General features: G+C 42.0%; 2 protein-coding genes across 2 annotated transcripts in view; both read left to right on the top strand.

Annotated features, from left to right (window-relative positions):
• The window catches only part of NCLN (nicalin), a 13,863-nt gene extending 6,680 nt beyond the window's left edge, over window positions 1–7,183 (top strand). Inside the window, exons 5-15 of the mRNA XM_075280863.1 lie at window positions 795–875; window positions 1,021–1,124; window positions 2,359–2,447; window positions 2,673–2,812; window positions 2,935–3,113; window positions 4,119–4,206; window positions 4,947–4,985; window positions 5,175–5,338; window positions 5,746–5,799; window positions 6,391–6,469; window positions 6,693–7,183. Coding sequence (XP_075136964.1) covers window positions 795–875; window positions 1,021–1,124; window positions 2,359–2,447; window positions 2,673–2,812; window positions 2,935–3,113; window positions 4,119–4,206; window positions 4,947–4,985; window positions 5,175–5,338; window positions 5,746–5,799; window positions 6,391–6,469; window positions 6,693–6,752 — 1,077 coding nt within the window. The 3' untranslated portion in view covers window positions 6,753–7,183. The remainder of the gene's footprint in view (window positions 1–794; window positions 876–1,020; window positions 1,125–2,358; window positions 2,448–2,672; window positions 2,813–2,934; window positions 3,114–4,118; window positions 4,207–4,946; window positions 4,986–5,174; window positions 5,339–5,745; window positions 5,800–6,390; window positions 6,470–6,692) is intronic.
• Window positions 7,184–27,144: 19,961 nt separating this feature from the next.
• On the top strand, window positions 27,145–127,692 carry CELF5 (CUGBP Elav-like family member 5). Its single transcript, XM_075281419.1, has 13 exons — window positions 27,145–27,493; window positions 54,010–54,092; window positions 106,749–106,797; window positions 111,754–111,882; window positions 112,093–112,172; window positions 114,808–114,954; window positions 116,584–116,728; window positions 117,157–117,303; window positions 117,409–117,474; window positions 121,128–121,205; window positions 125,980–126,123; window positions 126,244–126,409; window positions 126,491–127,692. Exons 1-12 carry the CDS (start codon window positions 27,229–27,231, stop codon window positions 126,369–126,371), a joined length of 1,461 nt encoding a protein of 486 aa, XP_075137520.1. The 5' UTR covers window positions 27,145–27,228; the 3' UTR covers window positions 126,372–126,409; window positions 126,491–127,692.
• The last annotated feature ends 16,487 nt before the right edge of the window (window positions 127,693–144,179 follow it).

The following is a 144,179-nucleotide window of genomic DNA, read 5'->3' as shown; positions in this document are numbered from 1 at the left end:
GCCGTTTTTGAATTTTTCTTCATTGTTCTCAGAAAGCACAGAGCACAGTGTTGTCATCCATTCCAACACCACCTTTCTTCTGCTCATGTAAGAGACCACCACAAAATGGCAGTCGACTGTTCCATCGTCCATTTTGCAGTGGTCTCCTGGAAGAAGAAGAAGAGGAGAATGGCCAATGGAGCAGAAGAAAGGCGGCACTGGAATGGATGAAATTTCTGTGTTCAGAGCACAGGGGGAATGCCCCCTGTGCAAGAATGAAGTAAAATTCAAAAACAGCGACGTGGACCTTCATGATAAAGGTAAGAGATGAATAGCCTTTCTAAAGGGTATTCCTATGTACTTTTTAGTTTAAAATTTGTTTTGTAGTGATAGAATCCCTTTAAATAAAAATACACTGCTTCTCTAATTTATTTTTCATGCTCTATGATTATAAGAGAAAAGAAGAACCGGAAAAATCAGGAGATGATGTGAGCAGTCATTTAGGGAAACTATTCTTTTTATATATTTTTCCTTGGGTTCTAGGGCCTGGATGTTGGACCCCCACCAATGTCCCTTGTGGGCAGGGTTCTCTATCTCGCTCTACCAGTTGGTCACTCAGTATTGTACTTGTTTTGTGTATTGTGTGTAAATATACAGCACCATTGAATTAATGGTGATAAAAAAATAAGTAATAAATAGTCTCAAATTATTGACAGCTTTTTTGCGGGAGTGGTGGAACAAACAGTTTAGGGTTTACTTTTTTTTACCTACTTTACTATTCCTAATAAATACTAATTTGTTTTAATTTTTTTCAGGGACGTTTAACTGGCCTGGGTTCAGAAGACCTTCCTACAATTGCCATTGTTGCTCATTATGACACTTTTGGAGTTGCTCCAGTAAGTTTTGCATCAACTAAACACATTCTTTTTCCCAAAGCGCACTTTGTAACACTTTTTTCTCAGTTCTTTCATTTTAATAAGAATATAACAGGGAGACATTTGGTCACATCAGTTCGTAAAGTCAAATTTTTTGTTTTTCTAGTGGTTGTCTTATGGTGCAGATTCTAATGGCAGTGGTGTGGCTGTCCTTTTGGAGCTGGCACGCCTTTTCTCTAGACTGTATACATACAAACGAACACATGCCAGGTAAGTCCTATACCCATATATTTTGTCCTTGTTACCATCTATCAGCTTGGTCATGTATGTGTCACCTAGGAAATGGCTTAAAGCGTAACTAAAATTTCGGACAACTTCTGATTTTCTGGCAATAATTGTGTCACTAATACATTTTGTAATACACCTTATTAAAGAGGACCTTTCATCAGATCGGGCACAGGCAGTTTTATATACTGCTTTCCCGATCCGTGCCCGGCGTAAAGCGCTATCGGTCCCGGGACCGTAGCGCTTTAGTGTCAGAAGGGCGTTTCTGACAGCCAGGGACACCCTTCTGCCCAGCAGCGCCTATCGCGCTGTGCTGTGGAGCGGGGAGGAACGCACCCTCCCTCTCCTGATAACACTCGTCTATGGACGAGCAGATGGAGGGGGCGTTCCTCTCCGCTCACACTGTACAGCGCGATAGGCGCCACGAGGCAGAGGGACGTTCCTGGCTAACTGTCAGAAACGCCCTTCTGACACTAAAGCGCTACGGTCCCGGGACCGATAGCGCTTTACCCGGGGCACAGATCGGGAAAGCCGATAGTGCGCTGAATTCAGCGCACTGTCAGCTTTCCAGCAGTATATAAAACTGCATGTGCCCGATCTGATGAAAGGTCCTCTTTAACAAATTTTGGATCATTTCTGTGAAATCCTGGATTTCTTCACTCTTCCCCTGCTTCTGTATTGAGAGATGTTCTGTGCCTGTCACTGAAGTTTACTACTTTAGCTACTGCTTTGCAAATGAATTGATGTTTTAGAACTCTAATAGAATGGTATAAATGGGTAAATTAATACTACGCTTTAATACATTTAGCTTTGTTTTTTCATGCTTTAGCTATTTGTGGAGATGACCTGTTAGGCCATGTGTTAGACAGTCTTTAAACCTTTCAGTGGACATTTTTTCTTCACTCTGGTGACCTCTGTGTCATTGAGTTTCATAGACCAGTACTGCAAATAAACCTCTAAACACTGTAGAACTAGAAAGCATAGGTGTAGTATTGACATCTAATCCCAGGACAAATGGATAAAACTGGGAAATCGCATGTGCATGCTGTGGTAGTATTGCTTCACAGTTTGTTTGTTTTTTTCTGTTTCATTACATGTTTAAAGTGCTCTCTGTATATTTCTGTCTATATGCCTTCTTTAATGTTAATGGTATTTTCTGTCTATTGACCTGGCTTGCTAGTTTTGCCTGCCTTTAAATTCCAATTTTTCCCATTCACAGTTACAATCTGCTGTTTTTCGCATCAGGAGGAGGAAAGTTTAATTATCAGGGAACAAAGAGATGGTTAGAAGATCATCTGGACCACACAGGTATTCTAGCACTTGAAGTTGGAACAGGGAGACATGGCTGTATTGGTGGTGTTGGTCTCCCATGGCTGCAAAAAAGTGAAATAGTATTTTTGTAAATCAGTTTTTAGCAACAACAACAAAAAAAAACCCAGTTGCTTCTGCTTCTATTTAATTTTATTTTTTTTTGGGCTGGGGTGATGCTTGGGGACATCAGGAGTTTTAATCTAGCTCCTTCTCTTTTTTTAGATTCAAGCCTCCTTCAAGATAATGTGGCTTTTGTTTTGTGCCTGGATACTATTGGAAGTGGCAACAGTTTGCATCTTCATGTTTCTAAGCCTCCTAAAGAAGGAACTTTACAGCATGCTTTCCTCAAAGAGCTGGAAATGGTAATTCAGGAAAGCATTTGCTTTGTTTCGTTAATATATTGTGTTCAAAGTGAATAGGTGAAGATATTTCTTAGTATTTATTTATTTATTTTAAATAAGGTTTGACTTTTTTCTTTACTCAGATTATTTCAACCCAGTTCCCTGAGGTAAAGTTTTCCATGGTTCATAAGAAAATAAACCTGGCTGAAGACACACTAGCATGGGAGCATGAACGCTTTGCTATCCGCAGGCTTCCATCTTTTACTATCTCTCACCTAGATGGGCACCGTAGCAGTCACCGCAACAGTGTTCTGGATCTAAGGTTAGTTCAAAGAATCTTTCCAAGTCACAACTGAATCTTAGTTCTTAGTTTCTCTGAATATTCTCCAGTGCTCTAATGTAAATGTAATGGCTGTGCCTGGTTTAAATAAAAGGGACTGAGGTGCCATATCGTTCACAGCCACTATAGGCTGGAGCTCTGCCTGCTTGTGGAATGCCCCTGCTGCAGATTTCAGTACAGTGTTTTGTAAACATGACTTTTAAAACCCCATCCACATGTGAGTACAAATTTGTGAGGAATTCTGTGGGATTTCAAATCTGCCTCCCTATTCTCTATCTCACCATGAATTTCATTTGCTGAAAAAGTTTTTCTGCTTCTGAATGTATCCACATTCTCAGGGCTCGTTCACATCTGCGCCCGGGATCTTCATTATGCAGGTTTACGTTTCCTGTCCCAAACTGGGCAGGAAACAGAAACCTGCAGGCATTTTTCAAACCCATTCATTTGAATGGGTTTGAAAAGTGTCCTGCTGTGAGCGTTTTATGCTCTCTGCCGCGAAACAGTTTTTTTTTTGTTTTTTTTTAACACAAAGTCGGACATGCAGGACTCTGTGTCCGGTTTAAAAAAAAAAAAAAAAAAAACTATTTCGCCGCGTAGAGCATAAAAAGCTCACCGGCGCTTACGGCCGGACACGGTCTGACAGGCAGAAGACTGAAACCTGAGTACGGAGACCGAACACTGGTGTGAACCCAGCATTACTTGCATTTTCATTCTATACCTCCAATAAAACTCTGGTTGAACCATCAAGTGTTCTATTTGTATTACATCTATAGCGCTTTCTTGAGTCACATCATTTGATTTAGACATCCATATTTTCTTTGTGGAATTTTGGATTGTAGGAAATATACTATGGAATTGTTAGGTGTGAGATTCCTTAATATTAATTAGCTCAATACTGTGCATTGACTACAATGCAAATGATTTTGGACGTGGATAACTGTGGAATTGTTTTCATGAATTTTAATTGATTTTCTTCTTGTACCTTAGTTGGAAAGTAGACACAGAGGTGCTGGCCCGTAACACTCGTATCCTTGCTGAAGCACTTACCCGTGTCATATATAATCTTACAGAGAAGGTGGGTTGATACCTTTTACTTTAAAAGGGAGCCATTCAGGTGGATTTGGATGTGAAACCTTCAGCACCTGGTTGTAATGCTACATGATTTGCTTACAAACATGGTTGTGTATAAAAATCTTGCTAAGGAGTAGTGGTTTTTTTTTAAAAAAAGTTATTCTATATGCAAATTACCTGACTACGTAATTTGCATATGCAATAATTACCTGGCTACTGCTGGCTACTTTGACTAGTGACACATTTACTTTTGCAATCTCACCCATAGTGGCATGATTAAACTTCTTGAGGAGGTCGGATATCTTCCTGTTGTCACTGTATTTCCACTCCTGAGGGCATCATTGATAATCCAAATGTGTCTGATATAGTGGTTCATCTCTGGAACTCTTGCAGACCAGCTCTACCAGTTATTTCCAGTGAAGCTGAGTATAGTAGTTCAAATTATTTGTATACATGAGAAGGGAGTAAGGGAATGGTTTTTGTACATGTGCAAGAGTTCAGAAGTGTCCTGGGACACTGTTTTATCATAAACTCCCATAAAAAGTACATGTAGAATAATAGTAATCTTTTAGCATTATCCCTTAGCAGAATTTTCATACATAACTACATTTGTAAAGTACTCATTCAGGACTGGAGCCTGTTGGTGAGGGTTTCACACTAAAACTCCTGACAGGTTCCCTTTGATCTCCATTATTTCTGTATTTGTCAAACAGTTTGTATTCACATTGCTGTATCTAATTACAGGGAGCTCCATCTGACCTACAGATCTTCACACAGCAGATGGTAAGCAAAGGCTCAAAACAATGACTGGGAGGCCTGGCTGGAAAAAAAATGCTGCCTTACTTGTGTCTAATAGATTTAAAAATTAGTGCTCATCCTTGTGGTCTGGAAATGATGTAGTACTGTGAAGGACCCTCATTTATAGTATTGCTTGGATGTCTTTATCTTGTTTGTTCTGTGTTTTGTCTGCAGCAAGTCCAGAAGGAGCAGTTAGAAGCAGTGATGCAATGGCTGACCAGCCAGCCCCGTGCAGCACAACTGGTAGATAAAGACAGTAGTGTACTCAACACTCTGGAATATACCATGAGCCGCTACCTGAAAGACGTCAAGCTTTATCATGTCAAGGCTGACAAAAGGTAAATGAGAAAGCGCAGTATTATGAACATAAAGAAGATATAATGTTTGTAAAATTTTACTTGAAACATTTCCAGCTTTACGTTTTCATTTAGTATAAACATTCATACTGTGAGGCTAGTGCCACATAGCAACATTTTAGCACACTGTTATATTGCAGCATCATATCTAAAAATGATCAATGTCCAGTGAGACTGAGGGTGGCTCCAAAGGTTTAGACCCCACTCATCAAAGAAAGCTAGGGTGTGTTTTATTCCGGTGGACATACCCCATTTATTATATTTTGAATAGGCATGAATTGCTGTCATTTTAACACTATTGTATAACATTGTGTTCATTTCTGAGAGCCCAATCCGTTTCTTTAAGTATTTTACTTATTTCTTTATTTTGTTTGCTTGTTTTTGTCTAGAGATCCTGAATTTGTGTTTTATGATCAGCTAAAACAAACAATGAATGCATATCGGTGAGTATGGATTTAGCCTAGACTTGCCTATCATGCAGCACTGCAAATAATTTAAGAATAAAAATATATAGAGTAAGCATTTTATAATTCATTAAAGAGGCTGTCAGGATAATTTTTTTTGTTTTGTAAATTAGGCTGGGTCTAGTGGGGGGGGAAGTGCGCATATAGAGATATATATATATATATATATATATATATATATATATATATATATATATATATATATATATATATATATATATATATATAATGTAATAATATATTTATATTTTCTTGCGGCAAAAGTACTTGTTGGCTGTGACGTTCCCGGGTCCCTTTCATTAGGCCACTAATTGGCCAATCTGTGACTATAGGAAAGGACCCGCGGACGTCTGAGGTAGTGCCTCAGCGGTCATATGCGGCAGGGATTTCCGCTGGAAAAAAACATCAGAAGGCATCAGGACAGGTGAATTTTTTTAACCTTCACTGACCTGATTTAAAAAAAAAAAAAAAAAAAATATCCTGGGCATTAGGGTGTTAGATTCATGAACTGATTTGGGTATTTCTTTGCTATGACCATTATTAAGTTATCTTATGGTTTTCTTTTATCAGAGTAAAACCAGCAATATTTGATCTCCTGTTGGCAATGTGCATTGCAGCTTACCTCGGTCTGGCCTACCTTGCTGTTCAGGTACGTGGGCAACTTTATTTTCTGACTTGAAGATCAAAAGAATAACTGGACAGCAGCCAGCCAGAACCAATATTTTCATTTGTAACCTGGCTTCTGTATGTGACATATTTTTACTTTTTTAATAACAACTCTTTTCCAGTTCATAACACAAAATCATTGCTTGGCCTAGCTTTTTCATGATATATTTGCGAAATAATAACAAATGCATTTGGTCTTTCAACAGAACTTTGGCGTGCTTTATAAATTAGTCCAGAGAGTGGCCTTGAAACCAAAACAGTTGTGAAGAGGCATTCCTTTGCCAAGTCTCATCCATCGGGATCCTTATACCCCTGAGGTGGGGGTTCTGCTACCACAACAGCATTCTTTTATTTTAAGCACTGGAGGCTGAATTTCATCACGGCCCTTTTTCTCCTTTGCATGGATCTCAACATGAAGCCTTCCTTACTAAAGTGTTTTGAGCAGAATTGATTGATAGTTAAATATGGTGATCACGGGATGCAGATGTTCCCTTCTGCCTCTGAGAAACAGACTTTTTTGTTGGTACTCAGGATTTCAGTATGAGGGTTGAATATTTTTAAATATTTATGATACCAGGGATTATCCCATCATTTTGCCTTTTTTTTTCTTTCTTTTGTTTTTGGTTTATTTTTGTTCATGCACTGAATCACCCCTTCGTGACTATTTAAATAAAGATGGATCAAAATCTAAAATGAACACTGATTTGAAGAAATTATGTATTTTTCAGTTAATAAGATGCGTCTGACTAAGACCTACTCCAGCGAGGGGCAAAAAAAGTTAGGAAAAAATATTTAATATTAATTTGACCTTTCCTTGTGGGTCCAATGGAGCAGAGCCGTCAATGGCACTAATTGGTATTCCAGGGTAGGTAAAGGGGTTTTGTAGCAAACATTAAGAAGCGCATGCAGAAAGCTCCATAAGGCTTACTTCACACGCAAATTACGTGTGCCTTATTTTGGCACCGGAAAAAAAACGCTTCCTAATTAGGAATTTTTTTTTTTGTACCTTGCTGCGCTTTTTGTATTTTTTTTGGAGTTTTTTTGTAAAAACCGCTTCAAAAAACACCAGGTTGTTTTCCCCTTTCGTAAAGTGAATGGGCCGAAATAAACGCATCACGTTTTTTTCCCGCACGTTTTTTTGCAACACTTTCACTTTTCCCCATTATATGTATAGGACCTAACTTCGGGGTCCCAAATTTCATGACGGGGGGACGCTAGCAAGGTGTAACGTGCGCAGTATTCTGCTCCTGTGGGTGGAGAGAGGATGTGCCAAATTTCACCCAAATCGGGCGAGAATTGTGAATTTGTATAGAGCAGACTACTACAGAATTAATATATATATATAGCACTGGGGAGCACCGGGAGAAGGCTGTGTTATGTGATCATAGAGTAAGGTTAGGTTCTTCTACAGTGAATCCTAAATTCTCCTCAGCCCCCTATAGTAATGTAGAAATATATGGATACACCTGCGCTTATAGTTCTGTGGATTTAACCAATGTGGAGCATTTCAGAGCAGCAAGAACCTCCACTTATTCTTAAAGAGGATAAGTATAACGAGAGTACAAGGACCAAAATGAGATATTCCTCCTCAGATATCCCAATGGTGAGATTTATCAAAACTTAGCTTAGTGCTGCAGAGAACTGTTCAAATAGCGCCAGACACTGACTACGCTTTGTGACTCCTTACAGGGATCCTGTTACTTACTGTAAATCCACTTGAAAAAAGGGTAGAGAACCCTGAAACGCAGTTTGGCGTCATGTGATTTGTTGCTGTGTGTTAATAAAGACACACATGCTGTGAAATTGGAGTGAGCACTAGAGATGAGCGAACACTGTTCGGATCAGCCGATCCGAACAGCACGCACCCATAGAAATGAATGGAAGCACCTGTGATGCCGGCCGGACACCGGCAAAGTCAGGGTCACAGGTGCTTCCATTCATTTCTATGGGTGCGTGCTGTTCGGATCGGCTGATCCGAACAGTGTTCGCTCATCTCTAGTGAGCACGTTTCCTTATCCCAACTGGATGACTCATCTCAGGAGGGATATCCCATTTTGGTCCTTACTCCCTATAGTAATGTGGTAAATTTTCCATACTGTACATACTTAACACTGCACCCCTACTTTTACTGAAACCTACAACACTTGTTGGTGTCAGGCAAAAAAAATAAATTCCGCAGTAGCTTCCGGAGAACCCTGGGTGGGGGGGCACAATAGACAGTGAGTCCTAAGCTCAGACCCCCACTGTTCCTTCCTGCTTGCCAGTACTATCCTAAGCAATAGATGACAGCTGGTCAACAAACCCATTCTATATATCTGACAAAACAAACAACAACAAGGGGAAGTCAACTAGCGAAGGGTCCGATAACAGTCGAACAACGTAGTACAGAATCAAAATCCAAGAGAATAGTCAAAGGGAAAGCCAGAGGTCCAGAATAAAAATACAAGTAATAAACTACTAGAGAAACGCCAGCATATGCACGAAGCAATAGCAAGCACCAATGTGAATGTGAGCAAACAAAAAAATAGGAAGAACCTGCCCCAGTCCTGATAAGAAGATAGGCTGTCAATCACACAGGCAAGGTTAATATTAACTATTAGAGGGCAGAGGGAAACCAAGATGAAGGAGATGGGGGTGGGGGTGGAAAATCAATTACAGAGGTGAAGGAATAGGACAGAGTTCAAACAGAGAAACCAAAACCCTAAGCAAGAATTCAAAACTAAACATGCCTCCTGTGCCGCAGTGTGCAATTGGAAGGTGCAGAAGTTCGAATGGGTGCACACATAACACCTGTACTGGAATATATATACTTAAATATATATTTCTAATTAATGCTAAAATCAACCCCAGACAGTCCCACAACAACGCTAACTACATATGTGTAGATTGAGACCAATCACCTCAAGGAGTCTTGCCCTATTGCCATATTGGAGGTTGTAACTAGAGAGGAGCGAACCAGTTGGTAAAATGCCAGGCTCATTATGAATTTTTTTCAAAGATTTCAGTCTTGGCTGAGCCTGAAATATTTGGGGTTCACCACCTAAGAATTATTAATATTCTCTGGGGTCTCTTCAGACACGAGAGCAGTGCTTGACAACAGGAGTACTGGGGCGCCCAAAAATCCGATAGGGAAATGGCTGCACATCCCCTTCTAACTACAGTATTAGCTGCCTAGGGGCCACTGGTGGACAATATTACTTGCCTGGGGGCCATTGTAGGACAATATTAGATGCCTGGGGGGGCATTGTTAGTTGTTAGGGGGCCAGTGGGGGACATTGTCAGCTGCCTGGGGGCCACTGGGGGACATTATTACTTGCCTGGGGGCCACTGAGGGACAATATTTGTTGTCTGGGGGCCACTAGAGGGCATCACTACTTGCCTGGGGGCCACTGGAGGGCTTAATTAGGTGCTTGGGGGCCACTAGGGGAGATTATTAGTTGCCTAGGGACTACTAGGGGACATTATTAGTTGCTTTGGGGCCACTGGAGGACATTATTAGCTACCTGGGGGCCACTGGAAGATATTTTTAGCAGCCTGGGGGCCACTGGAAGATATTTTTAGCAGCCTGGGGGCCACTGGAGGACATTATTTGCCTGGGCCAGGCAACTGGTGGACTTTATTAGGTGCTTGGCGGCCTAAGGAGACTGGGGGACATTATTAGATGCCTGGGGGTCACTGGAAGACATTAGATGCCTAGGGGACACTGGAGATTACCTGCCTGGGGGCCACTAAGGGACATTATTGCTTGCCTGAGGGGCCACTGAAGAAGATTATTAGTTGCCTAGGGGCCACAGGGGGACAAAATTTGTTGCCTGGGGACCTCTGGAGGGCATTATTACTTGACTGGGGAACATTATTACTTGCTTGGTAGTTATTAGGAACATTATTACATGCGCTGGGGGCTACCAGACAACATTGATACTTATCCGGGGGCCACTGGAGATAATTGCTACTGACCTGTGGCCCACTGGGAACATTATTAGGTGTCTGGGGACCACTAAGGGAGCTTGATCATGGTAAAAGGTAAATTTTTGCATGTGTAGGATGGATAGTATAGGATAGTGTAGCTTTGAGGGTGCATTCATGCGATGCAGTTACAATTGCATCAAAACTGCAGTGGGAAAATGCATGCAGTGTTGATGATGGTTTTGGTGAGGTTTTCTAAATTTACAAATTTATGTTCCAGGTGTAAATTCAAAAAGAGCACAAAAATCACATCAAAACATTTGTTTTTTAAGTCTTGTGGTAAAAATTATTTGGTAGGCGTGCCCGAGTCTGACAGGGTTGGGAAACACTGCCCCAGGCTATAAGTGAAGGCCCATGGAAATTGTGGACAAACCAAAAAACATCTTTTCTCACATTTCTTTATTGTCCAGTCTTTACTACAGGCTCTTCCAACCTCTTCTCTGATGTCATATGCCCTGGGATCACCAGTGAGGCCCAATTGCATTGAGCCCTCTGACATCATGATGCTTGAACCTTGTTCATACGGAAATTTGCTGGTGAACTTAACATTTTTGGTTTTTTTTCTAAATCCTGCAAGGTTCATCCCATCACTAATTTTGACTATGCCCTTTCCTCGTACAAAGCCCCAAAGACAGGTAGGTGCATATATCAGTTTTTGCTAAACGAAAGATAAGTCTAGTTGTAATGTTGAGCATGACACATAGAATCATAGGAGAGAGAGAAAAAATAGAAAGCACAAAGGCTTATTTCTCATGGGCCAATTGGTACAGTTCATGAACGTGAAAGGCAGTACAGCCCTATTGATTTTAATATCCTGGACAGACAGTACAGCCCCATTGGTTTTAATACCACTGAGAGACAGTACAGTCCCTTTGATTACCATAAAACTACCGTATTTTTCGGACTATAAGACGCACTTTTTTTCCCCAAAATTTTTGGGGAAAAGAAGGGTGCGTTGTATAGTCTGAAGGTGGCGCCTGGCATCCGCTTTAATAGAGAGGCGGAAGCCGGCAAGTGATAGACGCCATTACAGGTGCCGGGGCCTGAGACATCGCTGCGCTCCTCTGCCCTGCATGAAGCCAGCAGCGGCAGGGGCTCCTTCGTCCCCCCGCTGCTGGCTTCATGAAGGGCAGAGGATCGTAGCGATTCAGGCCCCGGCGTCTATCCCTCCCCGGCATCCGCCTCTCTAGTACAGCGGATGCCGGGTCAGTATCGGTGGCCCCTTCTCCCCCGGGGCCGGTCCCCACCGGCCCCGTACCTGTAAAGTTGCAGGCCGGCTCCTGCGCAGCGATATCGCAGGAGCCGACCTGTCCGGGTGACAGCCGGGAGCCTAATGAGGCTCCCCGGCCTGTCACTGCTGTATTAGTATTGCGGCTGGTCTCTATGACCAGCCGCCGTAATACTAATATACAGAATGTCCCATAGACGGCAATACAGTTGTATTGCCGTCTATGGGACTTGCGATCAAGTGACCGCAGGTTCAAGCCCCGGGGGGAGAATAAAATAGTAAAAAAAAAAAAAAGCTTTAAAAATATGAAATAAATAAAAGTTCTAAATCACCTCCTGTTTTTTTTTCAATACAAGGTGATCTAAGCAATAGATATCCCCCAAAATGGTATAACTAAAAAGTACAGCTGGCCCCGCAAAAAAAACGCTCTATGCATCCCCGTACAGCTGCAGGGTCACCTGTCAATGTGGCCTTGCAGCTGTTGCAAAACTACAACTCCCATATATTAAATATTTTACCAGTTTTTGCTTCAAAATTTTTTTTCCCTATTTTCCTCCTCTAAAACCTAGGTGTGTCTTATAGTCCGAAAAATACGGTAAGTCTTTTTTCTCATTGACAAGAGCCAGTGAGAACTAATATACCACTAAGTGATGTCTAAAGAATCTTGTCCAATAGTACCGCATAGTGCCATAGAAGCCCCAATGCAATATATTGCCCCATAGTGGCCCTTCCATACAGTATAATGTTCCATATTGGCTATAGTGTTGGACACTTTCATCAAGCTAAAACTGAATACGTTTCACTGTGACTGGTAAGCTAGATGAAATTATTAATGGTTGTCTGAGGAATGTTATGCCACACTGAATGCGCTTGAGCATGCAAATCAAGATTGGATGCTGGAAGTTCCCTTTGGAATTACCAACCAATGACATCCCAGGTATGCTCAATAGCAGACACTCCAGAGACACTGCTGGTCACGATAGCACATTTAGGCCAGGCAGGCAGCTCTTGGGACACTCTGTAGAAATGCCCATACCACTAGTTCCAAAACCAAATCAATGTAATGCAAAGCTACTAGTCATGTTGCCACTCATCGAAAAAAGAAGCGAGCTGCCCTTTCTTCAGGTGGATTCCGCGGTTGATTTGGCCCCGGCATTCGCCTTGCGGCAGCACCCTCCGTGCTAGGCCCATTCATTTGGGCCTACTCCGGAGCGGGAAGCCACGACAGTCGTAGCAGGCGCATTTTGGCCCTATTCTGTTGCGGTTTCCCACGTCACAATCAGGACCAAAATCTGCCATTCCGCTGCCCGTGTGAACAGGGCCTTAGAAATCATATATTGGTTTTGGATAAACAATGCCACATATAGCAAAATCAATCTGATGGGCTGGACACTATTTTCTTATTTTTGAACCATCTTTATCTTACCCCAGATTCAGACACAGCTGACCTATGTTTGTCTTCATCTGTTCTTTTTCCTTTTTTTAAATTTATATAATAAAGTTGAAGTTTTATATAATTTTCTTTCCTTTTTTGGAAATATCCTGTACACTCTATCCTGCTTTGCAAAATAATGCAAAGCTACTAGTGTACCTTAAACAGTGTCAGACTAGGGCACCTAGGGCCCACCTGTAAAATTCATTCTGGGGGCCCACTGTTCAGCTATACACAAATATTTACAAAAACAGAAAAACATGGCCCGCACATTCCAATCTTATACATTGATCTAGTGCTTCTCAGCAAATTCTACAATACCGAACATGAGGTTCTTAATATACATATTGATCAATGTGCCCACTAGCCACTTCACGGCGACCTCTTTATAGTGGGTCCCTACTCTACAACGACAGCCACAACCACAACACAGCGCCCGCAGGGCGAGCGACCCAGTGGTCCAGCTACACCCCTGCCACCAGACCAAGCCCCCAGGCTCTGGGCGCCCTATGCATCCATGGAGATGCATAGGGTGTTTTTTTTGTGGGACCAGGTGTACTTTTTAGTTATACCATTTTGAGGAATTGCTATTGTTTTTATCACTTTTTATTCAAATTTTTATCAGAGGCAAAACTGTGAAAAAAACGTCGATTTGGCACTTTTTTTTCCCACTATGGTGTTAATGGTGGTATATTTTTATAGATTTGTAACTTTTGTTTTTACTTATTTTTTTGCATTTATTAGACCTCCTAGGGGGTCTTGAACCCCAGGGGGTCTGATTATGCAATGCAATACAGTGCTAATGCATTGCAAAAAAAACCAAAAAACAACAGCACTTCTATTGCAGGCTACATAGAGTTTTTAACTATAATATGCTCCACAGTGGACCCCACACTGTATAATATGCTCCACAATGGCATCCATCCAGTAAAATATGCACCATAGTGGACTCCACACAGTATAATGCTCCACAGTGGCCTCTGCACAGTATAATATATGTTTCACAGTGGACCCCACACAGTATAATATGTTCCACAATGACCCCTGCACAGTATAATTTGCTCCATAGTGGCCCCTACACAGTATAATATGCTCCACAAAGGCCCCTGCACAATATAATTTGCTCCACAGTGGTCGCTGCACAGTGTAATTTGCTCCACAATGGCCCCTGCACAGTATAAACTCCATAGTGACCCCTGCACAGTATAATATGCCCTATAAAGGTCCTGCACAGTGTAATATGCTCCACAGTGGTCCCTGCACAGTATAATATTCTCCACAGTGGCCTCCTACACTACAATATGCTCCACTGTGGCCTCTGCAGAATATAATATGATCCACTGTGACCCCTGCACAGTATTGTACTCCACACTGGTCCCCGCACATTATAATGCTCCTCCATAGTGTCCTGCACACAATATAATATGCTCCAAAATGGCCCCCGCAAAGTATCATGCTTCACAGTGGACCCCACACAGTATAATATGCTCCATACCCACCCCTGCACAATATAATATGCTTCACTGTGGCCTCAGCACAGTATAATGCTTCACAGTGGTCCCAGCACAGTATAATATGCTTCACAGCAATGTTTACCAGCTCTATGACCCAGCCCGCCAGCCCCATTATACTTACTCTTGGTTCCTTTCAGTTCTGAAATCGGGACATCATCGCCGGCTGGCACTTCCTCTTTGTGAGGAGGCCGCCCAATGCATTGTGCATGCATGTGTGATCATCACGCGCAATGAAAAACAGTCTTCCAGCAATGATGTCCCAGAGTACAGATATCCAAAGGAGAAATAATAAGTATAATGGGGCAGACGTCAGGTACTTTCCACTGACATTTCAGGGTGTGGATATCGATTAGACTCAGACCCCACAACTTAAGCGGAAATGTAAAAAAATGTAATATATGTAGGTGACATGACATATATATTACAGTAAAACAAAGCATTATAGCTAAAACATTGTAGATTAGAAAGCTGGGGGGCGTGGGTGCCTTGTTTTTACAATATGGATTTATCCTGCACAACCCCTTTAAGAAAGATATCGGTTGGCTTGATTCAGTCGTCCCGTGTGTCTACAGGGTATAAAAATAAACTGAGTAGTTTCTTAATTATTCTACGCAGTACTGACATACTGTATAGTCTTGTTAAGATGCTGTATGTTAAGTATCTATTTGAAGTACAATGAGTGTATTGTGCCATACCAGGGTGAACTGGGGAACCACTTGGCTCAGGGGTTCACTTGGGGATTCCCTTCCTCACCTGTTGGCCAATCCAAACCTAACCTTACCGTACACTATGACACCCCCACACCATAATCCCAGTAGTAGGAGAATTGTGACGTTCCCTTGTGAAACAATAGGCATTCCAGCAATAATTAGATGACTAGAAGAACTTAGAGAACTAAGCAATTACACATTCTAGTTATGTAAAGATTGATAGTCCTCAGTAGTTGATACCTTTTTTAATGGCTAACAAAGCTATCAACTACTGAGGATTCTCAATCTTTACATATCATATCCACTGGCTAATACGGTACAAAGACTAAATTTTTCTTATACATTCTAGTTAGTGAAAAATGTTTTGTTAAGGACTTCATTTGGCATGAATTAATATTTTTATGTTAAACACATACTGCTGTTTTAACAGCAAAGCACTGGTTTAAATATATTTAAAATCTTTTAAAAAAACCCTATTTTATACAAGTATTTTTTTGTTGTTCACCCTATATACAGTCTAGACTGCGCTAATCTTAAAAAGAAAAACATTTTGTAATTTCCTGGGGTTTTTTTTCTATTCTGGTGACCATAGACAGTGTGATAGAGTGTTGTTGTTAATCTGACAAAAATATGAATTTCTTAAGCATTTCGCTATATGCCCAAGTATACGCATACCAAGTATACCTACATAGTAGTGCAGCCTCCACTAATATAGAAAAATAATCTGTTATTTTATCGATTTTTTTTGTGTGTGTTTTCACCCAAAATATAATCTAGCCTACACTAATCTTTAAAAATTATTTTGGAATTTCCGGGAGGGAGGGGGAGGTTTCCATTCTGGTTACAATACACAGTGTCACAAAGCATTGTTGCTAATCTCTGTAGTCTCTCTGTATGCGCAAGTGGACGTATATACATGCACCGTAGTGCAGCCTCTGCTAATCTACAAATAGAATTTCTGTTATTTCAGTATTTTTTGGTGTGTCCACCCAATATGTAGTCTAGCCTGTGCTAATCTGAAAAAAAAAAAGCCTCTACAAATCTGAAAAGATATGGCTTACACAGTTTAGTGTAATACTCACTGACTAGTTGACCCTTTTATTGTGTCGCAATTTTTATTGAAATATTTTTGGTTAAAAAAATAAACAAACAATGTCAGAATTGTTGGCCAATCACTAAGTAGTGTGCAGAGGACAGGAAAAAGAGGAGGAGTAGGAAACACTTGTGCAGGTGCTACAACTAACAATAAGAATGTGGATGGCACTAGCATCACTAATTCTGGTCTTGACAGCCCTGTGACTGACAGTTGCTGCAGTGTTGTCATACTTACTGAGAATAAGGACATTTTTGAAAGCAGTGAACTACAAATATTGAGTTAGGGTTCTGTGTGCTCCTCCTCAATTTGTAATTTACCATGCTGTATTTGTGTACTGTCAACCATGTCTTTATCTTCACTAATACAAATCCCATTCTCTAGTAGTCATGTGGCATCTCAGAGAAATATTCCTCATAGCCCAAGACTTCCTCTTCTTCTTCCTCTTTTTGATGTGTTGGATGAGAACAGCGTGAGGAGTACTGGAGGAAGTAGTAGTGTCATGGGTGTGCTACTCGTGATAGTGCTGGTATGGGAACTGGGGCAAGCTGCCTCATCTATTCCACACTCTAGCACATGGTAGTCATTGACGCATTAGCATGTATTATTATCACCCCTATCTGCTTCTCCTCCACGCAATCTGCACCCAATCATCTGGCTGATCAAGTTACTGGCGTGCATTTGCTGCCATGCCACTTATTGGAATCTATTGTGGTTTAGCAACTGATGGCCATGCACAGTTTCCAAGGTGAATACTTAACCTCCTTTATTTTTTGAGGATAGATGACCCACTTTGATGGCTATGTGGGGCTTTCCTTGTAAATATCCATCAGTTAAGGTAGGAAACAATACACTAGCAATGATGGCCACCGGGTCATTGTTTTGAGTGTTGGAGGCCACAGTGTAGAAACTCAGCAAGGCCCATTGTTTTCTAGTATTGACATCACTTCATAAGTGCAGGGCTGGCACAGTTTCAACACCAGGTGGGACCTGCTCCAATTCCTACACACTGGACCATTTCACACCCCCAACTTCACCAGGACAAGCCATTGACTCCACTCCCCCTCCCTTATTTCATGGTCGTAAGGTGAAATGCACATTGAATGGCACTTTTATGCTGGAGCATCAGTTTGAACAGTGGTAGATTACTGCATGGAGCACAATTTCACTTTTAGAAGATAGTCCACAAGCTTTTTCAGCTGGCAAGCTAAGTAGCTGGTACAGTGACAGTATGCCCCAAATTCTGTCAATTATCACTCACTAATCTACTCACCGGCCACTTTATTAGGTACACCTGTCCAACTGCTCGTTAACACTTAATTTCTAATCAGCCAATCACATGGCGGCAACTCAGTGCATTTAGGCATGTAGACATGGTCAAGACAATCTCCTGCAGTTCAAACCGAGCATCAGTATGGGGAAGAAAGGTGATTTGAGTGCCTTTGAATGTGGCATGGTTGTTGGTGCCAGAAGGGCTGGTCTGAGTATTTCAGAAACTGCTGATCTACTGGGATTTTCACACACAACCATATCTAGGGTTTACAGAGAATGGTCCGAAAAAGAAAAAACATCCAGTGAGCGGCAGTTCTGTGGGCGGAAATGCGTTGTTGATGCCAGAGGTCAGAGGAGAATGGCCAGACTGGTTCGAGCTGATAGAAAGGCAACAGTGACTCAAATAGCCACCCGTTACAACCAAGGTAGCCAGAAGAGAATCTCTGAACGCACAGCACGTCGAACTTTGAGGCAGATGGGCTACAGCAGCAGAAGACCACACCGGGTGCCACTCCTTTCAGCTAAGAACAGGAAACTGAGGCTACAATTTGCACAAGCTCATCGAAATTGGACAATTGAAGATTGGAAAAACGTTGCCTGGTCTGATGAGTCTCGATTTCTGCTGCGACATTCGGATGGTAGGGTCAGAATTTGGCGTCAACAACATGAAAGCATGGATCCATCCTGCCTTGTATCAACGGTTCAGGCTGGTGGTGGTGGTGTCATGGTGTGGGGAATATTTTCTTGGCACTCTTTGGGCCCCTTGGTACCAATTGAACATCGTTGCAACGCCAAAGCCTACCTGAGTATTGTTGCTGACCATGTCCATCCCTTTATGACCACAATGTACCCAACATCTGATGGCTACTTTCAGCAGGATAATGCGCCATGTCATAAAGCTGGAATCATCTCAGAGTGGTTTCTTGAACATGACAATGAGTTCACTGTACTCCAATGGCCTCCACAGTCACCAGATCTCAATCCAATAGAGCATCTTTGGGATGTGGTGGAACGGGAGATTCGCATCATGGATGTGCAGCCGACAAATCTGCGGCAACTGTGTGATGCCATCATGTCAATATGGACCAAAATCTCTGAGGAATGCTTCCAGCACCTTGTTGAATCTATGCCACGAAGAATTGAGGCAGTTCTGAAGGCAAAAGGGGGTCCAACCCGTTACTAGCATGGTGTACCTAATAAAGTGGCCGGTGAGTGTAGTTGATGCAGCACGGGCATAGCAGCAACAAAACACAGGAGACAAACAGAGCATCAGCTGTTTTTGAACAACATATGGGGAATTTTTAAACATCACGTGTTTTTTTGTGAATTTTATGATGTCATTTTGACAAAATAAAAGCTAAGTTTTATGGAATCACCGCTTTGCTGGATATTGTCTATGGTCTACATTTTGATTTAAGCCGAGGGAGCTATTTTTCCGTACATCGGTTGATTCCATCACATGCAACGTTTTGGATTCTGGAGGTCACAAGTGCCGTGAGTGGGCTATTGTTTCCCCCTTTTCCCTGTTTATCTAAGCAAACATTTTCAATAACTGGCAATGAGTCTTTCACGTCTCTGTGAAGGAGTTTTGACCCACTCTACTTCGCAGAATTCTTTTGTTAGTTTTACACCAGATGTAACGGGGTGCAAAACAACTTTTTTCTTGTCAGTCCGCAGAATATTTTCCTTTGGGGACTATCAGGGTTTTTGGCAAATATGAGATGTGCCTCAGTGGTTTTAGTCTTGGAATTCTTTCATGGATACCATTTTTACCCAGTTTCTTTCTTATTGTTGAATTATGAGCACTGACCTTAACTGAGACAAGTGAGGCCTGCAGTGCTTTACATGTCCTGGGTAGAGATAAGCGAGTACTATTCGAAACGGCAGTTTTGAATAGTACGCACCCATAGCAATGAATGGAGCCGGCCAGCACGCAGACGGGGCCGGCGTCCTGCCGCTTAACCCCCTGCGTGTCAGCCAGCTCCATTCATTGCTATGGGTTTGTGCTATTCGAAACTGCCGTTTCGAGTAATACTCGCTCATCTCTAGTTCTGGGTTCTTTTGTAGCCTCTTAGATGAGTCATTGCAGTCTTGGAGTAATTTTGTCAGGCCAGTCACTTCTGGAAAGGTTCACCACTGTTACATGTTTTCTCCATTTGTGGTTAATAGCTCTAAGGGTCAATGTACACAGGTTTTTTTTTTACGAGGATTTTGACCTGGAATCCGCTTCAAAATCTGCTTCCAAAAAAGCCTCCCAATACCTATGATGTCAATAACAGGCCGACCTCATCTTTTTAAATGGGAGAACTTGCACAATTGGTGGCTGACTAAATACTTTTTTTCACCACTGTAACAGTTCCACTTTGGAGGAAGGTTGGTGTCGGTTTCCTGACCTGAGAAGTCACTGCTGGTGTCTGATTCTGGGAGGATGATACTACGTCTAGTATGGGGTTTGAACCTATATTCATGCCTGCTGACTATCGTCAAGTTGTATCGTGCATGGAGTGGCATAAATACCCGGGTAGCAGCGGTAGCGGCTGCCACAGGGCCCAAGACATAGGAGACCCAGCAGGCCACTGATGTTTGTTTTTTTCTTTAATAGGCCTCTAACTGCTGGAGTAACCCCAGTAGGTAACAAGGCCTATTTACTTACCAATCCATGCTCCTGCATATGGCCACATATGGTGGAAGCGGAGGCAGCTGTGATCAGGAGTGGGGATCGGTAAGTAAAATGTCAAATGTTTGCCTTGGGGCCCAGCCATTCCTTAGTTACGCCACTGCGTGCATGTTAGGACACTAGAACGACAAATGGGTATTGGTACTAACAGATTTTATTAACATCTTTGATGTAATTAAACAATGGACAATGTAACACAGAATAAACAACTACTCAATGCTTCAGTGATGACTCTAATGTTCATCTGCCCGACCTTTGCAGAGGGAATCACTTTTTCTTTCAAAAACAGTCTACAACTGTATAATTTCACTGCAATGGCAGCTGCCCTTCTATCTCCTGTTACCACTCTGTTAGTTATTGCACCTTGCTTGGGCAGTTTCCTGATTCTCCTTTCCTGTCCTCTGAAACTTCCATCATGCCCCACTCTGTATTCACTCCATAGTCAGGCAGCAAATCCTTCTTCTCTTGTCAGCATGTCAACAGTGTGCCTCACTAGTAGTCATGTTGGATCCTCCTAAGGCCTGTCCTCCACAGGTCCCAGTTCCAACTAGCTTCTCTAAGCCTGCAATACCACCACCTTATAGAGGACCAGCATGGGTAGTGGATAGCATAAACCTGGAAAATACAGTTAACATCCTAAACAGTATATCTATAATACAACATGATGGACATTTAAATTGTATCATGGTGACACGCAGTAAACAGTCACTTACACATTACATTATCATTATCAGCGTGGTGGCGGATTCCACAAATCACAGTGTATCAGCGTGGCTACTACAGAGTGTACTTTATGTACTTCAATGTGCTCCTGCCACCAGGGCCGCCGATAGGCCAGTACTACTGCTACTGGCATCAGGGGCCCGGCCAAATTTAAAAATTAGGGGGGGGCCCGGGCCCCCTGGCGCCGGCAGCAGTCATTGTATGTCCTGTTTGTTTCAACTCAGATCTGCATCCAGAGGACGCAGATCTGAGTTAAACACTTATGCGGCTGAAGCAAGGAGCTGACACAGAGATGCATAGATGGAGGGGACATGAATCTGGGGGCAGAGATGGAGGGGACATGAATCTGGGGGCAGAGATGGAGGGGACATGAATCTGGGGGCAGAGATGGAGGGACATGAATCTGGGGGCAGAGATGGAAAGGACATGAATCTGGGGGCAGAGATGTGGAGACATGAATCTGGGGGCAGAGATGGAAAGGACATGAATCTGGGGGCAGAGATGGAGGGACATGAATCTGGGGGCAGAGATGGAGGGGACATGAATCTGGGGGCAGAGATGGAGGGACATGAATCTGGGGACAGAGATGTGGGGACATGAATCTGTGGGCAAAAATGGAGGGGACATGAATCTGGGGGCAGAGATGGAGGGACATGAATCTGGGGGCAGAGATGGAGGGGACATGAATCTGGGGGCAGAGATGGAGGGACATGAATCTGGGGGCAGAGATGGAAAGGACATGAATCTGGGGGCAGAGATGTGGAGACATGAATCTGGGGGCAGAGATGGAAAGGACATGAATCTGGGGGCAGAGATGGAGGGACATGAATCTGGGGGCAGAGATGGAGGGACATGAATCTGGGGGCAGAGATGGAGGGACATGAATCTGGGGACAGAGATGTGGGGACATGAATCTGTGGGCAGAAATGGAGGGGACATGAATCTGGGGGCAGAGATGGAGGGACATGAATCTGGGGGCAGAGATGGAGGGGACATGAATCTGGGGGCAGAGATGGAGGGGACATGAATCTGGGGGCAGATGAAGGGTGTATATGAAGCTGGGGGAGAGACGGAGGGGGGACATATAATTTACGGGTGACTGTAGGAGGATTATACAGTTTGCGGGCACATTTTGTCCCTCTTTTGGTTCTTCAAAAGTTGGGAGGTATGGGTACAGGGGGCAATGGAAAGATGTTAGAGGGTAGACGGGGGGGGGGTATTGTTGGGACATCGGGTGTGCGGCACTGCGGAGAGGGAACTGGGGCAATAATATATAATATATAAGTTTTTAGCTGGAGAATAATAATGATATAGGCTATGCTACTAGCATAGCAGCCTGTTTGGGGGTGGGACTTTCACTTTAAAGGAGTATTCACATTGCGTTTTTGGCCTCCCTTGCCGGGATACGTTGGTAACCAGTCACAATCAGCTACCCACTTATCCCGGCACGGAGAACTGCAGGCCCCCCTTTTTTTTAATGGCCAGTTCTTCGTGCAGGGATAAGTTGACAGCTGATTCTGACTGGTTACCAACGTATCCCGGCAAGGGAGGCCAAAAACGCAACGTGAAAAAGCCCTGAGGATTTATTAGGAGGGCTCTTATAAATGGTGTTGGCTCTCTATAGGCGCTTTCACACGTAGCAGATTTTACCTGCAAATAGAATCTGATTAAGCCTTGTAATGCTGCTAAATAAAGGGAAATGTAATACAGAATTGGTATGACACAAAATAAGGTAGTTTTAAAATGGCGGGGGGGGGGGGGGGTCCCAGACACTTAGGCTGTATGGGGCCCCAAAATTCCTGATGGCGGCCCTGCCTGCCACTACACTGTGTAGCAGCGGGCCACACATTCAAATAATTGTGTGCACTTTTTTTTTTTTTTAACAAAAAGTATGCAAACTGATACACTCAGATTAACAGATTTTTATTTTTTTTCTTGTATGCAGCAAAAAATCTGATTTGATGTCTGAAACAAAAAACTTGGTGCAAAAGCAACCTAAGTCAAAGTGCTGTGCTGTTAGAATCAGGGCTACATAGATTGTAATAAACAGTACTATTGCTCGGTTTCTGTATTTTATTGGATGAGACCAGATTAACCAAAGTATACATCTTCAGTGTCATTAAAGTGGTAATCTTTTGGTAGTAAGTGATGATATATTAGCTACAAACAGTCCCTGACAAAAGTTCTGTCGCTTATCTATGTTGTGGAATCAAAAGGTTATAACCTGACTTTAAATTCATCTATTGGTTTAAGAAATGACTCATATGAAAGCTGAAACCCTCCCAAATGTGTTTTTTATTAAGAAAATAAATTGGCTTCACTGGCGAAATATTGATCATTTAATGAACACAGAAAGGTCAGATTTTGGCAAGACAAAACTTTTGTCGCCTTGTCATGTGATGCACCCAATCCTAGTGTGCAGCCTCGCTGGTGCTCACTAATTGATCGTTTATTTAGTGGGTGTGTATAAGAAGAACTCCAGCACCCCAGACCTTCACTTGAACTGCAACTTCACCTCTGACAACATACCAAAAATCAACCCTGCGACCAAAGGCTTGATTATCAAGAAGCTGAAGACCAGATCTACTGCAGAGGTGGCTGCACCTTTAATGTGTCTCAGCGTCAAGTACAAAGAATTAAAAAAAAGATTTAAACAGACTGGAGATGTTTTTGGCAAGTCCAGGTCCGGCAAACACCGCAAGACAACTGGTCAGGAGGAACGTTTGTTGGTTAGAAAATCAAATCCTGCCTCTCTTCCACTGCAGCAGAGCTCCAACAGGCCTGGCCACCTCAAGTCCCTGTGTCAACTAGAACAGTTTGTAGGATTCTACCTGGAGATGTCCTCCATGGTGGAATCAGTGCCCAGAAGACAGCACTGAACAAAAGGCAATTAAAGGCCCACAGCCTACTAAACGGATGGACACTGGAAAAGTGGCAGAAGGTGGATTTCTCAGATGAATCTTCAGTTGAATTACACCACAGCCATCGCAAATACTGCAGGAGACCTACTGGAGCCCATATGGATCCAAGATTCCACCACCAAACTTAACTGTTTTCTGGGTGTAAGATCATAGTCTTGAGTTACATTCAGTATGGGGGTATGCAAAACATTTGCAAGGTGGAAGGCAATATCAATAGCCTAAAATAGTATTAGCTTCCTCTTACATTCCCAATCATAAAAGGGGTCAAATTTTGCCGCAGGATGGTGCTCCATCTCATACGTCCATCTCTACATTAAAGTTCCTCAAGGCAAAGAAGATGAAGGTGCTCCAGCACTGGCCAGCCCAGTCACCAGACATGAACATCATTGAGCATGTTTGGGGTAGGATGAAAGAGGAGGCTTGGCAGACAACTCTGGGAGGTATGTTAGACTGCATTCTCTGCTATTACTGATGACTTCATCAATAAATTGTATGAATCATTGTTGAAATGCATGGATTCAGTCTTTCAAGCTCATGGAAGTCACACAAAATATTAAATATGGCTCTAATAGCACCACAACTTCATTCACCAATGTTAGGAAACATATTTTGTATTTGAACTGAATTATTGGTTTGATTTTCACATTACTTTATGTGGGCGACAAAACTTTTGTCTTGCCAAGATCTGACCTACCTGTGTTCATTAATGATCAATATTTCAGCAGTGAAGCCAATTTATTTTCTTAACAAAAAAAAAAAAAAAACATTTAGGAGGGGTTTGGCTTTCATATGAGTCATTTCTAAAACCAATGGATGACTTTAAAGTCAGTTTATAAAGCTTTTGATTCCACAACATGGATAAGGGACAGAACTTTTTTCAGGGACTGTATGCCATCAATGGTTGATCAGTGGGAGTTGGACTTCCTAGACTTGTTACACAATGAGACTCTAACTTTATTGAACTCCTTTGCACGGCAATACTCCTAGCTACAGGCTGTGGAGGGAACTATAAGGGTAAGTTCACACGAGGTTCTTTGGTCCAGAACTTGAGGCGGAGGCCGCCTCAGGTTCTAGACCAAAAACCGGCTAGCCGCGACTGAAAGCCGGTGCATTGCACCGGCATCCAGCCGCACACTCCGCTCCAGATTAGGCCCAATGAATGGGCCTAGTCCGGAGGAGTGTCTTCAGGCTGAATCGTGACGCGAAACGGCCTGAGGAATGAGCTGGTTCCCGGAAAAATGACCTAAGTGGCGACTCCCATTGATTTCAATGGGAGCCATCTTTTTGGTCAGGATTTTGAGGTGGATATGGCCTCAAAATCTGGACCAAAATACCGTGTTAACTTAATCTAACACAACCTCATTCATTTGAGGTCAGACCCCACCCAACATATTGTGGTAGTATATCCTAACATTATTACATGGGACTAGCCCTTTAAATACATCTATAGATTTAGCCACTAGGCGGCAGCATGACATCATCTTAAATTTGCAGCATTCACACAGATTTGTGTTAATTATAGACCATCACTGACTGTTTTTCGCTTTTCCTAAAAACAATGTGTAAAATTGTTTTAGCTTGGATAAAGTAAGACGTTTTACCACTAAACTGTGTCTGATGTTACTTAATGTTCAGCTAATAATTTTACATGTCCTGATCTTAAAGTAATCATTGTACATTGGCGAGATCTCACTAGAAAGTCTATCCTACAATTGTTGCATTGTGAGCCTTTGTTTAATTGCTTAATTAATAGCGCCATCATATTCCACAGCACTTTACAGACATTGCCAGTCACTGTCCCATATAGGGATCATAATCTAAATTCCCTATCAGTATGTATTTGGAGTGTGGGAGGAAACCCACATAAACATGGGGTGAACATACAAAATCCTTGCAGGATTCGAACCCAGCACTCTAATGTTACAAGGCGCTGTGCCGCCCATTTTAGTAGATAAAAAGAGGTCAGACTGGAATTATGATTCCCTGGTATTCATATACTAGAGGCTTTCTTTGGTTTTTCTTACTTCTGGACAATCAAATAAAACACTTAAAGCACAAACCAACCAAATACAATTCTGCTTACATTTCAAAGGCATGTCAGAGAATTACACCAGTGGTGGCATTTGCCAGGACAACCAATTTCAAAATGATCTTCAGACACCAATCTATCATGCTACATTTGCTTGACTGAATGGGATTGCACAGATTGCACATCTGCACAGAATGGGATTGGTGTAGATGGGAGTAGGCTCCAGATTGATTTCCTCACTAGTCACAGAGGCTTTTGGCGTCAAATCCTCTTATATGACCTTTGATGAGGGGGTCACAGAGAGGTGATGGTGTTGGGTCTATCAGGTCAGTGACTGCTTTTCGTCTCTCCCTTATAATGGCCTTTTAGGGTGTCCTTGGTGAATAAAGGCCCAGCTTGCGGCTCAGTTACTTGGCGCATCCAGAGGCACAATTCACTAATAGGATTAGGTACCATTTACATACATGGATAAGAGTGGTTATTGCTCCCCTTCCTCGATCATCTACCCTTTTCTACTGTGGTGATATAGGGAAACCCGTGGGACCTAATCTTCCTTTCCAAGCACTATTTAGGAAATGCAGGACACATCATGGATACTACCATAGCTAGTAATGTGTAAACTCTGATTTTTTTGGGGGGAGGGTGCACTTTTCTATAGTTTGCCTCAAGCAGCGACGAGCATAGGTTCAACCCTGGACATGAGGTCGATTTATGCTGAGGCACCCATTTACTCGGCCAGTTAGAGCCTTTATTATGACGTACAATTCGCCATTATTAATAAATCTGCCCTATTATGCATACATGAAAAGTCCTTAGCAGCCGCCCTTCTGGGGGTCATTGAGCAGCATTCAGGCCCCAGTCTTATTGCTTATCATAAAACTTCTTTAGCCATAAAGATGCAGGATGGCATTGTCCACAACTTTGTCTTCCCTCTCATTCATTGCAATGTCACATATGAGGGCTATGGAGTGTGGGAATGAATGTTGTGCTACACTGTCTATAAGGAGCTGTGAGGAGAGCAGCACATAGCTGTAATTATGTTCGCCGAAGCAGCCAGCAGGAGGCGCTCTTACGTTCCGGCTGCTGGAATCGGTGCTGTTCAGCTTTTCACTCACACCCCAGTTTCCAGCTGAGAGCTCTGCCTGTGTGACTGATCCAGCCTACCGAGGGGCTGGAGATGGCCAGACTGACGGAGAGAGAGGCGAGGAGGCAGCAGCAGCAGCATCCCCAGCAGCAGCAGCAGCCCCGAGCCTGCCCCATGAGCGGCCCCGAGCCCCCTGCTCAGCAGTCAGACAGCATGAAGGACCTGGACGCCATCAAATTGTTTGTGGGGCAAATCCCTCGCAACCTGGAGGAGAAGGACCTGAAGCCTCTCTTCGAGCAGTTCGGCAAGATCTATGAGCTGACAGTGCTGAAGGACCGATACACGGGCATGCACAAAGGTGAGTCCTGCCCTGTACCCCATTCACACACCTGCTGCCTCTCATTCATCCCTGCCCTCAGGGGTATTTATACCTTAGAATACATTCAGGAGGGATAGATGGAGGAACATTCATACCCAGGGATATATTCAGTGGCATTCATACCCAGTGATACATCCAGGGGCATTCATACCCAGTGATACATCCAGGGGCATTCATACCCAGGGATATATTCAGTGGCATTCATACCCAGGGATACATCCAGGAGCATTCATACCCAGTGATACATCCAGGGGCATTCATACCCAGTGATACATCCAGGAGCATTCATACCCAGGGATATATTCAGTGGCATTCATACCCAGGGATACATCCAGGAGCATTCATACCCAGGGATATATTCAGTGGTATTCATACCCAGTGATACATCCAGTGGCATTCATACTCAGGGATACATCTAAGGGTAGTCATATCCAGGGATACATCCAGGGGCATTCATACCTAGGGATACATCCAGGGGCATTCATACCTAGGGATAAATCAAGTGGTATTCATACCCAGTTATACATCTAGTGGCATTCATACCCAGTGATACATCCAGGGGCATTCATACCCAGGGATACATCAAGTGGCATTCATACCCAGTGATACATCCAGGGGCATTCATACCCAGTGATACATCCAGGGGCATTCATACCCAGTGATACATCCAGGGGCATTCATACCCAGGGATATATTCAGTGGCATTCATACCCAGTGATACATCCAGGGGCATTCATACCCAGTGATACATCCAGGGGCATTCATACCCAGGGATACATCAAGTGGCATTCATACCCAGGGATATATTCAGTGGCATTCATACCCAGTGATACATCCAGGGGCATTCATACCCAGGGATACATCAAGTGGCATTCATATCCAGGGATACATCAAGTGGCATTCATACCCAGGGATATATTCAGTGGCATTCATACCCAGTGATACATCCAGGGGCATTCATACCCAGGGATACATCAAGTGGCATTCATACCCAGGGATACATCAAGTGGCATTCATACCCAGGGATATATTCAGTGGCATTCATACCCAGTGATACATCCAGGGGCATTCATACCCAGGGATACATCAAGTGGCATTCATACCCAGGGATACATCTAAGGGTAGTCATATCCAGGGATACATCAAGTGGTATTCATACCCAGTTATACATCTAGTGGCATTCATACCCAGTTATACATCTAGTGGCATTCATACCCAGTGATACATCCAGCGGCATTCATACCCAGTGATACATCCAGCGGCATTCATACCCAGGGATATATCCAGGAGTGATATATCGAGGTGCATTCATACCCAGCTATACATCTAGTGGCATTCATATCTAGGGGTGCATCCAGGGGCATTTAGACCCAGTGATATATCTGATGGTACTCATACCTATGGATACATCCAGTGACATTCATACCTAGGGATACATCCAGTGGCATTCATACCTAGTGATACATCAAGTGGCTTTTATGCCCAGGGATACATCCAGGGGCGTTCATACCTAGGGATAAATCAAGTGGTATTCATACCCAGTTATACATCTAGTGGCATTCATACCCAGTGATACATCTAGTGGCATTCATACCCAGTGATACATTCAGCGGCATTCATACCCAGGGATACATCTAGGGAAATTCATGCCCAGTTATACATTCAGGGGCATTTATACCCAGTTATACATCCAGGGAAATTCATACCCAGTGATACATCCAGCGGCATTCATACCCAGGGATATATCCAGGAGTGATATATCGAGGTGCATTCATACCCAGCTATACATCTAGTGGCATTCATATCTAGGGGTGCATCCAGGGGCATTCAGACCCAGTGATATATCTGATGGTACTCATACCTATGGATACATCAAGTGGCTTTCAAACCCAGAGATATATCCGGGGGGCATTCATATCCAGGTATACATCCAGTGACATTCATACCTAGTGATACATCCAGTGGCTTTTATGCTCAGGGATACATCCATGGGTATTCATACCCAAGGATACATCCAGTGGCATTCATACCTAGTGAGACATCTAGTGGCTTTCATACCCAGGGATACATCCAGTGGCATTCATACCAAAGGATACATCCAGTGGCATCCATACCCAGCAATACATCCAATGGTATTCATACCCAGTGATACATCCAGGGGCATTCATTCACAGTGATACATCCAGGATTGATATATCGAGGGGCATTCATACTCAGGGATACATCCAGTGGCATCCATACTCAGTGATACATCCAGTGGCATTCATACCCAGGGATAAATCGAGGGACATTCATAACCAGTGATACATCCAGTGGCCTTTATACCCAGTGATACACCCAGTGACATTAATACCTAGGGATATATCGAGAGGCATTCATACCCAGTGATTTTTCCGGGGACATTCATACTATGGTATACATTAAATGGCATTAAGTACCAGTAATACATCCAGGGACATTCATACCAATAAATATATCCAGGGAATACATATCTAGTGATTCATCCACTGTCAGTGTTACATGCAGTGGCATGCCTACCTGCCTACACTGTTTCTATCAAGTGGCATTCATGTTAAGTAATCTATCCCTATCTGGGATTCGTATCTGGTAATAGATCCTGTGGTATTCATATCCTGTCCCCTATCATTTCTGTAGGAGCATGCACACATTACATGTTAGTACCAGCTTCTCCCGTTAAAGGGGTTGTACAGAAAATACAGTCCGGTCCAGTGGCGACCCGGTGTATCTTCTGGTGGAAGTCCTCACTACATGTAACTGCTGAGGCCAACCTGCGACGTCCCGTGTCCTTTCCTTAGGCCACTGATTGGCCTCAACAGTCACTTGGGGCAAGGACTTCGACCAGAACAAGACCCTGGGAGCAGCAGGACTGGACCACGGTGGTAGACACCGCGAGGAGAGTATGTTTTTTTTTTCACCTTCCTTGGCCTCCTTGCCAAAAAACTGTATATCCAATCCCTTTATTCAGAATACTACATACTGTATTATAGTTCCTTGTGTGTTTGTGTGAATCTATAGTAGTTAGTTACCTACGATACTTGTTTTATTCTTTCACTTGCTCCTGCACAAAGTTGGCCAAAAGCTTCCTCTTCTAAATTTGCAATTTCACCTTATTCATTCATTCATTCATTTCAGAATGGTGGAAAGGTGGGTACTATTCTGAATCCTTCATCACACTACCCCATTATCCATTTTTTTCCTATTTCCTCCCTCAAGGAGGCGTATGGTAAAGAGAATATTACCTATGTATGATGTGATTTTGATGTGTACATATTTCTCTATCACCCTCCCACTCATGTCTTTTCCGATATGAATCAAGGCCTACGTTTAATTTTACATAACACCACAGTTCTTCTATTAAACTAAATTTATTAATATGTATTTACCTTTCCGTACTCATTTGAAGTGACTGTGTAATTTCTTAGTTTTTTTTTATATTGCGTATAGGTGCATTCTTCACCCACATATCTACATAATCATACATGTACTCTGCCTATGGTTAAATGTGTTGAATCTAGTGTAGGCCCACCTCTCCAGCTTCCTTCTACACAACAAACCATTGAAGCTGCAATATCACCTAACCTATATGGACATGAGCAGCAGCTTACTTGCTTTCATTATGGGAGAAAATCCTTCTTCTATTCTTGGGCCCCTTCACACGGAGTTTACGCTCCGTGTATTCTGTCTACGCACTGTGTATTCTGTACATTTTACACGTGTAAAAATACACGTGTACAATGTAGTTAGCCATTGAGTTTAATGGCATGTTCGTATAACGCGCGTCTTTTTGCGCGTCTTCTTGCGCGCGCGCAAGAAGACGCACGTCATACGAACATGCTATTGAACTCAATGGCTAACTACATTTTACACGTGTAAAATGTACAGAATACACAGAGCGTAAACTCCGTGTGAATGGGCCCTTAAAGACTACTATTGTAAATGGGCTGATTTTGAAGCGAAATCCGCTGTCAAAATCAGCCTCTTTGCCCCCGTGTGAACTAGCCCTAAGGTAGTTTGTCCTCTCCGTTATGGTAATTTTTATTTTATATGCTGTCATTAGGGGTGGGGCTAGAACCAGTAATAATGTCATGTTATTGACGTATTATTTTATTTATTTTTTTAACTATTTAATTTACTTTTTTTTTTTTTTTACATTTTACATTTACCATAACTGTGTATACAGCGCTCATTGAGCACTGTGTACACAGCGATTGGGAAGGCAGGGATGGTAATAAACCTTCCCTGTCTTCTCTCTGGGAGCTCTGGCTGTAGTTACAGCCGATTCTGTTTCTGAAGCTGCAGAATTCGGTGCAGCTGCTGAAAAGTGTTTGGATGTACCACTACATCTTTGCAGAACAAGGCATCCACTCTCTAGAAGTAAAAACCTAATGGGTGGTCCAGAAGTGGTTAATGAGGCCCTCTGTCCTGGGTGTCTCTCAGTGCAGTCCGGTCCTGCAGATCCGACGTCCCCAGGTTCCTTCCTGTGGCTGCTGTGGCCACTGATTGATCTCAGCAGTCATGTGACCACTGAGGCTAATCAGCAGAAGGTACAATGGGATGTCACCGTCGGCAATTCCACTGCAAGAAGACAGCTGAGCAGAAGGACTGGACCACACTGTGAGGTCACCAGTGCTTCGGGGACTGGTGAGTATGGTTTGTTTCTTTTTTTTTTTTTTTTCACCTACCCAGGCCTAATTAAAAAATATTATTGCCTGGACAAGCTCTTTAATTTTTACCCGTTTTTCATGACAACCGTATCTTTATGCAATATATGGCAGAGACTATTGCCAGTGATATTCATTTCTCTGGTTGTTATTATGGATTTATTTTACCACCAATTACTTTGGGTTTACTTGCATACCGTATACTATTATTACATATGAAGTACTAAGCACAGGGCAGAGACTTTGTATACTTTGTTATTTACTTTACAAGCATTTAATCCAATTACATATTTACTAACAGTCACATCTGAATGAAGAGTTATAAGTTGAACAGAACTCCTCTCGCGGTCCATATTAAATACACTGTATGTAAAATTCTGCAAAAGCCTAGGAACAGTGCCACTCTTTATGCTAGGCTTTAAGTGGTATTGCTGCTGAACTGATGGACTGAACTGCAATACCAGACACAGCTCTTGGAGAGGGGTGGCACTGTTCTTGAAAAAGGATAGACCCCTCTTTGAAATGGGAATAAATGAGGGAAGGAATTCCAAAAAATTAAGAATTCATTTTTTGCAGAATATATTACAGACATTCTGTCACAGAAACCAGTGCACCACCCCAGCTCTGCAAAAAGAAAAGCGAATCGGAGCCTCCGCTGCCGAGAGAATACCATTTTTGTCAATATGCAAATGAGCTATTTGTAGAATTGAGGGCATTTCTGTTGCTCCAAAGAGATAAATATCAATGCCCTGCTGATCCAAAGAGTTTATATGCATATTGACAAAAACCTCAATATTTTGGGAACACAGACACTGAATCACAAGGGGAAAACACCATTAGATTGATGCATGTCACCCTAACCTATCAACGGGGCTAGGTTGATATGCTCGATACTAATAACAGGTTCCCTTTAATTGTTCATTTTAATTGGATTTTAAATTTCATTGGGCCATATCTAAAATTCACAAGTAGCAGTGGTTTTACCTGATATCTCCAATGTGATATATAGCTAGTATAACTTAACCATTCATCCAATGTAAATCAATGAAGTCGCAATAGCACAGGATCTAATCATATATAAAACTTAACATTTACTAATATTCCTTAAAATAGTAGTTATGTATAAACACATAGAAAGTGCCTTTGTGCTCAGGACCAGTGCTCAAATATAAAAAGAACCATCAAACCAGGACGGGACAAAACAGAGCTGGGAACCATAATGCATCATCACTAACATCTTAGGTTCAAGGGGTAAGAGATACATCCCTATTAGAGATGAGCGAACACTAAAATGTTCGAGGTTCGAAATTCGATTCGAACAGCCGCTCACTGTTCGAGTGTTCGAATGGGTTTCGAACCCCATTATAGTCTATGGGGAACATATAGTCGTTAAGGGGGAAACCCAAATCTGTGTCTGGAGGGTCACCAAGTCCACTATGACACCACAGGAAATGATGCCAACACCTCTGGAATGACACTGGAACAGCAGGGGAAGCATGTCTGGGGGCATAAAAGTCACTTTATTTCAAGGAAATCCCTGTCAGCTTGCGATTTTCGCAAGCTAACTTTTCCCCATAGAAATGCATTGGCCAGTGCTGATTGGCCAGAGTACGGAATTCGACCAATCAGCGCTGGCTCTGCTGGAGGAGGCGGAGTCTAAGATCGCTCCACACCAGTCTCCATTCAGGTCCGACCTTAGACTCCGCCTCCAACCGGCAGAGCCAGCGCTGATTGGCCGAAGGCTGGCCAATGCATTCCTATGGGAATGCAGAGACTTAGCAGTGCTGAGCCAGTTCTGCTTAACTACACATCTGATGCACACTCGGCTCTGCTACATCTGATGCACACTCGGCTCTGCTACATCAGATGATGTACATCTGATGTAGCAGAGCCGAGGGTGCACTAGAACCCCTGTGCAAACTCAGCTCACGCTAATAGAATGCATTGGCCAGCGCTGATTGGCCAATGCATTCTATTAGCCCGATGAAGTAGAGCTGAATGTGTGTGCTAAGCACACACATTCAGCTCTACTTCATCGGGCTAATAGAATGCATTGGCCAGCGCTGATTGGCCAGAGTACGGAATTCGACCAATCAGCGCTGGCTCTGCAGGAGGAGGCGGAGTCTAAGGTCGGACCTGAATGGAGACTGGTGTGGAGCGATCTTAGACTCCGCCTCCTCCAGCAGAGCCAGCGCTGATTGGTCGAGTTCCATAATCTGGCCAATCAGCGCTGTCCAATGCATTCCTATTGGAAAAAGTTTATGTCACAAAAATCACAATTACACACCTGATAGAGCCCCAAAAAGTTATTTTTAATAACATTCCTACCTAAATAAAGGTTATCCCTAGCTATTCCTGCCTGTACAGCTATCCCTGTCTCTTAGTCACAAAGTTCACATTCTCATATGACCCGGATTTGAAATCCACTATTCGTCTAAAATGGAGGTCACCTGATTTAAGCAGCCAATTACTTTTTCCGATTTTTTTCGATGCCTCCGGTGTCGTAGTTCCTGTCCCACCTCCCCTGCGCTGTTATTGGTGCAAAAAAAGCACCAGGGAAGGTGGGAGGGGAATCGAATTTTTTTGGAGTTTGCCACGTGATGTTCGATTCGAATCGAACACATCGAACAGCCTGATATCCGATCGAACATGTGATCGATAGAACACTGTTCGCTCATCTCTAATCCCTATCAAACCCTATTATCCCATACATAGCCCCTGTCCTGACAAGGACAGTCCTAATCTGACCCTGTGACTATTTGAGTTTATGTTTTGTGACAATATAAGGATTATTGTGTTTGTACATAATTACTATTTTAAGGAATATTCTAAAATGTTAAGTTTTATACATTGTTGGCGTCAATTATCCTCCTGTATTCAGCAAATTGCTGCCGTCGATGGTTTGCCTGCTCTGGCATTTTGGCAGCTCTTAAGCTGTCTGCTGAACTTGTTCCTCACGCCGTGTCTGTGATTGCTCCGGCATCTCAGCAGCTCGCTGGGACGCCATATAATGAGCATGTTGTTGGCGTTGAAGATCCGCATGCTTCGGCGTTTCCGCAGCTGTCAAGATGGCTTGCCGCTGAACTTGTTCCTCACGCTTTGCCCATGATTGTTCCAATGTCTCAGCAGCTCGCTGTGAAGCCATATAATGAGCATGTTGTTGGCATCGATGATCCGCATGCTCCAGCATTTCGTCAGCTCTCAAGCTGGCATGCCACTGAACTTGTTCCTCGCATCATGCCTGTGATTGTTCCGGCATCTCAGCAGCTCACTGGGACGCCATATAATGAGCGTGCTGTTGGAGTCGATGATCCCCCTCAGCTCCGCTTGAGGAGAACTCTGTAACTTCTGGCTACCTTCATAGCTCTTGTTGTTTTAGAATTTCGCGACAAATTAGATTTTCTTTTTCCCAGCACCTTTAAAAGTGGTAAACTGCCAATTTTCATTAAACGTGTTTTCCCATGCAGTGAGTCAGCATTGCCTGGAGCAGATCAGATAATGTGCAAATGCATGTACACAATGGACTGAGGGTTAGCTGTGTGTTTACACAGAGAGATAACAGCCATGGGACCTGAGATAAGCTGCTATAATGTGTAATATAGTATGTGAACATAAATTCATAACAGTCATGAAGCCATGTCATTTACTGGGATATAAAGTAGCCTATATGTTAATTGAGATTACAATCTATCTATGTGCCAAATTTCATTCAAATCCGTTCAGCCGTTTTTGCGTGATTGAGGAACAAACATACAAAAAAACACAAACTTTCCCATTTATATTAGTAGGATTTGATCCTGTGCTATTGTGATATCTCCATGATTGTTAAATTGTTAATGGATTTGCAGGTAAAACATCTATTTACGTTCCAAACTGCACAGTCTTTAACAATGAATGTGAAAACTGTGCCATTTTAAAATAAAACCACATGTTGGCATGGCTTTTGATCACTCTGTGTGAGCTTACGGTACAGGTGCTGGTGTTTTGCATATAGGTATAATAGGGACCGAAAGTCCGCAGAGGAAAACTGCAAATTTTCTGTGAAAAGTGATGTGGAAAAAAATGTGATGCGTTTCTATCGCAATCTTTTCTGTAGTTCCTTTTCGCTATGGCATGCTATGGGGTGCCTTAGCCTAACTCAGGTAGCCAACACTGGCTTATCCATGAAAGCTGTACCAGTTCTTGACTACTGCAGATATCAATTATGGCATACAGGAATTCAGTGCCTTGTACCAGTCAGAGACTTTATCAAGATTGGTGCAGGAAACTGGTGCAGTTTTAATAAATTGCCCTCAGTTGTTTCTTGTATGAACAGGAAGTCATACTTGCCATGCAAGTCTATGGGAGGCAGATCAAAGCTCTAATACACATTCATAGTAAGCTTGATCTACTGTTCATACAGGAACACACTGTGTGGGAATTCATAAAATCCTTTAAGCCACTCAAATGGCATAAAATAGTCACAGATCGATGATATGCAACCATTTAATGCCACTTGCAACTAAAATAGTCACTTTTTTTTTTTATGCCAGTTTACCAACTTTTCCAAACAGTGGGAGGCTGAATCAGGGTGGAATCTGCTGCTGATTCTGGGTGGAATCTGTCACAAATTCAGCGGCAGATTCTGCCATGTAAATGACGCCTAAGGATTTTAGCAACTTTGACAAGGGCCCTATTGTGATTGCAAGAGTGACTAAGAGCAACTCCAAAGCTGCATGTCTTGTAAGGTGTGTCTACCAGAACTGATCCAAAGAAGGGCAAATAGAAAACTTCCATCAGGGCTTAGGCAATCAATCGAAAAAATATATATAAAATTCCACTTTTAATTCTTCATATAAGACATCAATAAAAAAAACTTTCACATGACGGGGATCCATGAAATAAGAAAGTATAGAATCCAACTTACGCGTTTCAGGGTGACCATCTCGATCCCCTCACTCATAGCTAATGAAACACGTAAGCTGATTCTATACTTTCTTATTTCATGGATCCCCATCATGTGAAAGTTTTTTTTATTGATGTCTTATATGAAGAATTAAAAGTTAAATTTTATATTTGATGCTGGAATTTTACATATTTTTTCGATTGTGGTTTCCTAGTTGCCAATCTGGGTATTTACGTGCATCTATATTGGACTCATACTCTATTTCATGATTAAAAAATTGATTCCTACATTGGGTTGAGCAGTGATACTTCCTGGTTGCTGATAGACACTCAGTGTTTATTGATATGCTTGGAGAATTAAAAGCTAGCTATCTGGTCCAGTTACTCAGAAGAGCTATTGTAGCACATATTGTTGAAAAACATATTGCTCACTGTGATAGGAAGAATGTGAAACACAAGTGCATCCCAGCTTTAAGAGCAAGGTGTTGTGCAGACTGGTCACCATACCAGTTTTGACCCTTGTCCACCATCACAAACTCCTACAGTGGGCACATGGCCAACAGAACTGGACCAGGAAACAATGAAAGAAGGCGATCTGATGAACCATGTTCTCTTTTACTGTACAGGGGCTGAGTGCTGGAAGCAGCTCTGAGCTGTGTATGTCTGACAAATAACGGAGCTCCTCAGATAGGGGAGGGGGGATAGGGGAGGGGGGATGTGAGAGCTCCGGCATTTCTGATTCTGGTTTGAGTTTGGCTGATAAGGGCTGAGATAAGGAGTTCGTTACCTCTGTATGTAATGCAAGCTGACTCAAATCCAGGTCTGCTACATCAGCTTCATACTGTGGTAATGCATTTACAACCAATCCCTCATTACTGACTGCAAACATAGCAGATAGCAGAGCAAGTGAAACCCCGCCCACCAATGTGCCGAGAAAACCAGGAAGTGAACAGAGCACAGAGTCTGCAGGTTGGTGAACAAGGGTTATGGGAATACCTCTTTAAAGCCAGAGCCTCACGTGGTGTAAATGGTGCAGCAAAAACCACAAAGTTCTACAGTCCCTGCAAAGTGTCTCTAGCGAATCTCATCCAGACATTGCGAAAAAAAAATATAATTGACATGCTGTGATTTCCAAAACCGTGATGGTTTTGAAAATCGAAGCATGTGCCCTGCACATATCTACATAGACTCCGGTGGTTTCCCTATAGATATAATTGAAGCAGAAAGTCCACAGAGGAAACCTCTGCGGACTGTGAAAAGTGGTGGGGAAAACTGAAAAGAGGGGTTTTTTTTCTTGTGTCCCTTTTTTTTTACTATACTTTTTTTGTTAAATGTTGGGCATGCGTTAGTTAGTGTATATGTGCCTTTTAAGGTCATGTGTACTTTGCACCTTTTTGGTCAAAAAGGCGCAAAAAAAGGCACAATTGCCCCTTTGTAATGCATTGTAACCTGTCATGCTCTTTAAGGCTAAAGCCTATGTTTCCGCCTCGCGGGGCCTTAGCCTTACACTGCCTATGTACTGGAGTGCATTTGCGCTTTTTTTACATTTGTTTAAAAAAAGGTGCAAATCATAAATACAGCATAAAAAGCATCTGCCAGAGGCGGAGGCCCCACGTGGTGCAAATGCAGCTATTTTATTTATGCGTATTTTGCTGTGTTTTTTTGAGCTAAAGACAGGATTGTATTGACTAGATGGGAGAAGTATAAGGACTTCCTATATATTTTCCATTCCTTTTCAGGCCATTTTTGGCTTTGGCTTAAAAAACCGCAACAAAATGTGCTACAAAAAAGCTGCATTTCCGCAATGTGGGGCCTTAGTCTAAGGCTGGGGCCCCACTGGCCGGAAACGCAGCGATTTGGCCATTGCGGTTTTCAAAATTGCAGCATGTCAATTATATCTACGGAAACGCCCGCGGTTTTCCTATAGATATAATTGTAACACAAAGTCCGTGGAGGAAAACTCCACAAACTTTCTGTTGAACGCACTTGCGTGAAGCAATGCGTTCATGCCGCGGTTCTTCTTGCAGCACTTTAGCACTGCGTTTCCGCCCAGTGGGGCCTTAGCCTAAAGGTAGATTCACACCATGCTTTTCTTTTCTACAGAAACACGTGTTCTGTTAAAAATGCATGTGTTTTTAAATGCATGCATTAAAAACTGCAGCATTTTACAGTTCCTGTAAAGTGCAGAAAAATACCTGCATCTGAAAACTGCGCAGGAAAAAACGCGATTCGTGTCCGCCAAGGTTTATTTTGCGGAGCTTTTTGGATGAGACCCACTATGTGGGGCCTTAGCCTCACTATGTTACTCTTTCTTTACATTGCTATCTTAGGTTGAGTTCACACAATACTTTTTATTTTAAATCAGTAACTGCAGGATTTTTAAGGCAGAAATGAATAGCACATGTTCCATTTTTACTGCACAAGTAATCCAGAGGTATTTAATATAATGGCCATTACCTTACACGTGAGATGTATACTAACATATTCTACTCATTACTGCAATTAAAACTGCATGTAGTTCTTAACAGGTACCATGAAACCCAGGTTCCAATAAGTCATAGGTATGAAAATTCCACCCCCTTCCCTCCATGAGATTTACAGTCAACACCCTGCAAGAACAGTTGTGTATGAAACAAAAGAAAGAAAAATGACTTCCAGCCTGACTAATATTTGTTACTTACATTGTCGTCCATGTAATTTCCCTGGACAGGATAATGGTATCGATTACTCCTACCAACAGTTGAAAATAAGCACATCTATGTTCTGACTGATGGAAGAGATTTTCACTGGTTGGAACCTATCCTTCTAGAACCTTACAGATAGCAGTTATCTATAATGATCATTAACAGCCATTACCTTTAATTGTTATGTCAATTGGCAGTTTTATTGCCACACAGTTCTCTTCATACTTCAACCCCGTATACCATGGTCACCTAGTACCAAAGAGCAATGTGACTTACTACACCATCACCGACTAGTTTATGGACAGAGATCTACAGAACTTAATATGCATAAAAGACAAATTTGTTGATAGCATAGCTACATGTGCATTTGGATCTAAGTGTAACAACTAAATACTAAAAAGTGTTTCCCAGATTCTGTGCAAGCAGTCAGTGCACTGTTTCTATCGCACACTCAATCATCATGTGCAATATAGAGAGGCAGACTGAGAGAATATAGAATAATATGTCCTGTACACCAGTTTTCTGGCGCTAATTTGCGCAATTTTTTTTTTCAGATTTCTAATCCTTGGCAATTCCATTAAAGAGGAGTTTTCCCTACCTCCAACAAGTCCAACTCTTCATATACCAATTAATGGTGGCTGCTCCGCTGATTTTGGCATAGTTGAAATTTTCTTCTAGCTCCCACTTTTCCAGAGCAATCAATGCTGTTAGATTTGGTGTCTAATATACTATTTAGGCTGAAGCCCAACATAGCATGAACACCACATCGAATCTCATCTACATACTGCAAAAAAATACATGCAGAGGAAATGCTGCGATTTCCAAAACCATTGTGTTTTTGAAAATCACAGCATGTCAATTATACCTACGGAAATGCTGGCAATATCCATACAGGTATAACTGAAGTAGAAAGTATACAGATGAAAACTCAGTGGAATTTCTGTAAAAAACGCTGAGGGAAAAACCACAATGCGTTTCTGCTGCGGTTTTTCCCACAGTGCTATTTGGCTGCGGCCCACTATGTGGGGCCTTAACCTAAGTCTCTGTACTATCTGAGCTCTGACTCTGGCTGCCTGTGATTGGAGATCTGAATCTTGGACCCCTGCCAGCCCTGCCCTTTTGACATTACTGAGCTTAAATAACATATCAAGCACCAAAACTTCCTGCACTTGTTGCTCCTGAATGGTGGGGGCTATAGAGAAAATTTCAACTGCACTGGAATCATTGAAGAGGAGCACTTACTAATAGATGCTAAGAACTTGAATAGTTGGGGGTGGTGAAAGGTTCTCTTTAAGTCATCAATATTGTATTGTACAGTGCTCCATTACTAGCATTGATATAATTTTTATTACCCTTTACTACCTTATAGAATCTCTAGTTTAGCTAGTTCTTACAGGGCTCTGTGTGAACACATTCCATCGCGGCTGCTGCGACGGGATGCCATTGCAGTGTACCGGCATCCAGTCGCAGCTTTCCGCTCCGGATTAGACCCAAATGAATGGGCCTAGTCCAGAGGGTGGTGTCGCGAGGCGGACGCTGAATCAGCCGCGGAATCCGCCTGAAGAAAGGGCAGCTCGCTTCTTTTTTCCGCGAGTAGGAATAAACGGATTCCGTGTCAAAATCCTGACCATTTTTCCCCGTGTGAACTAGCCCTTTGAGTTTTCTCTAGATTTCATAGTTTTGTTTATTCCCTAGATTTATAGTTACATATTAAATATAGTTACAATTCCTCATGGTTTTCTAGATCTCTGTCATTCATTCTGTTTTGTTTTACTTCCAGTGGATAAAAATCAGTCCATAGTCATGTGATCATGCACGCAGCCATTTTTAAGTTTTCGTTTTTTACTCCCCGCCTTCTAAAAACCATGGGTTTTTTACTTTTCAGTTCACACAGCCATTTGAGAGCTTAATTTTTGGGGGACAAATTGTACTTCATAGCAGTACCACTTAATATTCTGTATGATGTTCTGAGAACCTGGAAAAAAAATCTGAATGAGGTAGAATTAGAGAAAAACTATGTTTGCGCAACTTTGTAACAGGCATCATTTTTACCATTTTCACGGTGCAGCCAAAACAACATGTTACCTGTATTCTGTGGGTTGCCACAATTTCGGCGGAATTGATCGTGGCCATTGCCTCTGGGTATCCACTGTATAAGGGGTCTTATTAGTAGAGTTCAGTATGGGAGCACATACATTGCAGTTGCCTGTTGAAAATATCCTGCCAGGTTAGATGCTTTTGTGTCAAAAAGTAGAAGTATTGAAGATATGATGCCTCAATTGGCTAACCAGAAAAATCCCATTTGCATAGCACAATTAGTTAGAGATGATATATAGGTATGAAAAGGCAGGGCAATAAAGCGGTTCATAAATCCAGGTCCAAAATCTTACCATGAACTTGAATTCCTAAATTTTTCTCTCTCTGTCATTCCTGAAGAGACCTTGTAGAATCAGGACTTTTATGTCTATCAAGGTGTGGTGTGAGACGTGTTTTCCCATGGAGGTACCCACCTCATGAACCATTTGCCTTCGTGTAGCATCTTCTAAGTGTCGTGTTGTGTTCCTAGTCATACATTCGCATTGGCTTGAAGTAGGAACCTCTTTTTTGCCTTTTTGACAACAAAAAAGTATCTAACATTGCATGATTTTTATCTGGCTAATACGGTACCATACTATTTTTCCATAGGCGTTAGAAATATCCTGCAGAATTCCTTATGCTGATTATCATTTGTGGGGGATGGGGCCTGACATTTATGGGGAATTCTGAATGCTGAAGTTATTGCTTTTGAAAGATCAATAATTTCATTGAATTAGATCTTATAGCTCCTGGCATTGTTGAATAGCTATTTGTGGGAAGAGTTTGAAGGTTGGTGAAAAATGGCACTGTAAATGATAAGTCATACTGATTGACAATAGCATATTAAATAAGTATTCCCCAATAAGAGCAGACTATGTTTAGGACCTTCCCTTATAAAAAACTAAAAGAAGAAGGGCTTTCAAAATTTTTTGTTGCTCACTTAAGTGATAACTACTATATGTGTGTGTGTATATATATATATATATATATATATATATACAGTATATATATATATATATATATATATATATATATATATATATATATATATTACTTGCCTTAGTAATCCAGGCTGACTAGGTACAGTAAGAAGCCTTATAGTAACTAGTTATTGACAGTTATTGATAGTGTAGTCTGTGGCTAAGGCATGGTTCACATCTGCATTTGGTATTCTGTTCAGGAAATTCACATGGGGACCCCCTGAACACAATACCGAACGTAATGACAAGCAGTGAGCTTATGTAAGCACACAGGCCCCATAGACTATAATGGGATTTGTGTGTTTTCTGCGCGCTGTCTGCACGAGTCATGCGGAGAGAAAAGTACTTCATGAACTACTTTCCTTTCCGCATGACTCGTGTGGACACTGCGCAGAAAACACACGGACCCCATTATGGTCTATGGGGTCCGTGTGCTTTCAGTGCTCACCGCTTGTCAATGCGTTCGGTTTTCCGTTCAGGGGATCTTTATGCGGACTTTCTGAATGGAATACCGAACGCAGATGTGAAGCGAGCCTAAGAAGTAGAGACTTGACTTTACATAGACACAGTGGACGTGCACACATGCGTGCATCGAATCAACAGAACTAAGTGAAAAATATTAACTTGAAATGGATTTTTTTACTTATCTTCCTTTTCTATTCCACCCTGTTGTTTTTGTCGATGTCCATATTCTTACTATCATTGTGCACAAGATCCTAATATCGGTTTGTTTTATTTTTGCGTCAACATCAGGTCTCTTAAACAGATGTCATAGCAAGCCTTTAGTTTGGCCCAAATTCTAGACCCTTGGGGATCTTTACTGTAAATGTTATGAAATCTGTTTCCCTCCTGGCTTTCGGGATTATGGTCTGTATACATTGTGCCAGATGTGCTACAATCCAGTACATCTGAGAATTTATGTGCACTGCTAGTTTTTAATACTACCGTGGTCACATAGTATAAGCAATTGTGGCTACTAGTAATCCCTTTATATACTGTAGGATATCTTGTTGAGTCATTTTTCTCTCTGTCTTGATTATCTGATCAAGACAATCCATTTTTATAATGATGCTGGCTGTGTGAGATATATATAGCATTGCACGGCACTTTCTCCAATGACTGGGTGACCAAAGAAAAAATACTGCTCGTATGATTTTTGAGGAATATTTTTAACCTAGGTGGAGTAAGCAATTTGCATTAATACAAATAAATAAATAGTAGAGGATGCAATTTATGCAGGGAAACCATTACTATAACTGTCTACAATGCATATATAGCAAATTAAAGGGGGCTGTCAGTTAATTATTATTGATATCCAGTAGAATATCCAGTCCTTTTGTTCTCTGGGAGGTATACTGCTATAGGAGCCTGGCTATAGGTGCCTCTTCATTCAGAATACACTCTCAGATGAACCAAGTATACATTGGCATTGGGAAACATAACTGTTGTCTGAACAACAGTTTTAAAGGATCCCTATTGATCTTTCTTGTTTGAGGTGCAGGTGTTGAGCTCAAGCATATACAGTAGGTTTATTTGTAACGATTCAGTATTTTCATTCAGAATTCACAATTCCAGGAATCATAGAGAAGGCCTGGGAGCTCTGTTCCCCTTGCCCACACCATGATTGACACCTTTTGTTCTTGGGGAGGTAAGCCGCCACTACAAGTGCCTGGCAGCTGCTTTCTTCCCTCCCTCCAAAGCCAAGTGTGCATGTGTATGTAGGGATTGAGAGAGACAGCTGTTTGTAGAAGGATACTTAGTCCAGCAGATATCTAATATTTATAGACAGCCTTAGTTTGGGATGCGTTCTGTCCCTATTTAGCTGAACTGCATGTCTTGTACGCTAGGTTTCTTAGGTAGAGATGCTGAGCTCAAGGATATGTTTTTTATGATTGGATCCAGTATTTTCAGGAACAATAGGGAAAGCTTGTGACTCCTTCTCCCCTTGCCCAGTGTGTATATCGGCATGCCTCCCAACCATCTGGGATTCAGTAGGACAGTTCCTGATTCTGAGTGGTGTCCCTGGCAATGCACGGTATGTGCTTGCTTCAACTCATCTGTGTTCTCTGAATGCAATTGGATTGAGTACAGTGGTGAAACCAGGAACTGTCTGCTCCCTGCTTCACCATTTCACCCCTTTGTCTGCACTCAGCAGCATGGAAGCAAGCAGGGACAATGAATTAGCATCACTGCAGCACATTTGCTGCTACCTGAATCCACTGGGAGAAAATACAAGAGGGCTGGGAACGGGAAGAGGTAAGTATTAGGTGTTTTTTGGACATTTTTCTGCGGGGTTCCCAACAGGGGACATTATACTATGTTAAAGGAATATTTAAAGGGATTCTACCATTAAACTACCTTTTTTTCTAATGAACATGTCGGAATAGCCTTAAGAAAGGCTATTCATCTCCTACCTTTAGACGTGGTCTCCGCCGCGCCGTTATGTAGAAACACCGGTTTTTAACCGGTATGCAAATGAGCTCTCTGCAGCAATGAGGGCGTTCCCCAGCGCTGAAAGGCCGATGAGCACATCCCCATTGCTGCCCAAGAGCTCTTTCCTGCGCTGCCTCCTTCTTCTACAGAAACTCCGCCTCTTCTGGCTTCTCTTGCTCTTGTAGTTCGATACAGGAGCATAGAGAGGCCACCCCAAAATGGCCGCCGGCCGGCTTCTGTATTGAACTGCAAGAGCGGCTACCCAAAAATGGCCGCCAGCCATTTTTGGGTAGCCGCTCTTGTAGTTCAATACAGGAGCCGGCCGGCGGCCATTTTTGGGTAGCCGCTCTTGCAGTTCAATACAGGAGCCGGCCGGCGGCCATTTTGGGGTAGTCGCTCTTGCAGTTCAATACAGGAGCCGGCCGGTGGCCATTTTGGGGTGGCCTCTCTATGCTCCTCTATAGAACTACAAGAGCAAGAGAAGCCAGAAGAGGCGGAGTTGCTGCAGAACAAGGAGGCGGCAAAGGAAAGAGCTCTGGGCAGCAATGGGGACGCGCTCATCGGTGTTTCAGTGCTGGGGCCCGCCCTCATTGCTGCGGAGAGCTCATTTGCATACCGGTTAAAACCGGTATTTCTACGGAACGGCGCGGCGGAGACCATGTCTAAAGTTAGGAGACGAATAGCCTTTCTTAAGGCTATTCCAACGTGTTCATTAGAAAAAAAGGTAGTTTAATGGTAGAATCCCTTTAAGTTACGACCATCCAAAGGAATGTGAGTAGGGACTACAGGAGATGACCAAGTAAGCAATATCTCTATGAAACCCCTTTCAAGTGAATGGAGTGGTGCACAGTGTATGAGCAGCTGTTTCATTCAAAACTGAGGATCTCAAGATCTGTGGGGGTCACAGCAGTGGGACATCCATTGATCAGCAAGTTACTCTATATCCTTTGGATAGCAGGTAACTTGCTCTAACTGGAATACTCCACTTTAAGATGTAACAGTAAATGCTCTTCTTTCAGTCAAACTGATGGAGGGACTGTCTAGAAAGGTTAAACATACTCTTGGTAATGAATTCATAAGGAGCTAGGTAAGGTTATTCACTAAGTAATCAATGCTTATATCCCTTATATTAAATCATGGTTCTGTATTGCTTTAAGCAATTGGGAGGGTTACACTGGGGGTTATGCCGTTCTTTAAGATATTAATCAGCTGCCAGTTCCTCTGTGCCACATGTGTATGCTCTGCCTTGATTAAAATGAGGTTATTAAAATGTAAAATAATTGAAATGGTGACAATCCTGCAATAAGAGGGTATCTTAGTCACACGCTCTGTAAAGGGTTGTGATATAGGACAAACCATGTTCCTTTTTTTTCTAAATTATACAACCTTTATATTAGTCATTTAGAGCTCTATGAGTCAGCTTTTCCATCTCCTGTAAAATTGTATGGATTCTAAATTTTAATACTAAAGGGTAATGATTGTGCAGAAAAAGTGCAGTAAGGAGAAGTTTATCCAGGCTACTAGTACTGTAAAAGGTGCACTGATAAAAGGAACTAAAAATCATATTGGAGGCTACATGTAGAAGGTAGATTATTCCTACTTGCTGACTGGTTCCATGTAAAACAAAATTCCCATTCAATGCCACTCATAGTAAATATTATATGCTTAAAACATATGTAACATTTTGATAAAATTATATCTTACAGCAAGTTCACACTTGAATCAGGTTGTCCGTTGTTCTGGTCCATCGGAGGACCAGAACAGCAGACAAGCAGACTGTTATGATTGCGGTTACATACGGAGACTGATGGACCCAATTGACTATACTGCGGTTCGTAAAGTGTCTGGCATTTTAAAACCGAAATTGGTAGACAAAAAAATTATCTGTACAGGATTTTTTTTTTTTCCAATTCTTATTTACAGGATTTTTTTTTCCAACAATTTCAGGTGGACATTATGACAGAGACTCTGGCGCAAATTTGAACGTAGTGTAACTTTATTATAAATTAATATAGTGATGGCAAAAACATTACATAATAAAATCAATTCAGTAAGAGACGTCAACCTACACTGCCAGTATTTCACATCAGTGATCCATTGCTAGTGAGGGACAAGTCCAACAATAGTAATTCTCTTTTTTAACGTTATCTCAGCAACTCTGTATAAAAATGACTTTGTGTTAAGAAAAAAATAGAGAAAGAAACAGGAAAGGGGAGTGAGTTTGAAAGGGGGGTGAGTTAGCGCTGAGTGTAGCCCATGGAATCATGAGAGTTATAAGAAAGGCACAGAACAGGAAGATGCAGAAGTAAACAAATGCAGGGGATGCCAGGAGCTCGCTGAGAACCCAGAAATGATTCAAAGTACTGCTAAAAATGTTTGGGTTCACTTATTAGCTTATTAATAGCACTAAAAGACCTTTTTGCAAATTACTTTTTTTTCGCGGAAAGTCCCCTTAAGTTAAGGCCTCATGTAGCGGCCTGCAGCAAGAAAGCTCTGTGGTAAAAGCCGTGGCAGGAGCACATTGCGTTTTACCTGCAGTGCATTTACAGAAAGTTACAGAAAGTCACAGAGTTTTCCTCTGAAGATTTTCTGCTTCAATTATACCTATAGGGAAACTGCCAGTGTTTCCGTAAGTATAATTGACATGCTGCAATTTCTAAAACTATGACGGTTTTGGAAATTGCAGCATGTCCACCGTGCGTATTTTCCCTCAAAGTGGGAATGGGATTTGGGGCCACACGGTGGCTCAGTGGTTACGCGCGTATCACATTGAAAGTAATAGGGAAAAAATGCCTCCCATTGATTTCAATGGGTAGCGCTCGTATGCCGGCACCCATTAAAGTCAATAGGATCTGGTTTTTACGCGCTCATTCTGAACGAGTTGTACGTTCAGAATGAGCGGAGCGTATACTCCGTGTGAAGGTTCCCTTAAGGAGCAAAGTAAAACTAATGTTATTATGTGAGTATCATATGGCAGTATTATGTTGACTTTTTGAGGGTGTATTCATATTGTTATTATTATTATGGCAGTATGGCACTCTTACACTGCATACCGCAATTTAAAAAAAAACAAAAAAAAACGCAAAAGACAAGATTTGTTAGGTTTGTTATAGGTTATCAATATTAGACGCAGCACTCCCATTAATTAGCTGATATCAGCTGTCACCAGTTCTACATCTACACAGTATTTCTGGCTCTGTACACTAATCTGCAGTAATCCGTCTCAGCCACTACATAATGGTGTACAAAGCCATCTGCTTCCAGCTCTATTGTATTATTCTGGGTGTAGCTGATATCTCCTGATCGGTGGGGTTTCTCGGTATATGGAGGTTGTTACGTATAAACCGGGTGTGTGTATTCATGAACTTGTCTCAAAAAAGCAATATATATATATATATATATATATATATATATATATATATTATTTTTTCTTTTTTTTTACAATTTTAGAATTATTACTATTCTCATAAAATTATCTGCAAGTCATGCCATGGACGAATAAGAAAAGACTATTTTTGATTTATTTTACTATCTGTTTCTTTGGGTAAGTGGTACATGTTAACAGAAAGGCCAAGCAAAATAAGACTTCCTAGACTAACCAATTATAGTTATTAAATTTTTCAAGGGTTTACAGTTCTATTTTGCTGATATCTATGTGACCTACATATGGTAGTTCTGTACAGCTACCTTCAGACATATTCTTTTTTTCATTTTCTTCTTTTTTTCTTTCATTACATTGGATATGGAATTGTCTTAGGACACTTTTTCTGCCTGATTTACTTCTAGACTCCTTAGATAAATGGTAGCAAGGGGATTTATCCAAGGTCATACGAAAGTCAGTTTCTTATGTAGTTGTTTTAATTATTAACACCAGATAATTGATCAAAACACCCATGATTGACATTTTCCCATAGTGATCCAGCAGTAGCAAGTAACCATAGGAGTCAGGTCGGTAATTATGTTTGTTCTTGTGCATAGGTCAGCAATGTTATGTCATGTATTTGCCCATGTAATACTAGGCACAGGGACATAGTGGGTGTATAAACTCTTATAGGTTTTCCACACCAAATGAGTACATGGTATCATTTATTGTCTATTGTACTGTTCTACTATTGGACCTTATCACTTCTTCTACTTCCTAAGTTAAACTTTACATAGTGGAAAACAATAAAGGGTTTTCCACTTTGGCCATAGTATGACTTGTGATCCACATCTTTCACCTACAATCTATATTGCAACAAGGCATCAAATTCTCCTGCATTGTCACTGTAGAGGATCTGATGCATTAAATGTTACCTGCTGGAACCTATGTTCTGTCTATGTGTTGGTTCCTCAAGATAGATAGACTTTCTGTGCAGTTGCCCTTAATTTAGGATAGTTGTTGAGGCTCCCCACATCTGAAATGTCTATTAGGCTATTAGACACTATAGCTACTTTTCCATTGCATGATACCGGATCCCCTTACCACAAACTGCTTTTGTTGTTCCACTGCAAAAGTTTATGCAAACTACACGGTACCATGTGTTTTCTTTAGTACCTGCTTTAGGCTGGGCACCAAACAAGTCAATGAGGTACTAGAACAGGGGTGGGGAACCTTCGGCTCTCCAGCTGCTGTGAAACTACAACTCCCAACATGCTCCATTCACTTCCATGGGAGTTCCAAGAACAGCAGAGCAAGTGTGCATGCTGGGAGTTGCAGTTTTGCAACAGCTGAGGAGCCGAAGGTTCCCTACCCCTGTACTACAAGATACATGGTACCCAAACCAAGTCAAACCAAGATGAACTGGTTTTTGGGCTGCACAATAAGTAGCAGTTGTCAAAGCTTTAGTCATACAAAGAGAACAGGGGTCTGTAGGTTGAATGAAGGATTGAAGAGTGTTGTAGCTGGATACTATTAGTAAAATGGATGTTTCATATTTATGATTTATATACACATTTTACAAAGTTTGTTCAGATAGATAAAGTAAAATTATAATGTAGTGAAACTGTTTGTAGCTTTGGGGTAAATCTGTATTACCATAAAGATTTCTTTAAGCACTTGCTTAAAGTGACCTAAAATGGTTTATTCACTTTTAATTTTATGTATGCATTTCACAATTCATTAATAATGAGCATGGTATTTACTCATCATGTATTTTTCAAGACTAAATGAATGAAGGAGGGAGAAAGAGGTACGTATAAACTGTACTATCATTTTATTAGCCTTAGCTTACAAACACCTACATAGCAGTTTGTTGTCAATCTCCAGCTTACTTCCTAAGGCAGATGGTTTTGGAAATCGGATATTATATAATCATTATAGGGAGTCTATTAATATCAAGTGCAATTGGGGCGTGGTGGATCTTGGATGTGCTGTAATTCCACCACTAACACTACCCCCATAAAGTTGATTGACATCTTCCCTGCTTTCAAACCACTCAGATGCGAGGAGAGTTTTCATGGCCAGCCCATGCGGAGTTCAGGTGTCAAAGCTAGCATCAGATGACACAGCCCGCTTTGGGATCTGTACTTCTGTAGAGTGCATGTGCCGGCAATGTATGCTCTCCTCGCATCTGAGGGGTTCGATAGCAGGGAAGATGTCAATCAACTTCACAGGGTTCAGCTCTTCTCCCCCTTCCCCACACATACACACTGTCATTCTCCATTATTTTAGAACAAAATTTAGAACAAAATATTGATGGAAAATTAGCTAAGAGTTGCTGTAAAGAAAAGCATCTATCACATCTAGCAAAGTGCACCAAATGTGTTAAGTATGCACCATTGTGATACATTTTCTGCTTGTCTGCTCCAGCTTTATACTGTCTGTATATAAAGACAGTATTAATAAATCTCCCCGATGTCTTCTCAGTAAGTGGTATAAGCCATTCACTAGATTCCTCCTGATGATTGCTTGATGGTATGTTCCCCTTTGTTCCTAGACATTACTACATTTTCTTTTTCTATTATTGCCCTTTATTCTGGTGTGTAGTGCACAATCTAGATCCTTCCATGTTTTTGCTTTATTCCTTGAGCATTTTTCTTTAGGAGCTTGGCCAGAGTTTTAATCCTTTCACAGCACTGGGCTATGTACTGACGATATCCATTGTCATGTTGTGTCCCTGCATTTTATTATTCTTTTCTAGCTTTACAGAGTTTAACCCTTCAGCCTTCATAATCCTTTTCATTTAGAAATAGATTTATTACACAATGAAAATTCAACTTTCTCTCTGGTAAAACCAGAACTCTATGCCAAATAAAATGTTATAGAGTGATTTGTGTGTGAGCATTGATACCTCAATGGAAAATAACCTGGATAGATATATGAAAATCACTGTATCATGGTAAATTGCTAGTTTATTAATTCAACACTTTTTCAAGTGTGATAAGTGTGCTGAATCCTCTGCAATGTTAATGCAGTTTTATCAGAGGAAAGAAATTGGCAGAAGATACAGTGTGCATCAGGGGTATCTATAGGGGGTGCAGATATAGCAATCGCTACTGTCCTGGAGTCTTAGGGGGCCTTTCTACAACGTATGAAGGCACCAGTATTACAGATTGCAAAATGGGGCCCCTACTTTCCATGTGCATTGGGGCCCTGGAGGTCTTGTGGCAGATGTCGGGGGGTTGGAGGGTTGTTTTCAGGGGTGTAACTTGAGGGGGTGCAGAGGGAGCAGTTGTACCAGGGCCCAGGAGCTTTAGCGGGCCCATAAGCACTGGCATCAGTATTGAGATTACAGCTTCCCTGGACAAAAGATTTCACCATACCCACAAGACTTTAGTTACGCCTGTAGTCTGGTTGTGGCTTATTTCCCTCTCCTTGGGAAATGCTACCTTGGTTTTGTAGTCAGGAGGAGTAGCTGTGGAAGAATGAGTATATAAAATTGCCGTCTTAACATCCCCTTCATCAGCAGAGGGTGCGCCATATTTTTTACCTGCACACTCAAATCCATACCAACTTGTACCTCATATAGATTTTAGGCCTCATTTATTTCAGCAAGCCAGTGAAATTAATATTAAATCTAGTGCAAAGCCCATGCCATGCTCTATACATAAAGGTGGCATGGGCTGTGCAAAACAGAAAGAAGACACAATTTTTTTTGCGCAATACATGATTAGTAACCAGAACTCCATTCAAAGTAGTGCAGTTTTACAATGGAGAGGATGAGGGGGCTTAGAACCCCTTTTCTAGTCATTGATGCAGGTCTTCACAAAGCATAGTTATGTGCCAGGAAGCGTACCTATGGCTTCTTACTGGAGAGTCACATGCACTCTGTACTGTTCTATATTATGATGATATTCCCCAATTGAACATGACTGAAAAAAAAACAGTTTGAAGATGGAGGCATACAAAGCTGTAGTAGAGCCATCTTGAATGAGCACCGTCTTTAGGCTTCATACAACTCAGAGATTGTACAGGGCTGTAATGTCCTTGGGTGTGTGAGGTGTATATACCTCTGTACTCCATAATGATTACTTTTTATTGCTTTAGTACCCTATAGTAGATGAATGCCAGGGTTAAAGAGAATGATGGCAGAGTGCCCATCTTAATGTATTCGCCTCTCTAAAGCCATGGGTAGCTGTGCCCCCTGGTTAACTGTGTCACATCTTAATACATGTTGGTTATCCTTTATTGTTTGTGCTTTATTGTTTGTCCTTTATTTAGTGTTCCTCTTCACCCCATTTCCATCTTTGTGTGTGAGCCTGTGTCATTTTGACTATATTATTATTTTGTTTTATATGGATCCACTTCTGTTTGAGTCAGTTCAGTGTTATAACCGTGAAGCCCCCAGACTCTCCTTACTATCATCTGTATAGTTTGCAACCTGTTATCTTCTTTTTTTTCCTGTCTATTTGTGCCTGTGTATAATGATATTGCTCATGCAACCTGTGTTCTGCTATTCTCTGCATCTCGATTTTTCCTACCCTTCTACCAAATCGCCCCCTCCACTCAGATCCCCAGCTGGCTTATGGCTGGAAGGGAAATCCCCCTTGTGTTCTACCTCTGAAGCGATGCCTAGCTGATAGAAAGCGTATTCTGGCTTTAAAGCTGCTATTCTACTCTGCCTCACGGATGGAAGAGGTTAATGAGATGTTCTGTGGGAGGGGGAGGGTATTTTCTTTTCTTTTTTTTGCTCCCAATTGTTGTTTTTTTCCGTTTAATTGTTTTGTTTTTTGTTACCTGGAGGAGATGGTATTTCAAGCGTTTCCATGGAAACGTATCCTTCCCATGTAATGAAGATGCTTGCGATAAAGACAGAAAAAATCCCTTTCCTGCCCCTGCTCCCATCCTCCAAAGACACAGCCTTTATGGGAGGGGGGGGGGGGGAGTTCTCACAGAGAGACCTTGCATTTTTAGGTGGCAGAAAGCCATATGTCAAAAATCTGAGCCATGTTTGCGTTTTACCAGTACATCCAAGCAAAGGAATTTCAGTTGACATTGGAAAAATGGTCTCCTGTTGATATTTAATTATTTTTTTTTGCCTAAGGGCAAAACAAGGAATGCAATTTATTGAACTACCTGCATTCATATGGAATAGGAACTATTCATACTAGTCTTATATGCCATAACTATTACAATAAAAAATACATCTATATCTACACTAAAACATATATATTTATCAATGGTCTAGTTCATATCCTGTCTGCCTCATATTACTCTATGTTTCCTTCATTATATAACTCCAGTAGAGTTGTATAACATATTTTGTTCTATATGTTTATATACACATATTACTATACATGAAACAATAAATGTCTCCCTTTCATTCTGTCCGTAGGCTGTGCCTTCCTCACATACTGTGCCAGAGACTCAGCCATAAAAGCACAAACGGCCCTGCATGAGCAGAAGACTCTTCCTGGGGTGAGTGGAAATTACAAAGACTGATGGTGGTTTGAGGGTTAGGGTCAATGTCAGTGACAGAATACAGAATAGACAGAATGAGTTTAAATTACATCCAAGTGCATGACAGCCTCCTGTATCATTTACATAATGACTGTGTGTTACTGTAGGAATGTATAGAATGATGGGCCATCAATCAAAGATTTCGTGTGAACAGAACATTTTATAAACATTAAGGTGTTCAGCCAAGCATGTCATAAGAAGAAAGTGATATATGCTGGGATCGGCACAGAGTGCTTGCAGTATCACTGCAAAATATGCAGTATAAACATATTGCACAAGGTCTTTTGGAATAATGGGCTTTCACAATTGAAATTGGTGAACTAATGTGTATCAACTGTTATTCTGTATTGTGTTAGACATGTAGTATCTGTTTGGGGTGTGAAAGGAGACACAAATTCTCATAAATCAACCGCTGAATATGATCCATTTAGTTTAGAGACTGTATGGGTTGCTATTTCCCATTAGGAATAACCTTTATGTAGTGGTGTAGCAAACCCCCCCCCAAAAAAAACTGAAAAATAGAGTGCATACTGTATATCATATGTTGATACACCTCACTAAATCACTTTTAGCTTATAGTAGATTCAATTTAATAGCAAATAAACTAGCAGTTTGGGGTGATATACAGGGTAGAAAGCTACAATAAGGTATAGACCTGAGAGCAGTATTTATTCTGCTGTATCCATTTTAATGGACAACTACAAGATCTAAAGTCCCTTTATTTTGTTGAAATGGGTTAAAGAGTTTAAAGGGGCTCTATCTGCAAAATCATGCTGATAGAGCCCCACATATGCGTGAATAGCCTTTGAAAAGGCTATTCAGGCACCGCTAAAGTTATATTAAACTACCCCCCAGTTTTAAAATAATACCCTAAAAAAGAATGTGATCAACTTACCCATCGTGCACAGGGGGCGGGCATTCAGGGTCCACTGTCTTCTTAATCCACACCTCCTCTTCCTGCGATGTCCTCGGGTCCCATCTTACTCGCGAACTGACATTGCTAAAAAAAATGGCCTGGGCGCATGCGCAGTAGCCGTATTAGAAGCAGCATGCTACTGCGCATGCGCCCAGGCCATGATTTTGCTGATAGAGCCCCTTTAAGTTCTCCTGCAAAATATGAAAGGGAAATTGGACAGTGTAGAATCCCATCACATTTATTTGTGTATAGCTAATAAAATGATATTTGACTGGTTGATATGAGATCCAGCGTCCTACTGCAGAGTTGCCCAATTTTTCTGGTCTAACAAACACCTTGTTATATTGTTATCAGACATATTGATAGCATATGACATGCATATTGATGGTTATTTCTGGAACTTAGACTTATCCAGAGACTGAGGATCTCCTACTACCCGAGCTGACACTCCACAGAAAATGAATTCTAGCTTTCTACATTGTTGTGTATGAAAGTTAGGGAAATAGCCATGCGTTTCACTTCCCCAATGTACTACATTAATACACAACTATCTTTATCTCTCTGAAGTACTGAACACAGAGGAGTCCGAAATATAGGGGTGCCAGAGATGGATGGGGGCTGCACAAACTAGCATCATGAGCCTCAGGTTGTGCACCCCTGCTGAAGTAGCACTTGGCTGCTGGGACACAGGATCATAATAGTATTGTTAGGTGAACATAGACAATACTTGCCTATCACTTTAAACTATGGCACATTAGTAAGATATTTTCAGACAAAAAGCTGATGATATGATTTTAAGCAAATTGTATAGGTTTTTTTTCCCCCCAGATCTAGTTCTTGTTTAAAAGTACAGAACAAATAAAATATGGTTTCTTCACCTATTGTGCGGCACACATGCTCAGCTCCAAGATGTAAAATTAACCTCTTCAGAGCACCTGTAAATGTCAGTTTCACTCCAGGGCAGTGCTTATCTACAGGCAAGTAGCCATGATTTCATGAGCCATGACATGCTACTTTATGGGTGTTATTACACATGTTTAATTCTTGTGGTAAACTATGCATTGCTTTTTTTCCACAACAACAAAAATGACTAAAACTGATTAAAAAATATACAACGTGTGTGCGACAATGCAGATGTGTAACAGCACTCATGCCCTGACACAGCTCTGTAATAAAGACACCTTCATTCTACCGCCCTGTTGAATCATAATTCATCATTTCTTTCCCTAGCGCCTTTGACTACTAACTCCCAGTATTTATTACTCATTACATAGCATTAGCATAATTAGAGAGGATATTAGAGAGCTTTACGTAGATCTGATCTTTCAGTGAGAACCAATCCAGCTGTTTATGCAGCAAAAGTCATCCAGGTAATGAGGAATAATGTCTCCTTACCTTCCATCATTGACTGACAAAAAGGTATTCAAAATCTAGCACATTCTATTCCCAAATCCCATCCATCTTTAAAAGTGGTTTCTTGGACTTCAATGTTGAGCCTTTTTGGGATACCATCTAAATGTCACATCGCTGGGGTCCATTACTGGGCACTACCACAATTCGCTGACTGAATGGGCCTTGTCACTCTGGCGAGCAGTGAATCTCCTTCATTGTTTACTAGGAAGAGTCCCAAACATTTTGTAGCAGGTGAAGCCTATTATTATGGCTCCTTCAGTCATTTGATCAGTGAAGGTACTAGGGTTTGGACTACCACCAATGTGATGGTTTACCCTGAGAATCCCTCTGAAAAACATTCAGTAACAGGATATCTTACAGCAAAAAAAATGAACTAAAAGTTCTCATTGAACTCTTACTGATTTAGTTACTTTGAGCCAATTTTCAGAATATTTAATATAATGTATGAAATAGATGGTGGTTTCGCGCATTGCAGTTCCACTTGTAATGATATACATGAAAAGCATGTTTACGCCATGTAAAAAGTATTATAATTTCAACTTTAAAGGGTTTTCTGAGACAAATATATTGATGAGTGATTCAACCATATTGTCAGATCAGCGGGCAGCAGGGGTCCAACATCTGTCTAACCTTCTCTGATGGTGACCTATTCTTAGAACAGGTCATCAATATATTTGGCACATGAAAATCTCTTTACAGACTACAGTTATTTACTCTAAAGGTGAATTTTGTGCACTTTTTTCTTGAGGTTAATGAGGGTTGGAGTCAGTTTGCCACAGACTCATACCTTTACAGCATATCCTGGGAAGATAAGACCGGATCCATATATACATAGTCCTGTCACAATTCACAGTTAATGCTATTAACATTGGTTATAATCTAATGTGTATTCTAGTGTTTTGTTTGTTTTTTGCTATTGGTGTACTCTTAAAGGGATTCTATCATTAAAATTGTATTTTTTCTGCCTACCACGTCGGAATAGCCTTAAGAAAGGCTATACTTTTCCTACCTTTAGATTTCTTCTCCACGCCACCGTTGGGAAGAAATCCCGGTTTTCGTCAATATGCAAATGAGTTCTCTCGCAGTACCAGGGGCGGGCCCCAGCGCTCAAACAGCACTGGGGGCATCTCCAGTGCTGCAAGAGAAATCTCCAGGACCGCCTTCATCTTCATCTGGAATGGCCTCTCTTTGCGTCTTCTTCCGAAGCTAGGTTCAAACGTCTAGGCCTCAGGCCTCGGGAAAGCCAACAGTGCATGCCCACCGGCCACAAGAAAATGGCATCTTACACAGTAAGCTTAAGCGGCCATTTTCTTGTAGCCAGCGGGCATGCGCAGTTTGAACCCAGCGCCCCCAGTGCTGTTTGAACACTGGGGACCCAGTGCTGTGAGAGAATTCATTTGCATACCGACGCAAACCGGGATTTCTACAGAACAGTGGCCAGAAGACATCTAAAGGTAGGAGAAGAATAGCCTTTCTTAAAGCTATTCCGACGTGGTAGGCAGAAAAAATACAATTTTAATGATAGAATCCCTTTAAAGGGAGTCTGTCATCAGTCCAAAGCATATTAAAGGGGCTCTAGCAGCAAAATTATGCTAATAGAGCCCCACATATGCGTGAATAGCCTTTAAAAAGGCTATTCAGGTACCGTAAATGTTATGTTAAACCCCGGTCCCATTTTTAAATAAAAGCATAAAAACATATATGCGCAGGCTCACTCGCCATTTTACTTAATGGCAGTTCGCGAGAGTGCACTACGCTCGTATAGTTCTACGGGGACTGGCAAGTGAGCCTGCGCAGTAGTGCTCTGGAGGGAAGCGCTACTACGCAGGCGCGGGATTTCAAGACCTCAAGCCGGAAGAAGACCAATAGGAAGCCGGCAGAAGAGACGGGACCAGAGGGCGTCGCTCCAAGAAGAAAGAAGAGGTAGGCGTGCCCGAAGATGACGCGGCATCGTGCATCACCGCCCCCGGTGCACGTTCGGTACAATTTGCATATATGTTTTTATGCTTTTATTTAAAAACGGGAGCGGGGTTTAATATAACATTTACGGTGCCTGAATGGCCTTTTTAAAGGCTATTCACGCATATGTGGGGCTCTATTAGCATAATTTTGCTGATAGAGCCCCTTTGAGCCTTGGAATGTTCAGGGGCCCCTCAATTTTCTGCCATTTTCCCCATGAAAATTTTTGTAGCCATTGCTGAGATATTATTTTATTTATCAATACGCAAATGATCAATCTGGGGCACAAGAGGGTGGCTCCATTGCTCTAATGTGCTACACTCCAGAATGTTCTAATATGCTGGTGCAAATACGAGAACACAGGGCTAGGCAAGATTTTGGAACTGTTACCTTGCTGTGTCACTTAAAGAAGGGAGGGGATAGGAGGGCATATTTTAGCAGTATGGGGCATAGCATTTTGGAGTAACAGTGTTGCCATCGGTAATACAGACTTCTCACTTGCATATAGTGAAATAACGTAATATCTGTAAATGAATTTTCATGGGGATAATGTTACATTCAGGTAAGCTTAACCTATCTCTCTGTGTTGGTACTGGTTTAATATGCTTCACCTTGATGACAGTCTCCCTTTAAAGGGTTGTCCATTTCACAAAGCCCATTTTCATATACCCGAAATATTATATTATCAAATAACTTATTTCTATGTATATTGTAAAATTCTGAAAGGACCTAATTTCTTGCCAGAGAAGAGAACAGTTACAAAGAGCATTTGAAACCTTTATATTAAAGGGGTCCTTTCTCCAACTCCAACACCAACTCTCTGAAACTTTTCAATAGATGCTCCACTGATTTTTATACAGTTGGAATTTTTTTTCTAACTTCTAACTGTTCCTGAGCAGTCATTTCTGTTAGTTTTGACAGTTATGTTCTCAGTTGTCAGGTGGGAGGTCCTAGGCTGTCTGTTGCTGCCCAGGACTGCCCGCTTGACAGTAGAGAGTGTAATTGTACTTAAACTAACTGAAATTATATCTCAGGAATACTAGGAGCTAAAGAAAAAAATTCAGTGGTGCTGGAATAAGTGCAATAGTTGTTAGTGAAAGGTCCTCTTTACAGAGTAGCAACTCCAGTATCTGTTAATAGGTGCTAAACAGTTTTTCTCTAGCACCCTCCGTCTCTCTGCAGTCCCTACTGTTACTTTCGGCCCTTGATATGGTATTCAGGCTTTATACTGCCAGGTGAGCATTGTCAGGAAGGAGCAGGCAAGGGGTTTGGTACCATGCTCCAACTATTGGCAGACAGTGTTAAACAAAAAAAAAGTCATTGTAAAAACATTTTTTGGAAACACAGTGTTTTTTTATTGTAGATTTTTCTGCGTTTTTTTTTTTTAAGCCAAAGCCAAGAATGGCTACAACAGGAATGGAAAACATATAGGAAGTTCTTATACATTTCCCTTCTGCTCAATCCACTACTGGCTTTGGGTTAAAAGAAAAAAAAAAAGCAGCAAAATTTGTAGCAACCAAAAAAAAGCGGCGTTTCCACAACATGGGGCCTCAGGCTTTCAATGACTTTTCATTGGATTTTCTTGTCTTCTGTGAAAAGATATCACGCTGCGGTAGTTTAAAAAATTGCAAAAGTTCAAGTTAACCCTGCTACAGCTGTAATTTCACTCCATGTTTTTTATGCCCATAGGAACTGCAACAGTAAAATGACAGCATATCCACATCATGGCCTCTACTCCAAATGGCTATCGCAGGACAACACTAATTTGTATGTCCCATACAAAGCGATATGTGTTGACCCAAGCGAGATGACTATTTAGTTTTGATGGCTAATCATGACTGTAATTGGCATTTCATGTTCACGTTGTATGAGGACGCACTAATATATTCATTATTTTTTCATTTACTTTAATTTTATGTAGCTGTTGTAAGGGCAATTTTAAGAGGGCCTGCTGTGCTGTAATTTAAGCCTCCTTACAAATCTTGTAAACCTCCTTCCCAGTGCCCACAATTTGTATCACTGATGCGATATATAATACTGTTTAACAGATTTAGCAAATTTACTCTTACATCTTATTGGTTGCCGTTTAATTGACCCTTAAATATTCTTCTTTATCTCTAAAGGACATTTTATTGGTTCCTAATTGTGACCTGCACCCTTTGTCTGTTTGAAAGGCCTAGTCCAGCATCTTCTTCCTCATTCTTACATGGCTAGCCTGTAATAAGTATGAACCATTAATATTGTGAACATGTAAACCCCCTGGTAAAACATAATTTGTAAGTTTTCATATTTAACGCTTCCTTATCACTATTAATGTCTCTGCTTGCTGTCAATAAATGGGGACTTTCCATTGCACATAGAGATTATGAAAGCCTGTGCAGAGATAACACTTTTCACAGCTGAGTGTTTGGTACAGTTGTATTTCACTCTCACAGTCAGTATTTTAAAGTGGAGACCAGATCCAGGTCCAAAACACAGAAAACATACCCTGAACGGAATACCAAACGCATTAAAATGTGGTGAGCAATGAAGCACACAGACTCCATAGACTATAATGAGGTCCGTGTGTTTTCCAAGCGAAACATGCGGGAGAGAAAAGCAGTTCTTGAAGTACTGTTTTCTTGTGCGGACACATTATAGTCTATGGGGTCCGTGTGCTTTCATTGCTCGGCATCACAGGACAGCTTTTATCTCCAGTAGCGCTCTTAAAAAAATAAATTGTGTGCTGTGATTGGTTGAAAGGAACAACAAAGAAAGTGTAAGACTTTTTCAGAAATTTGTCCCACAATCCTATAGCTTTGGACAGCATAACTGGTCAGGGTTCACACAGCAGCAGCAGCTCCCACTGCTAACATGTATGCTTTCACCCCACGTCTTTGTGAGTTGGGTAGGGAATACGGTTGTAATAAAAACTGGATCAGCCTTGAATAATTATGGAAATGTTCACCAGTTTTTATGACTCATTCAGCAAAAATATGGATATAGTGTATCTGAATACAAAAAAAAAATCCTTCTTTTTCTGCTAGATGAACTAGTGCTTCTAGTTAGGAAACTGACTTAAAATTTAAAAAACTTTTAGCATCACTTTTTTTTCTATAGACGTCTATGTATTGTTGTTAAATGCTATGTATTAATTCAGCTTTATTTTTTAATGTTTGTGTATAAAAACAGATGCATTTAACGGACATAACAAACATTGTGTGAAAGCGGCCTGAGCATACATGCACAAATGTGACCAATACTCCTTGTTTACACTGCCTGTGCTGAGCAGCATTGTGGTAGAGAGGCCCAGACTAAGCCAATCAGATGTTATTGACGGTGACAGAGTTTCACGAGGCTTTGGGAAGCAGACAGTGGATAGTGAGAGAGGAAAACGGTATGGCATATATTGTGAGCACTTTGCTATATGCAATATATATGCTGTGTATAGTATGCATGTTACATATACTGTACTCAGGCTGTACAGCAGCCCAATACTATGTATACACAGCACACAACATGTATACATCTATGGAGATATACTGCAATAAATATTAGTGACAGGTATGCAGGTTATATATACTGTACTCAGGCTGTACAGCAGCCCAATACTATGTATACATAGCACACAGCATTTATACATCTATAGAGATATACTGCAATAAATATTAGTGACAGGTATGCAGGTTACATATACTGTACTCAGGCTGTACAGTAGCCCAATACTATGTATACATAGCACACAGCATGTATACATCTATAGAGATGTACTGCAATAAATATTAGTGACAGGTATGCAGGTTACATATACTGTACTCAGGCTATACAGCAGCCCAATACTATGTATACATAGCACACAACATGTATACATCTATAGAGATATACTGCAATAAATATTAGTGACAGGTATGCAGGTTACATATACTGTACTCAGGCTGTACAGTAGCCCAATACTATGTATACATAGCACACAGCATTTATACATCTATAGAGATATACTGCAATAAATATTAGTGACAGGTATGCAGGTTACATATACTGTACTCAGGCTATACAGCAGCCCAATACTATGTATACATAGCACACAACATGTATACATCTATAGAGATATACTGCAATAAATATTAGTGACAGGTATGCAGGTTACATATACTGTACTCAGGCTGTACAGTAGCCCAATACTATGTATACATAGCACACAGCATTTATACATCTATAGAGATATACTGCAATAAATATTAGTGACAGGTATGCAGGTTACATATACTGTACTCAGGTTGTACAGTAGCCCATTACTATGTATACATAGCACACAGCATGTACATCTATAGAGATATACTGCAATAAATATTAGTGACAGGTATGCAGGTTACATATACTGTACTCAGACTGTACAGCAGCCCAATACTATGTATACACAGCACACAACATGTATACATCTATGGAGATATACTGCAATAAATATTAGTGACAGGTATGCAGGTTATATATACTGTACTCAGGCTGTACAGCAGCCCAATACTATGTATACATAGCACACAGCATGTACATCTATAGAGATATACTGCAATAAATATTAGTGACAGGTATGCAGGTTACATATACTGTACTCAGACTGTACAGTAGCCCATTACTATGTATACATAGCACACAGCATTTATACATCTATAGAGATATACTGCAATAAATATTAGTGACAGGTATGCAGGTTACATATACTGTACTCAGGCTGTACAGCAGCCCATTACTATGTATACATAGCACACAGCATGTACATCTATAGAGATGTACTGCAATAAATATTAGTGACAGGTATGCAGGTTACATATACTGTACTCAGGCTGTACAGCAGCCCAATACTATGTATACATAGCACACAGCATGTATACATCTATAGAGATATACTGCAATAAATATTAGTGACAGGTATGCAGGTTACATATACTGTACTCAGACTGTACAGCAGCCCATTACTATGTATACATAGCACACAGCATGTACATCTATAGAGATATACTGCAATAAATATTAGTGACAGGTATGCAGGTTACATATACTGTACTCAGACTGTACAGCAGCCCATTACTATGTATACATAGCACACAGCATGTACATCTATAGAGATATACTGCAATAAATATTAGTGACAGGTATGCAGGTTACATATACTGTACTCAGACTGTACAGCAGCCCATTACTATGTATACATAGCACACAGCATGTACATCTATAGAGATATACTGCAATAAATATTAGTGACAGGTATGCAGGTTACATATACTGTACTCAGGCTGTACAGTAGCCCAATACTATGTATACATAGCACACTGCATGTATACATCTATAGAGATATACTGCAATAAATATTAGTGACAGGTATGCAGGTTACATATACTGTACTCAGGCTGTACAGCAGCCCAATACTATGTATACATAGCACACAGCATGTACATCTATAGAGATATACTGCAATAAATATTAGTGACAGGTATGCAGGTTACATATACTGTACTCAGACTGTACAGTAGCCCATTACTATGTATACATAGCACACAGCATTTATACATCTATAGAGATATACTGCAATAAATATTAGTGACAGGTATGCAGGTTACATATACTGTACTCAGACTGTACAGCAGCCCAATACTATGTATACACAGCACACAACATGTATACATCTATGGAGATATACTGCAATAAATATTAGTGACAGGTATGCAGGTTATATATACTGTACTCAGGCTGTACAGCAGCCCAATACTATGTATACATAGCACACAGCATGTACATCTATAGAGATATACTGCAATAAATATTAGTGACAGGTATGCAGGTTACATATACTGTACTCAGACTGTACAGTAGCCCATTACTATGTATACATAGCACACAGCATGTACATCTATAGAGATATACTGCAATAAATATTAGTGACAGGTATGCAGGTTACATATACTGTACTCAGGCTGTACAGTAGCCCAATACTATGTATACATAGCACACTGCATGTATACATCTATAGAGATATACTGCAATAAATATTAGTGACAGGTATGCAGGTTACATATACTGTACTCAGACTGTACAGCAGCCCATTACTATGTATACATAGCACACATCATGTACATCTATAGAGATGTACTGAAATAAATATTAGTGACAGGTATGCAGGTTACATATACTGTACTCAGACTGTACAGCAGCCCAATACTATGTATACATAGCACACATCATGTACATCTATAGAGATGTACTGAAATAAATATTAGTGACAGGTATGCAGGTTACATATACTGTACTCAGACTGTACAGCAGCCCAATACTATGTATACATAGCACACAGCATGTATACATCTATAGAGATGTACTGCAATAAATATTAGTGACAGGTATGCAGGTTACATATACTGTACTCAGACTGTACAGTAGCCCATTACTATGTATACATAGCACACAGCATTTATACATCTATAGAGATATACTGCAATAAATATTAGTGACAGGTATGCAGGTTACATATACTGTACTCAGGCTGTACAGCAGCCCAATACTATGTATACATAGCACACAGCATGTATACATCTATAGAGATATACTGCAATAAATATTAGTGACAGGTATGCAGGTTACATATACTGTACTCAGACTGTACAGCAGCCCATTACTATGTATACATAGCACACAGCATGTACATCTATAGAGATATACTGCAATAAATATTAGTGACAGGTATGCAGGTTACATATACTGTACTCAGACTGTACAGCAGCCCATTACTATGTATACATAGCACACAGCATGTACATCTATAGAGATATACTGCAATAAATATTAGTGACAGGTATGCAGGTTACATATACTGTACTCAGGCTGTACAGTAGCCCAATACTATGTATACATAGCACACTGCATGTATACATCTATAGAGATATACTGCAATAAATATTAGTGACAGGTATGCAGGTTACATATACTGTACTCAGACTGTACAGCAGCCCATTACTATGTATACATAGCACACATCATGTACATCTATAGAGATGTACTGAAATAAATATTAGTGACAGGTATTCAGGTTACATATACTGTACTCAGACTGTACAGCAGCCCAATACTATGTATACATAGCACACAGCATGTATACATCTATAGAGATGTACTGCAATAAATATTAGTGACAGGTATGCAGGTTACATATACTGTACTCAGACTGTACAGCAGCCCATTACTATGTATACATAGCACACAGCATGTACATCTATAGAGATATACTGCAATAAATATTAGTGACAGGTATGCAGGTTACATATACTGTACTCAGGCTGTACAGTAGCCCATTACTATGTATACATAGCACACAGCATTTATACATCTATAGAGATATACTGCAATAAATATTAGTGACAGGTATGCAGGTTACATATACTGTACTCAGGCTGTACAGTAGCCCATTACTATGTATACATAGCACACAGCATGTACATCTATAGAGATATACTGCAATAAATATTAGTGACAGGTATGCAGGTTACATATACTATACTCAGGCTGTACAGTAGCCCATTACTATGTATACATAGCACACAGCATGTACATCTATAGAGATATACTGCAATAAATATTAGTGACAGGTATGCAGGTTACATATACTGTACTCAGACTGTACAGTAGCCCATTACTATGTATACATAGCACACAGCATTTATACATCTATAGAGATATACTGCAATAAATATTAGTGACAGGTATGCAGGTTACATATACTGTACTCAGGCTGTACAGCAGCCCAATACTATGTATACATAGCACACAGCATGTATACATCTATAGAGATGTACTGCAATAAATATTAGTGACAGGTATGCAGGTTATATATACTGTACTCAGGCTGTACAGCAGCCCAATACTATGTATACACAGTACACAACATGTATACATCTATAGAGATATACTGCAATAAATATTAGTGACAGGTATGCAGGTTACATATACTGTACTCAGGCTGTACAGCAGCCCAATACTATGTATACACAGTACACAACATGTATACATCTATAGAGATGTACTGCAATAAATATTAGTGACAGGTATGCAGGTTACATATACTGTACTCAGGCTGTACAGCAGCCCAATACTCTGTATACATAGCACACAGCATGTATACATCTATAGAGATGTACTGAAATAAATATTAGTCAAAGGCATACAATATGTTTAGAATACAGGTGTAACTCTAGTATTACAGAAACCTATCACATAAGAATGTCACTTTTTCTCTGTTCCTTCTCAGCAATAGTCTATAAAGTGCTGGTATCCTAACCGTGTAACCATGTGTAACTTGTTTCTAATACACCCCTGAGAGAATTTTACATTCCATCTAGGACACCTCTGAAAATATAGAGCCCCTTAACTGCACACTAGCCATTATTGGTTTACTGTCTTACTAGGAGTATTCTCAAAGACGTTGTCTCAACAAGACAAACACTGGGCCATATGTCCTATCTGGGATATAGATGATGTAGAGGGAGGGTTCTCTGCTTAGCTACCCACTCCATTAGCTGGATGGAATTACTGCCAAGAAGATGTGTCTTGTGCTCTGGCTCACTCTTCCCAGCAGTGTGTTACTTTGTTACCCATTCAATGAACGTGTTGCCATGTAATGCTATGAACTGTATTTATTTTACAGCAATCTCAGTTTATCTGTACCATTTTGTAATTGGGAATAAATTGAAGAAAATACTTAGTTGTTATTGTCCTCGCTGTGACTGAACAGTTAGACTGAGGCCTCATTCACACGTCTGCGCTATTCACCGACAGGTGGTATACAGTTCGTGGTTGATCTGCTTTTCATGTCTGTGAAAAGCAGGTCAACTTTATTTCTTTAATTTTCTATACTTTGTATGTCTCTGGGTCAATGAAAAACAGATGACATGTGGATGTCATCAGTTTTTTTTTCCACAGACCCCTAGACTTTCATTGATGTTTGTTTTAATTTACCGATATACGTCTAAAAAAACACATCTGTTTATGCGTCTGAAAAAAAACATAGAAAAGATTGGGTACGTATGGCGTCCAAAAAAAAAAGGCAGATGCCACATTATGTGATATGTGGACTTGTGTATAAGGTGTAAGGCTTTGTAATGTATGTTTAGCGTGTACGTCTGAAAAGTTCTCAACATACATGTTAAACGTACCCATGGAGTTACAATAGCCAGATGAAGCTCAATACATCTCCGTATACCACTACTCTATTCAAAACAACAGTATCCAGTAAAATAAACCTATTTAATTTATAAAATAATTATATACATATATATATATATATATACATATATATATATATATATATATATATATATATACAGTCCTATGAAAAAGTTTGGGCACCCCTATTAATCTTAATCATTTTTAGTTCTAAATATTTTGGTGTTTGCAACAGCCATTTCAGTTTGATATATCTAATAACTGATGGACACAGTAATATTTCAGGATTGAAATGAGGTTTATTGTACTAACAGAAAATGTGCAATATGCATTAAGCCAAAATTTGACCGGTGCAAAAATATGGGCACCTCAACAGAAAAGTGACATTAATATTTAGTAGATCCTCCTTTTGCAAAGATAACAGCCTCTAGTTGCTTCCTGTAGCTTTTGATCAGTTCCTGGATCCTGGATGAAGGGATTTTGGACCATTCCTCTTTACAAAACAATTCAAGTTCAGTTAAGTTTGATGGTCACCGAGCATGGACAGCCCGCTTCAAATCATCCCACAGATGTTCAATGATATTCAGGTCTGGGGACTGGGATGGCCATTCCAGAACATTGTAATTGTTCCTCTGCATGAATGCCTGAGTCGATTTGGAGCAGTGTTTTTGATCATTGTCTTGCTGAAATATCCATCCCCGGTGTAACTTCAACTTCGTCACTGATTCTTGAACAATATTCTCAAGAAACTGCTGATACTGAGTGGAATCCATGCGATCCTCAACTTTAACAAGATTCCCAATGCTGGCATTGGCCACACAGCCCCAAAGCATGATGGAACCTCCACCAAATTTTACAGTGGGTAGCAAGTGTTTTTCTTGGAATGCTGGGTTTTTTTTTGGACGCCATGCATAACGCCTTTTTGTATGACCAAACAACTCAATCTTTATTTCATCAGTCCACAGGACCTTCATCCAAAATGAAGCTAGCTTGTCCAAATGTGCTTTTGCATACCTCGGGCAACTCTGTTTGTGGCGTGCTTGCAGAAATGGCTTCTTTCTCATCACTCTCCCATACAGCTTCTCCTTGTGCAAAGTGTGCTGTATTGTTGACCGATGCACAGTGACACCATCTGCAGCAAGATGATGCTGCAGCTCTTTGGAGGTGGTCTGTGGATTGTCCTTGACTGTTCTCACCATTCTTCTTCTCTGCCTTTCTGATATTTTTCTTGGCCTGCCACTTCTGGGCTTAACAAGAACTGTCCTTGTGGTCTTCCATTTCCTTACTATGTTCCTCACAGTGGAAACCGACAGGTTAAATCTCTGAGACAACTTTTTATATCCTTCCCCTGAACAACTATGTTGAACAATCTTTGTTTTCAGATCATTTGAGAGCGGGCTGTCCATGCTCGGCGACCATGAAACTTAACTGAACTTGAACTGTTTTGTAAAGAGGAATGGTCCAAAATACCTTCATCCAGGATCCAGGAACTGATTAAAAGCTACAGGAAGCGACTAGAGGCTGTTATCTTTGCAAAAGGAGGATCTACTAAATATTAATGTCACTTTTCTGTTGAGGTGCCCATACTTTTGCATCGGTCAAATTTTGGTTTAATGCATATTGCACATTTTCTGTTAGTACAATAAACCTCATTTCAATCCTGAAATATTACTGTGTCCATCAGTTATTAGATATATCAAACTGAAATGGCTGCTGCAAACACCAAAATATTTAGAACTAAAAATGATTAAGATTAATAGGGGTGCCCAAACTTTTTCATAGGACTGTATATACGGTTAGGGCCAGAAATATTTGGACAGTGACACAAGTTTTGTTATTTTAGCTGTTTACTAAAACATGTTCAGAAATGCAATTATATATATATAATATGGGCTGAAAGTGCACACTCCCAGCTGCAATATGAGAGTTTCCACATCCAAATCGGAGAAAGGGTTTAGGAATCATAGCTCTGTAATGCATAGCCTCCTCTTTTTCAAGGGACCAAAAGTAATTGGACAATGGACTCTAAGGACTGCAATTAACTCTGAAGGCGTCTCCCTCGTAAACCTGTAATCAATGAAGTAGTTAAAAGGTCTGGGGTTGATTCCAGGTGTGTGGTTTTGCATTTGGAAGCTGTTGCTGTGACCAGACAACATGCGGTCAAAGGAACTCTCAATTGAGGTGAAACAGAACATCCTGAGGTTGAAAAAAAAGAAAAAATCCATCAGAGAGATAGCAGACATGCTTGGAGTAGCAAAATCAACAGTTGGGTACATTCTAAGAAAAAAGGAATTGACTGGTGAGCTTGGGAACTCAAAAAGGCCTGGGCGTCCACGGATGACAACAGTGGTGGATGATCGCCGCATACTTTCTTTGGTCAAGAAGAACCCGTTCACAACATCAAGTGAAGTCCAGAACACTCTCAGTGAAGTAGGTGTATCTGTCTCTAAGTCAACAGTAAAGAGAAGACTCCATGAAAGTAAATACAAAGGGTTCACATCTAGATGCAAACCATTCATCAATTCCAAAAATAGACAGGCCAGAGTTAAATTTGCTGAAAAACACCTCAAGAAGCCAGCTCATTTCTGGAAAAGTATTCTATGGACAGATGAGACAAAGATCAACCTGTACCAGAATGATGGGAAGAAAAAAGTTTGGAGAAGAAAGGGAACGGCACATGATCCAAGGCACACCACATCCTCTGTAAAACATGGTGGAGGCAACGTGATGGCATGGGCATGCATGGCTTTCAATGGCACTGGGTCACTTGTGTTTATTGATGACATAACAGCAGACAAGAGTAGCCGGATGAATTCTGAAGTGTACCGGGATATACTTTCAGCCCAGATTCAGCCAAATGCTGCCAAGTTGATCGGACGGCGCTTCATAGTACAGATGGACAATGACCCCAAGCATACAGCCAAAGCTACCCAGGAGTTCATGAGTGCAAAAAAGTGGAACATTCTGCAATGGCCAAGCCAATCACCAGATCTTAACTCAATTGAGCATGCATTTCACTCGCTCAAATCCAGACTTAAGGCGGAAAGACCCACAAACAAGCAAGACCTGAAGGCTGCGGCTGTAAAGGCCTGGCAAAGCATTAAGAAGGAGGAAACCCAGCGTTTGGTGATGTCCATGGGTTCCAGACTTAAGGCAGTGATTGCCTCCAAAGGATTCGCAACAAAATATTGAAAATAAAAATATTTTGTTTGGGTTATGTTTATTTGTCCAATTACTTTTGAGCTCCTAAAATGTGGAGTGTTTGTAAAGAAATGTGTACAATTCCTACATTTTCTATCAGATATTTTTGTTCAACCCTTCAAATTAAACGTTACAATCTGCACTTGAATTCTGTTGTAGAGGTTTCATTTCAAAACCAATGTGGTGGCATGCAGAGCCCAACTCGCGAAAATTGTGTCACTGTCCAAATATTTCTGGCCCTAACTGTATATATATATTAATATTATTCTTTTTGCATTGGGACCCTGTGGGCCTAAATATTGATTTTCACATCTTGTATCATAGTAGCAGTTTAACTGTTCTTTCCCAGGATCTCCAGCTAACTACAAAGAGCAGCGAGGTATTTCACAGTAATACAATATTCATACAGATAAATGTCTGGATCTGTTCAGCCGGATACACTAAAAGCCACAACTCTTTTAACCCATTGCCACCAAATGAAACCTAGTGGTATTTAGCACAGTGTTTCTATGGAAACTAAGGGGTGAGTAAAGTTTGCGAGACCATGTGACCTGCTCTGGGGCAACCTGAGGCCATCAAATTAGAGCGGAAGCATCAATCGGAAGCATAATGAAGCACATCTCAGCAGTCATCCTACATCCTACGCCATCATCCTCCTTTAGAACGGGGATTTTCTCCTCAAACAACATGACAGAGGGAGAAAGCTAGAGAAAGAGATCAGTGTACAGAAAAGGAAGTGAATGGGAATTGGATTGAATCTAGTTTGTGTTTCAAGAAGGAGCGCAGCAGAGAGTAGGAGAGCCCCGAGGCAGATTTTATTTCTTTCCATGTCTGTAAGGTGCTTATGTCTTATCACTATTTGCAGTGCGGTAATTCACAACCTTTCTTGGCATAAGATAAAACAAAATGAAAGGCATTATGAAAACAAGGGCTGACTTAAAGGGATAACATATTTTTGTTTGAACTTCATAGATTATTAATTTACCATAGGAACAGCATTCGTTGTGACCAGTGTTCAATTGGCAGTCTTCTACTGACCACGAAAATACGCCTAAATGCTCGTCCAAGGGCATAGAGACATTCCGCAACAGATGAGGATGTTAGGGATGTGGTTACCACTCAGATGTAATGAACATTGAGAGCAGATTAACCATCTGAAAGTGAATGGCAATTTTTTTTTTATTTCTAATGGGTATATATACACCCATAACTCTGTTTTAAACCCTCCTGTTTACTAGACAGCAATTGCCTACATTTTAGATTATATTCACACAACTGTGATACAAATTGTCTTGGAAAACAGCCATTTTGCCCCTGAAGGCCACTCATGTTCATGGGACCCTCCTATATTTGAGTGCATTGAGGGATCCGTTGAAATGGGTTAATAATAGGACATGACCTTTTTTTTTTTTTTCCCGCTACATTAAAATGGACCCTCATAAAATCGGTGATGTCAATAGCCCCCATTCACACCCAGTAAATTGAATGCAGCTATGTGACAGCTGTTAAAGAAATGGCCATCACACGGCCGATTATTACTGTCATGTGAATGTAGGCTAAGAATTTGAAGTAGGCTACTTGTCATATATATATATTCCTCTCAAGTAGTGAGATATTTTTTATCACACATAAAAATGTATGATCAAACAAAATGGTGAATCATCGGGTCATGGGAGCTTGCTAGTACTTTAAAAAGGCATTTATAGGCCTAAGGCAAATATCTCATTAGGATTTCCCCAAGCAATGTATGAACCACAAAAGAGAATGTCCTACAAGTTTCAGAAAATTCAAAAGGTACAAACTATAATTTTTATGCTCGGTTACAAAGGTTAAAAACGACACAGGTGTATCAAGTTCAACCTTTCTCCATGAAATACTCATAATTGTTACATTTTCATTAAATGGAAATACCTGATTTGTAAAAGATTGAGACAGCTGCGTTTACGAGCGCTCCTATTGAAGTGAATGGGAAGTGTTTGGCAGTCTGCCGTAACGCCGGCGTGTACGGCTGTGATACACGCCCGGCGTTACTCCGTGTGAATGCCCCCTTACTCTGTTTCTCAGATACAGCTAAAAATTTCAGAATGAGGACTCCGTCCCTGCTCCCAAGCACACATATTCTCTTCTCTCCCTCTTTCTGCATATTGCTTTCAGTTTTGAGCCCTGATAACGGCTACAAAAGCCTATTGATCAGTGCTTTTGCTATCTCTGTTTGCAAATCTAGAGATAACTGTACTGTTTTCAACAAGCAGGAGCTCCATGCAAGAATAAGCTGAAAACGAGGAAGTTGAGGAGAGAGGAAACAGGATGGCAGCTGAAATCCTGAATTAAGAAAACCCCTTTAGGCTGAGGCTCCAATCTATAACAAAAAATACTGCAATTCTGCAATGTGGGGTCTTAGCCTTAAGGCTGGTTTAAATGCTAATCCCATTCACACATTGTAGAAAAAAAAAGCTGCAGTGAAAAAGCTGCAATTTCAGGCCAGGGCCCACGTGGTGTGAACGGCATGGAAAAAAAAAATTACAGTCACAGGAAGGTGGTTGGCATTCTTGCGAATCCCATCCACACCTTGCGAAAAAATACACGCTGCAGACGCACTGTGATTTCCAAAAATGTTGCGATTTTGGAAATCGCATCATGTCAATTATATCTATGGAAACACTGGTAGTTTCCCTACAGGTATAATTCAAGAACAAAGTCCGCAGAGGAAACATCTCTGGGCTTTCTGTGAAAAGCACTGCGGATAAAACCGCAATGCGTTGTCGCCACGTTTTTTTCCCGCATTACTTTTTTGCTGTGTCCCGCTACACGAGGCCTTAGCCTCAAAAAAAATTGCAGCTCGATACATGGAGCCTTAGCCTTACTCAGAACTTCTTAATAAGAATTGTTTTAGAGGTTTTCATTGCTGACTAGTTTTATTGGCTTTACTTAAAGGGGTTGTTCAGGCAACAATTTTTTTTTTTTTTTTAAATTAGCTGGAGGCGGTGAAAAAGAAAATCATACTAAAATTTCCCCAATAGTTGTGAGCCTCTTAGCATGGATTGGTCCTCCCAGTCTGTTGTTCTGGCAGAAGTCCCCGCCACATGTGACTGCTGAGGCCAATCAGACGTCACAGGCATTGAACACCAAAGCAGAAGGACCAGACCGCACTGGGGTGGACACCGACCTCCCCCGGCCTATTTTACAGATATTTTTTTTTGCCAGGACAACCTCTTTAAGAATATAGACTGGGAACAGCTACCGGTATTGTCAAATAGTGATACAGAGGTTAAGTGGAAGACATTTAAATGTATGTTGACTAAGTCTATACCAAAACGTATAATCCATAGGGAACAAGTATAAACATCTTAAATTAAAATAGGAGTGGAATGTAAATAAAGGAGTGTCCTAACATAATCATTCATTAATTGGAATTGAGGTAAAATGCTCAATTAATTTTGATTTGGGTCATAATTGCCCAGCCCTACAGTTCAGTCATTGTTGTACTGTTCTTCATTTTTAGGGATTTTCTAGTGACTGGTACAGTGCCAAGGGACTGGTTCATGGCAAATGTAATGCCTATTTTTAAAAAGGGCTCTAGCTCATCCCCAGGTAATTACAGATATAGTGTTCCTAGACTTTGCAAATGCTTTTGACACTGTCCCTCATAGACGATTAATGAGTGAAATCAGGTTCCTCAAGTTTATTTATTTTCCATACAATGTGGCGTGGCACAGCCAACTTGTTTAACATGAATTCATAATTGTGTGCAACTACAGCAATATCCTATATGACTGTAACAGTTACTTCAGACAGCTTGTAATGTAGACCATGAAGGGGTCACTATACCTGCTGATCAGTAGGGTCCCAGGTGTCAGAACCCCTCACTGATCTCTTAATGATAATCTATCCTGAGAAAAGATCATCAATAAAAATGAGCTTGAAACCCCTTTAATAAAGCCCAAGTGTCTCCTTAATTTATTACTGCCCAATTGCCCCCTTATATTATGTCCCCTGTGATAAATACTGTCCCTTCAATGAACCCTTCTATAAATCCTACTAATATTATAAATGTGAAAGTTTGTGTGTTTGGATATTTGGATGTTTGTGAGTTTGGATGTTTGTTCCTCAATCACGCTAAAACGCCTGGACGAATTTGCGTGCAATTTTCCACAAACATAGTTTTCCCTCAGGATTGAGTCACAGGCTACTTTTGGACACAGTAATATTTCAGGATTGAAATGTGGTTTATTGTACTAATAGAAAATGTGCAATATGCATTAAACCAAAATTTGACCGGTGCAAAAGTATGGGCACCTCAACAGAAAAGTGACATTAATATTTAGTAGATCCTCCTTTTGCAAAGATAACAGCCTCTAGTCGCTTCCTGTAGCTTTTAATCAGTTCCTGGATCCTGGATAAAGGTATTTTGGACAAACAATTCAAGTTCAGTTAAGTTAGATGGTCGCCGAGCATGGACAGCCCGCTTCAAATCATCCCACAGATGTTCAATGATATTCAGGTCTGGGGACTGGGATGGCCATTCCAGAACATTGTAATTGTTCCTCTGCATGAATGCCTGAGGATTTGGAGCGGTGTTTTGGATCATTGTCTTGCTGAAATATCCATCCCCGGCGTAACTTCAACTTCGTCACTGATTCTTGAACATTATTCTCAAGAATCTGCTGATACTGAGTGGAATCCATGCGACTCTCAACTTTAACAAGATTCCCGATGCCGGCATTGGCCACACAGCCCCAAAGCATGATGGAACCTCCACCAAATTTTACAGTGGGTAGCATGTGTTTTTCTTGGAATGCTGTTTCTTTTTGGACGCCATGCATAACGCCTTTTTTTTATAACCAAACAACTCAATTTTTGTTTCCAAAATGAAGCTGCCTTGTCCAAATGTGCTTTTTCATACCTCAGGCAACTCTATTTGTGGCGTACGTGCAGAAACGGCTTCTTTCTCATCACTCTCCCATACAGCTTCTATTTGTGCAAAGTGCGCTGTATAGTTGACCGATGCACAGTGACACCATCTGCAGCAAGATGATGCTGTAGCTCTTTGGAGGTGGTCTGTGGATTGTCCTTGACTGTTCTCACCATTCTTCTTCTCTGCCTTTCTGATATTTTTCTTGGCCTGCCACTTCTGGGCTTAACAAGAACTGTCCCTGTGGTCTTCCATTTCCTTACTATGTTCCTCACAGTGGAAACTGACAGGTTAAATCTCTGAGACAACTTTTTGTATCCTTCCCCTGAACAACTATGTTGAACAATCTTTGTTTTCAGATCATTTGAGAGTTGTTTTGAGTAGCCCATGATGCCACTCTTCAGAGGAGATTCAAATAGGAGATCAACTTGCAATTGGCCACCTTAAATACCTTTTCTTATGATTGGATACATCTGGCTATGAAGTTCAAAGCTCACTGAGGTTACAAAACCAATTTTGTGCTTCAGTAAGTCAGTAAAAAGTAGTTAGGGGAATTCAAATCAAAAAAATGATAAGGGTGCCCATACTTTTGCACCGGTCAAATTTTGGTTTAATGCATATTGCACATTTTCTGTTAGTACAATAAACCTCATTTCAATCCTGAAATATTACTGTGTCCATCAGTTATTAGATATATCAAACTGAAATGGCTGTTGCAAACACCAAAATATTTAGAACAAAAAATGATTAAGATTAATAGGGGTGCCCAAACTTTTTCATAGGACTGTACATATATACTCCTGTACACAGGCTGTATATACTATATAATTACATGTATTACCTATCACTGCTATATACAGTGCCTGATACATATATACTCCTGTACACAGGCTGTATATACTATATAATTACATGTATCTCCTATCACTGCTATATACAGTACCTGATACATATATACTCCTGTACACAGACTGTATATACTATATAATTACATGTATTACCTATCACTGCTATATACAGTGCCTGATACATATATACTCATGTACACAGGCTGTATATACTATATATTACATGTATTTCCTATCACTGCTATATACAGTGCCTGATACATATATACTCCTGTACACAGACTGTATATACTATATATTACATGTATTACCTATCACTGCTATATACAGTGCCTGATACATATATACTCATGTACACAGGCTGTATATACTATATAATAAAATGTATCTCCTATCACTGCTATATACAGTACCTGATACATGTATACTCCTGTACACAGGCTGAATATACTATATATTACATGTATCTCCTATCACTGCTATATACAATGCCTGATACATACATACTCCTGTACACAGGCTGTATATACTATATATTACATGTATCTCCTATCACTGCTACATACAGTACCTGATACATATATACTCCTGTACGCAGGCTGTATAACACATCACATTGTCTGTATCACAAAATACACAATATAACACATCAAATCACATTTGCTAGCCCACCAAACTTTTTAAAGCACTTTTACAGTTTCACACGTCTGTGTCCGCCCAATACTCAACTCACCGCAGACGAAGTCGCGGGTAAAAGCTAGTCGTCTCATATATTCATAATGTCCCCTTATATAAATGATCTCATTAAATTCATAAAGGCCCCTAAAGACCCCTTATATGAATGATCTCCCCTTATGCTCATAATGCTCAGTAACATCCCTCTTGATGCCACATATAAAATAATAATAATAATAATACCCCAATTGGTCTAAAAAAAGTTACACTACCTGTAATCTCTTGATGCACAGAGCCACCAATACTTCCATAAAAGGTGCCGTGAACACAGACAGAATGTTTGCGTCTTAGTGCAATAGGTGAAATGCTACATAGTTACATAGTAGATGAGGTTGGATGAAGAAACTGGTCCATCAAGTTCAACCTATATCCCTACAGTGTTAATCCAGAGGAAGGCAAAAAAAAACATGAGGCTTATGCCAATTGCTCCATTTCACTGGTGACTGTGACGCAATTTGAATATTTTCCACTAAGAAGTACCCTCTATTTCCTATCAGGGAGTCTGTGGCAAACCCAAATATGTTTTCCCCCAGTTCCAACATTCTCATTTTGCATACCAACCTTTTATGTGGTACATTATCAAAAGCCTTTGAAAAGTCCAGATACACCACGTCCACTGCATCACCCTATCCAGTAGTGACCTGACCTCTTCATAGAAGCTAATCAGATTAGTCTGATAAGACCAATTCCTCATAAACCCGTGCTGATTGGGTGTGTGAGAAGGTGATAGGTCAAGTGTTGGAGGCCCGCTATATCAGGCCCAGGTTTCTAATCTATGTGTGGTCTAGGGCCAGTGTAGAGAAGGCTTAAATCAAGGTGTAGGGCATAGGCTCATTACTGGCTCATAAAAAGATGAAGAGCCTGCATTTCAGGGCAGATCCAGGGAGTGAGGGTGCATTCACACGTAGGAAAATGGTGAGGAATTTGGTGTAGAATTTCAGCGCTGAAAAAAAAAGCCTCCCATTGACTTCAATGGGTTCCTTTTTCTTCTAGGAACCTGTTGAAGTCAATGGGAGGCCTTTTTTTCAGCGCTGAAATTTCACACCAGCGTCTAGGTCTGACCTAATATTCTGAGTCTGGTGAGACTACATCACGTTAAGTTGTATGCTCGGATGGCTGGTAGTAAGCCACACATATAGTTAGTTTATTGTTACTGTTTAGTTAAGAGCTCGGACGAGCAGGATTTTGTTTCACATGAGTTAGTTTTTTTTGCCTGCAGTTAAGGCTGTATTTTATTTTGCTAATTTTGGGCCTGAAATGAAGGTTTATTTATTTTTCCAGTTTTTTCCTAAATAAACCTGTTTGCTGTCTTTGACTGGTTGGGTCCGCACAATTGCTGCTACCAAGCTACCTCCCCTCACATGTGTTATAATATTATTTACACTGAGGTACTCCAGGATAGCATCTCTTAGAAAGCCATCAAATATCTTGTCAAACTGTCAAACTCAGAAGTCAAACTTACTGGCTTATTGTTTCCATGCTCACTTTTAGACCCTTTTTTGAAATTGGCACCACATTTACTATGTACCAATCCTGTCGATCAGGATCCTGCATCCTTAAATATTAGATTTATGTAACTGAAGAATAATTTTGTATTATATTTACTTTCCTTGACAATTTTTCTCTCGGCCCCAATCTTCACCTCCTTTATTTGTCTTGTACACAATGTGTTTTTATTAGAGATGAGCGAGTACTGTTCGGATCAGCCGGTCCGAACAGCACGCTCCATAGAAATGAATGGATGCACCTGGTACTTCCGCTTTGACGTCGGCCGGCCGCTTAACCCCCCGCGTGCCGGCTACGTCCATTCATTTCTATGCGAGCGTGCTGTTCAGATCGGCTGATCCGAACAGTACTTGCTCATCTCTAGTTTTTTCCTTATAGTTTTTAATGCTGTGTCACTACTTTCTTGTTTTAGTACTATAAATGCTTCTTTTTTTTATCCCTCATTGCATTCCTTACTGTTTTATTTAGCCATATTAGTTTTCTATGATTTCTGGCCCGCTTATTCACATAAGGTATATTTTTTTACTGGTTGTATTTAGAATGTTTTTGGAAATGTCCCATTTAGTTTGTGTTCCCGTCACTTTGAGGACATTTTCCCAGTTTATGCTGCTAAATTCCTCTGTCAGCTGGTTAAAATTGGCTTTCCTGAAGTTTAGCATTTTTGTACCCCCTCCACTAAACCTCCTCTTTTTAATGTATACAAGAAAACATATTATGTTGTGGTCACCATTTCCTAGATGTCCCCCAACCTCCACTTTTGACAGTGTGTCAGGTTCATCTGTTAAAATTAGGTCTACAAGTGCCTCGCCTCTTGTTGGGTCCTGCACTAATTGCGATAGGTAATTGTCTTTTATTACTGACAAGAACCTGTTCCCTTTGTTGGATCTGCAGGTTTCTGCCTCCCAGTTGATATCAGGGTAGTTGAAATCCCCCATAATAATGACTTTATTATCCTCTGCGGCCTCATCTATTTGTTTTATTAGTATATTTTCAGCTTCTTCCGTTATATTTGGAGATTTATAACAAACCCCTATCAGTATTTTATTATTCTTTGTTCCTCCCTTAATTTCCACCCATAAGGACTCCACATAATCATTTTCCTCCCAGATGTCCTCACACAGGACTGGCTTTAGGCCGGATCTTACGTATAAGCAAACCACTATACATAGTATACATGTATATAAACAGCCCAGTCATAGCTAGAGTCCAGCCATGTCTCATTTATCCCTTCTATGTCATATTTTTCTTCCAACATCATCACTTCTAGTTCCTCCATCTTGTTAGAGAGGCTTCGGGCATTTGTATACATATATTTCATGGATTTATCTGTATCACTACTTTTCCACTGCCTACTGACTGTTCTAACCCCAAGTTACATTATTTAGCCCTCTTTCCATTTCTACACTATCTTGCCCTCTACATCTGTTACCCTCCCCCCCAGTACCTAGTTTAAACACTCCTCCAACCGTCTAGCCATCTTCTCCCCCAGCACAGCTTCTCCCTCCCCATTTGATGCCGCCCATCCCTACCATAGAATCTGTAGCCCACAGCAAAGTCGACCCAGTTCTCTAGAAACCCAAATCCCTCCTTCCTACACCAACTCTTGAGCCACTTTTTCACCTCCCTAATCTCCCACTGCCTTTCCTGTGTGGCTTGCGGTACAAGTAGTATTTCTGAAAATACTACCTTGGAGGTCCTTGCCTTCAGCTTGCTCTCTAGATCTCGGAAATCATTTTAAGGATCTTCCACCTACCGCTAGCTATGTCATTTGTGCAGTATACATAAGACCTAAGTCTTTTGAAGACTTGGCTGACTGTGCAATGACAACTGCAGGAGAAATATAATGGCAACCATTCAAAAGACATCCATATACCCTAATAGAGAATATGATAAAGCATTTCAATTGGCTATCTCTACTACATGTTGAATGGTACTGACAGTGTCCTTTGTGTCAATTATGGCATAGAGAAACCATGCTTGTTTTAATGCACATTGCTATGGTTTTGTAATGCAATTCTTGGCTTATACATATGAAACAAGTCAATTCAACTAATTTCAGCTATATGAGCCATGCAGCTAAAAACCAAACCACTAAGTACTAATTCGCTGTAAGGCTAAAGCCCCACGTAGCAATACGCTGTGAAAAACACTGCTGGGAAACCCGTGCCGGAAACGCATTGTGGTTTTCCCACAGCACTGTTCACAGAAAGTCTGCAGAGTTTTACTCTGCGGACTTTCTGCTTCAATTATACCTATATGGAAAACGCTGGCATTTCCATAGGTATAACTGACATGCTACAGTTTTTTAAATCACAGCATGTCCGCTGTGGATTTTATTTCCGCAATGTGCGGATAGGATTAACCAGAATCCCATCCACTTTGCAGAGATTGTAAAATGCCCTGATTTTCTTGCAGCATTTATGCTATGTGGGGCCCTGCCCTAAAATGCACAAAATAGCTGGCAGTATAGCCTACTATTATAGACATGTGACAATATGCCTTTAGGCATAAGATTATATACCAGAAACAATATCTGACTCTCAAGGTTTGACTATTGATGGCCAGATTAAAGCAGCGATTCCAGATTGATGCCTTTTCTGAGCCAAAGCCAGGATCGGATTGACAGAAGGTAGAAGTAGAAGGGCTTCCTATATGTTTGCCATTCTTTTTGTAGCCATTCTTGACATAGCCTCAAAAAATTGCAGCAAATTCTGCAACAAAAAAATCATCTATGTTTCCGCATTGTGGGGCCTCAGCCTCAGGGAATTTTCCTGTAATTCTCCTAAATACATTTTTATTCATTCAGATTACATTCAGAAAGCGTATTGTTGAATTATACTGTATACTTATGCTGTTTATACTTGGACCGTAAAAAAAAAAAAAGAACATCATATACCATGCAAATCCGAGGGTTGCAAATTCATACTTAATTGTAATAGAATTTAGCATAATATGTTAGATTTAACATAAATATTTTAGAGCAGTTGGAGAAGGTGGAAGTTTTAACAACATTTTCTGCCCTAAATTGTTTACGGCCTTTATCTCCTCTGTTGTTTTGTCCCCTCTTTCCATTTTTTCCTTCTGTTTTGGCTCACAATCTGTTATACTATTACAAGTCTTTGTATATACTAGTGAATACCATTATAAACATAGGATTTATATAGAAAACAAGCTGTAGGCTATTACATCTGTTCTACTATTATGTTCCATCTTTGGTGTATGGAAATTATACATCAAACTGTCATTGATCATCAGATGGAGAAAAAAACATAATTGTTAGTATGGATGATTCTGCCAGAAACGGCACTGCAGCCACCTCTGGAGATGAGCTAGGGGGAAAGGTATATGCCACTTGCAGGACGCCATGGCAAGTATTTTAACACGATCATTCTACTCTTGAGTTTTCTGCTCCTATCCTCTTAAAGGTAATGTATTAAAAATGACCCATTATTTAAATCATTCTGATTGGCCGAAGCGGTCACATGTTACTGTGATCACTGAGCTCGGCTGTTTAGAGACTACTTTATTCCGAACTGTTTTAGATATATTTTTTTGCGGCTGAACAGCACCTTTAAGTGGTATAAAATAAATAGGTGATACATTCACTTTACTGGACCAGGAATGGTTATTGTCTGAGTAGTGCCAACAGTGCCAACATCAGAGTAATGAATAGCTTTACATTAATGTTTATAGTACCAGCTTAACAAAAGCTTCACAGTAGTGCAAGCCTTATGTTATCAAATATAATATCAATCTCATAGTAGTACCAGCCCACTGATTTTGCTGGGATCAGTCTACGGTCTTATGTGTGTATGAGGAGAGAGGTCTGACAGCATTGGAAACACATGTACACTTGGTCAGGCTGCCCCAGATACGAGAAGGGGGTCAGGAGGAATAGCTGGCAGCCAAACATACATTTAGTAAAGCTATTGGTGTATGTGCACGTTTAGAAGAAGGGGCATACCTTCCAACGCCAAAGACACAGTACAAAATATGTCACAGGATCACTATGTAGTCTGTGTCATTTATACTGGTGTACAGCCCATGCATGTAACTTCCTCTTGTGATGCTGATCGTGACACAGGAGTAGGGCAGCAGACAGGTCCTTCATATTAAACGCAATGGGAAAGATATATTAATAAATATGCACCCTAATTCTGGCATAAGTTCCACCAAAAAACTGATATACCTGCTTTTTACTTTATTTTCTATATTTGTGTGTCTTGTATGATATGTTATGGGACTTGGTGAAAAGTGGTTGTGGCTGGATATGCTAAACAGCCAAATTGCACCAAAATTTCAGGTATTGTAGCAAACTTTTGCACCAAAATTTGGATGGAAACAACACTTTTTGACTGTCTTATCTAACTTTACACCACTTTTTAGTTGGCTTGGTTTACAACAAATTTTGCCAAATTGTCCAGAATTTTAGCGCATTTTCTGTCTTTTAGATATTAAGCTCCTCGCCCTTTTCAACAATTCCTGCCCACCTGTTGGACAAGGCGCAAAAACTATTTAGAACATGTGTAAAACTGATAGAAAATGAGGTGTAAAGTGTTTATATCATGCCATGTGTTTTGGAACAAATTACACCACAATTTTGGTGCATCTTTATTAGTTTTCTGCCCCATTATCTGCCTTCATATTAACCGTGGAGTAATCTCTCTTCCACCATTTAAACCATAGCACTGATAATGGCCATCTGATGTGTTACCACTGTGTCCTTAGTGTCTCATGCCTGTGCACGCTCAGACATTTAAAAAGTTATATATTACTTGTATCTCAATTTCTGCATCCTACAGGAGCATAACTATAGGGGTTCAGAGGTAGCAGGTACTGTCACCTTGTGGTCACAATACTTATTTCTCCTTGGAAAAAGACGACAAATGATTATAACTTTATAACTCTAAGCTTTCTGACATTAGGCCCCCCTTCCCTTTGGGGCCATTTGCAGCTGAACTGGCTGCACAGGCAGAGGAGCCTGGTGCATTTTACCACTGTGCTGGTCGCACCCTGCCGCTGCAGCCACAAGAACTCTATCCTACCTACATACAGCATCTGATCACCTGCCACATATGCCCAGGACCTGTGGGGTGTACCTCTTGGGGTATGAGTACTTCAAGTAGAGAAACTGGTATGTTATTATATACTCAGAAATCACATATTTTATTTGCTGCCAGTTTTTATTGAAATTTCGTCAAGCCATGCAGATTGTTAATGGGGTGGTAGCTTCACAACAGCTGGAGAGCTACTTATAGACTGCTATAGGCCCATGCTGTACCACTGTGTGTCTGTCATTTTATATGGGGCACTCAAAGGTTTCCTGACATAATGTAAATGTGTGAATTTCTATTACATGCCATATTACAAAAGCGCTATGTAGGAGAAACCTCTTAAAAGAAAATGAGGTGCATTACAGAGGCACCATATGACAGCATTACATAATATAACGGCTTAGTGACTACATGCCACCTATAGGCTCCATTCACATAGCTCCACAGTGTGGATGAGGCCTTAGAAGAAGAGGCAGATAAAACAGAGGAAATTAGATGAATAAGAAGTACAAAGAGAAGGGACAAGAGTCGCATATGTTTCATTTGATTTATTTTTTTCTGTTTTGTATGTTTATCCCTGATAGATGTCAAAGGGAAAAATACCAACGAATAGCAACCAGAATATGCTGCAGTATGTAAGAAACAGTCATATTTCCTCATGCTAACATGTGGCAGTTATGGCTTATAACATTCAAATATACCCTGTGTGAACCTGAGTTTACAAATATGGGTGACAATTGTCATGCCCCTTTAAGTGGCCAGAATGCGCTAAGAGTAGGATGTCTGATCCTATGATAAGCTAAGGCGCTGCGGAAAAGACAGTGGCAGAAACGCTTTGTTTTTTTCTGAAGCGCTTTTCACAGAAAGTCCGCACAGGTTTCCTCTGCAGACTTTCTGCTTCTATTATATCTATACGCCAGCGTTTCCGTAGGTATAATTGACATGCTGCGATTTACAAAAATATCCACTTCTGCTGTGGATATTTTTCTGCAAAGTGTGGATGGGATTAGCCAGAATCCCATCCTCTTTGCAGGTACTCTAGAATGTCACAGCCAGATTGCGGCATTTACGCTACGTGGGGTCCTGGCCATAAAATGCATTCTCATAGGAATATAAATTGTAGGATTTTTTTTCCAATAGATTCCCATTAGAACCAGTCTGCATTCCACAATTGTTTAATCAATGAGTGTTTATAGACTGAAAGAATTAGTAGATGAAAAGGCTGCCTCTGGGGGTTTTCTCCGAGCTTTATATATCTACTGTAGGAATCTACAACCTGCAGCTTTCCAGCTGTTGCTGAACTTCAAATCCCATGATTTTCCATCAGCCAGTGGTTAATAGTGGCTTACTGGGACTTTTTATATTGCTGTTCTCAAAAGTAGAATTTCTTTTCTTGAAAATATAGAAGTGTTTATGTAATTCTAATGTAAATTATGTAACAAACATTTTGCCTAAAAAAAGCTGCATGGGCAGTTATCACTAGAGATGAGCGAACACTAAAATGTTCGAGGTTCGAAATTCGATTCGAACAGCCGCTCAATGTTCGTGTGTTCGAACGGGTTTCGAACCCCATTATAGTCTATGGGGAACAGATACTCGTTAAGGGGGAAACCCAAATCCGTGTCTGGATGGTCACCAAGTCCACTATGACACCCCAGGAAATGATGCCAACACCTCTGGAATGACACTGGGACAGCAGGGGAAGCATGTCTGGGGGCATCTAACACACCAAAGACCCTCTATTACCCCAACATCACAGCCTAACAACTACACACTTTACACACTCAATACCACCTCTCTGACAGTAGGAAAACACCTTGAAACATGTGTATTTGGCACTTGCAGTGAGGAGAGCTTGTCACCAGCAGTGAATTTGGCCCTTGTAGTAAGTTGAGGTTGGCACCAACATTTGTTTTGAAAATCAGGGTGGATTGAGCCTCTAACCAGCAGAGTTTGGGCAAATTCATGGTGGAAGGAGCCTCTAAAAACCCCAGTTTGGACCAATTCATGGTGGAGGGAGCCTCTAAAAACCCCCAGTTTGGACCAATTCATGGTGGAGGGAGCCTCTAAAAACCCCAGTTTGGACCAATTCATGGTGGAGGGAGCCTCTAAAAACCCCAGTTTGGACCAATTCATGATGGAGGGAGCCTCTAAACAGCCCAGTTTGGGCAAATTCATGGTGGAGGGAGCCTCTAAAAACCCCCAGTTTGGACCAATTCATGGTGGAGGGAGCCTCTAAAAACCCCAGTTTGGACCAATTCATGGTGGAGGGAGCCTCTAAACAGCCCAGTTTGGGCAAATTCATGGTGGAGGGAGCCTCTAAACAGCCCAGTTTGGGCAAATTCATGGTGGAGGGAGCCTCTAAAAACCCCAGTTTGGACCAATTCATGGTGGAGGGAGCCTCTAAAAACCCCAGTTTGGACCAATTCATGGTGGAGGGAGCCTCTAAACAGCCCAGTTTGGACCAATTCATGGTGGAGGGAGCCTCTAAAAACCCCAGTTTGGACCAATTCATGGTGGAGGGAGCCTCTAAACAGCCCAGTTTGGGCAAATTCATGGTGGAGGGAGCCTCTAAACAGCCCAGTTTGGGCAAATTCATGGTGGAGGGAGCCTCTAAAAACCCCAGTTTGGACCAATTCATGGTGGAGGGAGCCTCTAAAAACCCCAGTTTGGACCAATTCATGGTGGAGGGAGCCTCTAAACAGCCCAGTTTGGACCAATTCATGGTGGAGGGAGCCTCTAAAAACCCCAGTTTGGACCAATTCATGGTGGAGGGAGCCTCTAAACAGCCCAGTTTGGGCAAATTCATGGTGGAGGGAGCCTCTAAACAGCCCAATTTGGGCAAATTCATGGTGGAGGGAGCCTCTAACCAGCCCAGTTTGGACCAATTCATGGTGGAGGGAGCCTCTAAAAACCCCAGTTTGGACCAATTCATGGTGGAGGGAGCCTCTAAACAGCCCAGTTTGGACCAATTCATGGTGGAGGGAGCCTCTAAAAACCCCAGTTTGGACCAATTCATGGTGGAGGGAGCCTCTAAACAGCCCAGTTTGGGCAAATTCATGGTGGAGGGAGCCTCTAAACAGCCCAGTTTGGGCAAATTCATGGTGGAGGGAGCCTCTAACCAGCCCAGTTTGGACCAATTCATGGTGGAGGGAGCCTCTAAAAACCCCAGTTTGGACCAATTCATGGTGGAGGGAGCCTCTAAACAGCCCAGTTTGGACCAATTCATGGTGGAGGGAGCCTCTAAAAACCCCAGTTTGGACCAATTCATGGTGGAGGGAGCCTCTAAACAGCCCAGTTTGGACCAATTCATGGTGGAGGGAGCCTCTAACCAGCAGAGTTGGTGGAAATCAGGGTGGAGGGAGCCTCTAACCAGCAGAGTTGTGGGAAAGCAGGGTGGAGGGAGCCTCTAACCAGCAGAGTTGTGGGAAAGCAGGGTGGAGGGAGCCTCTAACCAGCAGAGTTGTGGGAAAGCAGGGTGGAGGGAGCCTCTAACCAGCAGAGTTGGTGGAAATCAGGGTGGAGGGAGCCTCTAACCAGCAGAGTTGGGGGAAATCAGGGTGGAGGGAGCCTAGTATTAGCAGAATTGTGCAACGCTTATGGTGGATGAGTATGAGGATGCGGAGGAATTGGAGAGGTTGAGTACAGACATGGAGTTTCATGTTGGGGTGCTTTACACAGGTGGGCACAAAAATGAAGGCTCTATCCAGTGGTGGTTCATTTTTATCAAAGTGAGCCGGTCGGCACTCTCAGCTGACAGACGGGTGCGCTTGTCAGTGATGATGCCACCGGCTGCACTGAACACCCTCTCAGATAGGACGCTGGCGGCAGGACAGGACAGCACCTCCAAGGCATATAGGGCAAGTTCAAGCCACAGGTCCAACTTCGACACCCAATACGTGTAGGGCGCAGAGGGGTCGGAGAGGACAGGGCTGTGGTCGGAAAGGTATTCCCGCAACATGCACCTATACTTCTCACGCCTGGTGACACTAGGACCCACCGTGGCGGCACTTTGGCGAGGGGGTGCCATCAAGGTGTCCCAGACCTTAGACAGTGTGCCCCTCGTTTGTGTGGACCGGTGAGAACTTGGTTGCCTACTGGAGGAACTGCCCTCCCTGCTGCCAACGTCACATGCTGGAAACATCTCCATCATATTCTGCACCAATTGCCTGTGGCAAGCATTGATGCGATTGGCCCTCCCCTCTACCGGAATAAAAGACGAGATGTTGTTTTTATACCGGGGGTCAAGGATAGCAAAGATCCAGTACTGGTTGTCCTCCATGATTTTGACAATACGCTTGTCGGTTGTAAAGCACCCCAACATGAACTCAGCCATGTCTGCCACAGTGTTAGTTGGCATGACTCCTCTGGCCCCACCGGAAAGTTCAATCTCCATTTCCTCCTCATCCTCCATGTCTACCCATCCGCGCTGCAACAATGGGACGATTCGAAGTTGCCCGGAAGCCTCCTGTATCACCATCACATCATCGGACAACTCTTCTTCCTCCTCCTCCTCCTCCTCCTCCATTAAACGCAGTGAAGCGGACAGATGTGTGGACCTACTCTCCAGCTGTGACGGATCGGATGCTATCCCTAACTCCTCTGTGTGATCTGAGTTATCCCTGATGTCAATCAGGGATTCTCTCAGAACACACAAGAGCGGGATTGTAAGGCTCACCATCGCATCCTCAGAGCTCACCCTCCTTGTGGACTCCTCAAAGACCCGTAGGATGTCACAAAGGTCTCTCATCCATGGCCACTCATGGATGTGAAACTGAGGCAGCTGACTTTGTGGCACCCTAGGGTTTTGTAGCTGGTATTCCATCAAAGGTCTCTGCTGCTCAACCACTCTATTCAACATCTGAAACGTTGAGTTCCAGCGTGTGGGGACGTCGCACAAAAGCCGGTGTTGTGGCACATGCAAGCGTTGCTGGAGAGATTTTAAGCTAGCAGCGGCTACTGTCGACTTGCGAAAGTGGGCGCACATGCGCCGCACTTTCACCAGTAGCTCTGGAACATTGGGGTAGCTCTTTAGGAAACGTTGCACCACTAGGTTGAAGACGTGGGCCAGGCATGGAACATGTTGGAGTCCGGCAAGCTCCAGAGCTGCTACCAGGTTCCGGCCGTTATCACAAACGACCATGCCTGGGCCCAGGTGCAGCGGCTCAAACCATATTGCCGTCTCATCGAGGAGGGCATCCCTCACCTCGGAGGCAGTGTGCTGTCTGTCCCCAAAGATGATCAGCTTCAGCACAGCCTGCTGACGTCTACCAACGCCAGTGCTGCAACGTTTCCAACTCGTAGCTGGGGTCAATCTAACAGCGGAGGAGGAGGCGGTGGCGGAGGAGGAGGCGGTGGCGGAGGAGGAGGCGGTAGAGGAGGAGGAGGAGGGGGGTGTTCTTCTCGTGTCCCTGCCAGGAATGTTAGGCGGGGAGACGAGGTACACCGGGCCAGTTTGGGAAGCAGTCCCAGCCTCAACTACATTCACCCAGTGTGCCATCAGTGAAATGTAGCGTCCCTGTCCGCATGCACTTGTCCACGCGTCGGTGGTCAAGTGGACCTTTGTGCAAAGCGCGGAACTAAGGGCCCGCCTGATGTTGAGTGACGTGCTGGTGCAAGGCGGGGACGGCACACCGGGAGAAGTAGTGACGGCTAGGGACAGCATAGCGAGGTGCCGCAGTTGCCATCAGGTCCAGGAAGGCGGGAGTTTCAACAAGCCGGAACGCCAACATCTCCTGGGCCAGCAGTTTAGCGATGTTGGCGTTCAAGGCTTGCGCGTGTGGGTGGTTAGCAGTGTATTTCTGCCGCCGCTCCAATGTCTGAGAGATGGTGGGTTGTTGTAAAGAAGCGCCTGATGGTGCCTTTGATGGTGCAGGAGAAGGAGATAAGACAGGAACAGGGGAGGATGAGGGAGAAGTCAACAAAGTGGCGGAGGCAGATGAAGTGGTGTCCTGGCTCGTCCTCTGGAGTGCATCGCCAGCACAGTCAGCAGTGGCAGTGGCAGAGGCAGTGGCAGAGGCAGTGGCAGTGGCGTGAACAGCAGGCGGCCTTTGTCCTGTCGTTGCTGCCTGCCACTGATTCCAGTGCTTGGATTCCAAATGACGGCGCATTGAAGTGGTGGACAGGTTGCTCTTCTCAGAGCCCCTAATCAATTTCAAGAGGCAAATTGTGCAGACAACACTATATCTGTCCTCGGCGCATTCCTTGAAAAAACTCCACACCTTCGAGAAACGTGCCCTCGAGGTGGGAGTTTTTCGGGGCTGGGTACGAACTGGAACATCTTGGGAGATTCCGGGTGTGGCCTGGCTTCGCCTAAGCTGCTGACCTCTGCCTCTGCCTCTAGCTACCCTTTTTGGTGCTGCACCTGCCTCAACATCCACACTACTTTCCCCGCTTGACATCCCCCCTGTCCAGGTCGGGTCAGTGTCCTCATCATCCACCACTTCCTCTTCCAACTCCTGTCTCATCTCCTCCTCCCGCACAATGCGCCGGTCAACTGGATGCCCTGACGGCAACTGCGTCACATCATCGTCGATGAGGGTGGGTTGCTGGTCATCCACCACCAAATCGAACGGAGATGGAGGAGACTCTAGTGTTTGAGCATCTGGACACAGATGCTCCTCTGTTAGGTTCGTGGAATCGTGACGTGGAGAGGCAGGTTGAGGGACAATGAAAGGAGCGGAGAACAGCTCTGGGGAGCAGGGACAGTTGGGGTTATTGTTCTGTGAAGCTTGGGAATTTTGGGAGGAAGGAGGACAAGACTGTTGGGTAATAGGAGGAGAGGAGGCAGAGTCTGACTGGCTGCTGGACAATGTGCTGTAAGCGTTCTCTGACAGCCATTGCAAGACCTGTTCCTGGTTCTCGGGCCTACTAAGGTTTGTACCCTGCAGTTTAGTTAATGTGGCAAGCAACCCTGGCACTGTGGAGTGGCGCAATGCTTGCTGCCCCACAGGAGTAGGCACAGGACGCCCTGTGGCTTCACTGCTACCTTGCTCCCCAGAACCATTCCCCCGACCTCGCCCACGGCCTCGTCCACGTCCCTTTCCGGGAGCCTTGCGCATTTTGAATTCCCAGTTAGAAATTGGCACTATATACCAGTAGCAAAAATTGTGGGTGCACGTAACCCCAATATATTCTTTGAATTCCCAGTCAGACAATGGCACTATATACCAGTAGCAAGAAATGAGGGTATTTGTAACCCCAATATATTCTTTGAATTCCCAGTCAGACAATGGCACTATATACCAGTAGCAAAAATTGTGGGTGCACGTAACCCCAATATATTCTTTGAATTACCAGTCAGAAACTGGCACTATATGGCAGTAGCAAGAAATGAGGGTATTTGTAACCCCAATATATTCTTTGAATTCCCAGTCAGACAATGGCACTATATACCAGTAGCAAGAAATGAGGGTATTTGTAACCCCAATATATTCTTTGAATTCCCAGTCAGACAATGGCACTATATACCAGTAGCAAGAAATGAGGGTATTTATAACCCCAATATATTCTTTGAATTCCCAGTCAGAAACTGGCACTATATGGCAGTAGCAAGAAATGAGGGTATTTATAACCCCAATATATTCTTTGAATTCCCAGTCAGACAATGGCACTATATACCAGTAGCAAGAAATGAGGGTATTTGTAACCCCAATATATTCTTTGAATTCCCAGTCAGACAATGGCACTATATACCACTAGCAAGAAATGAGGGTATTTGTAACCCCAATATATTCTTTGAATTCCCAGTCAGACAATGGCACTATATACCAGTAGCAAAAATTGTGGGTGCACGTAACCCCAATATATTCTTTGAATTACCAGTCAGAAACTGGCACTATATGGCAGTAGCAAGAAATGAGGGTATTTGTAACCCCAATATATTCTTTGAATTCCCAGTCAGACAATGGCACTATATACCAGTAGCAAGAAATGAGGGTATTTGTAACCCCAATATATTCTTTGAATTCCCAGTCAGACAATGGCACTATATACCAATAGCAAGAAATGAGGGTATTTGTAACCCCAATATATTCTTTGAATTCCCAGTCAGACAATGGCACTATATGGCAGTAGCAAGAAATGAGGGTATTTGTAACCCCAATATATTCTTTGAATTCCCAGTCAGACAATGGCACTATATACCAGTAGCAAGAAATGAGGGTATTTATAACCCCAATATATTCTTTGAATTACCAGTCAGAAACTGGCACTATATGGCAGTAGCAAGAAATGAGGGTATTTATAACCCCAATATATTCTTTGAATTCCCAGTCAGACAATGGCACTATATACCAGTAGCAAGAAATGAGGGTATTTATAACCCCAATATATTCTTTGAATTCCCAGTCAGACAATGGCACTATATACCAGTAGCAAAAATTGTGGGTGCACGTAACCCCAATATATTCTTTGAATTCCCAGTCAGACAATGGCACTATATGGCAGTAGCAAAAATAGTGGGTGTATATAGCCCCAATTCTATTGCTAGGGGACTTGCAGTGTATTTCTGGGGTGAAGGTGGGGGGGCACACCGTTGGAACGGGTATCGGGGGTATATATCGGGTATACGGGAATACACTGTCAGTGTATTCCATTCAGGATCCTGGGAAAGCTGGGTTGCGGCGATTGAGCCCGTCAGTGCCACGTTACACTGACAAGCTTCTCCCTGGAATTGAAGTTATATGTAAGCCCAATATATTCTTTGAATTCCCAGTGAGACAATGGCACTATATGGCAGTAGCAAAAATAGTGGGTGTATATAGCCCCAATTCTATTGCTAGGGGACTTGCAGGGTATTTCTGGGGTGAAGGTGGGGGGGCACACCGTTGGAACGGGTATCGGGGGTATATATCGGGTATACGGGAATACACTGACAGTGTATTCCATTCAGGATCCTGGGAAAGCTGGGTTGCGGCGATTGAGCCCGTCAGTGCCACGTTACACTGACAAGCTTCTCCCTGGAATTTAGCTCTTATAAGAGCTGTTGGTTGTCTTCTCCTTCCTATCCTAGCCTGTCCCTGCCTACCCAGAATCTAACCCCTAGCTAACTGGACGGAAACCTCCGTCCCCGGTGAATTGCAAGCTCAGAATGACGCGAAGCTGGGCGTCGCTGTTCTTTTAAATTAGAGGTCACATGTTTTCGGCAGCCAATGGGTTTTGCCTACTTTTTTCAACGTCACCGGTGTCGTAGTTCCTGTCCCACCTACCCTGCGCTGTTATTGGAGCAAAAAAGGCGCCAGGGAAGGTGGGAGGGGAATCGAGTAATGGCGCACTTTACCACACGGTGTTCGATTCGATTCGAACATGCCGAACAGCCTAATATCCGATCGAACATGAGTTCGATAGAACACTGTTCGCTCATCTCTAGTTATCACTCTAAGGCTAAGGTCCCACATAGAGGGGCAACACGGTGGCTCAGTGGTTAGCACTGCAGACTTGCAAAGCTGTAGTCCTGGGTTTGAATCCCACCAAGAACAACATCTGCAAGGAGTTTGTATGTTCTCCCCGTGTTTGTGTGGATTTCCTCCCATTCTACAAAGACACACTGATAGAAGAAAAAAAATGTACATTGTGATCCCTATATAGGGCTTACAATCTACATTTAAACAAAAAAAAAAAAAAAGGTCCCACGTAGCATCCCACAGCACTGTTCACAGAAAGGTTTACACAGAGAAATTGACATGCTGTGATTTCCAAAATCACAACGGTTTTGGAAATCACAGTGTTTCCACTGCAGGTATTTTCCACAAAGTGGGGATGGGAATCTCTAGAACCGCTATAAAACACCGCACACGATGAATACAGCGGCAGGAAAAAGATCAAAAGAGCCTAACATTGCACAAAATAATCCACATAAAAAGTACATCTGGCTCCACAAAAAAAGACACTTTATGCACCACCAAAAATGGAAATATAAAAAAAGTTACGGGTGTCAGAATATGGTGACCCTAAGAAATTTTTGGATTTTTCTTAAAGGGGTTAAAACATTTAAAAAAAAACTATACAAATTTGATATCCATGTAATCGGACATGCCATTTTGGCTGCTGAGTGAAAAACAAGAAATTCACACAAATGCAGTTTTTCTCCAATTACACTCCATTCAATTTTTTTTAAGCTTCCCAGTACATAGTATGGAATATTAAATGGTACCATTACAAGGTATAATTTTGTCTTGCAAAAAATTAAGCCCTTATATGGCTCTGTGAACGGAAAAATAAAAAAGGTGCAGCTTTTGTAAGGCAAAGAGTCAAAAATTGAAAATTGAGAATTGGCCATGGCAGGAAGGGGTTAATGACGAATTCATATTTACCACATGCTTTGTTTTGTATCATATTTAACCCTTCAGGATGTGGCTTATGTTCAAATTCAGTAAAAACTTTTGTCCTTTTCTTATATACTTACATCAGCATAGCCAAATGACGGCTTGTTGTTTGCATGATAAGTTGAATTTATAGATGGCACCATGTTGGGATAAATGTAATGTTTTTGATCAACTTTTACTTATATTTTTCAGTAGACTGCATGAACAACCTGCAGTTTTTTGAGTTTTGTTTATATGATGTAAAAAAAAGTAAAAAAAAAATGACATGGTATTTTTTTTCTGTGGTTCTTTAAAATTTTCCACAAACACAAAAAAAAGGGTACCAGATTTTGTCACGCTCAATGTTTTTTATGGGCTTATATAAATTTTCTGGTTCATGATTTTTGCTTGGTGAACTGTATTTTGTTATTGGTACTATTTCTGGGAACATATGACATATTTTTCTAGGGGAGTCGACTTAGCTGCAAAAAAAATAAAAAATAAATTAGCATTGGAAACTCAGTGCTATTTTCTTCACCTGTCAGTGAATTTAAAGTATGGGACAACTGGTGTTATGTACTGCTACAGGTACTGTTGCAATTTCACAACATAGGACATTAGCCTTAAGGCGAAGGCTACACTGTGTAAGCAGCCATTTTTCATGTGGTCGCGGGCATGCGCAGTAGGCGCTGCCCAAGGCCTACAAGTTTCAAAGCCTGCGCCGGAAGAAGATGGAGGCAGCGCTGGAGAGTTCTCTGGCAGCATTGGGGCCCGCCCCCAGTGCTGCAAGAGAACTCATTTGCATACTGGAGAAAACCAGGATTTCTACGGAACGGAGCAGCGGAGGAGACATCTAAAAGTAGGAAACGAATAGCCTTTCTTAAGGCTATTCCGATGTGTTAGGGACAAAAAATTGCTACTGAATGATAGGATCCCTTTACTGCTTCTTCAATTTAGACCTTAAAGAGACTTATCAAAGTCTTTTTTTTTAATTCATGACCTATTCTCACAATAGGTGATCAGTAAGAGGCCAGTGGAGGGACAACACCTAAAATCCCTGCTGATCAGCTGTTTGAAGGGGCCACAGTGCTAGTGCGAGCACTTTGACCTCTTCTCTAATTACATTGCATGCCATCTACAGTATATCATAGTGGCCATATGATGTAATTACTGCCTTTTCTCATTCACTACTATGAGACGAAGCTGGAATTATATTGCACAGCTGCACGGCATCAATAAATGAGTTGGACAACTACTTTAAGTTTGTATTAGAATTTTTCAGGCCCTTTATAGTTCTAATATACACTGAGTGGCCAAAAGTCATGGGAAGGTACTGGATGCGCCGTTAATAGTGGGAAGCCCCTCTGCAAGCCTTGATAACTGCAGCAAGACGATCAGGCATGGACTCTACGAGATTTTGGAAGAGTTCTGGAGGGATATTGATCCACGCAGTCTGCACTGCAGCCCACAATTGGTCCTGTTTAGTTGGCGCTGGGTCCATGGAATGGACACTGGAATCCACAGTATCCCATAAATGCTCTATGTGGTTGAGATCAGGTGAGTGGGCAGGCCAATTGAGGGTCATGAGGTTACTGGTTTGTTCATTAAGCCAGTCCCATGCCAACCTCAAGCGATGACCTGTTGCATTGTCCTGTTGGTACACAACATCCCCATCAGGGAACTCCAACACCAGAAAGCGATGCTAGATGGTCTGCCATAATTTGCACATATCGAGCATCGGTCATTGATCCCTGCAACTGGACAATGGGGCCCAATTGCGACCATGTGAACACAGCTCAGACCATGACAGAGCCACCTCCCGCCTGGACACGTTTCTGTTGGCATGCAGGATCCATGGCCTCATGGGGCATACGCCACACTCTCACACTCTCTGTACAACTGGAACCATGATTTATCAGACCATGCCACATACCACCACTGTTCCATGGTCCAATGACGATGCTTGTTTGGCCCATGCCAGTCTTGCGGCTTCAGCAAAGGGACCTGGGTCGGGCAAGGACTGTTCTCAGCTTACAGTCCTGGTGGTAATGGGGTCCTGGGGCCCCACATTCTAATCGTTGGCAATTTGACCCACAGTAGTCTGTCAAGAGCCTCGTACGACTCTGCGGAGGTGACGTGACTCATCAAACACTTGTGGTCGACCAGTGCGGCGGTTTATGCAGCTGCCAACGTTGTCTCTCCGATATTGCAGGTCCACCCAAGATACTGTTCACCTCGGAAATCCAAATTCCTGGATAATCTCCAAAAAGCTATGCCCCATGCGTCTTGCACCGATTATCATCCCATGTTCAAAGTCACTGAACTCGCGATGTACTGCCATGTTCACAAAACACCTGTCTGCATCAGACTGCTCAGATATCCTGGCGACACTAGCGCCATAGGCCGCATCACATCACACTGCTTGAGCTTCATATCTGACACAACCGGCACTGGGATTTTTGGCCACTGAATGTAGATATATGAATCCAACTTAGGGTGTATTACATTAGGACATTCTTTTCTAGCATTTGCCTAGCATCTTTCTAGGTATGATATACTCAATTAACAATAAATAAAGTTATCCCTACCTGCAGTGGCGTAACTAGGAATGGTGGGGCCCCGTGGCGAACTTTTGACATGGCCCCCTCCCCCAACCGACACCGAAGACCTCGAATGACCCCTCCTCCGCACTCTTTTATGTCCCTTAGTAAGCCCTGCACACGGTATTATGTCCATTATTGGCCTCTGCACACAGTATTATGTCCCTTAGTGGCCCCTGCACACAGTATTATGTCCCTTAGTGGCCCCTTCACACAGTATTATGTCCCTTAGTGGCCCCTGCACACAGTATTATGTCCCTTAGTGGCCCCTGCACACAGTATTATACCCCATAGTGGCCCCTGCACACAGTATTATCCCCCATAGTGTCCCCTGCACACAGTATTATCCCCCATAGTGGCCCCTGCACACAGTATTATTCCCCATAGTGTCCCCTGCACACAGTATTATAGCCCATAGTGGCCCCTGCACACAGTATTATGTCCCATAGTGGCCCCTTCACACAGTATTATCCCCCATAGTGGCCCCTGCACACAGTATTATCCCCCATAGTGGCCCCTGCACACAGTGTTATCCCCCATAGTGGCCCATAAACAATTTTTTCAGACCCCAGAGTATAATAATCGGAGACCCGGGGGAATAAAAACATAAAAAATTACTGTTTCTTACCTGTCCCCGGCTCCTACGCTGTCTTCTACTCTGCCGTCCTTCTTCTATGACGTCGGACGTCACATGACCCGGGAAGCAGACCGGGTTCATGTGACGTCAGAGACGTCAGACAAGTAGGAAGGAGGCCTGGCAGGATTGTGGAGAGGTAAGTAACAGTGTTTTTTACGTTCCCTTACCTCTCCCGGTCCGCCGATCATTATTCTCAGGGGTCTTCAAAGACCCCCGAGTATAATGATAGCAGCGGTAGAGGCTGTCACCGGGCCCCTAATGTCCCGGGCCCTGTGGCAGCTGCCTCCGCTGCTATGGCGGTAGTTACGCCCCTGCCTACCTGCTTAATATTTCGCTGTCTCCAAAATGTTTTCTTTGTTTCCTATTTTTTATGATGTTCACGTTTTTTAGAATAGTCATTTGTGCTAAGGATCGGTTCACATATGCGTCTGTTTTCTGTAAGGGGAGTCTGCTTGGGGACTCCCCCTTATGGAACCTAATCTGCATAAAAAAGCTATTACCTAAGGAAACCCGCGCACCCCATAGACTATAATGGGGTCTGTGTGGTTTCCGCTCAGTTTCTGTACGAAAAATGCAGAGAGAAAAGTGCTACTTGCAGGACTTTTCTCTCCACATATTTCATCCAGATAGGGGAATGGAATGGCCCAAACGCAGATGTGAAGCGGTCCTAAGGATGTCTGCTCTGCCATATGTTTAGTACTTTACCACTGGCTGTAATCTTTTGGACAATGAGGGCCATATTAAAGGGGTTGGCCCACAATGGACAATTATCAACTATCCACTAGGAAGTGTGGACCCTACAAATGGGACTGACTAGGGGTCCTTTGTGGCACAATGTATATAAACTCTTCATCCCCGAGGATGTTACATGATCTATCTATTCCCACACGATTCCCCCTTCCGGAAGCATTTATATTTATAACAGCGCTCATGAGCCTTTTCTGTCCACCTTTTTGGATGTCCCCTAGTTTATCCCTTTTCATATACTGTTTGTGTGTTTTACACAAGCACTCATACACAGATATTGAAAAAAGAAAAAAAAAAAAAGAGGTACAAGTGGCGTGTGCCTCTAAGCGCTGGTTGCCACGGCGACAGTAAATGTCAGGTTCCGTGCGGTGAATAGTCGTTTCCATGGTAACCCCATCCTTTTCAGAGAGGTGCTGTTCTAGCTGGAGTGACAGGTCTGGGGGGAGGGGAGAGGTACAGGGTAGCATGATGTGTATGCAGTGTGTATGTTTAGAATATATCTGCTACTGGTATACATTCTATGTGCATTACATATTACATATTACATGGATTGCTCAGGATTTTCTATGTGTAATGATGTGTACTCTCTTACATGACTCTGCATGTTGTGTTTCTGAGTTTATTCATGTATTGTAAGTTTAGAATTAAAATAGACATACAGGGCAAGCGAATAGAGCAATGCATGCTGTGAATCTATTTATCTGGGTTATTATTGTATAGTGCCTTTGGGTACCGAAATCTCACTCATTTAATTATATGGATAAGCAGTCATAGCAAAGCTACGGTAAATTTACCATGGCATATTGATAACTCTGTAAATTCAGCTGTATACTATATATGTATATCATATGCTGTATATATCATGTTGCATGACTTTGTCCTGTGCCATCTACAGCTATACTGTAGATCTTCCAAAGACCTGTGCAGGACATTAGGGGGGAAAGGGGGATAAAAAGCAGCAGGAGACCATTAGATATGTGCTGAACCTTGTACCCAGTGTGAAGGCAGCCTAAGGAACATGGTCAATGTTTGCCATAAAGAACTAGAGGAATTAAGAGGAAAAAACACAAGGATAAAAAAAGAGCAAACGGTGAGCAAAAGATAAAATGGTAGCAACGCTTTCCATACAAACACAGAAAGGAGAATGACATGGGAGCAAGACCAAAATGATACAGTACAGAGCCAGTGACACAGAAATATAGAGAGACAGATGCAAAGCCTCGGGCACAAGCACACAGACCTACACAGATAGAAAAAAGCAGAGGTATGTTTAGACAGTGATAAGCGAGCAGAAGAGAGAGCGTAATATTCCAAGAAGAGAAGTACAGGAAGAGACTGGAACTTTATGTACAGATGCACATAGTTATATACCATTGTGTACCCTTTTATATTATTCGGCACTATCAGACTTGCTTTACCCATTATTTTGCCATATAACAAGTAGAATAGAGAGAAGTCATAAAATATATACAATATATAGTACTGCAGACCTGCATTTAATTCTGCCACCAAATTATTATTGATTTAAGGAGTCTTTATAACTACATTGGGGTAATACTGTAATTTATCATTAATATTATGACACTAAAAGTCTCTTTGGGGTCAGTCATAATTCCTTTTGTTTCGTATATATACATGAATGTGTATCATTGTTTTATATTCTGACACCCTTTTCAAAATGTCTTAAAAAATGTTAATTTTTGCATAAATCTGTACTTAAAATTGTTAGAAATACAGTATAGTACAAGAAATGCCTGGTGTAACTGGTCCCCCGTGCTTGGGACTGAAAACTACAAATCTGCATTAAAATAGCACTCCATATTTTTTATTTATCTAGCTGTGCAGTTTGTTTAATCCCAGCTCAATTGCATTTGTACATGCTGAGCCCTTTCATTCTGGGCATATGTATCATGTAATCCCAGTCTCTCCACCAGGCCAAAGCTTGCTTTCCTGTGTATACAGGATGTCAATCTTCCCTGGTTGTAGAACTTCCTCCAGGATTACATCAGGACCTATCAATCTGGCAGCTCTCAGATGCTCCCCCTCTCTACTAAGCTCCTCCTTCTTTGTTTCACTGTATGTTCCATAGTTTCTGAATTCGCATTGTTTAGAATTTTTAGAAAAAATACCAGCAAATTCAGCTTTTTCCAGTTTAAAAGATAGGTGGATTTGTGCAAATTTGGCATTTTGGGATGGTCCCTGTTGTGGGACTTAAAAGGAGTCTGTCTGCAGGAAAATCAATATCAGACTGGGGCTTTGTTCTCTGCTCTAGATAACCACCACTATCATCCAGCTCCATTGCTTGAGTGACATCTTTCACTTTTTCACACTTTTCCAGCAGTATGGGGTAGTTATCTTGAGTGAAGAGCAAAGCCCTTGTAGTAGAAGAAATGTATATTGGCTGAAAAGGGCTTTAGGGGCATAAGTATAAAACGCTTATTTTCATGAAAATGGAGCTGCAATGCAGGAAAAGAAAGACATCAGTGAAAAGTGTAGAAGCTGCTCTACAAGGTACTATTAGTAGTTTGATATAGAGTTCCTGCTTATGGACTTCCTTTTACTGCACTGAAATTTAACAATGAAAAGTTGGTAATCCGTATACAGTTTTTATGGAGTACTGTTGAAAATATAATTTCTGCCCTAATTTAAGGAGCAGGAATTCAGTGGTTATAGTAGGTGCATCCATGCCATAGTATGCCTTTGCTGTCTGTGTGTTTGTGTGTGGTTGCAGTGTATATGAGTTTCATCTTAACACTGAAGCTGTGCTACATAGAAGTACATGGAGACCCTACAGTGTGGGTTAGGGGAAACAGAAATTCTATGTGGGTGATCTACTACTAAGAGGTTCCCCTTAGAGAGAACTCAGAGGGAAAGACAACCCAAAAGTTGCAAAACAGTTACACACAAGTGTCCCTATGTTTTTTTTTTTTTAATAATAATAATCCATACTGCATGTCAAATTATGCACAGACAAAATACCATGTACATTTCATTGATTATAATATTGCTGTATATTGCTGCAAATTTTCTATATGTAAATCCACACAATCCACAATGTATGCGTGTACCCTAATACAGCTATCACCCACCGCTCAGAACTCCACTAAACTCTAGTGATATGCCATTGTTTATTATACTGGGAGAACATCTGTACATCATATGAACACCATCATTAATTACATTGGGTGAGGTGAAGTGCTACAGTCAATGACACATTTATATAACGTACACACTCTGCATACCTGTATACAGGGTCCTTGCATGCATCAATGCAGATTTTATAAGGCTAGATTCACACGACCGAGTTTCGCCCGTGAAACTTGGTCCTTATGTTCGCCTGATTTACCAGCCCGACCTTCATTCCAGGAGCGAGACTACTATCTAGGTAGTTATCTAAGATGCTAAGAATCTCTTCCTCTCAGTGACATACTGTCCTGTACTGTAATCGGTACAGGACACTACATTGCTGGAAGGCAATCCTGTGAATTTAGTTTGCAGTGGCCTGTATTATCTTGAAAATGTATTATCTGTCATTTATATAGTGACATATGACTTTATTAATAATAATAGTAAGAAGAAGATTAATGAATTCAATAACATGTACATTGGGTTCATTATACAGGTAAACCTTAGCAGTGTGAAAGAAAAATTACTGAAAATACTTGTGCAATTTTGTCCTGGAGATTGGAAACCATAGCAAATGAAGATATTTGAACACATCCACCTGGGAGTAAAATACTACCCAAAGGGCTCCCCTTTCCCTTAAGAGTCATATCCAAGAAAATGTACTTGGAGTTTTCTCATTTTCTATTGCTCATATCTGCTCACTATGTTACAGGGGTTCTTTGACACTAGGTTTGGGTTTTTGTCCTTCAGGTCCACATGGGGACTCGAAAGACGGACAGGCCTTGTCCGCTTAAAAAGTGGTTACACACGGAAACCCGTGGACCTCATAGAATATAATGGAGTCCACTAGGTTTCTGAACAGTTTCTGCCAGTTTTGTACTGAAACCAGCGGAGAGAAAAGTCCTCTGTGCAAGACTTTTCTCTCCACCGATTTTAGGCACATTCTGTAACGCAGAGACTCCAGCACTAGTGTGAATCCAGCCTTAGGGCTCGTTCACATCTGCGCCCGGTCTCCGTTCTGCAGGTTTCCGTTTCCTGCACAAAACAGGGGCAGGAGACGGAAACCTGCCGGCATGCTTCAATTCCATTCATTTGAATGGGCTTGAAAAGTGTCCGGCCATGTGCGCCGGTGAGCGTTTTATGCGCTCCGCGGCAAAACCATTTTTTTTAAAACCGGACACAGAGTCGGACATGCAGTACTCTGTGTCCGGATTTAAAAAAAAAACGGTTTCGCTGCGGAGCGCATAAAACGCTCACCAGCGCACACGGCCGGACTCGGCATGACAGGTTTCCGTCTTCTGCATGCAGAAGATGGAAACCTGAAAACGAAGATCGAACGCTGTTGTGAACCCAGCATTAGTCTTGATGTGAATGGCATGCAGAGTAGTGCTGTGACTTTTCTGCTAATGAAACTTAATAAAGGAAAGCATTCTTGTAGCATTTCATGCATTAACAAGGCACATCATTTACATAAAAACCATATAGCAGTGTTAAGAAAGACATTCCTGAAATTCTTTTCAAGCAAAGACAATTTGTTATCAGTAAAAGCAAACTGTTAACATCTAGGCCATGAGACTTGAAATGGAAGCTGAGCTGCAGTAACCGGGTACAGCCACTACATAGTGGATATAAGCCTCTGATTTCAGCTTTGTCAACTATAGAACAGCTGACTGATGGGGATCCCTTTAAGACTGGGTCCATAAAGGACATACTCGTAATGGATCTCCTGATGTGGACTTGCCACTGGCTGATTTTCTGCAGTGTACAGTAGCAGTCAATGCAAAAAAATCTCATCCACATGTTGCGCAAGAAAAATGCAACGCAAATTTACCTGTGGGTTTTCAAGCCGACAACATATCAACTTATGCAATGCAAAGGGTGTAGTGCCAGGAGGATTCAGTGATTACCCTGTAAATTTGGGACAATACACTGCTGATTATCCTCAACTTAAAATCGACTGTGATCCCTTTCCGAAAAAAGGTGTAAAATGTCTGTGAAACACATCCATTTTTCACAGCCATCTTGTACCTGAGGGGCAACCATTGCAAGGGATCTGTGAAAATGGCCAAAAATAAATTATGGTAACGCTGCCGTGTTAAATAAATAAATAAATAAATAAACAGACGTGACAAGAACGGTATTCACTGCTTAAGGTTTTTTTTCTTAAAGCATTTTTCATTGTTTTTGCTAAAGTTTTCTCTGCCTTTTTCTCTTCCTTTATTCTTTAAATATGTAGGGAAACTACAAATAATTTTGCAGCTAAATTTACATCAAAACGCAGCTTTGCCGCAGCTTTTTTGCCACAATGTGTGCATGACATTAATGAAATCTCTTTCACTGGTACTGTGAAATACAGCATTTTTTTTCCACTGTGTCTCCACAGCAGACAAAAATGTGTGTATTTCAGCACCGTGAGGCTTTAGCCTGAGATTGGAATCAAATTTCATGGGTGTGCCATTGCTCACACTTATGCCCTATCCGCAGGACCCTCACTGAGGGTGGGTTCACACCTGTGCCCATGCCGCTTTAGGTAATCTGCTGGGTTTCCGTCTTCTGCCCCGAGAAACTGGACAGGGGACGGAAACCCGGCAATGAGTTTTCAAACCCACTCACTTGAATGGGTTTGCAAAGTGAGTGCCCATGACCGTTTTGTGCCTGTCCGCGGCGAAGCTGATTTTTTAACCAGACACAAAGTCGGACATGCAGGACATGTATCCGGTTAAAAAAAAACGGTTTCACCGAGGACATGCACAAAACACTCACGGGTGGTCACTTTGCAAACCCATTCAAGTGAATGGGTTTGAAAACTGACCGCCGGGTTTCCATCCTCTGTCCAGTTTCTCAGGGCAGAAGATGGAAACCCAGCAGGATTGCCTAAAGCGGGCACGGGCACAGATGTGAACCCGCCCTGATCCGTAGAATAGAGAACAGCAAGTCTCCCTGAATCCTTCCTGTGATTGAAGTGTCAGTGCACTTTTGTGACCCCTACTCCATTCACTTCTATGGAGCTGCTGGAGACTCCAGTCCTGGCATCCCCACACAAGAGAATGGAGCGCTGGTCATGCAGGCACACTTGCATTCCTTTCACAGGCGGATTCAGGGGGCCCTCGAGTTCTAGCAGTCAGACCTCCCATGATCTGACACAATCCCTATCCCTAGTGGCACATCCCCTTTATTATCAATAAATGTATTGTAACAGTCAAAGAGATGAAAAGCACATGCAAATTGAACTCAGCTACGTATGCTATTAAAGTATGTATTTTTCATTAAATTTTTTTTAATTTTTGTGTTACCAATTGGGAAGTTCATTCAGACAAATAGATCAGCCATTGCAATATGTGCAGCAAATCCTCCAATAAAATGGACAAACATTAAAACACAAACCCGAGTGGTGCTTCTGTAAAAACTGTCGTATATCATAATTTATTCCAGAAATTTTCTACTTCGATCTAGTATGAAAAGTGCAATAAAGCTGGACAAACACAGATGACCGTCGCTCGAAAGTGTGAAGAATATATTTTATATGCATGTGTTGTGAATGTAAGAGGGGAATAAGCATCAGCCAGATTCTGGTTTATCTTCCTTGAGAACAAAAGGATTGAGAATGTTGAAATCCAACTATCAATCCCTATCTCCATTGAAATCTGCTGTGTGGAGAAGCCCCCATGTGCAGTGAATTGGCAGATTTTGCCAGCATTGGTCTAATGTGTATTGCTAGCATTACTTTGTAAATACATTGTAATATACATCTAGTTCTGACACTAACAAACTGTATTAAAGTCTATGACCTTATCTGCCTGTCAGCAGACAGTTTAACTAGACGCCAGTGCTTACTGCCGCTATTCGTTTTTACAGTTTACTGTACACTGCCCTGTGTACTGCTATTATCAGATAGGAAAACAGACACTGAACGAGCAGAAAACACTGGAAGAAATAAGGTGCAGTTTGGATAAGAATGTGCTGTCCTAGTATTACTCTATTATATAGTACCTATTGTTTTCTTATGGTATAGTAATAACTAAAGCATTGCTTAGTGTATCACATACCACAGGTGAGCAGAAATGCAGCATAACTAATAATGTGTACCCTATACAGCGGCTAGGGGTCCTGACTGTGTCATGTTTCCTTACTTACTTTCGTACTGCCTGCTAACAGTAAGTGGACATATGGGAGTTGAACTTACACACTGCTTTCAAGGCTTTTATGGTCTTAGTTTGGCCATGAGCCAGAGTTGAAGCGAGTGGCCTTACAGGTTTGTTATGGGGCTTTTTAAATATTACTAAGACCTTTCTTCAGGTATTTGGATTGTCTGAAGAGCTGTACTTTGCTGGTAACGTGGCATAAGCAGGGTTGATATTAATGGTGCATCTCTACAGGCTCTTCACCCAAGCCTTAAGTGGTAAAATATTACTAAACCAGCAATATTCAACGGTCTCTAATTATTTCATGTTTTTGTGTATTCATCTCCGTATAATGGTCTTAGGGTGGTCTTACACGACCGTAATTTAAGTCCGCAAATGGTCCGCAATTGCAGGTTTTCAATTGCAGGCCATTTGCGGACACATTATATTCAGTATGGCATTTTAAACCACCGGATATTTTATCTGTGGTCTGCCGGGCCGTGACGAGGTCTAAACTGAATACAGCAGGTCCGCAAAGGCCGTGAATTCACGGCACTGCACGGACTTGCCCATAGAACTCTATGGGCGCGTGCGGCAGGACACGGATGTTTGCGATGTACGTGTTGCTGATCAGCAACTAGTGTTGCTGATCAGCAACTTGTGGACAGTAAAACCAATATGGTCGTGTGAGACCAGCCTTAGTCTTTCCATTGGTAAATAGTGTGATCCTAACAAAGCTTCTTTCTTTCCGAAAATCTTTTTTCCATTGAATCAGTGAACTTGACAATAGTAGTGTTATGCCACTTAAAGGTAACCTGTCACCATAAAAATGCTATGTGATCTGCAGGCATCATGTTGGAGAGCAGGAAGAGCTGAGCAGATTGATACATAATTTTGTGGGAAAAGATTCAGTATTTCGCTCTTCTTTCTATGCTTAGAAGTCATTGAGTCCAGTGGGCGGTCCCAACTGTTATCAGCTATCTTTGTATGCAGTCACTGTTAGGACCACCCACCAGACTCACTTACTCCTTCTAGGCATAGAAAGAACAGAGAAATAAATGACCAGTTGTCACTCATTTTTCCCACAAAATTATATATCCATATGCTCTATAACACACTGGCTGCAGATTACACTGCATTTTCATTGTGACAGGTTCCCTTTAAGTGTCATTTTTCCATTACTGTTACACAAATGCTATTTGGAAATACATATATGTATATTTACTGTAGAGTCCCAACAGCTGGATCTGGCCCATATCCGCTTTTTAAGAAATAAAAGGAATTATTGAGTGGGTAATGGCTAAAGGTTTGGGTAAGAAACATTTATCCCAAGTGTTCTCTGGTTCCAGATGGCACGACCAATTCAGGTGAAGCCAGCAGACAGCGAGAGTCGGGGAGGTATGTATCGTGTAAGGCTACCCCTTATCAGGGTCTAGCAGTGTTGTCTGCTCATTGTGGAAGGATCCATCACCATTCAGAGCTGTCTGTTCATTAATGGCATTGATTATGTGACATCCCAGATCCCAGCGTGTTCATTATCAATGCACAGATACGTGGTATCATTATACGACACAGCATGTTCATTATTACAGCATCATACTGGGAAGCACAACCATTATCAATGTGTACATACTCATCATCATTTTCTGTAGAGTTGAAAGCCTGAAGCATGATAGGTGGCTCGCCATCAACACATTTGTCATGAAACATAGGTGTTCCAATAATCGTCGCTGTACATTCATGTATCATTGGTAAAAGAAGTGGGCAATAACTTCCAACATGATATGGTTGGGAACCACTTCTGCATTGTACAGTGTGTTTAGGCTGGGTTTACACGCTATCATTCTGTCCATGTGTACCTTGCAATGCAGTTTAATGTGATGATCGACAAGCGTTATAGAAGCATTTAGAATGGAAATGATTTCTTCATCACTCTCATCAGTCTGCCTGGGAAGTGAAGTAGATTCCTGTTTACAGGCAGCAAGCACCACCATTTGGCTAATTTTACAATTCACATCTTCTGTCAGTTATGATCAATGAAGAGTTCCTGTAGATTACTGAATAGATGTCTTCCATGATGAAATGTAGTGTGTATACCTACCCTATCAATGCAAGAAACTACACATTTTAGCAAGAAGAGCACAATGTCTGCAGCATCCTTGCAAGCAGTGTAACCATTATCATACAGGCAAGGCTTTCATTGCTGGCCATATACAGAAAGATTGTATGACAAAAAACAAGCAGACCATGGTTGTCTTAAGTTACATGCATGGCTGATTCACAATTATGTGGCCTTGCCAGAAAAGTTCATGGCAAAATTGATTTTTTTTTTTTTATATATATTACAGATATTTCTAAATCAATGTTTTAGTTAAAGGGAATTGAACCTGTTAGTGTTTTTTTAAATTTTTCAGTAAAGTGAAGTTAGAAATGTTTGAAAGCATAAAAATATGGAAATTAAGTAAACTGATGTAGTCACGCTGGGCATCTTCAGTCTAGTCACACTATCCCAGTGCTAACCAGAGTTCCTGGGTGTGATTGATCTCCCTTGTGATATCAGGGAGTAAGGGGACTGTGAGGGAGGCGTCAATCATACCCCAGAGATGGGATTAGCAAGGGCACAGTGTGCCAAGGCTGAAGCTGCCCTCTGCCCCTTGTGACTACTTAATATACATATGACTTTCTATGCGTTATAACATTTAGAACTTCACTATGCTGCAAGCTTACTGAGGGGCACCAATGGAATGAGAGTTACTTAATCCTGCACATGATGGGGCAAGTTTATGGTGGAAAAACACCTGACAGGTTCCCTTTTAGATTTCATATGTCAAAGAGACCAGTCTTCACTCAGACATTCTCCATTAATATGCAGGTGCCTATATGTGACTAGATGTGATGGCTTCACTGGAGTGCCAGACATCTGTATTATGCTATATCTATATATTAAAAAATATGGACTGTATGTTACGGCAGCTAGTTTTACAAAAAAAAATCAAAACTAGTTGGTCAAAAACTGAAAGCTAAAGTGACAATTTACCAAGAAGCTAATTCAAAGGTGAAAACCAATATGGCTGTCACTGTGCCTTAACCAAACAGAAAAATACAAGTATCTGTAAGTAAAACTACTTCTGAGTTCTGTCCTTTTTGACATTTAAAATAAAAATCCCCTATAAAGCATTTTGTTTTCCCATTAAGGTAATGATAGATGTTACAGTGACCGACCGGAGTGAATCGCTGTGTAAGAACAGTATGTGGGCCCCATGCTATTAAACAACTAATTCATCAAGAGCAGGGAACTCATCATAGATCTCTTTACTTACAGTAGATCCAATGATATCACTAACTGCTCCTTTACACAGTAGAAAGAAATACACTTTATTTTATTTTGTGGCACAGGGTCAGCTTTCCTATAGGGCTTCTTTGCAGACATGGTATGCCTGCCCCTGACCAATAGACTACTACTGTTGGACTCCTATAATGAAGTCTACTGTGTCCTAGCCTAATCCAATTCAGTAAGAACAATAATAATAATAATAATAATAATAATAATAATAAAAGTAGTAGTAGTAGTAGTAGCCATCCAGGTAAAGAATCTGATATCATTCTGCTTGAATACAAATAAACCCTTATCTGAATTGGCACCTAGAATTGAACTCCTAACAGTACAACTGAAATTTTTCCATAATACCTTCAGACAGATTAAAGGGAGTCTATCTTTTGCCCCAATCATATTCAACGGTCACCACCTAGTAACAGAGAACATTACATCCCGTCGCTATTCATGTCACTTTTATACATTTGGAGAAAAGCAACTTTGAAGTCTTATTCAAATGAGGCAGATGGTGCACTAGTGATGGGCCTTCAGCCCTGGGAGTGGGCCTTCATTCCTGGGAGTAGGCCTTCATTCCTGGGAGCGGGCCTTCATCCCTGGGAGCGGGCCTTCATTCCTGGGAGCGGGCCTTCATTCCTGGGAGTAGGCCTTCATCCCTGGGAGTGGGCCTTCATTCCTGGGAGTAGGCCTTCATCCCTGGGAGCGGGCCTTCATTCCTGGGAGCGGGCCTTCATTCCTGGGAGTAGGCCTTCATCCCTGGGAGTGGGCCTTCATTCCTGGGAGTAGGCCTTCATCCCTGGGAGCGGGCCTTCATTCCTGGGAGCGGGCCTTCATTCCTGGGAGTAGGCCTTCATCCCTGGGAGCAGGCCCTCAGCCCTGGGGGCACTTGTGTTATCTGCTCAAGTAGGATGGGAAATGTCATAGCAGTGGGAACATCAACTCTCAGTGCACAGGGAGGCGCAGGCAAGAGATGGTAGGGGGTCTGTGTGGCAAGGGCTGTCCTGCCTCCAATGCACCAACTAACCTTATTTGCATAAGACTTCAAGGTTGTTTTTCTCCAGCTTTAGAAAAGTGACATTACAGGCATCACTGTAATGTGCCCTGTAACACGGCGTTGACGGTTGAGTATGCTTGGAGGAGGTGAGAACATAATTGAATTGTAGAGCAATCATTCACCATTGATGTTACATATCTAGTCTGCTTGTTTAAATCCGGTCATCTTTCTATGTATGAGCAAACAATGAAAGGGATTTTGTGACTGGCTGTGGTGTTTAGTACATTTCCTCCTATGTGTACTGTTAGGAAAAGGCTTCTATGTTTTTTTAGCATGTTATATCATAAATGATGATCAAGGTTGCTCATCATGCCCATGGTAAACAGCACAATCCATACAGTGATGTAAATACCCTGCACGGATCATTGTTTTACAGGTAGATTTGATCTACTTGGGCTTCATGTTGTCTCATCTTTGTATATCCTCATCGATGCTTATTTATGTACAGTGTGTTGTATTGAATGTTTGGCTGTTCATTATCATTAGATAGTCTTGCGTCCCCACATTCCCTGCTTTAGTCCAGCCTCCCTGACCTGGTTTTGCCAGCTCTATCTGCAGCAGCTGAGCACTCCCTAAACCCTTGCAAAATACATCACCACCGCCCTGGCACACGGCGTGCCGGCACTGCCCATTGTCATGGCAACCAGATGCAGCTTCCAGCTTCAAACACAAATTTTCATGGTTGCTGGACAGCATGTGAAATTGCCAATCAGAGGGTGAAGAGAGAGGAAAAGGGAGGGGGGGGGCTCGTGTGGGAGAGGGGGGCCTAGTGTGTGTGTCTGTGTGGAGGGAGGTTGTGAGGGAAGATAGAGCAACAGAGCATGTAAGATGGGAGGCAGTGGGAGGGGGATGCTGTGTGCAGCATGTGTGTGCATAGAGGAGAAGGAGGGGGCTGTATCAGCTGTGTCTACTATGTCAGTGCAATATTGTGGAATGTTTAGTGGGTCACTGACATTTGTGTGCCATTCTGCATGAGTTACCCATGAATACGTATTACACCATTCAGTATACATGCAGATGCAAAACCTTATATTGTCATTTTGATTGCATGTGAACATATGACATATGTGATCATCTGAACCATATGTAGAATATGTGCATGCAAATGTATGTATTGAAAATGCAAAGAAAATGTACCAATACATCTATTATTTTATACTCACCTAAATGTCACGTTATGTACACAGCATTCTCCATGTGTCTGCTTCATTAGGCAGATACATTATGTCAATATGCTGCATGTATCATCCTTATCTTGTCATATTTGTTTTCCTGTACATACGCTATTTTAGCCTCATTTCTAATGGCAGGTACCGGGATTGCATTATTTAAAATGAATATGTTTTGCAGAAGACAAAAGAATGACATTATCCTTATGAAACAAAATCGATTATATTTCTAGAAAAAAAACTGACTTGCTTGTACATAATAAAATGGATGTGAACTGAACTTGCAGGGATTAGGACAGTACCTAAGGGCCCATAGCCGCAGGTATCCCTGGAAAAATAAAATAAAAGCTGGTGATAAGTGTTGAACCAGTGTTATTAACTAAAGTGACATGTATCATGGCTATAGTGGTTAGTATGGGACCCATTAACGCTAGTGCCCGACGTCCCAGATTACTCTCACTTCACTTCTGCAATACAAATGGCAACTTTCTAAGTTTGAATGGATTGGTGTTAGTAGAAGGAATCAATTCATCTTAGAAGTCCTCTATTAATAATATACAATTCTGTGGTTTAATAATTTCATATAAATAAGGCTGAGATTGTATCAAGCTACTGTAGCTAGACATCACTAATAGTTCACTATCTGTAAAAACAACTTGGTTTCTAAAATCCTTCTGAGCGAATACTTCAGAATATCACTTTGAAATATGTTAGTGTATACTACAGTATGTTTTAGGGTATGTTTCCGTAGTTAGTAGATTTGTAACTAGGTGGTACTAACCTGACACTTGGGGTCACAGGTGATCGCAAACTGTTTGTGGGGATGCTTAGCAAACAGCAGTCAGAAGAAGAAGTGACCAGCATGTTCCAAGCCTTTGGCTCAATTGAGGAGTGTTCTGTTTTACGAGGACCTGATGGCAGCAGTAAAGGTAAGAAAGACCAGAAGGAAGTGCTGTCATCTTTCAACAAGCTTGTACCTTATTACTACCAGTACTCTATATTTATCAAAATACTTAGTGATATAGTTACGGTAAGTATTTCCTTCATTTATTTAGTATTATTCTCAAGAGGCAGAGTTGCATACATTGCTGTTTTTACTAATACGTTTCTATGCAAACCATATACATATATGTTTCCAGGCTGTGCTTTTGTCAAGTTCTCATCTCATGCTGAGGCTCAGGCAGCGATACATGCTCTACATGGGAGTCAAACTATGCCAGTAAGTATTCTCTACTCTAGTCATAGTCTCAGGTACCTATATATGTTTATATGAGTAGATCTGACAATTTCACCTATGTGCCAGTCATCTAAGTTATGCCTGAAATATGTAGATGAAATTTGAACAATACTATATGCATATATACATTAGAATATGATTTAGCTGAGCTGTGACTGGTTGCTATATATAACAAGGCCTGATTTTTTTTTTCTGCGATACAGTTTTGATAAATGAGGCATGTAGACTTTGCTTAGTTCCAATAATGGACTTAATATGATGGTCACCCACCTATCCATCCAATATATAGTATCAGCCTCATGTTGCCCAGCACAGCTCGTTTACATAGTGATTGACAATCATTGTGTAAAGGAGAGGCACTGGTTGGCATGGGGCAGGATAAACAAAAGTAGTGGGTGCAGTAGATGGTGTGGCCATACCCCTGGTGCACCGAGAATCACATTTGCATTAAGATAGTGCAAATTTGTCTAAAATAACAGGCCTTTGTGATTGAAAAGATTATACAGTGTCACACAATGATATTTTTACATGTGTGGTGATTTGGAAGCTAATATACTCAACAGTGACACTCAAGCATTTTTTAAGCTATGCAAGGTAGTTGTCAAAGTAAATGTAAAATCTGATATTGTTGATGCTGTCATTCATATCTAGTACCTGTACCTATGTCTATTATATGTAGCAATGTTCTGTTGTTACCTGTTTCTGCAAAACACTGCAGAGCTTATACAGAAATGGACCTTCCAGGACCTTAGACAGTGAGGGGGAGGTGATGGGTTCATGGTGACCTGACCTGACTTTGGGCACTATTTGAGATAATGAAGGTTCTAGGGAGGCAGAGGAGGGACTGGGGAGAATTTTCACAGAAATGGTAGGACAGAAGAACAGGGGGGCTCGACCGATGAATCTAAGGCTATCCAGATAGAAAAAAGAGTTTAAGGAAAGACACTGTGAGAAGGCAGCTATTAATATTGAGGGGATAGTCTTTCAGACTATCTAAGAAATTAAAAAATCAGTAGTGTGTCCCTTTAAATAAGTATCATGTCAGGCAAAAATAGTTTTAGAGGTTGTCCACCATGAAGGGGTTGTACAAGATTCGAAAGAAAGTCTCCTGTTTTCTTTTACCTGAAAAATATGCCATTGTTGCTCGTGGGTGATCTCTGGTATTGCAGATAATTCTTATTCAGCTGTATTTATAGTCACTATTACAGCACAGTATCGTTGTGTATATTTAGTATGTTATGGTTGGCCACATATGTTGTAGCCGATTCCCTTAGATGTTTTCTGTCGTCTAGTTTTGCCATTTACAATGGTCTTTACCAGAAAATGCTAGAGATTTTGGCTATAATTAAAGGGCTTGAATAAATTGAGGGCATTTTATATAGATGCTGTTTTGATGCAATTGTAACTGCAGCGTATAAATGCACCCTACACTTCTCATCTAGCACATATAAAAATTCACCTTTTACCATCATCAGGCTCCTTTAGTGCTCGCTAGTGGCCCAACATATTTGTTGGTTTCCCAGTGGCCCAACACAGTATAATACATCCCAGTGGGCAACAATTTATAATGTTCCCAGTGGCCCCCAGACTCCTAAAAATGCCCTGAAGTGGCTCCCAGACACCTAATAATGCTCCCAGACAAGTAGTAATGCTCCCCAGTGCACCTAGTCAAGTGGGTATGCCCTCCCAGGCGCCCAGAGCAGCCTAGTGGCCCCCAGGCAAATGGTAATGACCCCCAGTGATCCTCAGGCAAATGGAAATGACGCCCTGTGGCCAACCACACTGTAGTTGTGACATATGAATTAAAAAATACACTAGGAGGTCACTGATGCTGTTTGATAAATCTGGCATATTCTTAGACTGTCGTGTCTAAGTTTACACCTCCTATTAGTTGGTTTCAAAGTTCTTGACGCATTTTGACATGACTCAGGTCATGCCTCTTTCTTATGAGGCAATGCTTTTAGTTCCCCATCAAGTTGGGAAAAGCACCTGAAAATGTCAGTTTTTTGGCTTAAATGATGGCTGAATTCTGGTGCATTATACTTAATAAATCTGTTCCACTGTGTTTGCCATCCAAAAGCAACATAAACCCAAAGGAATGAAGACCATTGTTGGTGTAACAGAGTGCTTTTTAGGCTCTTTTGGAAAAAAAATGTAGCCAAGTTCAACTCTTGAAATATCGGTATTTATTGCCTCAATATGATGTTATACAGCAGAATACAATATTTATTTAGTTCTACTTTTTGGTGTGTTTGCTGACACCACATAGGTTCATTATTAAAGTATACCTGGCATAGCAAAATTGGCAGATGAATGGCATAAAGCTAAAAATCTGATTATATATTTATCCTTCAGGATAGTAGCCAATTACTCCAATCTGCTAGTCACTTCAATTGGCTCTCTTTATGCAAGCTGATGGCAGAATAACTGGATCTAGTTTGGTCATCTACATATGACATCAACATAAGTACCGTAATGAAAAATATGCATTCAGATGGTAAATATTACTGCGATTAGGCTTTCAGAAATTGTTTGATGGTTGAAAAAATGTCTGCTCACAAAGGCCGTTGTGTAATTGAATATGTTCCTAGTTTTACTGTGTCTCTATTTTATTCAGGGAGCATCATCCAGCCTTGTGGTCAAATTTGCAGACACAGACAAAGAGCGAACTCTACGTCGAATGCAACAGATGGTTGGACAGTTGGGAATCTTCACTCCATCACTGGCACTTCCCATAAGCCCATACAGCGCCTACGCACAAGCAGTATGTGTTTTAGCCCTACAGTTTTGGGAGCTATCTGGAAATGCTCATTAAAAGTATTAACTGTGCACATAGATAAATGTATAGATAAATAGATATCCGAATATATAAATTTACAGATGGGTAGATAGATATGATTTGACTCTTGGTGCGCAGATAGATAGATAGATAGATAGATAGATAGATAGATAGATAGTTAGATAGAGATATATAATCCATAGATCCTGTAGGTTAATTCAAAAATGTAAGTAGCACACTAAAAATAGTGAAAAAAACTAAAGGATTTTATCAGCCCCCAAATGCAATATTTCATCTATCTATCTATCTATCTATCTATCTATCTATCTATCTATCTATCTATCTATCTATCTATCTTTCTAATCTATCTATCTATCATCTATCTATTTATCTATCTGTGTGTTTAGTTGACGTGTACAGCTTGACCTAGGAGTCAGTATAGTTCAGCACAAGTATGAGCACAAGAAAACCAAATGTAACTGGCTATGGCATCTGCACAGTGTGGCCTATTTTATGCTTTGCTGGCTTGTCCTAATATTGGGGTTATATGGTGCACCAGCCTCTGTATGAAATAGCTGCATTCCTGCGATTTTACCCTTCTGTGGTCTGCAGCCATTTGTCTCTGACAGACGTTTATCTGAAATGTTGCATTGACTATTGATGAAATGTGATTCAGAAGTGGACTTTGTGAATAGGTAGCGATAAAGGGGCGGTACCATTGGGGTATGAAGAGCCCTAAAGAGACAGCAGAATGGAGGACAAAGGAATCAAGATAGTATTAGAGTAGATATTGAGCGTGTAGCAATTGTCTCCCCACAATGTATATTAATAACAGCTTGTACAAGGATCTAGAATTTGAAGTCATTAGAAATGTATTTAATCTAGAAACATTTTCCGAATGATGATAAAATACAATATTTTACTTGTAGTATCAGGATATACAGCTACAAAGAGGTAGACACAGAGCTGGCCTGGAAATAGGGTGCTGTGAAGAGGAACTAATAAATATTGCACTATTATTATTGCATTGGGGTTTGTAACGTGAAATGGAGGGGATTAGTGAGTGATGTGGCACAAGCAGAAAAATAAAGCGGAGAAATATTGGGATGCACTGAAGGCCAGCTAGAACTGGAAGGAGAGGGCGCTCAGATCGGGAGGGAATGTAGCTGAGGGCTGGAGAGATACATGTAATACGTCACAGCTAGAAAAGAGAAATCCATTCTCGTCACTGGCTCCCCAGGGCAGATAAAGACCAACAGAGAAGGAGTTAACTGTGCTGTGGTATTGTTAGGAATGACTGCCCCCTTCTGGTGAATATTTGTATGGCACAATTTCATATGTAGTGATGTGGTATATAGAGTGACTTGTATTACTCTTTGGTCAGGCACTGTGCTATAGAGACAGAATGTTGCAGAACGTTCTTTAATAGGCTTCTGTTATTTAATATTTCTGTGACAACATCTTAATTCTCTAGAAAATCAGCTATAACTGAGTGGATGCCCTCTCTCTATTGCTTATATGCTGTAGGCTGAGACCAGCAGATGGTTAATACATCATTATACACAATGATTTTTAGCGATTCACGTCTGTGCCTTGCAATTTCTTTCCTTTCAGCTAATGCAACAACAGACAACAGTTCTGTCCACATCACATGGCAGTTACCTGAGCCCCGGTGTGGCATTTCCTCCATGTCATATTCAGCAGATTGGCGCCGTTAACCTCAATGGGCTACCAACCACACCCATAACACCAGCATCAGGTGAGCAGCACAGTGCTAGACTAGGTCTTTTTATCCATATGATAGAATTCATGTATCAGTCTTACCATATCTGTATATCATCACAAGTATGGTAGGTTTTGTTTGCAAATATGACTTTGTAGAGACATAATAAATTGCATTTTGGCAGTGGAGGAAGACGATGCTCATGCTTAGCAATAGTACGCTGAGTTCCTTTGGAAAAGGAAGGGTTTCAGTTGCTTAGCAACACTGCAAGCAGCATTTCAATATCAGGAGTTGTGTTGCTTAGTAACATGAAAAAGAGTTAAGTTGCCTGGAGACACTGGGAGGAGCACATCGCTAAGTGACACTGGCATGTGTTGCCTAGTAACTGCGAACAGCTGTTATTACTTCCAACTGTGCTCTATGTCATTGTTTTTGCTTGGCAATTATCTGTATTTGCTCTGCAGGACTCCATTCTCCACCGGTCATTGGCACTGCAGCAGTACCTGGGCTGGTTGCCCCACTAACAAATGGATTTCCTGGGCTTGTACCATTTCCTAGTAGCCATCCTGCTCTTGACACAATTTACACCAATAGCATTGTGCCATACCCAGGTGAGAAGAAACACGATTTTGTGATTGAATAGTAGGTTAGCGGACAAGGATTTAGTCCATTGCCTGACTGTTTCGGCATCTTTCTTTCTTCTATATGCTGCGCAGCCCAGAGTCCTGCTCTGACAGTTGAGAGCCTGCACCCTTCCTTTACTGGGGTACAGCAATATTCAGGTACTCATTTACATTATACCCAGAAACCCTATTATCCTCTAGCCATGCTAAATGTAGAACATGTTCATATGATTCATATGCATTGCTTCAGGAAGAAAAAAAAGCCATTTATATAAAGCAAGAGGTGTATACTGTCACATTGTGACAGTATATAAGAGGTTTTCTGCATTTGACAATGTATTTTTGTTAGAAGGGTCTGCTGAAATGTAAGCTTATTTATGGGATGTCCCATTGCAGATGTCCCCAGTGATCAGTAGGCTTTGGGGGACCTTGGCAGTAAGTGCTGAGTCTTCCTGTAAAGTCATCACAGGAGAAATAAGGTATTCCACAGTCCCCAGTGAAATTAGTGGGCTGTCTGTGTATCTATTGGACATGTCAGGTTCTCTAGTGTGATGGATTCTCTTTGTAGCTGCTCTACATTCAGGCTATAGATGAGAATCCAAGTCACACATTTCATTCCGTGTGCACATCAGAGTAGACAATGACAAAAAAATTGAATTCATATACTTACTACGTCAAATCAGAACAAAGGGACACTCTTTTGGTCTCAGTTGAGTCAAAGGGGTCCTATGATCACATGCGCTTAAAGCTTTCCCACTGCATAGAATATGTTTTTGCAACAATACATAAACAGAGCCTGACTCTGAATTTCTTTTATATAGTATATGAGTTTATTTAAACCAAACAACTGCTTTATATATCTAAAAAAAAAGAACCTCTTTTATTACATTATTAATGGGGGGGGGGGGGGGGGTTTACATACACAGACAAGTTTTACATTGTAATTGCAGAGCAACCACGTTCAGGTTTTTCATTTTCATTCTTTCTGGCATTCATCATTCCTTTTGATTCCCCTCTTGGATACTATTGTATACAGAGCAAATAACAGGCTGGATTTTTTTGATAGTTTGTGTTAATGGTTGACATATACTACTGTGTAGACATACTGTTACTTAAAGCGTAAGTAAACTTTCGGACAATTTTTGATTTTCTGGCAGTATTTGTGTCATTAATACTTTTCTTAATTTACTTTAATAACAAATTAATGGATCATTTGTGTGAAATCCTGCATTTTTTTTTACTCTTTCCCTTGCTTCTATATTTAGAGATGTCCCTGCCTCTCACTGAATGGTGCTGTGTACAGGATGTAAAATGTGGGTAGGGGTTGGTCACTTCAGTTATATCTCAAACATTATCAAACTTACTCTTTGTGTCATGTGAAAGAGGAGATTCAGTGCTATCTAGATTATTTCTAGAGATATCACTTGGTGAAAACATAGGATTACAATATTTATATGATATATACTATACAGCTGGATATAAATATCCTAATCGTGACTGTTTTATATGACGCAAAAAGCAAGTTTGTATATTTTATATTGTCCGAAATATTGCTGAAGGGACCCTCCCTCAACCTCATTTTCTCTACATTTTACATTCTGTACTTCTTAAACAGTAAGAGGCAGGGACATCACTCAATACAGAAGCAAGGTAAGAGTGAAAAAAGGCAGGATTTCACAGAAATTATCCAAAATTTGTTAATTTTTTTATGCTTACTTGTATAGCGCCATCATATTATGCAGCGCTTTACAAACATAGTCAGTCACTGTCCCTCTTAGAGCTCACACTCTACACTCCCTATCAGTATTTGGAGGAAACCAGAGTACACCCACGTAAAAACGGGGAGAACATACAAACACCTTGCAGATGTTGTCCTTGGCAGGATTTCAACCCAGGGCTCCAGCACTGCAAGGCTGCAGTGCTAACCACTGAGCCACCGTGTTGCCCGTGATAGAGTATGTTCCAAAATTTATTGATGACACATACTGCCAGAATTCAAACGTTATCTGAAAGTTTAGTTACACTTTAAAGAGAACTTTTCACCGCTTCAAGTTCTTAGTATCTATCAAAAGTCACTACTCCACTGATTCCATCATAGTTGGAATTTTCTCTCTAGCCTCTCCCGTTCCTGAGCAACAAGTGCAGTTTGTGTTGGTGCCAGGTGTGCTATTTTATCTCTGTACTGTCAAAAGGGCAGTGTCAGCAGAGGGGCGTGCTAGAGAGCCAATCAGGGGCAGACAGTGTCAGAGCTCAAAACCACACCTCTTTTTTGCTCCTGCCTGACACCGCCCTCCTGACTTTACAGTATAACATGAACAGCATATTAAAAAAAAAAAAAAAAAATGACAACTGTGCTGGAATTAGTGGAGCAGCTCCTATTAAGTGATACAAAGAGGTGGACTTACTGGAGGTGGTGAAAAGTCCTCTATAATGTATGCACATGGTGTGAACCAAGCCTAAATTTGAGCTTACTTTTACAACTATTCTCAAAATACAACCTTACTAAATGAAATAAATTTGTTTAATTTAGCAGTAAGAGTTTAACCTAAGTAATGTTAAAACATATTGTCCTACATATACTAGTACTAAATGTAAACAGTTTCAAACCGTTCCAGATTTATCACAGTGGCTGATGCTGAATGCTAAATGATGAGTCTTTAGACGGTCTAGTCTAAGTTTCATCACTTATTAGTTGGCTTGCTTTGGGCTAGAAGTTTATGCCAAAACTTTAGTGCGTTTTGGTGTATTTAAAGGGGTTGTCCGGGATAAATAGAAATTTCTACACTAATGTAAACCCCCTCCCTCCTCCTGCTTTCTAAATTACATAATTCGGTAAAAATGTATAGTTACCTATATCTCTGGGGCGGTTGCGTGACTGCACCAAGGACATTTTCTGATTATCCGGTGATAATCAGTTCCCCCATTTCTGGAAACAGAATGTCACCAATACGACACCCTCCTTCACCCACTTCATACTTACATGTCTTCCTTCCAGACTCCTTTTGCGGGAAACGGCTCCTCTTCCTTCTGTCTTCTTGCCTCTTCTGATGTCTGCCCCCGTGTGTGCAAAAGTGCCAGAGTCCCGGGTTTGTACTCTAGGCAACACTCCATCTCTATTGCGCAAGCATGGGAGCCATAGTCAAAGAAGAGCAGGAGCCGTTCCCCACAGAAGGAAGTATGGACAGGAAGAAGACCAGAAAGTATAATAGGGTTGAGGGGTGGGTTGAGTTAGTTGGAAAGTGTTAGTAGTGGGCAGGATAGCTCGGAAGACAGGGGAGGGATGTTAGAGAGGGATTGGGAGGAGTGAGAGGGAGATAGCATGAGAACTTACAACTACTATAAGGCATTGCATTAGCTAAGACAGTAGGAAGTTACACCAGGTAAACAAATGCAGAAGTTGCCAGGCGCTCCCAGAGAAACCCAGAAATCACTCAAACACTGCTAAAGGTATTTGGTTGCACTTATTAACCCATTAATAGCACTTACAGACCTTTTTTTAAAGAGATTTTTTTTTTTTTTTGCCCGGAAAACTCCTTTAAGCTTACACTTACTAATTATTAAATATTTATGTGTTTATTCACACACCTTCAAGCAAGTCATAATTTTTTTTTCTAAAACAACATGCACGAAAATGCCTTGAGATGGGTTAAAATGGACTGCATTTTGGCACATTTTATGCCAGGGTTGAGATGTAACCACAATAGTGAATCTGCTCCACTGTGTCATAATACAGCCATGTGCTTATAAATATGGAGTAGTATTTGTTTTGACATTTTGACAGTTTATTATTTCTTTTTTTACCTCCTGGCCAGCAATTTATCCCACAGCTGCTCTTACGCCTGTCACACACAGCACCCCACAACCTCCACCTATACTTCAACAACGTGAAGGTAAGAATCTTCAAGTTTAAGAGATATTTGAAGACTTAAAGAATTTTTTGACCCCACAATGACAGCACGTGTGTCACTGAATAAGTTTGACAGCTTTATTGTGAAGTTATATGCTCTCCTCTGAAACATGGACCTCCACTGCTCCTCTGATGCATGCAATGGAACAAGAAGTCAAGCTCACAATGCAAGTCTATTAGAGACTCTGTCTGATCTCATGGACTTGTTTAGTGAGTTTGACGATCTTTTCACACAAGAAACACTGTGTGAGGGGCCACACGGGGGCTCAGTGGTTAGCACTGCAGCCTTGCAGCGCTGGAGTCCTGGTGTTCAAATCCCACCATGGGCAAAAAAACATCTGCAAGGAGTTTGTATGTTCTCCCCGTGTTTGCATGGATTTCCATCCCATATTCCAAAAAAAGACATACTGATAGGAAAAAATGTACATTGTGAGCTCTATGTGGGGCTCACAATCTACATTAAAAAAAAAAAAAAAAAAAAAGAAACACTGTGTGCATCCCAGGAGAAGAAAGGAGGATAGTTTTTGGAAAAGAGCATATAACTTCACAGTAAAGTTGTTGGTATGACGCTGGGTTCACACCAGCGTCTGGACTCCGTTCTGAGGTTTCCGTCTAATGCATGCAGAAGACGGAAACCTGTCATGCCGAGTCTGGCCGTGAGCGCTGGTGAGCGTTTTGAGCTCTCCGCGGTGAAACCGTTTTTTTTAAACCGGACACAGAGTACTGCATGTCCGACTCTGTGTCCGGTTTAAAAAAAAACGGTTTCGCTTCGGAGAGCTTCAAATGCTCACCGGCGCTCACGCCCGGACACTTTTCAAACCCATTCAAATGAATGGGTTTGAAAGATGACGGCAGGTATCCGTCTCCTGCTCTGTTTTGTGCAGGAAACGGAAACCTGCATGAACGGAGACCGGGCGCAGATGTGAACGAGCCCTTATTCAGTGAGACTTGGTTCACACATCAGTATGCCATCCGTCCGTTTGAATTCAGTGTGAGACTAAAAAGGGACTGATGCACATACTGATAGTACAAGGACACCTTTTTATGCTGATAGCAAACGCTGTCCATCCCCCTAGAGGACAGATAAGGGGATTAAAAGTAGCAATTGTAAACAGAGTAGAGATAAGGATATTTATTATATGAGATAAGGACATTTATTATATGAGATAAGGACATTTATTATATGATTATATATATATATATTATACTTTTAATCCCCTTATCTGTCCTCTAGGGGACGACAGCGTTTGCCATCAGCATAAAAAGGTGTCAGTATACAATCAGTATGTGCATCAGTCCGTTTTTAGTCTCAAACTGAATTCAAACGGATGGATGGCATACTGATGTGTGAACCAAGCCTAACACTGCAGTACGCACAGGCTCTTAATCCAATTGAGGGGAGGCAGGTGGCAACAAGTAAAATGTACAGGAGGGCTTCCTTAACAACAAAACTGCCTATGCAAACTTAATAAAAAAAAACAAAAAAAACATGGATTGCTCATTTGACCCCTGCCGCTTTTTAGTCATGTCCTTTGCTAATTTGTTGCTGAAATTGTAGCGAGAGCAAGGTCTATGCCAAGTTACACAACATATGACCTCCATTATTTCCTTAAGGGGGTGAAAAAAATTCTGTACATAATCCTTAGAAATTTCCTCCAATTTGAGATGACTATGACTGAAGTCAGATCTGATTATGGGGATAATGTTCCTCCTTAGAGAGAAACCACCAATTAGGTGTGTGGAGACTTATACAGCCATAGACCCTCCACTGCAAGGGAACATGGGACGAATATGCATATCTGTCTTGCAAGATGTAAATAGGGAGACAGTGCCTCTGTTATGCTGCCCTCTATAGCAAGCACCCTGAACATCATGCCCGACTTTCCCAGAAGCCTTTACTGCATAATGTGGGATTTTTACCATGTCAATTTCTCAGCTACGGACGGCCGTTTCGGTCTGGTTGGACCTCGTCAGCGCAGCGTAGAGAGAACTGACTTGGTAGAAGTGAGAGGCTGAGAGACCAGATTATGGGGATAATGTCAGATCTGTCATATAAAGCATACCAACCTTCAGTGAAGTATGATCTCTAAATGCACTCACTGACAAAGACAATAACGTACCATAAAGGAATTTTTGCAATTGAATGGCACTTTTTATGTTTGAATGTAATGATATATGTAAGCATTAACAATGTTAGAGCAAAAGGATGTTTATTGGTCTACACTGTACAATTGAAAGGAGGCTGTAGTACCCCGTTGGACCCCTTCTAGCATGGATACAAGATGAGGTATAGTTGGGCATGGAGGCATACAGGTTTTGCATGGTGTCCTGTGGCCCATTTGCCCACAGGTGAGCAACTGCACCTGTAGATCTTCCACACTCTTAGATTGCTGAAGCTGGTCCCATTAGTGCTCGATTGTCGAAAAGCTCTTGAAACTGGATAGTTCAAGGATTTGTTTCAATCTGGTGGTGATATTCCTGGGAAACCCTCGCTGTGTGTGGGCGAGCATTAGCCTGCAGAAAAATGCTAGTTGGAAGCCCTGCCATGAGGGGCAACACATGTGGCCGCAGCATGTCCAGCGTATATCTCTGAGATGTTAGTGTCCCTGGTATCTCTTCTAGGGGTGACCCACTGTCATATGTGATGGTTCCCCAAATCATAACACCAGCAGTTGGTGTTTCGGGTTTCTATTACCTGCTAGTTATTATTGACCCAGTATATGAATACAGTGTGCTATTGATAACACCCACTGTTTACTACTGTTCTTAGTCCAGTGATTTTTGATGGTCATAGTAAAGTCTGTTGCAATATTGATTTTTTTTTCCAATCCTTTATTAATTTTATTAAAAGATGAGATTTATGTGAACTTTCCCCTTAAATGCATTTATGGACTGTCCTAGTTTAGCATATGAATGTTGAGACAGAGGAAAAGTACCAAGAACTCCGTAGTCTGTTTTGCATCCTGATCTGATTATGTCTAAAATCCACTGAACTGTGATGTTTTATGACTAATCTGGGAAGCATAAAGAAAACTTCTCTATCTGTTATAATGCAATGGTGTCAGAAGTCAGTCTGTTTCCCAGCGGATGACAAGCACCTACTTTTGCCACCAGTTTGACTATTATTTGTTTACCCAGAGCTGAACAATTCATGGCAAATATGCCAAAAATCACTGTGCTATATAAAGGATGGCTAAATGTAAAGGATCTATATGTTGTATATGAACTCAAGATAATTCTAATACCACGTTGCAGCCATATAAAACAATTATTAGCAATTCCTGTGATCTTGCTCCAAATAGGACTGTGCAATTTTTAACCTGTCGCAGTCTATAATAGTCACCAAGCCAACAATGTATTTGAAAGAGGCAGTTAATGAAAATTGGTATAGATTTTTTTAGTTAAAGAGAGGGAATGAGATAGTTGGCACTGCCATAAAAGACTCCTATGCACCACTCACTGGGTCCGAAATAAATACAGCAAGTGGTCCAATTACAGAAGGGACTTATGTAGGGTAAGACACAAAATGAGACATGGAAATAGAATGAGGTCCTCTAATCTAGAAGTATGGGGGTAGAGAATGGAGGTCTGATGACTTGACCATTTTAAACTTATGATTGTCGTGTGCCAGAGAATTGCAAGAGCTACAATGTTGTAGAGGAACCAGATGAGCCTTGCGGTGTGTACTAGAAGTCTGCAATCCTCCTGTAAATGTTGTAATGTCCCCCCAAAACAAAAAAAGGCACAAAAACAAAACAAACCCTTAACTCTATAACAATTGAAATAGCGATTATGCACAGTTCACACTTAATAGTCTTAGTGATCTTTCCTGGGCACAATGTGTAAAAAGAGAAAAATAATTGAGAAAAAAATTTCAGAAAGAACTCCCACGGCATGCCTATATCACAAGTTCTCGCCCTGCCTCTTGTGACACAAAACTGTGTCCCCTACATAAAAATTGGTGTAATGAAGAGGGAAAAAAATATTTTAATATTTTGGTAGCTAATAAATATATTCGTGCTAATAAATAACTGCAAAAAATGGGAAAAACAAACTTACTTCACCTCCTCTTTTTATATTTTTAGAAATATTTTAAAAAATATCTCAAAACAGAATTTACAGTAAATTAAAGCCCTATATATATCATCAATAAATATGTCTGGTAAAATGGTCTAGTCATGAAGTAGTTGCCATCATAATTACCATCACAAATAATCCGGAACAATTATGTAATTGTACATGACTAGATTTAGCTTAAGATTTTTGGAAAAGCTTGCATGAATTGCTCAAATAATTATGACTTCATGTTTTACCCATTGGCCGTGCCACAGTTCTTGGGAATAGAAATATGTATAGAATTTAAAGAGGTCTTTCACCACCTCCACCAGGACCAAATCTTGCAACCTTCAATAGGGGCCCACTGATTCTGGTGCAGTTTTTTTTTTCTCTAGCCCTCACCATTCCTGATAAAATAATTCTGTCAGGAGGGTGGTCCCTTCCATTACCTAGGACTGCCCACCTGACAGAGAGCATAATTGTAATGGAACGAACAGACATGATTGCTCGGGAACAATGAGAAAAAATGATTTGAAGTTGGAGGTAATGAGAGGACCTCTAAAAAAAAAAAAAAAAAGATACTCATGCTTTTATCTGAAAGAGTTCTACGTGTAAATGGAAATAAGGTTTACATATTATATAATGAAAAATTGTATGCACTTAATCCATTACTGTATCACATTGGGTTCTTGTCTCCACAGGGCCAGAGGGCTGTAACCTATTTATTTACCATCTGCCCCAGGAATTTGGGGATAATGAATTGACACAAATGTTCCTGCCGTTTGGTAACATCATTTCATCCAAAGTGTTTATGGATCGAGCAACCAACCAGAGCAAGTGTTTTGGTGAGCTCTAAGAACAAACTTTTATCTCATGCAGTCTGTTTCACATCATACCTCACAAGTGTTAATGCAAATATATATCTCAAGCATCGCAATTTGTATATGTGTGCCTTTTCACTGCAGGATTTGTCAGTTTCGATAATCCATCCAGTGCTCAGACAGCTATCCAGGCCATGAATGGCTTTCAGATAGGGATGAAAAGGCTGAAAGTCCAACTAAAGAGGCCTAAAGACACAACTCAACCATACTGACCATCTCTAGACCCGAAAGACCAGTCTTGGTCATACAGGTGGGATTGCATTTCTTAAACATCTAGTAAATATAATTCTTATGATATAATAATGTGATGTGTTTCTTTTTTTTTCTACAGATACACAATGGACCTTTGACCCCTACAATCCTTCCCTTAAGGATTATGGGAAAAGAAGACTTTTTACCACTAAACACTCTGTCCCACCCTTGAGCCTCATGACCTTTGTCCCTCACCCACACCCAAGGACCAGATGGTGGCTTTGGGGAGGAGCAGGAAGAACCAAGCTACCTAAACACAAGGTTGTGTCTTGTGAGTGTTCAATGTCTGTCTACTCAACGCCCAGGAGAGACCATCCATAAAGGAACAAACTCGCACGTGGTGACCTCCCTCAAATGACCAAATATGTGAGGGGGTACAGGACGATACTCACGCCAGAGACCCTTGGGATGACAAACCCCCCCCTCCATAAGAGTGGCTCAGATTTGCAGTGCAAAGAACTATCTGTTTACTTATTTATATGAACATATTTATTTATTGGGTAGGCCCAGTGCAACCTACTTACACCCCTTCCACTGCCAGAGGGCCAATGTGGGATGGTGTTAGACATTCTTATATTTTGCTTTTTAGAATTTTTTTTCTTTCACGGAGGACAGGGTGTTCTGGGTGGGCAGGAGTGGAGTACAGCAGAGTTCAAAACTCATGTTTACAAAACGCCCCCTTCAAAGGGCATACCCATTTTTCTGCTGCTCATACACCTGGCCCCCCAGAAAAGGGCTTGACTTTTGCATCTGCTCCAAAACCCTACTCTGTGTCTTTCAGGATTGAGAAAGAATTAGCCTCTCAGTGTTGCTGCGTGAAGAAAATCTGCAGGGTGAACCTGTATCTGCTAACCATGACTCATTTTTACAACAGGTTTTTGGTTTCCCCCTCCATCAATAAGGGGGTAAATGGTTAACAACAGTATTTGGATGATTAGCGTAATAGAGAATCTTCCTACACATAGAAAAATAATCTGAATTACTTAACAATGCCAAGTATGACACAGCTGCTTTCCTATTTAGAGAAAACATCCTTCACTTAAATTATCAATGGCTCAGCGGTTATAGGGCTCTGGCATAGTACAGAGATCATTTGGTGTATGGGAATATTTTTCAATAACACCACGGACATTAAGAATCATCTTTTAAATATGCAAAAGCACATTAGATATACTGTCTTGCAATGACATGTATAAACTTTTGCAGATTTATGTACAACGATTTTATTAGTGCAGGTCGTTGCATTGGATTTCTTATTCAAGCACACCTTTTTATCTGCAATCATTTGTGGACGAACCTAATCTTCAGTTTGTTATCCCATTAGCTACTAGTGACACCAAGAGGGCCCCTTCTGTTAATAAACCAATAGGCTGATATTTCAATAATCAAATCATAAAACGGTTATGAAGCCTGTGATGAATCTTGGTTGGCTGCCATGCTAAACTGGGTTTGCACATAGTGATTTTCACTATTATCTATCCACAAGTGGATTATTATGGAGATATTCACTGTGTGTATATGGGCAAGATGATTTGACCCATTAGGTCTGTAAATGGTCTGACCTCCTGATATATATGAATGGCGGGGTTCATGCCCTGTAACCAGCTTTAATTACTAGAATGCAGGGGCCATACACTTATCCCAGCTCTGAGCTCTTTCATTTTATAAATCAAACATCCTAGTAAATGAAAAATTCTGACTTCAGTCTTGGAGATCAGAAGAACTCTGAGCTTCAAAAATAGACCAGGCTCAGGGATAGCCCCGTCTATGACAATGTGAGTAATTTTTCCTGTAAAATTGCTTCCTTCATAATAGAATATCTGAGCGAGTCAATGTGGAGCTGAAACGATCATAAATTACTGCTACACCATTGGATCAAAATATTAATATGAAATCCCAGCTCTTTCACTCTTAATAAAGCTATATCCACATGTCCGTGTCTAACGGCCATGTGACATCCATTTTTTTAAAGGGATTCTACCATTAAAATTTAATATTTTCTCGCTAACACGTAGGAATAGCCTTAAGAAAGGCTATTCGTCTCTTATCTTTAGATGTCTTCTCTGGGCCGCCGTTCCGTAGAAATCCCGCTTTTCGCCAGTATGCAAATGAAATCTCTCTCAGTACTGGGAGCAGGCCCCAGCACTCAAACAGCACTGAGGGCGTCCCCAATGCTGCGAGAGAACTCTCCAGTGCCGGCTCCATCTACTTCAGGAACGGGGCTTCTTTGCGTCTCCTTCCGGGGGTTGGCTTCAAACTTCTAGGCCTCAGGCCTAGGGCAAAGCCTACTGCGCTTGCCCACCAGCCACAGGAAAATGGCTGCTTACACAGTATTGTAAGCGGACATTTTCTTGTGGCCAGCGGACATGTCGGCTTTGCCCTAGGCCAGAGGCCTAGAAGTTTGAAGCCAACCGCCAGAAGAAGATGCGTGAAGAGCCCGTTCCTGAAGAAGATGGAGCCAGCGCTGGAGAGTTCTCTCGCAGCATTGGGGACGCCCTCAGTGCTGTTTGAGTGCTGGGGCCCGCATACCGGTGAAAAACGGGATTTCTACGGAACTGCAGCCCGGAGAAGACATCTAAAGGTAGGAGACGAATAGCCTTTCTTAAGGCTATTCCTACGTGTTAGCAAGAAAATATTCGATTTTAATGGTAGAATCCCTTTAAAGGATGTCACACAGCAGCATTGAATTCGATATTTGTATTAGGTCATGTGGGGTTATTCACATGACCTTTATTTTGACGGTCCATATTAATGGACCATCGATATATAGGTCATGTGCTATTTTTGTCCATTTTCATGGTTCCCTCCATACACTGTAATGTATGGGGGATCCAGACCCATGAAAATGGGTGCTGCTCGTGTGCAAGACGGCCGTGTAAAATTAATGTTTTTCATGGCTGTTTTGCACATCATACGTCTGAATGTAGCCTAACTCACAGTCTGCCATGTAACCAGGAGTTGGCCCCAGAGCATAGCTAACCACACTTCATCCAGTCTTCTAACAGATGCATCTGCTATGAACCTCCACTCATAGTTGGGGAATATAAGAACCCCCTTCTGCATGACAGAAGATCTGGTAAATTTCTTCTTCTAATTAAATGGAACATACAGGAGAAGAATCTTATCATCCTTTACTAATTTGGCATTGGAAAACACTACTACAGCCTTGGGCATGGAATATTGGTGTGTATAGCTGCTTCATGGTAAATGCTGTTGATTCCCCCGTCCCCCATAGTCCTAGAGGTGAGGAGGCAACAGCCAGCTTCAAGAATAAGGGGTCCTTGCATCTGTGGTCACTTGTAAATACCATTTTTATACTTCAAACATTCCTTATCTCAGATGTGAAAAGACAAGGCCCTAGTTAAGCACAAAGAAGAATTGGGGGAGGGGGTGTCTCAGCTAGCTTTCCGCTCTCCATCCTCCAGCATATGATCAGGAAAGACTAATAAACCAATATCTCTAAAAGGATAGCAGCTTCACAACGTACAAGTTTCTTAATGGATCTCCACAATATCCTACTGTAGCTGAGCGCGGCTTCTGCTTACCCATATTTGCTTGTGCAGGGTCCCTGAAAGGCACTATATGTATATAGAAACAAAGAATATATTTGTGCTGCAGAGAAAACAGATTACTACTACTTGTAAACCTTAGCACATTGAGTTGGGCCACAATCATATTTTGACTTAAAGAAGCATTACAAGGCCCTTTTCACTGTGAAAAGTGAAACCCTTTAGGTGCCAGAAGTGTACAGTAACTTTACGACCCATAAAGGATTAATACTGTATGGTGGAGAACTGACTTCAGTCTGTCTTTATTTGCAACGAGAAAGTATATAGTGGACTTTTCACAAGAAAGATAAAGCACAGTGTAACCTTGTTCCGACTAGATGAATCCTACTAGGTGGAAAGGGGTTAATGCAGCTATTTATTTAGCACTGATGTCTCTCATCATATATCCAAGGCTTGTTGGCTTGGTTAACTTATATAGTACTGAAAGTTTTTAAGATGGCCACCTACATGAGCAGGGAATCTTCAGGGCTGTCAAAATTTATTAAACATATCCTGTTATTTTCAGTGCTAAGTTGACATCAGAAGAGAAAGCCACACGTGAAACTGTGCCTCACATGGACGAGCGCATCCTCTGCATACTCTACTTGCCTTGTCCAGGCTGCACATCCCCCAGTGTGTATGAGATTAAGTCTGTGGCCGAAATATCCAGGTGTTCAGAAAAGCTGCCGTTTATGAAAGAATTAAAAGATAATTCTTAAGGCTCTGCATCCGTTTGCCTTTTCATAAAAAAAGATGTGTGACTTGTGTGTGCACGTGTTTGTATGACTCCATGTGTGTAGGTATATGTTTATTTCTTTTGTATGCCAGTCTGTGCATGTAACTGTATGTACAGTATATACACCATTTCAAGTTTTTGGCATCTGAATAAGCACCGCTCCACTGATTCCAGCCCAGTTGGAATTTTCTCTCCAGCCCCCACCGTTACTGAGCAACAAGCGGAGTTAGTTTTAGTGCCTGATGTGTTATTTAAGCTCTATAATCTCAGAAGGGCAGTATCAGGCACTGGGTGTGATTCAGAGTTCCAGCCAGAGTCAGAGCTCAGAATCACACCCCTTGTCTGCTCCTGGCTGACACCGCCCTCCTAGAGAGCCTAAATAGTATATCAGACACCAAAACTAACAGCATTGCTCAGGAATGGTGGGGCTAGAAGAAAAATTAGAACTGTGCCAGAATTAATAGAGCAGCACTACAAAGAGCTGGGTGTGTTGGAGGTGGTGAAAGGTCCTCTTTAAATGGTAGTCAATCTGATAGGTAATGCCTTCACTTCAGAACACAGTTTACCAACATAGTACATTGACAGTGACGTAACTAAAGTGCAAACTTTGGCCAGGTCCTCCTTTCCCATCCCTACAGAATATTCTTGGTATCGGCAGTTATGGATGTTCTGGTGGTATATAAGTGACTAGAGATGAGCGAACACTGTTCGGAACAGCCGTTCCGAACAGCACGCTCCCATAGAAATGAATGGACGTAGCCGACACGCGGGGGGTTAAGCAACCGGCCGCCGGCAAAGTGTACGTGCCAGCTGCTTCCATTCATTTCTATGGGAGCGTGCTGTTCGGAACAGCTGATCCGAACAGTGTTCGCTCATCTCTACAAGAGCCTTAAAAGGGATACAAGTATAGTACTCACAATTCTGACTACTAAGAATACAGGGAGTCAGCAGCATCCTAACACATGGGCCCCTGACAATCTTTTTATTGATGAACTATCCTACTCACAATTTTCTAAAACTTTTGGGATCATCCTGAGCCTGAAACTTTGGAGGTTAGTCACCCGCAAAATACTATTATACTCCAGGGACTCCATAGACGCCAGAGTATAATAAGTGGAGGCCCAGGGAAAGTGAGTAAAAATAACAAACAGTTATGCTCTCCTTGCCTCACTTTTCCTAAATGTCCAGCGGTATTCTGGCATCCTCTTCCAGCCTTTGACGTCAGGTGCCTTGTACCGCAATGTGATTAGGATGTGACAATGTCATGAAGTTGGGTAAAAGCGTCATTACATCATTGTGTCCCAAGTGACCACTAAGGCCAGCTAGTGTGACATCAGACAGAGGCCTGAAGAAGATGCTGCGTGACTGCAGATGCCCAGTAGAGCTGAATATTTGTACTCGCCTCCCTTGGGCCTCCATTTATTATACTTGGCGGTCTGAAGAGAATCTGTCATGAATTCCCAGCTATCTTCAGCTGGCCTCGGGCCCAGTTGCAGTTGCACCTCTTGAGACTAGGCTGAGATGACTTTCCAAGACTGTGCTGGTACTTAGTATTATACCTGAGTACATCTCCACTTCTCTGTGGAAGACGGCAGAGGCTGGTGATGTCATTAATCAGTATATGTCCGCCTACTTCTCTCTTTGCTGTTCTTTGAGCCCCTATGTCAAGTTCTGCCTGTGGGGAATTTACTAACCTTTTCACGACAGATTCTGGAGTAGAAGTGGCATATCTTGGGCACATGGCCTGTAGTTGTGGGTGTAGATTTAAATTTAGATGTACAGGACCTCTGGAGATGTGCAAAACTATTAGGAGGCTAGAGTCTTAATAATTCTGGTGCATTCTGTGACAGTGGGGATATGAATGAAAGGAGTTGTCCAGTTTCATACCAATATTAAGAGACAAATGTTATTTCTTGTACAATAAAAAGTCATACAATTTTCTAATATTTCTGTATTAATACCTCACGGTCTCCTAGATCTCTGTTTGCTGTCATTCATTCTGCTTACTCCCAGTGGATAATAATAAATAATAAATTTTATTTATATAGCGCCAACATATTCTGCAGCACTGTACAATTTGTAGGGTTCAAGTACAGACAAAAAGATACATTACATAGAAATAGTCACTTCATACAACCTATGAGGTAGAGGGGGTGACGCATGAGGTAGCAGGAGCGGCATTGCTTATACAGTGGTTAGAACATTTTTAAATAGAGGTGACTGTCATTACACAGACATAAAACTTTATGAGCCATCACCAGTCGTGTCCGTTAACGTGCAGATGGTGCCTGGACATATAAAGTTAGCCTGAAACAGCATCATATCGTGTGGGGTAATGTGGGAGCGTGATCAGAAGAGGGTTCATTTTAGGGATTCTAATTATGGGACGGAAGGGTTTAGATTAGGAATTGTGATAGGCCGGTCTGAAAAGATGCGTCTTTAGCTTGTGCTTGAAGCTGTAGAAATTGGGAGTTAATCTGATTGTCCGGGGTAGAGCATTCCAGAGAAGTAGTGCAACTCAGGAGAAGTCTTGTATACGAGCATGGGAAGTTCTGATAATAGAGGATGTAAGTGTTAGGTCATTGAGTGAACGGAGAACACGGGTTGGGCGGTAGACAGAGATGAGGGAGGAAATGTAGGGAGGTGCAGTATTATGGAGAGCCTTGTGGATGAAGGTGATAGGTTTATATTGTATTCTATAATGAATAGGCAGCCAATGTAGCGACTGGCACAGACCGGAGGCATCACTGTAGCGTCTAGACTGATAGATAAGCCTGGCCGCTGCATTCAGAATAGATTGTAGACGGGAGAGTTTAGTAAGGGGAAGACTGATTTAGTAGGGAGTTACAGTAGTCAAGGCGAGAATGAATCAGAGAGACAATAAGTGTCCTTAGTGTATCTCTGGTAAGGAAAGGGCGTATTCTGGAGATGTTTTTGAGGTGGAGATGACATGAGCGTGCGAGTGATTGGATATGGGGGGTGAAGGAAAGGTGTGGGTCAAACAGAACCCCGAGGCAGCAGGCATGCTGCCTAGGAGTTATAGTAAGGCCAGAAACTGCAATGGATATATCAGGGATAGGTCTATTAGATGGTGGAAACAGTAGTAGTTCAGTCTTAGAGAGATTTAGTTTCAGATAGAGCGAAGACATGATATTTGAGACAGCAGAAAGACAGTCGATGGTGTTCTGTATTAGTGCAGGGGTGAGGTCACAGGAGGATGTGTATAATTGCCTGTCATTAGCATAAAGATGGTACCGAAAGCCAAATGTGGTAATGGCTTGTTCAATGGGGGCTGTGTAGAGAGAGAAGAGAAGGTGGCCTAAGACTGAGCCCTGAGGAACCCCAACAGCAAGGGGAAGAGGGGAAGAAACAGTGCCTGCATATGATACACTGATAGTGTGGTCTGGAAGATAAGGGGAGAACCCGGAGAGCGGAGTGTCCTTGAGAACAACTGAGCGGAGCATAGTAAGGAGGAGTTGATGGTCAACAGTGTGAAAGTCATGGCTTGTTAGGGGTAGTTCACACGGAGGCAAAGAGGCTGATTTTGACAGCGGATTTCGCTTCAAAATCAGCCCCTTTACAATAGTGGTCTATGTAGACTGCTAGCTTTTTTTTTCTGCTAGCAGAAAAAAAGAAGCGACATGACCTTTCTTCAGGCGTTTTTCGCCTGAGGAAAGCAATAGAAGTGAATGGGAGGCGAAAAATGCGCTTTTTTTTTCCGCGTGGTTTTTTGTAAAAAAGCGACACTTTTTTTGGAAAAAAAAACGCGCAGGAAAAAAAAGCCACGCTTTTTTCCGGCCCATTCATTTTACGGGAGGGGAAAACAGCCTGGCTTTTTTTTAAAGCTGTTTTTACAAAAAAAGCTAAAAAAAAAAAAAGCTCCTAAAAGCGTGGCAAGGTCCAAAAAAATCTTACTAATTAGGAAGCTTTTTTTTCAGGACCAAAATAAGCCATACGTAATTTACGTGTGAACTAGCCCTTATAGTCACAGCACAGTAGTCAGACATCTGTCTGGTAATGAACCATGCACCTGTGTGTTCATAACGTGACCATGGAATGACAGCAAGCAGAGATATGGAAAACAACAAGGAATTGATACAGAACGTATGTCGGAAAATTGTACAGCTTTTTATTTTACAAAGAATGACATTTGTCATTCATTATTTATCTGAAAGCGGACAACCCCTTTAGAGCTGATTTAGGTACCGTATTTTACGGACTATAAGGCGCACTGGACTATAAGCCGCATTGCCCATGAGCGCCTTATAGTCCGTCTCGGTTCATATATAAGGCGCACCGGACTACAAGCCGCAGTCCGGTGCGCATTATATGTTATTGAAAGCGGCGGCAGGCAGACTTTGCCAGCGGCCGCTTAACCCCCCGCGTGCCAGCCGCTTCTATTGGAAGCGCTCGGCAGGCGAGGAGGGGCTCTATCAGCAAAATCATGCTGATAAGATAAAATAAAAGCCTGAAACAGAATGTGAAACTTACCGAGCGGTGTAGGGTGGGCGGGCATTCAGGCCTCCTCTTCCTCCGATGTTCCGTCCTCCTCCGGCGCTCGCAAGCTGATAATGGCCAGCGCACATGCGTAGTAGAAACATTTTGATATTGCGCATGCGCCCCGGCCATTATCAGCGAGCGCCGGAGGAGAAGGACGGAACATCGGAGGCAGAGGAGGCCTGAATGCCCGCCCGCCCGCCCTGCACCGCTGGGTAAGTTTCACGTTCTGTTTCAGGCCGGCGTGACAGCAGGGCTGCCGGACACTTCCTATTCATTTCTATGGGAGCAGGCATGCGAGCGCTCCCCATAGAAATGAATGGACTGCTTTTTTCCATTCATTTCTATAGGGAGCGCTCGCATGCCGGCTCCCATAGAAATGAATAGGAAGTGTCCGGCAGCCCTGCTGTAACGCCGGCGTGTACGGCTGTGATACACGCCGGTGTTCGGTAGTGTGAATGCACCCTTACGGTGCCTTTTATGTATGTATGGAAGCGGCACGCAGTCTTTGCCGCCGCTTCCATCCATATATAAGCCGCACCGGACTATAAGCCGCACTTACGATTTCTGAGGAAATCGTAGGTTTTTATGTGCGGCTTATAGTCCGGAAAATACGGTAATGCCAGGTTTAGTAAATTCTCTCCACTATATGAGTTTTGGTTGGTGCTCCTTCAAAGTGGTATTTTCATTTCAGCCAACTTTGACAAGCATGTTCACCTGTTTTCTGAACTTTCAAAGAAGTCAATGGAGAGAGGCACATGTGCAGCCACCTCTCTTTTTAGAGAAGCGGTTTTCCTAAGCAGGACAGGAGGTCGAACCTGTATCTCGTGGATAAATGCCTAACGTGGGAATACACTTTGAAGTATATTATAAACACAGAGTAAGCCCTCATTCACATCTGCGCTTGGATTCCGTCAGGGGGAGTCCACATGAGGACCCCCCCGAATGGAATACCAAACGCAATTGGAAGCACTGGTGCAGTAAAAGCACACTGACCCCATTATAGTTTATGGGGTCCGTGTGCTTTTACATCATAGTGCTTTCAACTGCGTTTGGTATTCCATTCGGGGAGATCCTCAAGCGGACTTCCCCAGACGAAATACCAACGCAGATGTGAACAGAGCATTAGGCTGCTTTCACACGTCAGTGCTTGGTCAGTGATTTTATTCAGTGATTGTGAGCCAAAATTAGGAGTGGAGACTACATGGAGATCAGGTGTACTAGAAATATTTGTACCTGTTCTGTTTTTAACCCAGTTTTGGCACACAACCACTGATGAAAATCACTGACCAAACACCGACCTTGTGAAACAGCCGAAGGCTGAATGAAGGCATTGAGATGGAGCTGATTTTTCAAGAATTATATCTAATCGCAAATTGCCACACATGGCGACATTTGTTGTGCAACTGAAAATCACACGAAAAATTTGGTTGTGTGATTTATATGCAATACGATGTTGCACAACCCAGTTTTGCTGTGCTAGGCATGCCTTTGTGATTACCTGTTTTATTTTTATATTTTGAAGATTGAAGTTAACTTTCTGCTGCTGCACAAATTCACATGATTTAGACAATACAGGTAATAATCTGGACAAGTAAGCATTATTAAGACAAAGATTCGAAGAAAGCAATTTCACAGTGCACAAGTTGTCATATGCAACACAATTGATATCTATGGGAGCTATGTCACATGCATCTTCGATATACAACACAAAGTCAAGAATTTTGGATTTTGTGCAGCTGTGACATTGCAGTTGTAGCATGTTGCCGATATGACACCAGAAAAATGTAGTGCATTTTTTTTGTCATGCAACAAAACGGGTTATTTTCCTAATATAGTGCCAACATAATCCACAGCACTTTACATTGCATATTAATATTTCTGGCTCTCCCAAACTGGGCTCTCAATCTAGATACTCCATCAGTATGTCCTAGCTTTCAAAGTTGTCATCGCCAAACTATATTGCTCGCCAAATTGCTATCCTGTGCACGGTGTAGATTTTATCAGCAGCCTATACAGGTCATCTCCTAAAAAAAGATTCAGACAAACCACTCATAAATAACTGTCAAATTCCTAAAAATAATGGGTGCTTTACACATAGTTAAGCACGGGCTATTCATGGGCGCATCAGTTTTGAATTCCCCCAACCCTCCAAAGAAAAGCAGAGCTTAAAACATAACTAAACGTTCAAACAACTTTTGATTTTCTGGTAGTGTTGGTGTCATTGACGCTATGTTCACACTAGCGCTGTGTGGCCATTCGGTGATTTCGTCCCTCATTCTGCTTGAAAAATGCGAATGGAAATTAAATGTAGGGTAAAGTCAAGGGTTCCACAGGAAACAGCTCTTTCACAGGCTAAACACACTCACAGGCCTTGCTAATAGGTGTTCCTGATGTGTCATCTGAAATAGGCAGCATCTGGCCTCACTATTAGAGATGAGCGAGTACTATTCGAAACTCCCATATTGAATAGCACGCACCCATAGGAATGAATGGATGCAGCCAGTACGCGGGGGGTTAAGCGGCCGGCTGCCGGCACACTTCCATTCACTTTTATGGGTGCGTGCTATTCGAAATGGCCGTTTTGAATAGTACTCGCTTATCTCTACTCACTATCCAAAAAAAGAATATGACAGCTCTCATTGTGGGGCGGAGCTATGATGTCACTCTCAAAGGGAACACCCCTTGCTTCCGCCCCTTATAACCTGTAAAACTGCAGGGAGAGTGTCGTGATATCACCCTTGTCCATGTCCAGTACTGTTAACCAGACAACCATATGAACTGAAATAATCCATTTACCATGGGTCATGATTAGAGATGAGCGAACAGTGAAATATTCTTTATTCGATATTCGTTTCGAATAGCCGCTCAATATTCGACTATTCGAACGAATATCAAACCCCATTATAGTCTATGAAGAAAAATGCTTCGTTTCAGGGGAACCCACCATTCGACTCAGGAGGGTCATCAAGTCCACTATGACACCCCAGGAAATGATGCCAACACCTCTGGAATGCAACTGGGACAGCAGGGGAAGCATGTCTGGGGGCATCTAACAATCCCAAATCACAGTTTTACCCCACCATCACAGCCTATCAACTACACACTTTCCACACTCTATCAAAGTGGGAAAATACCTGGAAACCTTCTTTCCTCCCCAATTGGGTGGACAGAAACCCAAATTTTACGCTAAAGAAACATTACCAAGCATCCCTTTAAATCACGTTGCCCATGACAACCACAGATGGCATAGGCAATGGGAAATCCATCAGTACCCACCCTTAACTGTCATTGTGGATGTGTGTGTGATGTGGTAAGACCTTCCAAAATTCACTTTTCTGGCCCTTAACGTGAGCCCTTCCAAATTAAGTTAGAGGCCCATAAGCTGAGCTACCAGCAGAGATTGGGGCCCTTTAGGTGACTTCAGCCTCTTACCAGCAGAGTTTTAGGCCCTCTAACTTAGTTCAGCCTTGCACCAGCAGAGTTTTTTGCCCTTGGGGTGAGTTGAGCCTTGCACCAGCAGAGTGTTAGCCCCTTTAAAATTATTAGCCCCTAAAATGGTGGTTCCAGAACCATCACTCTCATTGTGTGGGATTGATGCAGTGGATTGGACTGAGGACCCAGACATTGACCTTGATTTTGATTGGGAAATTGATAACATTTTGGCATCAAGTCCTGGGGGTAACTTTTATTTAGAGGACCGCAAAGGTGGAGAATTGGCTGCAACCACTACTATCGATAATGGTCCTCTAATATGGGACTCTACATTACCTATACGGGGTTCTGATCAGGTGTTAATAGTCCAAACAACATGCTCCAGTACTTTAGATGTAGATCAGAAACCACTTCCCCTTCCAGATTTAATCAAGCTTCATCATCATCCAGTGGCGTAACTAGGAATGGCGGGGCCCCGTAGCGAACTTTTGACATGGGGCCCCCCCGACACCGAAGATCTCGACCGAGTCCCTCCTACGCATTCCTGCGCGCTCTATTATGTCCCATAGTGGCCCCTGCACACAGTATTATGTCCCTTAGTGGCTCCTGCACACAGTATTATGTCCCTTAGTGGCCCCTGCATACAGTATTATACCCAATAGTGGCCCCCTGCACACAGTATTATGTCCCTTAGTGGCCCCTACAGGACTAAATACTGTCACCGCTGACCGCTATACCAGGACAAATTGTGGATAAAAAAAAATCTGGTCCTGTGCATTACAATTTAGTAACTCCATGTGCCTCATATTAATAACAGTTAACCCCATCATCTCCCTCACATTAACCCCTGTTTGCCTCACCATAAGAGTTACTGATATGTGAGAGACATGGAGGTAATAATAAAGTATCTTCATTATTATTACCCCCATATGTCTCACATATCAGTAACCCTTATGGTGAGGCAAACAGGGGTTAATGTGAGGGAGATGATGGGGTTAACTGCTATTACTATGAGGCACATGGAGTTACTAAAACACAAGTAATCCCCCCAAATGCCTGATAGTAATAAGTAACCCCAGTACGTACCTGTGTATCTTCAGTTTCATTTTCCTAGAGCAGCTTCTTCCTCTTCTCTTCTGTGCAGGACCGCAGGATAAGCCCCGCCTCCTCCTCTCATTGGTGGGCAGAGGACAGCAGAGAAAGGGAGGGGGGAGAGAGGGGGAGCGTCCTGAAGCGCTGAGAGGAGCCAGAGCTGCAGCTCCTGTGTCTCAGCCGTTGCTGCAGCTTCGGGGCCCCCTGTTGGTGGAAAGTATTCCACCAACAGGGGGCCCCGATCATTATACTCGGGGGTCCGAAAAGACCTCCGAGCATAATGATAGCAGCAGTAGCAGCTGTCACCGGGCCCCTAATGTCCCGGGCCCTGTGGCAGCTGCTACCGCTGCTATGGTGGTAGTTACGCCACTGTCATCATCATACTGTTGAGATGGAGCCACTAAAGGAAACCTTGCCTTCAAAGGCATGTCCTGGAGCTGTGACTGAGCCAAATCTAAACACAGAGTCCTTTGGAACTGAACAAAATTCACCGGCAGTGTTATTGGCCCTTAGGGTGAGTTGAGTCTTGCACCAGCACGTGTCCCGTAACATCAGGCGGGCCCTAAGTTCTGCGCTTTGCACAAAGTTCCACTTGACCACCAACACGTGGACAAGTGCATGCGGCCAGGGACGCTGCATTTCAATCACGGCACACTGGCTGAATGTAGTTGAGGCTGGTACTGGGTCGCAAACTGTGGCAGCCTGCCTTGTCTCTCCACCCAATATTCCTGGCAGGAGTGCTGAAACATCACCCTCCTCCTCCTCCTCCGCCGTTAAATCGACCCCAGCTACGAGCCGGAAACGCTGCAACACTGGCGTGGGGAGACGTCAGCAGGCCGTGCAGAAGCTGATCAGCTTGGGGGACAGACAGCACACTGCCTCCGAGGTGAGGGATGCCATTCTGGATGATATGGCAATGTGTTTTTTGCCGCTGCACCTGGGCCCAGGCATTTTTTTGGTGTGTGATAATGACTGGAACCTGGTAGCAGCTCTAGAGCTTGCCAGTCTCCAACACAGTCCATGCCTGGCCCACGTTTTCAACTTATTGGTGCAACGGTCTTTAAAAACGTACCCCAATGTTCTCGAGCTACTGGTGAAAGTGCAGCGCTTGTGCGTCCACTTTGGCAAGTCTACAGTAGCTGCTGCTAGCCTCAATACACTCCAGCAACGCCTACATCTGCCTGAAGCATCGGCTGTTGTGCGAGGTCATCACACGCTGAAACCCTAGATACAATTTTTGAGGAGGGTGTGTGAGCAGCAGATACCTTTGATGGAGTTCCATCTCCAAAACCCAAGGGTTCATCAAAGTCAGCTCCCTCATTCTACAAAATGAGTGCCCATGGGTGGCAGACTTATGTGAAATTCTATCCCATCCTTTCCACTGGACACTTTACAAACTCACTAGAACCTCTATGAAAGTGGATAAATAATTTGAAAACTTCTTTCCTCTACATTAATATGGACAGAAACATAACTTTAAACCGAAAGAAATATTAGCATGCGCTCATCACAATTCCTGATATGACAGCTGCGTTAAGCAGAGTGCAGGGTACAATGCAGACCAGGCCCGAGCACCAGGAACAGGTGTTACAATGGCTAGCGGATAATGCTTCCAGCTGCTTTTCCACCAGCCAGTCAGCCACTACCTGCAGTCGTGTTCATACCCAAGAGTCTGCCCCTCCTTCCTCCCAACATGCCCAATCTTCCCAACAGAGTCATCCCACCCTTGCCCCCTCTCAGGATCTCTTTTCGGGTCCTTTTACTGTCTCTCCCTCTGTTGAACCACTTCCCGAATCCCAGGAGCTACCAGACAACTTTGTGTGTCCTGATGCCCAAATACTGGAGCATTTCCTATGAAGTCTGCCCATGTTGGCAGACTTATGCGAGATCTTGCATGTCTTTGAGGAGTTCACCATGAGGGTCAGCTGTGACAACGCACTCGTGTGTAACAATCCCACTCCTGTGTGTGATGTGAGAATCCCTCATAGCCATCAGGGATAACGCATTGTACGCTGAAGAGTCGGACATAGGAACAGAACCATCCTAGCAGGATAGTCAGTGCACACTCCTGTCCGCTTCACAGCGTATATTGATGGAGGAAGAGGAGGAGGAGGATGACAAAGTGGCAGATGATCTCATTGTCACACAGGAGCCTAGCAGCACCCCCTGGCCAAACTACCGCCACTGAGGGGCCTAGTGTCACCAGGAGGGACAAGTATAGGTGCGTGTTGCGGGAGTACCTGGCCGACCACAGCCCATTCCTTTCCAGACTCTCTGCGCCCTACACTTAGTGGGTCTACAAGTTGGATTAGTGGCTGGAACTTGCGCTATACGCCTTGGAGGTCCTTTCCTGCCCTTCCGCCAGCGTACTATCGGAAAGGGTCTTCAGCGCAGTTGATAGCATCATCATGTATAAGCACAGCCGGCTGTCAGCTGACAGCGCTGACCAGCTGACTTTCATCAAAATGAACAGCCAATGGATAGACCCATCATTTACATGTCCACCAGTGTTAAGCACCCCAACATGAAGTTTCATGTGTGTGCTCATCCTCTACAATTCCTCCTCCTCCTCATACTCCACCATGAGTGTTGCATAATTCTGCTCCTACTAAGCTCAAGCCACCTCGATTCCCCCCAACTCTGCTGGTTAGAAGCTCATTAGAAGTCATGCCAAGTAACATACTGGCACACATGGCTGACTTCATGTTGGGTTGCTTTTCAAGAAATAAAGGCATAGTACACATCATGGAGAGCAAACAATACTGGATTTTTGCAATCCTTGACCCCTGGTATAAGTAAAAAATCTTGTCCTTTGTTCTGGTAGGGGAGAGGAAAAAATCGCAAAAATGATATGTAGATATGGAGGCAAGCTAAGCAGGAAAAAAGTTGGCTAGAGGCAGAAGCATGTCCAGAGGCACAGGACAGCTGCTTCACAGAAGCCAGGCCTGAGGCAGCAAGGCCCAAGATGTTCTCTCCTCTAGCCACCCAAGAGAAACTCCCCCATCGAGGCCACGTTCCACGATGGTGTGGTGATTTTTCAATGTATACGCGGAGGACAAATTTAGTGCGGTTTGCACACTTTGCAAGTCTAAACTGAGTAGGGGTTCTGAAAAGAGCAACCTTACTACCTCTGGCATGCGCCGTCATTTGGAAGGCAAGCCCTGGGCTCAGTGATAGAGAGCAAATGCAGGACAATCGTGGGCCGGCGTTGCCAAAACTGACTCTTCCACAGTTTCCAGTGCTGGAGATGCAGTCCAAACCACCAGCCTGGACACCTTAATATCTGCCTCTGACACTTTGTGGAGTTCACCCTCATCTGCCACATTTCCTGCATCTGCTCCTCTCGCCTGCACCATTATGCGCCTCTTCCCTGCAACTCCCCATCTCCCAGGCATTTTATCGGCAACGGTTTCAAGTACAGCGCAACCCCCCCACATGTCCAAGCCTTCAACTGCCTCATATCAAAACTGCTGGCCCTGGAGATGTTGGCGTTCCTGCTAGTGGAGACTCATGGCTTCCATGACCTGATGGCAGCTGGTCACCTCGCTATGCTGCCCCTAGCCGTCACTACCTCTGTTGGTGTGCCGTCCCCGCCTTGCGCCAGTACGTGTCCCCTAACATTAGTCGGGTCCTGAGTTCCGCGCTTTGCTGTAAGGTCCACTTGACCACCGACGCATGGACAAGCGCCTGCGGTCAGGGACACTGCTTCTCTGTAATGACAGGCCGGGTGAATGTAGTTGAGGATGAGCCCGGGGTGAAAACTGGGGTGAAAGCCTACTCCTCCGCTGCAACCTCGACCACACCTGCGACCTGTAAGTGCTTCAGCACTGGGGTGTGGAGATGTCAGCAAGTCGTGCTGAAGCTCATCAGCTTGGCCGACAGAAAAACACTTCCCCCGAGGTTAGGGATGCCATCCTCGATGTGACGGCAATGTGGTTTTCCCCACTGCACTGGGTCCCAGGCATGTTGGCATATGTGATAATGGCCGGAACCTGGTAGCAGATCTGGAGCTTGACAGACTCAAACACAGTCCACACCTGGCCCACGTTTTCAACTTGTTGATGCAAAAGTTCTTTGAAACCTACACCATTGTGCCTGATATACTGGTGAAAGTGCGGCCATTTTCGTAAGTGAAAAGCTGTGGCTGTGTCTCCCACTTAGCTTTGGTGGGTACAGCATTAAAAACAGGTTTGACCACACATGGCCTGACCGAATGGCTGTGTCTCCCACTTAGCTTTGGGGGGTACAGCTGAGGAAAGCTGGATATTGCGTATATGGACTGACTGAATGGCTTTGTCTCCCACTTAGCTTTGGGTGGTACAGCATTAAAAACAGGTTTGACCACAGATGGCCTGACTGAATGGCTGTGTCTCCCACAGCTTTGGGGAGGGGGGGGGTACAGCATTAAAAACAGGTTTGACCACACATGGACTGAATGAATTGCTGTGTATCCCACTTAG

This window comes from Leptodactylus fuscus, chromosome 1, assembly GCF_031893055.1.
Source record: "Leptodactylus fuscus isolate aLepFus1 chromosome 1, aLepFus1.hap2, whole genome shotgun sequence".
Classification (NCBI taxonomy): domain Eukaryota; kingdom Metazoa; phylum Chordata; class Amphibia; order Anura; family Leptodactylidae; genus Leptodactylus; species Leptodactylus fuscus.
This window is presented reverse-complemented; position numbering and strand designations above follow the sequence as displayed.

Bases quoted from the DNA above. Each gene is read 5' to 3' on its own strand.
- CELF5 (XM_075281419.1), top strand. From the start codon at position 27,229: ATGGCCAGACTGACGGAGAGAGAGGCGAGGAGGCAGCAGCAGCAGCAT. The intron at 54,093-106,748 runs GTGAGTGGAAAT...CTCTGGTTCCAG, and splicing joins AGCAGAAGACTCTTCCTGGG to ATGGCACGACCAATTCAGGT. The intron at 112,173-114,807 runs GTAAGTATTCTC...TATTTTATTCAG, and splicing joins ATGGGAGTCAAACTATGCCA to GGAGCATCATCCAGCCTTGT.